The sequence below is a fragment of the Eschrichtius robustus genome, chromosome 9, assembly GCF_028021215.1.
Source record: "Eschrichtius robustus isolate mEscRob2 chromosome 9, mEscRob2.pri, whole genome shotgun sequence".
In the NCBI taxonomy this organism is placed as follows: domain Eukaryota; kingdom Metazoa; phylum Chordata; class Mammalia; order Artiodactyla; family Eschrichtiidae; genus Eschrichtius; species Eschrichtius robustus.
Genome location: NC_090832.1, coordinates 55,006,539 through 55,150,717, shown reverse-complemented (window position 1 = coordinate 55,150,717; position 144,179 = coordinate 55,006,539). Strand labels below are relative to the sequence as shown.

The 144,179-nt window shown below is 36.7% G+C and overlaps 1 protein-coding gene across 1 annotated transcript; it reads right to left on the bottom strand.

The window, feature by feature from the left end:
- Positions 1-44,737: 44,737 nt before the first annotated feature.
- Positions 44,738-142,975, bottom strand: HACE1 (HECT domain and ankyrin repeat containing E3 ubiquitin protein ligase 1). Its single transcript, XM_068551384.1, has 24 exons — positions 142,658-142,975; positions 136,756-136,810; positions 135,657-135,746; positions 134,770-134,874; positions 122,414-122,489; positions 116,743-116,874; positions 106,062-106,144; positions 99,056-99,152; positions 97,992-98,093; positions 96,884-96,990; positions 91,195-91,345; positions 84,903-85,237; positions 79,914-79,982; positions 79,580-79,667; positions 73,416-73,527; positions 73,227-73,324; positions 72,957-73,044; positions 68,773-68,922; positions 68,062-68,258; positions 59,326-59,457; positions 52,862-52,960; positions 52,513-52,583; positions 45,987-46,100; positions 44,738-45,438 (listed from the first exon to the last, which is right to left on the bottom strand). Exons 1-24 carry the CDS (start codon positions 142,731-142,733, stop codon positions 45,336-45,338), a joined length of 2,730 nt encoding a protein of 909 aa, XP_068407485.1. The 5' UTR covers positions 142,734-142,975; the 3' UTR covers positions 44,738-45,335.
- Between the last annotated feature and the right edge of the window lie 1,204 nt (positions 142,976-144,179).

Genomic DNA, 144,179 nt, shown 5'->3' with positions numbered 1-144,179 from the left:
TAGTTTGGACATGGGCATGAGGTATAATTCTGGATACTATGATGTGTGGGAAATCTGGGAAAGGCTCTCTCTCCTTACTAACAAAAAAGATAGTTGGGGATAAACATCCCCTGTGCCCAGTGTCATTGTGTTTATGACCATTCCTGGAGCTGTGGCAGCCATCTTGCAACCATGTGGGGAACTAAGTCAACAGGTCCAAGAGGGTAGAACAGAAAGATGCAGAGAACTTACGTTCCTGCTCTGTTGAGCAACTGAATCGACCACTGAATCAATCAACGATCTGGAGCATTCACATTTGGACTTCGTGTTATGTGACATAATAAATATTCCTCATGTGTAAGCCACTTTGAGTCAGGGTTTTCTGTTACTTAGCAGATAAACACATCCAAACTGGTCCACATAGATTAGTTCTCTCTGTTTTCCCTTTCTTCCTCCACCCAGCCACCATTCTTAACATAATTTAATTGGTATTAACATTTTTACACAGGTAGATTTAGCTTTCTTCGGTGATAAATTTAAATTTCTCCTCATGTTTTAAACTTTACCTTGGCAATCTAGTTTAAGAAACTGATCTCATCAAAGATATCTGGTTACCATACCCATGGGGCACTAATAATATTCTTAAGGTCATGGAAGTAGCAGTATGAGGCTACAATGTTTTTTGATAGCTTAACATATTGGCTTTGACCAAAGACTCTTCCCTATTAAAAAAAAAAAAGAAAAAAAAGAAACGAAAAAACTGAGTTATATGTGGAAGATTTCTAATTCTTATCCCAATTTTTTTTTTTTGGATAGACTTTCATTACAGCAACTCCTTAAAGCCTGACTCTTTGGCTTTCACAGTTTAATTTCTCGGCTTTGAGTTAATATTATTCCCTTAATCTCACTAATCCTCTAAGAAAGATGAACATAATGGTGAACTTCATGTAAGAAATATTCTATTAAATTTTTAAATGATTAAATTGTTCACATAAAAATAAAATATGAATTTACATTGAATTTACATAACCTCCTGCCTAAATTCCTGAATTTTAAACCATCTTTTCACCAATACCACTTCCAAATGTGTCTCTACGTGAGCTTTATCAAGACAAGTGTCAGAATTCATAAAATCAACCAAAGCAACTGAAAGGCCTATGCTAATAATAAATCATAACACAAGTCAAGGTTAATTACAATTAGATTTTAAATATTTTGCTTGAGGATGCTAAGCTTATTTAGTCTGGAACATAGTTTTTAAATGAAATGTTTATCCATTGATATAAAAGATATAACAGTATAGTACAGCTGCGGGATAGAGGGAGGAAACACTATGTAGCACTTTTTAAACATTACATATTAATCTCAAAAATAACAAAAATAAGCAGTTTGTCCATAACTTATTCTCAGGACTTTAGCTTTAAAAAAAAAAAAAATGTAAAGGCCATAATCTCTTAAGCACTTCAGGGCAATGACAATTTTTTAAAATTGTAACTGGGAGGAAGCTAAAATGCCAACATTCATTTCTGGATTTTGCAGCCAACTTTGTCATACAAGTGCTTTACTAATATTTTTTTTCATACTTGTGTTCTAAAAGGCGTTCTCCGGAATAAAGCCTTAAGTTTAAATCAAAGACAAATTATTCAGAACCCACCCCACCATATTTGTAGTGGCTCTCTAGCTCCTTATAAGGAAAAATACTGGAGATGAGGTTAGAAATTTTAAAAGTAAATGTGAGGATGTGGTAAAGAATGATCTTATCCAGTCTGTAAAGTGGGTATGGGATTTTTAAAGTCCAAGAATAGTGGATAGTCTAATATGAAAGTGAATGAAGATACTCCTTAAGCAAAAACAGAAACCCTTTTTTTTAAGGAAAGCTTGAAGGAATTTTGAGAATTGTACTTTAGCTAAGGAAGATATAAACACCTGGGGGATCTGAGTGGAGGATATGCAGAGTTCTTATTTTTAGTAATTTTTCAACAAGTCTAAAATTATTACAAAATGATAGGTTTTAAAATATTTTAAAATTATTACTATTTGGCATGAGAAATTAATTCAGTTGTCTAAAATGTTTATTTTCTGAGCAGGGTCATAATAGATAAGAAGATTATTGTGCTGGAAAAAGCTTCAATAAGTAGTCCATGGCCTCAATTCCTATCCTGGTTCTCAGTGATATTTAAAGACATCAATCTCCATAGATAGATTTTTACTTTCACACAGCTGAGTTCTACATAGAAGAAATAATTTAAAAGCTCCATGTAACATACGTCAATTATTTTTCAATAAAACTGGAAAAAAAACTCCATGGACATTCACCTGAGTTTTGTTGGTATTTCAAAGCTGACTTAAATACACTGCTCTTCTATTTGGTGGCTTATCAGTTCCTGTCAAATTCCTTCATAACATTTCTATTTTTTTGGTTCCTTAAAAATAAAATGCAAAATTATCGACCTAAAATGCTCTATAATTATAGACTCGTAGACTCTCAGAGCTCAAAACAATATTATAGATAATCCTACACTACACAGGGATGTAAAGGAACTTACCCAAAGCCACACAGTACAACCTAACATATCACAGCACAAAACACAACACACCAGCCAATTGCAATGTGGGAACCTAGACTGGCTTATAAAAAGACATTCTTGTAACAACTAGAGAAATTTAAATATGGAATGGCTGCTAAATAATGTTTATGATTACTATTAACTTCCTTAAGTATAATAAAGTATTTCCATTGTCTTTATTCTTAGATGATACATGTTGAAATATTTATAACTTTTGAACTTACTACAAATTTTCAAATGGTGCAGGATATGTGTTTGTATGTGTTAATATATGTGTGTGTTACTACACTGAGTGGGCGAGATAAAGAAATTATGGCAAAATGTTAACAATTATTTAGGTGGAGAGCATATGGGAATTCAAGTTTTCTGTATGTTTAAATATACACAGTAGTCAAGAATTCCCTGGTGGTCCAGTGGTTAGAGCTCTGCACTTTCATTGCCGAGGGTTCGATCCCTGGTCGTGGAACTAAGATCCCGTAAGCCGTGCGGAGCAGCCAAAAAAAAAGAAAAAAAAAAAAATACACAGTCGCTCTGTACTTCACCAAAAGCCACAATAGCTCTCACAAAAATTGTACTAAGGACTTTGTTTAGAGCCTTATCGACTCTTTTTAAGCAGGCAGTTCTTAATGAAGTTGACTTTTCTGTTTTTCTTTAATACAACAGACTAGAAGCAAAAGTTAAAAGACAGAGAAATGGATATTAGAGACAGTCACGATCCACTTGACAAACATTTATAAACAGTCTACCAGATTTGGGAGACAGCAATGGCCACAATATGATCCTGGCCCTAAAGAAGCCCACAGTCCAGCTGGTGACAAAGATATGCAAACAATTAGCCATAATGATAACTAAGATACCTGATACAGAGAAAGAATATGAAGCAGTAGAAACAACTGTGTTAGTAACCAGTGCACAAACTCAAAACGATCACCACAAGCCATAAGGAAAATGTCAAATTTTATTTCATATACATTTAGAAAGTTAGAGAAATTAACATTACACTTTATAAATATTATTGTGAAAGTATTTTATTATGTAAAGTTTTAAAGCTTACAGAGAAATGTTTACATATCAAAAAATTTATTTCCCTGGTTAGGAAGAGTCAATATTCTTAAGATATCAATTCTTCCCAACTTGACCTATAGATTCAATACAATCCCAGTCAAAATCCTAGCAAGTTATTTTGTGTGGACAAAAATATAAACTAAAGCTTCTATGAAAAGACAAAAGACCCAGCATAACCAACACAATACTGAAGACGAATAAAGTCTGAGGATTGACATTACCTGACTTCAAGACATACATTAAGCTACAATAATTACCAAGACAGTGTGGTATTGGTGAAAGAACTGACAAACAGATCAATGGAACAGAACAGAGACCCCAAAAATAGACCCACACAAATATAGTCAATTAATCTTTGACAAAGAAACAAGGGCAATTCAGTGGAGAAATGACAGTCTTTTCAACAAATGGTGTAACAATGGACATCCACATGCAAAAAAAAAAAAAGAATCTAGACACTGGCCTTACACATGTTGCAAAAACACTCAAATGGATAATAGGCCTAAATGTAAAATGCAAAACTATAAAACCTCTAGAAGATAACACTGGAGAAAATCTAGGTGACTTCGGGTTTGGCGATGAGTTTTTATAGAGAACACCTAAAGCACAATCTATGAAGGAAAAAATTGGTAAGCTGGACTGCAAGAAAATCAAAAACTTCTGTTATGCAAAAGAGACTGTTAAGAAAATAAAAAGACAAGCCAAAGACTGAGATAAATATTTATAAAACATATCTGATGAAGGACTTGTATCCAAAGTATACAAAGAACTCTTAAAATGCAACAATAAGAAAACAACCCAGGGACTTCCCTGGTGGCACAGTGGTTAAGAATCTGCCTGTCAATGCAGGGGACACAGGTTCAAGCCCTGGTCCAGGAAAATCCCACATGCCGCGGAGCAACTAAGCCCGTGCGCCACAACTACTGAGCCCACGTGCCACAACTACTGAAGCCCGGAAGCCTAGAGCCCATGTTTCACAACAAGAGAAGCCACCCAAATAAGAAGACCGTGCACTGCAACGAAGAGTAGTCCCCGCTCGCTGCAACTAGAGAAAGCCCGCACGCAGCAACGAAGACCCAATGCAGCCAAAAATAAATAAATTAATAATTTTTTTAAATTTTTAAATAAGTAAAAAAAAATCCCAATCACAAAACAGGTAAAAGATCCAACCAGATACCTCACTAAAGAAGATATACAGATGGCAAATGAGCATATAAAAAGATGTACAACATCATATGTCATTAGATAATTGCAAATTATTATAAAACATCAATTGGATACAACTACATACCTATTAAAGTGGCAAAAATCAAAAAAATGAACAAAAAAATGAATATCAAATGCTGGCATGGATGTGGAACAACAGGAATTCTCATTCATTGCTGACGGGAATGCAAAATGATACAGCCACTTTATAAAAACAGTTTGGCAGATCCTTACAAAATTAAATATAGTTTTACCATACAGTCCAGCAATCACACTCCTAAGTATTTAGTCAAATGAGCTGGAAGTCACATCCAGACAAAACCCTGCGCACAAATGTTTACACCAGCTTTATTCATAATTGCCCCAAACTGGACGCAAACAAGATAGCCTCCAAAAAGTGAATGGATAAACAAACTGTGGGACATCCATACAATGGAATATTATTCGGCAATAAAAAGGAATAAGCTATCAAGCCACTAAAAGGCATAAAGGAATCTTAAATGCATACTGCTTAGTGAAAAGAACCAGTCTGAAAAGTCTACATACTATATGATTACAACTATATGACACTCTGGAAAAGCCAAAACTATAGTGACAATGAAAAGACCAGTGGTTGCCAAGAGTTCAGGGAGGGGGGTGGGAAAGGGATGAATAGGTGGAGCACAGGATTTTTTACAGCAGTGAAACTGTTCTGTAGGATACTATAATAATGGACACAAGACATGATGCATGTGTCAAAACCCATAGAACTGTATGACACAAAGAATGAACCCTAATGTAAACTACAGACTTTAGTTAATAATAATGTACCAATATTGGTTCAGTTGTAACAAATGTACCACACTAATGCAAGATGTTAACAAGAGGGGAAACTCTGAGCAGGGCAGAGAGGGAACTCTGTACTACCTACTCAATTTTCTGCAAACCTAAACTGCTTTAAAAAAATAAGCCTGTTAATTTTTAAATTTTTGTGTGTGTGTGTAATACTCATTTGCCCCAAATACCAAATAACGAAGCTCTATTAGAGTAAGCATGTGTTGCTCACAGTTAAGTCTTTACCTACACTAAACTGGCTTTTTGTGAATTGTCAGTCACTTTCAGAAATGCTCAAATAATGAGCACATAAATTATGGGTAGACCCTGGGCAGGGTTTCGAAAAGTGTGGTCTTCAAACCACCCGCACCAAAATCGTTTGGATGCTTGTTAAAAATCATATCCCTACTAAATCATAACCTCCAGGGGTGGGCAATCTGCATTTTTAACAAGTTCCCTGGGGATTGTGATGCATGACAAGTGTGGGAAGCACTGCATTAACAGTGTATAAGGATACTTAAGGACTCCTTTTATTTTACTGCTTATAAAAAGCAAACAATTAAAACATACCAGCTGCCCAGTAATTGAGAACAGGTTTCCCTTCATCTCCCTGGCACAAGATGACAACCAGTGACTTATTTTGCAGTTTCAGGAATTCCAGCCATAAGGACTAAATTCTCCAGAAACACTTTATTATATAACACCATGTTTTTTAAAACGCTGGTTTTTCAAGAAAGAAATAACGAGACAGTGAAAACTATGATGATGCTTATGGCCCTTCTGTGTTTTTTTTAACTGAAGACTTTTGAATCATATTTTTAATAAAGGATTAAAGAAGAAGCTTTCTGAGGCTTTTATCATTTATTATTCCCCAAGTTGAATAAATATTTTTAAATAAAATTCTCAGAGGACATTGTCAATTCCTTTTATCTGCGAAAATTAATTTCTTTGAAATCATTTTGGTCTTGCCCTTTTCAGGAAGGTATCATTTTACTGCATCTATATCAAAGAAGGTCAGTCACAGAGTCAGAACACAGGGCAACGCTTCATGACCATGTCCCACAACAATCATAGAGTGTGCCTGATCAATCCTGGCTGTCAGCATTTCTTTGACTCTCCACCTTGCCCTTTTGTGACCTTGGCAATCCAGCTTTAAGCTGTATGATATTGTTATTGCCCCAATTTATCCAGTGGTCAAACTTCAAGCAATCTTAGCCATTCTGAACACAGCAGAGACATGTGTCTTTTAAATCTTTGCCTTGTCTTTCTGCATCCTTTCCCTCTTCAGCCAACAAATCATTTATAGTCCTTCCTTAGTGGAAACAATCTGATGTTAGTCATTTATACTTATAATCTAAGGCAGTGCTGGCTCAAACTTGAGCATGCATCACAATCATCTGGAGGGCTTGTTAAAAGACAGATTGCTGGGCCCTACCCCCAGCTTCTGATTCAGCGGGTCTGGGATGGGGCCCAAGAATGTGCGTTTCTAATGAATTTCCATCAGGTGACGCTGATGCTGTTAGTCCAGAGACGACCACGCTTTGAGAACCACCGATATAAGATAATTTGCCACCTTACTTCTGGTATTTGCACCAGATCATGTTGTGACAGGTACGGTAATTATATAAGTTGTTCCAAGACTCATCAGAGTGAGAATCCTAACTAACCACCCATAGATAGTATACGACAGACGATGCAAATGGACAATTCCTTTTGACAGTGGTCAAGGCCACCATATATAGTTGCTTTTCTACTGTCCTAGAGAAGATCATGCAACAAACATCTCAAGTTAGCATGTGAGCACTCTTGCCTTTTATCTGTTAATCAACTCTTAACTAGCTAAGCTGCTCATCTGTCCCTGCCCTAAGCACTTTCACTCAACTTTCAATTGCCTGCCTTGTAGTCTTGGCTAATCTATTGGACTTGGATCCACTCCATGAAGACCTACCTCTTCCCATCAGAGACCCACACCCCCACTGCCACCCTGCAGAACCCAACCTGCCTTTCTGACCTCTAGTCACGGATCCTCTCCATCTTGAGGAGTTTCGGCCCAATTCCTTCCTGGTCTCCTAGGCTTCTAGATGTGTGATATACCTCTGGCATCAGTCCTCTTGGCTGCCTCCCTCGGCACGACTTGGAGAAGAGAGTTTATTCTCTTTTAAAGGTTATTAGGAGAATGCCAGAGCCAAGGTGAGGCCAGGGCCACTCTGGGACCTGGGTAATGACAGTGTCCCTCAGTAGATGGCAGGAGAAAAGGGAGCCTTCACACACAGGAGTATATGATTGAAGAAATATCAAATCCTACATTCTTTGATTTTCTCTGATATTTTCCTTAGTGCAGTGCCAACCAGAATGGTTTCTCACCTTCAGATAAGAGTTGCACACTCTGCTGAAAGATGTTGCGCTCGGAAGATCAAGATTAAATCCAGAAGAAACCAAGCAACGAGAAAAATGGGCTACTTGGCCAGCAGAGGGCGGCAGACCACATCACAAGAGGGACGCCGTCCCCAAGCAGCTCTTCCCATAGGAAGTCCAGGTCTGTAACTGCCGGGTAACTACTGGGGATTCTAAAGGGAGTACATTGGAATATTATTAATTACTTCCATGTTATTACTCCTCATAACAAGATGCTAACAAGAAAATGTCAACATTGTATAAGAAAAGAGCATCGGACCTGGAGTCTGAAAAGCCAGATTCTAGCATTTTCTGTTTGACTTGGCCAACAACTCAGAGCTTCCATTTTCTTACCAGTGAAATGGAGGGAAAAAGTAATAAAAGCAATCAATACCAATCACCTGTGGCTCAACCTCACAGGTTCGTTGTGGGAGCGGATAAGTAAAAGGAAAAAATCTATATGCACAAACATTAGTCATTTTCCAGGTTGTGAACTCAAAACAAAAGAAGTATGTTAACCCCAAAAGGTCACCTCAGCTCTTCCTTCCACAGGTCCCGATGCCGAGGAATACTTTAACCTTATCATCACAATTGTGGAGAGAGATTTTAGGCACTGGTCTGCAGGGATAGAGGGGATTTCTGGAGTAGGAGCCCATTCAGGGAGGCACTAAACCCCACTCCGTAATTAAAGGCACAGACCACTCCACCCCAGTCCCAGGTACTTAAGTGAGGCTGGCAAAAGAGAAGCCAGGAGCCACAGTGCAGAGAATTGAGGGAGGAAAGATTAAAGAGAAATACTAAATCTAGGGTTGTCTTTCCCAAACAATTACTGGAAAATTGCAGAACCAGTCTGCCCCAGGGAACCTCAGGGAAAATATTACTTTGATTGTGCGATGGCATCTTTCACAGAGCACACAAGAGGCCTGGCCGGCATGGCAAGGCAGAAGCTAAGAGCTCTGGTAGGTATAGTATGCCTTTATGGAGTTGCTATGCTAAATGTTGAAAGATGCACAAAATTTAACTGTCAAAGTTAAAATCACAAATCCTGGACTAAACTACAAGACAGAATTCCAGATGATTTCATTCTATTTTTGTGTGACAGGCTATTAATTGCCATCACTGCACAGAATTTTGATTTTAGGACAGCTAAGATTTCTCTTGCCTCAAGTCCCAACCAACACTGTCCTCTCTGCTGCAGAAATTTCTCTAACCAATCTTCCTGTCATTTGCTTCACAGGCTTGTTCAAATTGACACTTGAGAGTTAATTTACACCTTCCTATTTTACAAAAACAATCCCAGAAGAAGGTACCAGATGATCTATCCCATTTGAATTAAAATTCTGATTTTCAGTCTCTGCTATGGATTATATACATGGGAATCCTTGAGGGGGACCCTCACAGGAACTAGGAAATGTTTTCTATCCTTTAAATTATTTTCTCAACATATCCATGCTGGTTACTTTTAAATCTATCTATTCCTTAAAATCTAGTTAACAAACAAATCATTATAAATACTGCCATTTTAGGGAAACAAATCATAAAACCATTGAATTCTTCTACAAGGAATCATTAATTCAGATAACTGAATTCGAACAAGTTTTGGAGCGGTCATATCTTTTCTGAACCTTAGAACAGATCTAGGGCCCTTTTTAAGTTGCAGCTAATATGTATTGGAATTTTTTAAAGCTAACGTATACAAAGACCAACATAGGTTTCTTTTTAATACACATGGTATTAAGCTATCCACTGACACTGCCTGTTGCCTGCCTGCCTGACACATGGTAATAACACATTTCCCTGCCCAAGTGAAATGAGACAGGGCCAAGTGAATTGCTTTGGCCAATGAAATGAGAGAAGACATGCGCTCGTCACTTTCAGGGAGAAGGCCATAAGAGCCCATGCCCGATTGGCCTGTTCGCTCTCCCAGTCACCCTGTCCAGTTATCTAGCCTGGATTCTGAGTGAATAAACCGTGAATCAGAGACCCCTTAGAGGCAAAATGGACATGTGATGCCAAGGGTTAGAAACAATAAATCTTTGCTGTCTTAAACCACCGAGATTTTGGCATAATCCAGCCTAATCCAGCCTATCCTGACAGGCCAGATTCAAAAATCTGGCTCTGATACTTATTATCCTTGACTACACAGGCAAGTTCTTAAAACTCTCTGAGCCTCAGTTTCCGCCATCATAAAAATGAGGATAATAATACCTTTCTTAAATGAGAAGCTACGTGCAAAAATACCTTTTACATAGTAAATTTTCAATATAGATTAATAATAGTTGCTATTATTATCACTTGTTCTTATAGAAGAGAATCTGAAAACGGGCAGTGCAAGAGCAGAATAAACATTTCCACTTGTTCTTCTTTGAAAAATGATAGGTTAAGGACTGCCACTTACATTTTCTAGTTAAACAAGCCCTGTACAGGAAATACAAATTTTATTAATAGCAGTACTGGCATCTTATGAATGCAGAAAATAATGAATATATAGATGTTAAGTACACAGCAAGTCAATGATGATAGTGAGGGATTTATTTATTTACTCAATTTATGACATTGTGACCTTGAAACTCTTATGCAAAAAATCCATTAATTCCAATTTATAAAGTACATGAAACTAGCAACAGGGTGGTAATATGGATAAAGGACAACACATGAAGAATTAGAATGGCTTTTAAAGCAACATTTGTCTGCTCCCTTCTCATTAAACCTGTTTTAAAAGGTGAGGTATGTCCCTGACCCCAAAAATTAAAATTCTTCACCCCAATCAGTCTGGGTTTGTACATTGAGATATATTGCCTTCCTCCACAAGCACTAAAAGATTTAATAAACCCCAGGGTAGCCAGAGATAAATTTCTTAATAGAAATTCAATTTGCAGGGTTTAGATATTATTTACTTCCTGATTGGAGAGCAATTTGTGAACCTTACCCAACATGGCTGCATAACTTCTTCCTCTGGCAATAGGAGTAAAATTGATTGGATCTTTTCATGGAATAATATACAGATTGATATAAATTTTTTGCTCTCGCATCTCAGTATCACCTTGCTATTTACTTTTTGTCAAAATAATCCTAGCATGCCAGGCACCAGGCAAAACACAGATTTTTATGTAAAAATGTTCGTCTTTTGTCTAGGAAATGATTCTGTCTGTAACAGATTCTTTCTGCTCGCCACATTCACAGAGGAGAAAAAAAGATAACTGAGGCTTGTCCATTTATCCCACCTTTGTCAAAAATCTGCTGACACAAGTCCTTGCTTCTCATTTGTACTAAGAACTCCATGCCTCATTTTGCACTTCCAGAGCTATTAGTTCTCTTCAGTAATCACTCAGGACTTAATTATACCCTCAGAGCCAGAAAAGATGCATCTACTAGCCATGACCACGTGCCTGCCTGTCAGTTGCACAGGCCAGTTGGAGGCCTTGGCTCTTTGGACTTGGCTGTGTTTCATGCAGCACTGCCAAGACAAGATAAGTCCATGTGGGCACTGCAACACAGGACTCTCAGAGCCTAAAGGAAAATAAATCCTATTACGTTCTCTCTGAATGTATCAGTTCAGGTCATAAATACTTGGACACAGCCTCTCTTTCCCATGAGGGAGTCGCTGCTGGCAATGGGAAGCATGAACACATGTGGCTCTGCAGTGCCATTCCCAGTAAGCTGTGCCCCCTGAATGACCTCTCTGACCAACTGTTAATCATTCAGCTACACTTAAATTGAGAGGGAAAATAACAATAACAAAACTAAAACACTCAACTTTCATAGCACATTATAGGATAATTTCATGCAGGACCCAGGAGCCCAATAACATGGAGAGGGTATTTCAAAGTTGAAAACTGCCTTTGATTCTCTCTGGGGATAGGACAGAGGACACAGTAAAGGAGACACCTAATTGAAACTGCCCAGAAGCCTCCAAGGGCTTCAGGCTGAAAGTCACCAAGCACGATGTGGAAAACGGCTGGGTAGCCTGCATTTCCTTTGGACCACAAACCCTGAATCTGGTTGTAATCATGGTCGTTACTGATCAGAACCGGACTTTAGTTGATGGCATACGAAGTGGTACAAGGACATGGGCACTTGTGTGCAGATGTACACAGTTCATAGACTTTACTCTCAAATTCCCACACTGTGCTCATCAAAACAGTATAGGAGCTGACCCCAAGAGGAATATTCATCCAAAACAGTCAGTTACAAGATAGGCCAAGGAAACTGCAGCCAGAGAAAGGAATTCTAACATTACAGATGTTTGACTGTTGTAAGTGCAGAAAAGCAAAGAAAATGAGAAACAGAAGCACGAAGCTGAGGTTGGAAAGTTTTCTCTCCTGAAGGCCTTGCCCACAACAGGAGCTCTTCAGAAAGCACAAACTGCCACAAAGGCACCTCTAAGAAGATAATCAACGAGAAGGGTTCACCCCCACTGTTAAAGATCAGAAAGCTGCAGGCATCCTGGTCCCAGCCTAGAACATCACAGATCAGAGAGACCTGGCTTAGAAGCCTTAGGTAAGAAATAATCATAGTTTATTTTGAAAACATACACCCCAATTAAAGATGTGCCTCCTCCTGCTTTAGGACCAGCATCATTAGAGACCTATTTTTAAAACAATCATACAAAAGCCTAACTCTGAAGATTTTCATTAAGGGGAGCTGTTTGGGGAGCCACAGAGGTATAAATTACAATATACAACACACAGTAACACTCTAAAAATTCTCCTGACTCATCTCTGTCCCCCAAGTCCTACTTCTTGGAACAGCTGCCCCTGTTCTTATTCTCTCTCTTAAAATATTCCAGCATCAGTAAGCTCTACTTCTCACTAAGCTGTCAGCATCTTTCCTTTATTACTCAGATAGTTTCAGGCTCTTTCTTACATTCAGTCCACCAATCTTCTGCAGCTTCTTCAGTTTTTATCTCCAAACATTTCCCCAACTAGATCCAGTAGTTCTACAAGGAAGAATCTTGCTTCTTGACAAGACAGAAGAAGGAAAAGTTTTATATAAATTGCATTTTGAATATTCATTTTTCGGTGTAGAGATACACAGAGACTCTCATACACCACAGTTATAGGCTATATGCAGAAGCTAAAGTCATTAAAATATTTACTAATGAACTGATTCTGTTTATCCCACACTTCTCACAACTTCATCTATCACTCCCGCGCTCTCTGAGGTCAGGATTTGGGGTATCTGGGTGTATTCGTTTCTTATTACTACACTAAGTCCCTTAAAACAACACGCATTTATTCTTACAAATCTGGAGGTCAGAAGTCTGAAATGAGTCTTGAGGGGCTAATAACAAAGTGTTAGCAGGGCTTCTTCCTTCTGGAGGTTCCCGGGGAGAATCTGTTCCTTGCCTCTTCTAACTTCTAAAAGGAGGCAGGCTTTCCTTGGCTGGTGGCTGCATCGTGCCAATCTCTTTTTTTTTTTTTTTAACATCTTTATTGGAGTATAATTGCTTTACTACTGGGCATATACCCTGAGAAAACCATAATTCAAAAAGAGTCATGTACCACAATGTTCACTGCAGCTCTATTTACAATAGCCAGGACATGGAAGCAACCTAAGTGCCCATCGACAGATGAATGGATAAAGAAGATGTGGCACCTATATACAATGGAATATTACTCAGCCGTAAAAAGAAACGAAATTGAGTTATTTGTAGTGAGGTGGATGGACCTAGAGTCTGTCATACAGAGTGAAGTAAGTCAGAAAGAGAAAAACAAATACTGTATGCTAACACATATATATGGAATCTAAAAAAATATGGTTCTGATGAACCTAGGGCAAGGACAGGAATAAAGACACAGATGTAGAGAATGAACTTGAGGACACGTGAGGTGGAGGGGAAGGGGAAGCTCTTGTTTCCATCATAGCAGCTACTACTAACACTGATCTCCTGCCTTTCTCTCATAATGACCTTTATGACTGCATCAGACCTACCCCAATAATCCAAGATAAGATCCTATCTCAAGAGCCTTAACTTAATCATATCTGCAAAGTCCCTTTTGCCATATAAGGTGACATTCACAAGTTCTGTGGGTTAGGATGCAGATGCCCTTGGTGGGGGCCATGGGGAAGGGGGCTATCCACACTATCAGATGTCACAAACTGTAGAAAAACTCAGTACAAATTCAATGCAAGACAACGTAAATTGCCAGACTCGCAAAAGATGAATGAATTCAAGTCAACAAAAGTTATTATTGAGAACTGCTGGAATTATGAGCAAAGCTATTGACAAATCATAATTCAGCAGAGATAGAACCCTTTACAATTGAAAAATACAGAAAATCAGCAGGGATAATAACAGCTGGGTACAGAAAAGAAAAAATTATTTAAATACCACCTGATTAAGAGAGAATCTTTGGAAAACTGATAAAGCTATCAAATTTTTTTGTTCATGATGCAAAAATGTGAAATAAATGATATCATATATATGATCATACAGTTGTCTTAGAAGAAAATTTTTTTTACCAAAAATGAATCAATCTTGATGAATTCCTTGTTCATTTTAAGTTTATAGTTGTAATTATTGTTAATGTTATTCCAATAAGGAAACTTATTTTTATAAGTTTTAGTTTTAGTTTTCAAGACAAGTAACTAGTTTAAACTTTTTTCACTATGTACAGAATGTACATTCCAGGAACAGGGGAGGAAATAGCAAAGTCATGGAGGAGGGACTTCCCTGGTGGCACAGTGGTTGAGAATCTGCCTGCCAATGCAGGGGCATGGGTTTGATCCCTGGTCCGGGAAGATCCCACATGCCGCAAAGCAACTAAGCCTGTGTGCCACAACTACTAAGCTTGTGCTCTAGAGACCGCAAGCCACAACTGCTGAGCCTGTGCATCACAACTACTGAAGCCCATGCGCTCTAGGGCCCAAGTGCCGCAACTACTGAAGCTCGTGCGCCTAGAGCCCGTGCTCCGCAACAAGATAAGCCACTGCAATGAGAAGCCCGCGCGCTACAATGAAGAGTAGCCCCCGCTCGCCGCAACTAGAGAAAGCCCACGTGCAGCAACAAAGACCCAACACAACTAAAAATAAATAAAAATAAATATAAAAAATATTTTACAAAAAAAAATAAAGTCATGGAGGAACTGAAGTCTTCCCCACCCTAAAGCTATTTTACTATACTGTGTTTCTGAGCATGGCTGTATGCCATGACAGGCGTACTCCAGGACCTGTCTCTCCCTGTCATAAGGGGATAGATGAGACTCACTAGATGTGTAAAGAGTGAACTGTGATAGAAAGATCAACAGTATAAGGGAGAAAATCTGGTCCTAGGCTCTTTTCAAGACTTGTCACTTTTGTGACTTTGAGGAATGAGGATGTTTGGACCTCTCAGAAGATCTCTGCTTCCTCTATAAAATGAGAGTATTATTCATACTTGTCTTCATACATTTGTTAACTTCAAGAAAATTCACCTTAGGACTTCCCTGGTAGCACAGTGGTTGAGAATCCACCTGCCAGTGCAGGGGACATGGGTTCAATCCCTGGTCCAGGAAGATCCCACATGCCGCAGAGCAACTAAGCCCATATGCCACAACTACTGAGCCTGCACTCTAGAGCCCGCGAGCCACAACCACTGAGCCCGTGTGCCACAACTACTGAAGCCCACACGCCTAGAGCCCATGCTCTGCAACGAGAGGCCACCGCAATGAGAAGCCCGCACACTTCAACAAAGAGCAGCCTCCCCTCGCCACAACTAGAGAAAAGCCCATGTGCAGCAACAAAGACCCAATGCAGCCAAAAATAAATAAATAAATTTATAAAAAAAAAAAGAAAACTCATCTTAAAATTCAGATGAATAGCTTGTAAGACTCAGTATTAAAGATGCCATTTAGTGCTACCCCAGTAAAGACACCAACAGGAATATTTGGAATGAAACAAGCTAATCCTAAAGTAAATAAAAAATAAACTCACAAAATAGTCAAGAATATTCTGAGAAAGGACAGTAATGAGAAGGTAAGCCCAACCAGAGAGAAAAAGATACTATAAAGTTATAACAATTAAAGCAGTATGGTATTAAGCCTGAAAGTACAGAACAACAGAGCAGAACAGAGAGCTCTGAAATGGACTCAAATACATACAGGCATTTAAGATATGATAAAAGCGTCCTTCTAAATCCGTAGGTGAAAGATGAATTGTCCAATAAGTGTTGTCAGAACAACTGAGTAGCCGCCTGGGGAGAAATATATTTCTACTTTTTACCTTTCACAAAAATAAATTAAGGATGGATAGAAGCTTTCAACATACAAAATGAAACCATTATAATTGCTAAAAGAAAACATGGTAGAAATTTTTACTATCTCAGATTAGGATGGTCTTGAAACTACTTTAAAACTGTAACATAAAAAATGATGAATTTGACTATATAACAATTTTTAATTTCTATTTGAAAAGAAATCACAAAGCAGAGAAAGATAGCCCCACTGTTCTTTCTATTCTTCTTGCATGACTCAGGATATTTTCACTTTCTATTCCCTCTGCCTGAAAATGCTCTTTCTCCAGCTTGCAAATAACAAACAGAACACATTTGCAATACATATAGAGACTCTAACAAATCAATAAGAAAATATCAACATCTCGAAGGAAAAAATGGACAAAAACAGTGAGTCACAGAAAATGAGATACAAATAAATGGCTTTCCAGCATATTAAAAGGTAGTCAACCTTACTGAAAATAAGTGAAACTCACTTATGATTCCACTTTTTAACTATCAGACTGGAGAAAAACAGAAATTTGACTGTATATTATATTGAAGAGGTGAAACAAATACTCTTCCACAATGTTGGTGGGCATATAAGTAAAACAACTGTTGGTTCGTAACCTCGGGAATTCCCAGGTGAAATCAGACATTGGTCCCTGTACAGGGAGGGCAAGGAGAGACTGAAGAAAGAGGCAGGCCACTCCAGATTAGTAGGTGGCAGGTTTAATAAGCAAGGGAACTTACATATGAGGCTTGTCTTGGGTGGCCACAAGACACGTGGATCTCCTCACCCACCCACCAGATTCTTAAAAGTTTATACAGAGGCCTTAACTGCATTCAGTCACACATAGTGTCCAGATGTCTCAACAGCACATTACTCTTTCAAGGCTGCGCTGCGTCCTTGAAAACAACTCCAGCTATGGGAACAGTGGGCAGAATGTATGTTCCAGGGACATGGGTGGGGGTGAGGAGCCTGCTATTGCCCAGGTCCAGCTTGCAGGTCAACCAGTGGTCACACCCTCTCAATGACCTCTTCCAGCAACAACCTCTTTACAGAGATATTTGGGAATATCTATAAAAACATAAATGCACAAATTTTTGACACATTAAATGTCTATGAAAATTTTACAGATACAAATTCTGACACTAATATACCCTATAAAAATACTCTCACATGTATAGAAATAAGTATGTAAAGGAAAATTAAAATGTAACATTTTATTGGTGATAGAAAACAATCAGATAAAAATCAAATATCCTGGGACTTTCCTGGTGGCGCAGTGGTTAAGAATCCACCTGCCAATGCAGGGGACGCGGGTTCAAGCCCTGGTCCGGGAAGATCCCACATGCCGCGGAGCAACTAAGCCTGTGCGCCACAACTACTGAGCCTGTGCTCTAGAGCCCACAAGCCACACTACTGAGCCCACATGCTGCAACTACTGAAGCCCACGTGCCTAGAGCCCGTGCTCCGCAACAAGAGAAGCCACTGCAATGAGAAGCCCGCACACTGCAATGAAGAGTAGCCCCCGCTCGCCTCAACTAGAGAAAGCCCGCGCGCAGCAACGAAGACCCAATGCAGCCAAAAATAAAAAATAAATAAAAATATCCTTCAGTCAAGGACTGGTTAAATAAGTGATAGCACATACATACAATGAAATATTCTGCAGTTGATAATAGGAGTGAGATACCTCTAAGAGAATAAGAATATTGTTATATGAAACAATTCAAGGTGCAGAATAGAACATATGGCATGCTACCACATTTGAGTGTTTTTAAGGGATATATGTATACAGTTACATGTGTACATTGTAGGATCAAGGATGGAGGAAAACTTTTGAATTTTTAATCATGTTTATATATTATCTATTCCAAAAATTAAGAAAAAAATGTTCAAGCAAGGCCTTGAAATATTTAGCCAATTATCTGTGATTTAGCATTGCTGGCACAACTGAGCCCGGTTGTTGACATAGATAATGAGGAACTGACTATATATAATCTTTCATTGTTCATCAAGCACTGAATTCAGTGAAGTCTGAAGTTCAGTGGGAGAAAGCACGATGCAGTACGAATGCACAGCAAGTATTTGGAGTTAGAAGACCTGGGTTCAGTTTCCAGCTCCATATCTTAAAAGCTGACTGATTTGGAAAAAGGCACTTACATTTTGAACCTCGGTTTTCTCAACTATCAGGAGGGACAAATACTGTAGGGGTTTCTTGTGAGTTTCCAGTTGGGTAATGATAAAAAAATTGAAATTGACAGGTAAACAAAGTGACGTAAACATGCTAGTTAATATCTAACTAATATCTAAGAATTCAGTGCCATATAAACAAAGTAACATAAACAAGCTAGTTAATATGAAATTAATTTTTAAAAATTAAGAAACTCAGTGGCCTGAGTAGAAGACAATAATGTGGAGAGTCTTGATGAAGATCACACGACAATGAGGAATAAATAGAAAAACGCTCCGCGGCTACAGGGAAAGATGTTCAATGTGCCCAAGTAGAGGGTATTGTTCACGTATTTGTCCAAAGAGTGGCACTGTGTGTTTGTCTGTGTGTCTGTGTGTCTGTGTCTATGTTTATGTGTGTACTGAGAGCAGGGGACATATATATTTTTTCCTTTCAGCTTGAACCCCACTCAAGAAGTTTTTCTTCCTCTTGGAGAAATTCAGTGAATTCAACCCCTCCCTCTGCCCTGGCAGATGCTGAGCACAAAGGGACACAGACCAGAAGCAGCTGGCCACACAGCCCAGAGCTCAGTGACGGGCAGGAAACTCTGACAAGCCATCTCCAGGTGGGCCAGAAGCATTTCATGAAGTAAATTTGAGAGTCATAATTCCATATAATTGCTAAAGACATATTGCTTAAAATCTATATTTGACTAACCTCAAATAAAAACTGAAAAAAAAAAATCTACAAATAGTACTAAGGACCCTCACCTAAGGAAAGGATAACACACATGCAGCAAGAATGAAGAGAATGACGCGCAGAACACAGGAAAGTCCAAAAAATGCGGAATCAGAGGAATCTGGATGTGAGCATTTTAATTCATGTCTGCAAATTCTTTGACGCTCCTGTCATCACAAGGCAGGTTTCTATGTTCCCTGCCCTTGAATCTGGGTTGACCTTAGTGATGGGTCCACCAATAGTGTATGATGAGAGGGACACTACGTGGCTTTCACAGTTGTGGGACCTATGAAGTCATAGAGGGCCACATGCTTAGAAGGGTCCCTCACTTGGTTTAATGCTCTGCTACTGCAATCTTGACATTCTTGTAATTTTTTAACAAGGCACCACATTTTCATTTTGCACAAGGCCCCACAAATTATAGAGACAGTTCTGCCTCTGACCCTGGGTCATAAAGGCACTTGTATTTGGTTTTCTCGAACATGCATGCCAGAGCAGTAAGCCACCACATGAGCATTATAAATTACCCTGAGGCCACCATGCTGTGAGGAAACCAAACTATCCCAACCAGGGGGACCACAAGTGCTGAGGCTACAGGAAGAGAGAGGTGCCCAGCCAGCACCCAGCTACTCTAGGCTCCTCAGTTCCAGTTCCAGCTCCAGCCACTGTCTGATGTGATCACATGAGAGACCCAGAGCCAAGACTGCCCAGCTGAGCCCTCCCCATATCCCTGATCAGAAACTGTCAGAGCTGATAAAATAGCTGCTGATGTTCTGAGTCTTTATACTTAGGCCACATTTTTTTTTTTTTTTAACAAACCAACAGTTAACTGGAACACTGGAATATTCTAGACTAGATTTACTTCCTTAAACCATACCTTCTTAATCTTTTTTTATGCAACAAAGGGGAGAGGAGCAGGTAAGAAAGAGTAGAGACACCTTCTCTAGACCTTTTCTCTAGCTATTAGCCATTAAACAAGAGAGGGTGGTAGTTTAGGGGAGCAACTGGGCCTGGGACGCGGGAAACAAGGCACATCCTGACCAGTCAGTGCCTGGTTGGAGCCCTGACCTGGAGCCTGGTGAGCCAGGGGTGCACAACTCCGTGAGCCTAAATGAATGAGGTAATGAGAGTGAAAAGAGACCGTATCCTATTAACCTAACTAATCTCTATCAGGTTTGTGTGTCTCATGGGATCAACCATCACACTGCTGAATCCTTCCGCAACTCCAACCTCTGACGGGGTTTGCAGGGCTCAGGGATAATGGCGACCGTTCACCAACGACGCAGCGTGAGCCCGACTCTCCACCTACACCAGCTCTAATTCCGCGAACAACTCCACGGAGAGGGTTTTACTGTCCCCATTCGAGGACTTAGGAAACGGAGCTTAGAGTCAAGAAGTAACTTTATAAAGCTGAGGTCTATCGAGTGTTGATTACATGCAGGTTCTCCCGCCACTCCATATGCAGTATCCTACGGACTGCTCACGGCTGCGCTCTGAAGTAGGGAATAGCATCATCCCCGTTTGCAACAGATGACACCTAGTTTCACAAAGGCTAGGTAACTTGCCCAGGGTCACAGAGTAGCCTTGAGAAAGCAGGGTTTCGCTGTTTTGATATCCTGCTCAGAGCCCCTCTGCTATGGTAACTGGCCCCAGGCGACATGTCCCTCACCCCCAAGGTCCTGTAATGAGATTATTGAAATGCACAATCTTTACAGGTTGGGAGACGCATGAGGCCTATTTTATAACAGATATCATCGTGAAACTTCAGTGAGTTCATCTTGTGCCCCACAAAGTCTCCCATCAATGGAATGTGCCATTCAGATTACACGTAGCAAACAGTATAGTATACGATTTGGCAGTGGCCTGGGGAAAGCGCTCTGGAAACACGGGCTCACCTTGCCTGTACTTGCACAAAATGTCTTTCTGTGTCTATACACAGCCGTTGTGTGGCTCCACTTCTCTCAGGCCAGCAAGGCAGTACTGCTTAAAACAAGCGACCAGCTGTACCACTCAGGCCAGGGCCTGTCACCATTTTGCGGGTGATGTGGAGCCACACAGAATCTAAGCTTTTCCTGTCTTTTTGGCTTATATTCATAAGTGTTTGATAGCTTTCAGAGCCAATTTTGCTGGCAGTTCCTAAGGTGAGCAATATCACCCCCGTCAGACACCTCTTTTCCATCTCCTAGATGGGATCTTACACCATCTGTTCCCAATCATTGCTTCTTGCTCATTGTGTAAATTGCATTTATCACTCTAAAAGGACTTGAGACATCTTGACTGTTTCCTTCTTTTTTTTTTTGTTGTTTTTTTTTTTTTTTTTATACTGCAGGTTCTTATTAGGCATCAATTTTATACACATCAGTGTATATATGTCAATCCCAATCGCCCAATTCATCACACCACCATCCCCACCTCACCGCAGTTTTCCCCCCTTGGTGTCCATATGTCCATTCTCTACATCTGTGTCTCAACTTTTGACTGTTTCCTTCTATGTGGAACTTGAAATGCATCGATTTCTGTTGCTACAGCCCTATAGCTACATGTTTACTATCTGTCAGTTCTAGTTTACTCAGAAGTTGCCTCTACAGAACTGAACAGTCTAAAACCAGCTCACAAAATAAGAGAATCAAAAGCCATATTTCATCCGCATGTGGACACCTGCCATCCACCCTCCCACTTCTACCCAACAAGATTCTACCAGAAAGGTCCCCAGTATCCCTCCTTCAGTGGCCAGCAGAAAAGCCCTCTAAAAGCTTCCAGTGCTAGAAGAGAACAAAGTTGTCACTTCTTGTGATCAAATTCAGCACTTCCTGTTATTCCTGCCACCATCATGAATGTATGGGACACAGAAAAGCCATGTGGGCCTGAGTCCCAGGACTCCCATAAAGCCAGGAATAAAATGATCTCCAGGCAGGTCTAGAGGGCAGAGGGTGGGCTTTGGAGCCACACAGATGTGGTGTTGGAAAAGTCATTTAACTTTTCTTGAGGGGTAGTTTTCTTCTCCATAAATGGTGAAGATCATACCTCACTTGCAGGGTTCATGTAAAAATTAGAAATAATGTCTGAAAAAAACTTCTTTTCATGCCTAACAGAAGGACCTCAGTAAACAGTAGCTATTATTGTTAGGAAAAGAAATTAACATAATAGCTTTCTTAGTTTTTTTTTTTTTTAACAAAGTTACACATGTGCATATTTTAAATGGTCAAATGGGGAAATCAGCCTTCTTATAAAAAAACTACCCCTTACATTAGACCTTCTTTCCCCTCCACATGTAATGCCAAATTGGTTTGATCCATTGATATTCCCACGAGTCCATGGGCTCTCTGAATCTGGAAATTCTTGCCCTTCAATATCGGAATGTTTTAAAAATTATTTTTTGGTCTACCTTCTGGCTTATTTCCTCAACTTTATCTTCCCACCCTTCCACTGAATTTTCATTTCTTCTCTCATAGTTTAAATTTTTAGGATCACTTATTGTTTTCTGAATGTTACTTTTTTATAGCCACTATTTTTTGTCCACGGCTGCAGTATCTTCTTCCATCCCTGACTACAGTAATTTCTTCTGGTTCTATTTTCTTCTTCTATTGCTTTCCTAGTGCTTATTCCCTCCAAGATGCTTTTTTAGGTTGTTTCTGTCTCTGTCTGCCTTACTGGATGCTTTCCTAAAAGGTACGAACATCTCTGGTTGTCTGCCTCTATTTAGAAGTGTTGTACTAACAAGTTTATTGAAGCTCTGTATGCTTGGAGGAGGTTTGGTAACTTTGTTCTTCTGTGTAGTTATCTGCCAGAGGCCCATTCACTGACTGTCAGCAGATGAAGGCCTTTCTCTTGGGCTGGTCAGATTTTTTTGGATAGGACTCTTCCAAGTCTCCTGCATATAGGTAAAGCCTGACTCTCTATTCTGGGAACCGGCAGGAGAAGAAGTGAAGGGGGAATTGGAGCCACACTATCAATATGTAAACATTCACTTCATCTCCCTATTTTTAATACAGTCCTGGATAAATAAACCTCCAGTCTTCTGCCAGGGTAGGCAAGAAACAGTCCCCCGGTTGTGCAGAGTTGGAGAGAAGGTCCAAAGATCTGTTTCTATGTTAATTAGGAAGATACTTTATTTTTCTCTCAAAAAATAGTTCAGAAGTAGACAGATGGTCTTGGATGGGTAGGCTGTGCTTCATGAGGAGGAAAAAAAAAAAAAAAATCCAGGTGCATTCTATCTGTTGCTCCACCTTCTCCTAGGAGGTCCTCTTCATTTGTATGGGCATGGTCAAAGTTAACTCATCGCATGATATCTACGTTCCAGCCCACAGAAAGAGAGGAGAGAGAAACTGAAGGGCAATTAACTTCTTTTCTAAAAGCCTGACCCATCACATCCCATTAGCTAAAACTGATTCATGTAGCCACCTCTCCCTGCAAAAAAAACCCCAAGAAATGTCACTGCTAACTGGGCAGCACATGCTCAGCTAAAACTTGGTGATGAAGGGGTTCTGTTCCAAAAGGAAGCAAGGGAGATTGGATCTGAGGACAGCAGCTTTCTCTGCCACCGCTTACTAGATAGATTTTCAATCAGTCTCCCCGTCCTTGGCCCACCTCCACCTCTCCTTCTAGAACCTGTAACACCACTTGGGGGCTTTACTGGGGTTTTGCAGTGCTAATCAGAATGCTTTTTTAACTTTCCCAACTCTGGGTCAGGGTTCAGACTTCCCAAATCTGCTTTAGCGTTTGCAATGACTCCATCTGCTCTCCAGCGTCCAGAATTTCATGGCTGTTGTCTTCTCCTGATGTCCTTTCCCTTGAAGATGTATTCCTTGTTAAATAAAACCTTTTACTCTTATTATAGTGGAATTGGGGGAGGGAGCGATGGTTAAAAATGTGTGCTCAGGGACTTCCCGCGGTCCAGCGGTTAAGACTCCACGCTTGCAATGCAGGGGGCATGGGTTCGATCCCTGGTTGGGGAACAAAGATCTCACATGCCGCGTCGTGCAGTCAAAAAAAAAAAAAAAAACCACAATGTGTGCTCAATCAGCCAATTTTAAATAATTCTGATTTCACCAATTCTGATTTTTAATCAGGAGGAAAGGTGACAGACATCTACTTTTGGTCCATTCATTGGTCATATTTCATATACTCATTAATTAATTCCACAAGTATCTATTAAGTGTCTGCCATATGGCATTTTGTGCTAGACACTAGAGAGACAATGGCTTTATCAACCACATAGCCCAAGGCAAAAAGAGATAATAAGTAGATTTTTAGGAGGTAAACATGAAGTAAAAATTAAGAAACATGTAATAAAGAAAACAAACATTACAGTGGGATAGAAAATAAAGAAGTAAGAGAAGGCCTCTGAAGTGATCACATTTGAGATGAGATTTGCAGAAGACCTAGAAGCCACCAAAGCAAGGAACAGGCACTAAATGTGCTTTGTTTTAGGAACTAAAAAGATGCTACTATGTTTTTATGGCTTCTTATCTTTACAACGTCTTACCTGGTGACTTCTAAATAGTCCCATAAAGTTTTTCTTGCTTTTTTTTCTCAGCTTACAGTTGGTGGTGGTATAATAAATAGAACATTATCCTTTGACTCAAAAGACAAGGGTTCAAATTCCAGCTCTGCCGTTTTCCAGCTGTGTGACTCAGCCAAATTATTCAACTTCGTTGAACTTAATGTCCTCAGTTGAAAAGTGAAACATTATAAGAGGCTTATTTCTAGCGAGAATCAAATTAGATAATTCATGTGGAAGTGCCTGGCATTTAGTAGGAACTCAAATTGTTTGTTGAAACAAAATCTGAACATTGAACAGGTTCTCTGCTAACATTAAACTTGGATTCTCCCCAACACTGGCAGAAGACTCATGAATTAGTTTTCCACTCAGATAATAAGGAAAATAAATAAATACCATCAGTGCATGTTACAAACAAGTATACTAGGTAATGAAATCGGAATGACTGGGTCGGGTCCCTGGCTTTCCCCACTTAGAGCTGCATCTGCTGGTGACATCCAGATCCAGTTTGTGTGAGGCAGCAGTTATGCACCCTGACATCTGTTTCAAGGGTAGGGATGTAACATGCCTTAACACTCTCCCCTCCCATAGCCTATTACAGAACTACAGCTAATGGACTTATCTAATGTGTTTTTAGTAATTCTGTTTTTTCAGCACATATGAAGTCTTGGAAGGCATAAGCTCCATAAGTTTGGATTTGGAGTACTCTTGTTTATTTTTCCATAACTTAATGTCTTGAATATCGTGAAGTGTTCCTAGTGGCATTATTTAGACTTAATTCAACAAACTTTATCCTTTGCTTCCTCGACACACAATACTGTGTTGATATAGTGGGAGGAATACAAAAATGATCTGAATATTTGTGGTCTAGAATATAATAAAATACAGATAAGTCTAAGGTCTGTTTTCAGTGATTCAGAGGGAGCTTTATGATCTTACAACATCCCAGAGTCATCATTACGGACATCAGTTACTATTCTATATGATCACGCTTATAAGGAAAGGCTGAATAAGGTCTATAAGATACAAAATAGTGGCAAAAGAGTGAGTTGCTTTCTCCATGCTCCCACGGAGAGCACTCAGCTCTGCATGGAACTTGGAGATTTGTAGTAACTCAAATACAGAGAGAACTGTCCTCCAGATTCTGATGTGTTTAACGGCCAGGTCTCTGTCCTGTCCATTTCTGCATCCTCAGTACCTAAAATCAGGTGAGGCACGTAGTGCACACTCAGTAAATGTGGAGTGTTGGCTAGACGGATGGATATTTAAGGCTTTCTCTATTTGTTGCCCTAGAAACTATACAATGGTAAATGTTGATATTAAAGACACTCTACTAGCACACTGAAGCTTGGCATTAGCATCGCATCTAGTGATGCTACCATTTCTACAGCAGCATATATGACTGTGAGTAAAGGGTTAATGTCAGGCCTGGCCGAGGCAGGCCTGCCTGAGAATGACCTCGGTCTCCCAAGGCCCTGTTTCCTAGGAAACAGTGGAGTTAAGATAAATAGGGAACAGTTGTGTCTCCCTCTGTACTGTGTGAAACAAAAACCTGGGGTGGGAATCTGCAAGCTGGCATGCAGACCTCAGGTTTGATGAAAACCATATACCAGACTGATGGGGGAAGGGGGCTGTGGCCTCTTTGTGACAAGATGACCCCACACGCCTTGGCTCTCACACCTGGGCCCTGCGTGGGTGAGGTGGCAAAAAAAAAGCTGCTACTAGGGGAGCTGCTGCGCCGCCCCATGAGTGGATGATGCTGCATCTCCTTGCTATGTCTCCCGCCGTCTTCCCTTCCAGAAGGCTCAGCAAGAGGAGTGTTAGATGAAAGCCTGTCTGTGTCTCCCGAGTTTGATTTGCCAACTCGGACTCATAACGGCAGCGGATGCGCTGTCACAGTCAGTAACCTTCATACCTGTTCTCCTGCTTCCAAATGTCACTCTCGGCACAGAGGAGAGGCAGTTTAAAAGGAAGAACAAAAGAGAAGCAAAATCTTCAATGCTATGCCCACAAGGATGGAAAATAAAATGTTTATATATTTGGGGTTGCCGTGAACCCCGGGCAAAACCCAGACCGGCTCCCAAGAGGTCAGCACACTTGATGATCGTGTCCCAGCAAGATCAGAATGGAGGGGATTAAAATTAATACAAGTGGCAATGTCTGGAGTAGGCACTGCACAATTTAAACTGCATCACCAAAGAAAGGCCATCTGGGAAAGGAAGCGCAAAAGAGAAAAAGCAGGATGAGGGTAATTTGATGACTAGGAAAAGGTCAAAGGGGCATATGCGCTAAAGGTCCCTCTGGATCAGTGAAACAGGATGGAATAAAAGCATATGCATGTTCATTGAAATTAAAAACCCTTTCAGGTTGTCCTCTCTGCTAAATTCTTATGGCTTGAAAATGACTTTAAATTCCTGAAAGCAACTCCTTCCCCTCTGAGTGAATGCGTAGCCACTTTAAGATGCTTTGCCTGGGAGTTTCATATGTGCCTTCAGCCAGGAAAAGTTTTCACGGGGTCTACTATTCCCTTCAGACATACGGATTTTTTCAAGCACCAAACAAACAGAGTCCACAAGCTAACAATGCCTAAAAAGGCCACATGGGTGACATCAGACAGAGTACCACCCAAAGCACCAGGCTAAGAGCCCTCAGAACTCACGTCCACTAGGCTGACCACCTTCACTATCCTTCATTATCATTCTTTTTTTTATTGCATTGAGAGCCCACCATGAGCCAATCAAAGTGGCCCTACCATGTCTTTTACTTCATTTATTCCATGTGTTTATTTCCAAAGAGAAGTGTACTACAGGTCATTACTCTCTGTATATTTTAAAACATCTAAACAACTTTCAGTAGGTCAATTCTAAAAAATATTGATAGTTTTAGTTACATCAACATAATACTAAGGTAGATGTCTGTGAAATCATGCATCCTCCTCCAATAAAATCCTAAATGCAATATATTTAAAGTAGTCTACATATACTAATATTATTTTAAGTAAAATTGCTTATATTGCTGTAGTCCTTTATATGTCTAAACATTTTGCATAAATCATCTCATTTGATATTCTCAATAACCTGTGATATAGTAAGGCCAATATTATTATTACTATTCAGCTCTCTTAGAAAGAGAAAGTGGTTTAAAAATGTCCGTAAGAACACAGCATTTTTAAATGACCTTAAACTACATCCCAGATAGTCGGACTTCTAGCAAAATACTCTATTACAGAACTTAATAAAAATTAATGCATATTTTTTCAGTTCATTTCTTCAAAATTTCAGTCAGTTAAAACAATAAAAGTTGTTAAACATATTTCCTTCCCTCAGTAATAAGGTAACTAATTCGTCTGTAAGTAATTATGTAAAAATTCAAGCTTTTGGAAAACATGTAGCCATTTTTGTGAAGCTACTGGGTAAGAAACTTACCCTATTTCTTTTTTTATTTTTCAGGAGGGATTTGTTAGACAAATACCAAGTTTAAAAATTCACATAGCTCAAGCACAAGTTCAAAAAATTTAATCCCAGCAATATGAATACTCTAACTTCCTTGGAAGAAAAATTTTTTAAAAATCAAAATTTGGACCCACTTCCTTTACTACTCATTCTAATAGTTCACCAAGCTTCAAATTTTGTTTCAAAACAATTCTAGTGGGCAGTCCAACCCAGTGGGGTAATCTTGAGATTTGATTTAAATTCTTCTGGAAGATTCATACTTTTATAGTTGGGAAAGGAAATTAATGACTTCTATAAAGGATAGAAAAAAAAGTATTTATAATGGGATTTCGGGGCAGGAGCTTTGCAATTAAAAATACGATTTAAACATTTTACTTAAATCCAACCAAACTGGAGTGTCAGCAAAATTCTATTCGTTAATTTTGACATGATTTACTGAGTATAATCCCCTTAAGTCAGAAGCTGACCTCCACAGCATTCAAGCTTCCTGTGGGATCAAAAGGAATAATAAGAAACATGTTACTACTGTAAAATAAGCAAGTCTGGTGCTGTGTGCAGGTTTGTTCCTATGTTGTCAAATAGACAAGCATGCAGCAAATACTCAGCAATAACAAAATAAATGTCCGGAGACCTTTTCCCAACCAACCAAGCCGACAACTCAGCAACTTCAAACAGATTTTTTTTCTTTCAGAGCCAATTCACTTGCAGTGTAGGCTGATAAAGCAGTATTAATCTCCTGCTTTAAATCAAGTTTCTGTCACTGGGCTCCATTAATCTCCCCCCTGTTATCAAGTGTCTCCATGGCAGGAAATTATATTTCTAAATTGAATTTTGTTCTGTTTCGATGTAGTAAGAAATATTTTCCAGACTACTAATAGGATGCATAAAGATTGTGACTCTGACAATGCCATTAAATAAATAAAAGCTATAAATTAAAACCACCTTCACTCACTATCCAGCAGAATAGAATAGAAAGCATTGATTACCTGGAAAGAGTAATCAAATAAAAGATTTTAAATGAAAAGTGAGGTAGCAGATGGTTAACTTTTTAATTTACCTTTTTATAGCAATTGCCCATAAAGGTAAAAAGGAAAAAAAATCAATCCAATGAGTCTCTCGGTGCTAATAAAACACATATTGATTCTTAGTGCATATGCTTACTCTACAAGATGCTAGAACTTGGTTCTACCACCCGTAATGGAAGGAGATACTGTTTATGAGCGCTTCAGTGGAGACAAATTTACAGTAAAGAAATATCTGTGGACTAGATTTATTATCAAAGAACAAAAACTTATAACCACAAGAACAAAGAGATTTCATTTTACGGGCAGGGATCCACTCATAGTAGGCCAGGACAATTCAGCCAAATGGCAGTTCAGTCACTGGAAAAGGTCTTCAAAATTACAGTCTCCTTTTTTTGTTGGTGAGCAATATAGTGATTTCAACAAAGTTTAGATTTTTTTCATCGATATAAATTGCTTTGTACTACCTCCTTTAACACAGGTCTAGGTTCTCCTTGACAGTAGCAATGTGGGGAAAGTCTCTTCAACCTGCTATTGAAAGGATGCTCCCAAGGTGGGCCATTTAAAACTCCCCATATTTAAGGAACATTGCATGAAAGAAGCTTTTCATTGGGCATCAACGTAAGAAGCTTGTGGAACACGTAATGAATGCTACCTATCCTAAGATGCTTGAAAGATAAGTAGGATTTAACAAATGTACAAAAGAAAGGGGGAAAAGTTTTCCAGACAGAGGAGAGATGAATGGGTACCAGCACCTCTTTCCTACTCTAACCTATGGATTTGGCCTGAATAGGTAAGATATTCAGATCAAATCACATCTACCCTCTTTAAGTTCAAATTCAGAATATTTCAAACAGAATTATCATGGTAGACTGAAACCACTGTTACACATACTATCTTCATCAATTTAAGTATTTTGAAGCTCCATTAGATTAAATACATAAAGGTTATTTATAACGGGTAAAGAAATAATAATCTGAAATCAAGGATCTTAAGGTTTGCAAAAGTAAAACTAAGAATCTGATGAAAATTATAAAGAATACCTTCAAAATAAGAAATAAATATTACCCAGAACTGGAAAGCACACTTAAATGGAATAAATTACTTTCAGAAGAGGAAGAAATACAACATGGTCTTTTTTATAAATAAAAGCAGGTGGTAAAACGGAAGTCAGCATTTGAAAAACATACATCCTCCTCCTTTATCCTTTGAGCGGATCTTACCTATGCGCGTGAAAAAGAAAGAAACTGCAGCATCACAGAGTAGAGATAAGTCACATTCCCTAAGAACAACCAACTGGTAATGGTGGGGTTGAAACCCTGTGAAGCTTATCTATTATTATTACTGTTATTACTGTCATTTAACATAATTTTGACTAGTAAGCAGAAAATAATATGCTCCTGGGAGGAATGGCAGCAAAAGAGAACACCGATCATTATTTTCCTATAGGCTGCAATTTGACAATATATTTTGCATAAACACCACCACCAGGTGTCTAGCCTCTGGACTCACTTTTTATCAGAAAGGCCAGCCAACTCATCCAGTGTGACGTACATTTCAAACATTAATACCATGCTCCATTTAATGCCAAAAGTTTTGGTGGGGTTCCACATGGAATTAAGATCCTGAAAGCTAGCTTAGGACATTCTCAATTTGAATCTAAGTCCAGCTGCTGAAGAGTTGCTTCACACATGAAATGTACTTGCTAGTGGCTAATTTTCAGAGGCATCTCATAGTCACCTTACTGGCACATAAAATGTATACTTCAATTGCTTGTTCATTAAGGGGGAAAAAAATCTATATTGCCTAAATGGGGTACAAAACAGAAGTCACACACAAGGGAGGAAAAGCACTTCAGTCTTTCAGCAAGAGAGTCTTACACCACATTTTTAAAAAATTTTCCAGCACCAGGCATTCTCCTGGGCTAATTGTTCAAGATTTCCATTTTTACCATTAAATAGTCCCATTTTAAAAAGACTGCTTTACTTGGCAAAACATATTTAGACACCCAGTTGCGTTGGTTCAAAGGCTTCTAGTTCTAAATGTTTATAGGTAGAAAAGAGAAGGGTTAGGAGCCTACTTCACCTTGCCTTTTCCTGAGATTTGTAAAAGACTGGCCACACACCAGAATGACAGGATGTGGCCAGAGGGCTTCATTCTTTTGCTATGAGACAAAGTTTCCCCAGGAAGGAAATCTCAAGTAAGAAAGGAATCAGGAAACTAAGGACCATGGCAGTCATCTGTAAAGAGCTCAAAACACTTCCGAGAGCAAAATGCTCAACCCAGCTCTTTTTCTGAACAGAGAAATCAAATCCCAAGATCAACCAAGAAGAAAAAGATCACAAGGGATATTCTATCTCTAGCTACAAAAAAGAAAAAAAGGACCCATTCTCAATTTTTTAAATGCATCTTTAGTCACTTCCAAGTATAGCTTTAAATATATTGAGAGCTTTAAATATATTGCTTTGAATAATGGTGCTGGATTTTCCATGGGCATGTATCCCAGGCCGTTCACCTTGAATGTCAAAGTGCCCAGGATGCTTCTTTACAAGAGCCTCGCTTACAGAGCATACCAGTCCTTAAAACTTGAGCTGAGTAGGAGAGTAAATGCTTGATTTTAAGGCATTTTGTCAAGTTCCAGCTGAGTAAAAGGGACAACTCCCAGGGCTAACATAAAGAGTCTTTAAAGATCCAACTTTATAAATAACTGGCTAATCAAGTGTGAAAGCTTAAAGAGGGAAGAAAGTTCACTGACATAGCTTCTTAATACCTATCTGGTTCCAAATAGCCAATATTTATACTAAAAAGCTAAAGCTAATAATTTTTTTCTTGTCTGTGTCAGTGTTAAGATATAATCTCCTAGAACTCCTTCAATTATATTCTTTAGCTACATCTATCACCAATCCACAGCATGCTGAAGACAAAGCTGGCTACAAATAAACTAAAACAGCAGGGCCCCTGATCTTAACAGAGTTTTAAAAGTTTTTAATTCATTGCTGCCATTTAAAAATTTGGAGATTTCTCATAAATTTCCAGATTTCCTTTTTTTTTTTCAATTGGAAGATCCAGCATCACTAGGCCCTCAGTCCAGTCTAGCAATAATCGACTGGCACTGAGCGGCCTCTGTGTAATCCCTGAGCCAGATAATCTCCAAAATCCTTCCAGAAACAAAATTCTGAGTGTCTAAACATGACTGTAGAAAGTTTGTTAAACTTTCCATTCAAATTGCATTAGCAAAATCGACTTCATACGTGTGAAGCTCAGTACACTTCTTTGAACTTTAAGTGAATTCCAGAATTGTGATTATCTAAAATGACTGGGCAGTTCCTCTTATACTAAACAGGATTACCATGGCAACAACACATCATCAGTAGGGTGAAACTCACCTGTCTCACGACGGAGAAATCCCAGCTCACGTTCCCTGTTAGTGGGTGAACAATCCAATGCTTGGTAAATTGTGCTTCACAATGATAGGAAGAGCTAACGGCAAAGGACGGAAAAGCAGCATCGCTATGAATGCTTTGCCACCACAGGTCAGTTATATACCTCTGGTAACTTTTCTGACACCTCCTACTTAAAACTCAAAAGGTCAGGAGGATCGTGAGGCCCCACTTTCACAGTCTGTATTCATACTGAAAATCAAGATCAAGCGAGTTTTTGCCCCTCTGCCCTGCTGGCCCCAGTGCCGATGTGCTTGTTGAAGGAGATGTTGGGGGATGGGAGGCCAGTCCTAGTACTCGATCATGTCGAAGGGGGTCTGAGGCATCACCTTCATCCAGGCTCATCTGCTCGTCTACTTGTTCCTCTTCCTGCTCTGCTCACCTTCCTCCAGGTCTACTACAGCCTGTGGCGAAAGCTACTGAAGGTAGCTGGAGGGGCCTACGCGACCCTGGTACTCATTGCTGTCTACACCTTCCGGTTCCGGGGCTTCCCCACGATGGAGCACATCTGTGCCAAGCACGAGAAGCACAGGCAGGGCCGGGCTGGCCGTGGCCCCTGCAGATCCCCTGGACCCCAGCCAGGAGCCAGGGCCCGACAGTCTCCAGGGGGCTCTTCCCTGCCACAGAGATAGCGGTGGCGGCCGTGGCTGGACCACGCCACAGTCATCCACTCCTGGGCCTGCTTCCTTTTCGAGTCTGGAGGAGAAAGCCCAGACCGAGAACCCCAGGCCATCGGCACAGAGCGCCTTCCAGATGGACTACCAGGCGTGGGTGGCCATGGCCCAGAAGGTGCCGAGGCACAGCGTTAGGAGCGGCCAGGGCAGCTGCCCGTGGGAGCCGGCCTGAGCCAGGAGGCGGAGCCGGCGGTGGGCCCGGAGGACAAGGTGGCGTAGGCCGCGGCCACCTGATGCAGCGAGTGCTGAGCACCGGGCAGCTGCTGGGGCTACTGGGGCGGGCGCCGGTGGACCGGCTGGCGGGCTGGCTGCCCACCTTCACGCGGCACCAGGGCGTGGGCTGCAGTGAGCCTCTTCGCGGGAGCCCCTCGGGGGCGAAAGGTGCACAGGACCAGCTGTAGGTGAGCGAAGCGGAGGCCGCGTTCCTAGGCCCCTCGGAGGCCCGCGACGTGCCGAGCACTGCGCCCAGAGGCCTGGAGAGCGAGGAGCTGCTGAGCAGCCCCCCTGAGCCTCCGCTACAGCCCCCGCAGAAGCAACAGTAGCAGCAGCAGCAGCAGCAGCGAGGAGAGGGTCCCCCAGCCCTGGGCTTCCCGCGCGGCTTCCGGGAGCTTTGGGCCCCGCGCTCGCACGCAGACGCACTAGGCCCCCGAGCGGCTCCTCGCAGGGCGCCTGCGCATCCAGAGCTGGAGGAAGCCGAGCGGCTCGTGGAGGGGGAGGGGCGGAGCTGCCGCTGCGGCGGGCGGTGGACCAGTGGGTGTCACGCTTCTCAGAACTGCTCTTCTACTTGGTCACTGTCTTCCACCACGTGGCCACCGCCTCACCGCCTCCCTGGTGCTGCCCGCACTGTCTGCCCGCGGGCCAGGCTGTTTCAGACTCAGTGAGTGGTCCTTTGTTCTGCTCAGTGGCCCTCAGGTGCACCCCCAGCTTTCGGTATTTCAGACCCACAGAGGAGCGGTTGAGTTTCTTCTGCTGTGGGCCGAGATGGGTGTGTGAAGGCCGACTACTGTGTGTCAGCTGCTGCGGGGACAGCGCTAGCCAGAAGTGCCCGGCGTTTCCTGTTAGAGCTTGTCTCGCTGCTCCATCTATGCTGTGTGAGTAAAAGCTTGGCTCCGTGCAGCACTTGACAGTGTTGTGTTTTCCTTGGTGACTCTGATACCAAGGTGCAGTGGGCAGAAGTGTTTGGACTTCTCTTCCCGGTGGCTGGCACTGTGATGACCTTTGCTGTGCTCCGTGTAGATGGCGTTCTCCCCTGGCATTCATTCCTGGTACACAGTGCTCTGCTCAACACACTGCTGATGGATGCCTGGGTTCCTTTGGAGTGATGAAGACGGTCTAAACTCAGTCATCACGATGGTCACACAGCTCGACGCATATACTAATAGATGGACATGGTAATGATGCTCTTTTGTTGACAAAAATTCACTACAAATTCACTAAAATTAAAACTGTATAACCAAGGCTTTCTGTAGCCTAGGTCCGTGTGCGGATTATACTGTCAAGGGACTTAGACTCCTAAGAAAGTAGATACGAGCCCATCAAGCGAGGCTTCTCATCTCCTCCTTCTCTCAGGCAGCCTCCACATTCAACGAGATCAAGGAGCCTAAATATAAAAGGAAGCTGTGATAAAAGCCATGGTATGAGACTTTCCTCTTACTCATACTCGTGTCACTCTATTTTGCCCATCCACCAGAAATAGGTTGGATGTCAGCTTAATGTCATCTCAGCCTCTTTTTTTTTTTTTACCTACGGCTCACGCAGGCTGGGAATGTAATGTCAGGCATTAGGCTTAAATTTCACTTAAATGAGATATTCCACTCATTTTTTTAAAAGATGATTTAAATCTTATCATACTGCTATTTCATTCTCCTTGATAGTATTGTTTCTTCTATTAAATTCCTGGGTCCATTCAGAAAGGGGGAAGTGTGAGACACCTGCCTATATCCCCAAATACTTTCCATTGTTCAGCCAGGAGATGAGTCCTTCCTACTCCAGCTCTAACAGTGGTCAGTGTTGTTATGAATGTGGAGCAGAGTGGTACCTCACACATCCATCACCGCCTTCCCAGTACATTGGACCCAGATATAGTTGCTATTAAAAGCAAAGTACCCTGCCCCCCCCTCACATATGCCTAGGGTCACTTTTGTTTGGCATTTACACTCCTTCATGTTATTACAAAACCATACCCCGGAGTATTGCTAACTCAGTTTTCTCTTCACTACATTCGATGTAATTTTCACATCAAGGTGTTTCTATAGACTGGACAGAGTTAGAGTTCAGCTTCTTCTAGCCAAAGTGCTAAAATTTGACTAGACAGCAGCAATTGCTCTTTAATCTAAGCAAACTCATCTGTCAAAGGCAATCAACTCGGGGAAGTTATTCCTGGAGGATCCTAATAATCCTGATGAATCACACTGCCCTATGTGAAACTCAGCTGCTGAACTCTTGACATAGCATGTCACGAGTGCTTAGAGGAATAAGTACATACAGCCGAACTCTGTGTTGACACACAAACTCTAGCCTCTTGTGCATGGGTTAATGACCACTGCTTTCGGTCTGGTGGAGGAGTACCCTTCTCTGTGTGGTGATGTCAATTCATGTTTAATGATATTCCATCCACTAGGCTTCATGTCATATAACCCACTATCCTCACAAGCACCTACCAACAGTGTGCTCCATTCCTCAAGATGTAAATAAACCTTTGCCTTGTTGTTTTTGTTTTTGTTCTTTTAAATTTATTTATTTATTTATTTTTGGCTGTGTTGGGTCTTCGTTTCTTTGCGAGGGCTTTCTCTAGTTGCGGCGAGTGGGTGCCACCCTTCATCGCGGTGCACGGGCCTCTCACTGTCGCGGCCTCTCTTCTTGAGGAGCACAGGCTCCAGACACGCAGGCTCAGTAGCTGTGGCTCACGGGCCTAGTTGCTCCGCGGCATGTGGGATCTTCCCAGACCAGGGCTCGAACCCATGTCCCCTGCATTGGCAGGCAGATTCTCAACCACCGCGCCACCAGGGAAGCCCCCTGCCTTGTTGTTTTTAATGACCTCCTATCCTTTAAACAAGGGTTCCCAACCTCTTAATAATGCCCGTACCAATTTAGGGCTTTACTGTTACCAAGATCTTTAAGTACTTTATCTTGCTTAGTTATCACAACAACACTGAGAGGTCAATAGAGATGATAGCATCATTTACATCATTAGTAACTCACAGGACTGAGACTCAAACCTAGATCTGATGACTTCAAGTTTTGAGGTCTTCCCAATGCTGGAAATCTTGTTACTGGAGCTTTTGTGCTAGTGTGAGTCTAGGGTGGCTGGGTTAGGGAGGGATAGCAGTGGTGAGGTCCTGCTCCTGAGCAGGGCAGCTCTGTCAGGGTCCCTCTGCTCCCTACAGAGAACTCTTTCACACTTGAGATAAGGAAACAGCACATGTGGAGGCAGCACTAAATGTGTGGGGTCTGGTAGGGGGCAGTGCTGAAAATTCTCCAGTTCTCCCTAAGTGATGGGACAAGTGTTCTTTGAGAGTGACCTCCACTTATTAACAGTTGGAGGAGAGCTTTAAGAAAAATATTGACACGTAGTCAGTGCAATCAAAGGGCAATGAAAAAGTAGATTGGCTAGAAGGTATATGAAAGAATGATGATAATGGGAATAGTAGGGAGTTCCCTGGTGTCCTAGTGATTAGGATTCTGGGCTTTCACTGCTGTGGGCCTGGGTTCAGTCCCTGGTCGGGGAACTGAGATCCTGCAAGACATGTGGCATGGCCAAAAAAAAAAAAAAACTAATGTATAATGTATCGAGCACTTAATGCTTTCTACTATTCTAAATGCTTTATGTATATTTATTAAATTCTCATCATAACCCTATGAAATAGCTACTGTTCTTCTGAGGAGAAAGCTGAAGCAACGAGAGGTTCATTAACTTACCTGTGACCACACAGCTAGTAAATGTTAAAATTAAGATTCCAGCCTAGGCAAACTGATTCTCCAACTTGTGCTCTGATTATTGTGTGGCAATAATGATGAATTTGGGAAGACTTCTGAATTCTGAGAAATTTCATTAATTTTTCTGACTAAAAACAATAATGAGTATTTCCACGTCAGGCCATAGTTCAGCCTAGATAGTCAGTCTAACTGATCCTCTCACTGAAAAACACCTAAAATTGATGCATACAATTAAAAGGAAAAAACTTCTTAAAACATGCTAACAAGCTGGCAAGAAAGTAAGGAGGAGCTTCCCTGGTGGCTCAGTGGTTAAGAATCCGCCTGCCAATGCAGGGGACACGGGTTCCAGCCCTGGTCCGGGAAGATCCCACATGCCGCGGAGCAACTAAGCCCATGCGCCACAACTACTGGGTCTGCACTCTAGAGCCTGCGAGCCACAACTACTGAGCCCACGTGCCACAACTACTGAAGCCTGCGTGCCTAGAGCCCGTGCTCCGCAACAAGAAAAGCCACCACAATGAGAAGCCCATGCACCGCAACGAAGAGTAACCCCTGCTCGCCACAACTAGAGAAAGCCCGCGCGCGGCAACTCAGCCAAAAATAAATCAATTTTTTTTTTAATTTAAAAAAGAAAAGGAAGGAATACTGAGGTGCCTACAATTACAAGAAAATGTGGGCCTAGAGAGGCAAGCTGAACGGTGAAGTCTGACAATATTCACCGATCCTGAGGACCTGGCTCTCTGATTTCATAGGGTCGTGGGGATGGAGACACAAGTCAAAGTGCAGGGCCTGAGCAAGGTGGGGATTGGGAGACCTCAGTGACCCGCAGAGCCACTGCCCCCTACGTCAGAGATAATAAGAAAGACTAATTTCTCAATCCCTAGTGCTAGGAGAGGAGGAAAAAAGTCTCTGCTAAGAATTCATAACCACAAAACAGACCTTCATTTGGGTTTCTTGCCCAAATGCACATCACTGGAGTGGTACCAAAGAAACGTCAGGATAGGAATAGGGTTTAGAACGGTTCTGGGTTGGTGGTGCACCCAGATGCCTGGCAGAATCAAAAGCAGCCCCACTCTAAAGCAGCCAACCTTAGAGTCAGATGCCACGACATCGAAGTGTCCCTTGAAAGGGAGAGTAGCTGTCTGCAGAGACACCTGTGACTCAGTGGCTCTCAACTAGAGGCAGTTTTGTCTCCCAGGGGACAGTTGGCAATGTGTGCAGGCATTTTTGATTGTCATGACTCGGGGGCAGATACTACTGACGTCTAGTGGGTGGAGGCCAGGGATGCTGCTGAACAGCTACGGTGCCCAAGACAGCCCCTATAACAAAGACGTATCCAGGTAAAAACGTCAACAGTACCAAGGTTGAGAAACCCTGATCTACCTGGACATATACTCCATATGTAGCCTGAGAAGAAAAAAACAGTATGACTACTATCTCTCTTCGGCAAGAAACAAAGATGGTTGTTAACGCAGCTAGATACTTCGCTGACTATTTAGCATTCATTCGTGTCACACTGTTGGCTTTTATGAAGCTACTTAGTGGTCACCGAAAATCCTCAGGGTAGTTCCCCCCTCATTAATTACTCTCAAGCCACATGTTCCCTATATTTTTCAACTTTTTTTTGGAATCAAGATATAAAACTTTACATTTAGCTGTTTAAGTTTCATCTTGTTTTTTCTTATTTTTCCAATCCAGAGATATCTTTTTAAAAATTGAGATGTAATTGACATATAACATTATATGTTTCAGATGTAAAACATATTGATTCAATATTTGTATATATTGCAAAATGATCACCACAGTAAGTCTAGTTAACATCTGTCACCATAGTTACAAATATTTTTCTTGCGATAACTTTTAAGATCAATTCTTTTAGCAACTTTAAAATAAGCAGTACAATATTATAAACTATAGTCACCATGATGTACTTTACATCCCCATGACTTATTTACTTTAGAAGTTTATACCTTTTGACCCTCTTCACCCATCTTGCCCACCCTCCACCCTCCTGCCTCTTGCAACCACCAATCTGTTCTGAGAACTTGTTTTGTTTTTCAAGACTCCTCATATAATTGAGATCATACGGTGTTCATCTTTCTGACTTACTTCACTTAGCATAATGCCCTCAAGGTCCATCCATGTTGTCACAAGTGGCAAGACCTCATTTGTTTTTATGGCTGAAGAATATTGCACTGTATATATGTACCACATTTTCCTTATCCATTTATCCATCTATGGACACTTAGATTGCTTCCATATCTTGGCTACTGTAAATAATGCTGCAATGAACATGGGGGTAGAGATTTCTTTTCGAGTGTTTTCATTTTCTTCAGATAAATATCCAGAAGTGGAATTGCTGGATCATATGGTGGTTCTATTTCTAATTTTCTGAGGAACCTTCATACTATTTTAGAATTTGACTGAGAATATTAATTTTACTTGAATACTGTATAGACATCACTTTAAGCACTCTTCCCCACTTTTTCAATAAGCTTATCAAAAAGAATCAGATATTGCCACTCTTCTCAGAAAAATGTAGAGCCATGTGGACACAACAGCCTCCAAATCATGAAAGCTGCCAGATCAGAATTCTCAAGGAATAACCAGAACATAGAACTGAGCAAGCTAATAATACACTAATTAAAAATTTTAGAACAACTCAATGACTAGCACACATTAGTTTTTTTTCTAAGTTTATCATGTTTAAGTTTTTCAGTTAGTTGCTCAATCAACAGGCTAATCAATTTATTTGTCTCCAAATCTAGAGGGCAATTTAATAATTCAATTAGGCCAGATGCTTAAAGCTGCCTTGGACACTCAAGTCTATATTAAACCCTTCTTCCCCTGCACCAATACTTTTCTGTAGCTGTTTTTTACACTTAATCATATGCTACACAGCACAGTTTTAAAACCTGGTCAAGTAGGCCTTCCATCTGCCCAAATGAATTTTATTTCCTTTGAGGGGAGGGCCTGGGCACAGTCCCTAAACCAGTATTGAACACATAGAAGGCATTAAAGGGCATTTGTTGAATTGATTTGAAAAGTTTTCTACACTAACTGTATAACCAGCACCCACCTAGGACTACTTCCGCTCCATTTCACTCAGCTAGACTCGATGCACTCACACAAGTATACCATTATAGTCATTATATTCTCAGTTTATGGTTTTAATGGTTTTGCAACATTAGAGGCACAATGTCTTTCCAAGCACCAAGTATGCTTGAAATTGAACATTTTTATAAAGATAATAAAAGTTAATGACTACCCATGATCTACAATCTGACATCTGTTCTTTTTCATCCTGAGATGGTAAAATACCCACCCTAGCTTATTGTGGCATAGTGGGAGAAAAGAAATATAGTCCAATTAATCACTCTTAACTATCAGCTTATTAAGTTATAGTTTCCCAACAGGTTTGTCTTACATGTAGTAGGCTGCAGGTGTTTTTCTAAAAGTGTTTTTATAAATGCGGTTATGTCATAAAGAGACAGCATGGAGTAAAAGAAAACCTAGTGGACTAAAAATCAGAAAATCTAGGTTCTAAATTCTAGCTTGGTTAAGTAGTCATGAAACGTTAAGGAAGTCATCACCTCTCCGGTCTCAAATTTTCTCATCTTTAAAATGAAAGGACTGATTTTAAATTAATTTGTGCCAATTTGCACCAGACCAATAGACAAGTAACCATAATCCAAGACCTAAGAATTTCACACAGGACATTCCAACAGAAATCTTGTCCACATTAAAATATCTTAAACCAAACTATAAATTTGGGATTTCTGTTACTATTGTTAACCTTAAGTTTGTTGCCTAACAACTGTGAAATACGTAGGAAACGGGGGAACATGTTTCACACAAAAAAACAACTGTGACTATAGATATACATAGATATGCCTAAATTGTGGTGAAAATAACCAAAATTTTAACATTAGCTAAATGCCCACTCATAAAGACAGCTATTACACTTTCTCCAGTTGACAAAAAGGTTGCACTCCAAAAGACTGTAAGTCCATTTTGGGGAAACTTTATAAATGGAGGCTAAGTTTTTAGTTTAACCCATAAGCACGTAAGTGACCCTTGACGTAGCTGAACTATATAACATTAAATGCTTGAGTTCTGGGTCCTGAGACTGGGGCTTGTATCACATAGAAGATGAATTTCCTTCCCTATTCTTGGGAAGAAGACTGGAAGTAAGCAATTATTAAAACTAATCTACCTTTGTCACAGCTTTCTACCTCCTTCTAACCCTTTTACATTCTGGGAGGGTACATAGCCCTAATCATGCTGTTGGAACAATCCTAATCCTATCAGTCCTGCTTAAGGGTTCTCTGTTCCAACAGCCCCTTCCTGAGCCTTCAAACAGTAATTCCACAACTATGGAGCAATTGATGAACATTTCAACAAATAACCCAGAAAATGTTACTACTCTGAGACTATAACTAGTGTTGAAAGAGGCCACCTTTTATAAAAGCAAAAAATATTAGAAATCTAAGTGTTAAAAATTTTAGAGATATGATCAAGTAAATTATGAAACATCTGTATAACAGAATATCATGCCATCATTTTTTAAAAAGTTTACAAATAAGCTGAAATAACATAGGAAATGTTTTATAATGCTGAATAAAGAAGATACTAAATGCTATGTTCTTTATGAACACAACTATTGAAAAAATGCATTGAGAAAGATTAGAAGGAAATACAATTGTTGGGTAGTATTAATTTATTGCTTTTTTCAAGTCAGTACATGAATCCACGATTTCCAGATTTTCCCATGTTAAATAAGTACCACTTTTTGTTATTTTAAAAAAAGGAAAATTGGGGGAAGTGTAAATTCAAATAAATAATTAATAGAATTTGAGAGAGCTATAAACAGTGCTAATTATCAGGTAATATGGAAACAGAGTTTTGTGGGCAAAGGAGCATTCCTTTGACTATGTTACCAAGAGTTTAATTAGGATACTCATTTTAAATTAATCATATTATAAAATAAGTTTTGTGATTATGAAAATATTACTTATCACTATTGCTATGGCATTTTGTAGATTCAATAAAACCTATTACTGAGTCTTCTCTTGATTTAGGATTCTGGACATTTTATATATATCATATAGAAAATAACACAGGGTTGTGATTTAGACAAACAGGAAAAAAAAGGTTATATAGTGAAAAAGTCTTAATCCCATCTTAACGTTTTCCCAGATATTGCAAGTCTCTGGGCCACAAACTTTTCTTGCATATAACCCTATGTATACTGTATTTACACACTAATAACACTTCTATACACCTTATTTCACTTAATGTACCTTAGAAACATTTACGAATCAGTATGTATACATCCACTGCATTCTTTGTAAATACTAATTTTCCATTGTATTTATGTAACACAATTAGCAACCCCTTACCAATATTTAAATTATTTCTATTTTTCTCTATAACAAACAAGTCTTTAGTGAACATTCTTGTACAAATATGTACGGGAATAAGTATCTCCATAGATAAATTCTTAGAAGTAAAATTGTTGATTCAAAGACTATGGTGTACATTTAAAAAATCTGATATTGCCAAATCGCCTTCCAAAGAATTTGTATCACTTTACACTCCAGGGGAACATTTCTAATCAACACAGATTTTTTTTTTTAAAGCAAACTCCGATGCTGTCAACGGCCAGGAAAATAAATTAGTGAAGCAGGCTGGGGTAAGAAAATGGCAAACTGGAGAGCATGTTCAGTCATTGCAAGAAGCAGCTTCTACTCAATTCCAGCCTACTAATAATGCCTTCTAGGAATCTCTGCCCAATGTTAAACTGTCTGATTTCTCAAAAGCCAAAAATCTGGACTTCTGCATGAAATCTCCAGATTTTTAAAATGTTGACAACTCATGAAAAATTTAGAATTGGTGTAACAAACAAAACACATGTGTGAGTGGGACTCATCTGTTGAACCTCCAATGTGTGACCTATGTTTAAAGCTATCATTCCCCCACCAAAGCCAACAAAGACGTCACCACAACCGGCTGCGTTTAGCATCCTGTTGTAAAACTAGGATTTCATTAGATTACATTACATTTTGTTTTTGGATGAATTAGAAGATGGGTTTTATTAACTACGTGGTCACTATCCCCACAAACTATTTAAATAACTTAATCTACTCTTGCCCAGGTGTTTTCATTAATCAGTTTCCTACAATATGCTCCCTTGCCTTCTAGTTTCATTCCTGTAAAGTACTGTACTTCTGTTTTCTTCCTTATATGAAACTACCACATGTGGTAAGAGTTATTTTCCTATTAGTGTAATCTTCTTTTACCCAAAGGAGAAGAAAATCTCTAATCATTTTTTTATATTTGCATTCAACATATCCATCTACTTACAGAAGAAATTGTGGGAATAGAATAAATTAAAAAGACTTGCTGCCTCTAGTTTAAATAGGATTTTTAATCCATATAAAATCTTTCTATATTAGCTAAATTCTTATAGTTTAGAAACTAAAGATAATATAAAAGAATAAACCCTAAAATTGCTAGCTCTATATAAAAAATATTCATATTCATGGATATAAAACCATGAGATTTTTAATGTTTTATTATCTCCTCTCCATAAATACTTGCAAAAGGACCAATCTGACAAAGCCAATGTATGATTATAAACAGAAATAAATGTTTGTAAATACTAAAATTATAAGCAATGTAATATTAAATAAATCAGTTACCTATCTGAAGTTAGAAGGCAATGACCTCTTGTACAATTAAATTTCAAAAACCAACATTTTAAAAATTATCAGCTTCATTTGGTGTAAATAATGCATCTGAATCCTAATTTTAGGGCTAATAGTAATTTTAAAAGATTTCTTAGTTTTTAATGTAATCTGTTGAGAGATGTTTTCTTAATATTAAAAAAAAAACACACAATAACAAGAGGACCAAAAAACATGTATTAAAGAAGTTTTATGACTTAGCAAAGCTTTCAACGTATACACCTATATACATGTATATACAATACATATTTGCCTATATTGACATATACATTGTCTACATTTGTCAGTGACAAATACAGTGGCTGCTCATATGAGAAAATATGCATATAAGAGTCATTTTACCAATAATGATGCCACTGGATAATCTATTTTTAGTTTCCAAAGGCAAGGTCCTAAACATTACAAATTCCCCTATTAGTATTTTTAAATGTCTGAGTGTTCCTACTTCCCCTAAAAGGTATGCTGTAACTACTCAACTGTGTCTTTTCAAAGACACCCTAAAATTAAAAAACCCACTGCTTTGTATTACGTATACATCACTTGAACTCAACATTCTAATAATAAAAAGCAAATTTAAGGAAAAATTACAAACTTAAATTGTAATCTGCACATCAGATTACGTTTTCAAATGTATCATTAGAGCTCACAGATAAAACAATAGTAACAGAAAGAAACCCAGTAAAATATCGTATTTTAATTTTATCTAAGATATAAATTAAAATAAGGCATAAGAAAAACTTTGAGACAATATATGTATGTGAAAAACTGACCACTGAAAGATGCAAATAATTCATACAATATAGCATAAGCTTTAATATATAAATTAGATGTCATTTCATCAGCTGTTTATTAGTCACATCAGTCTAAACTTTACATATTAAAATATTGAAAGGCTAGAAAACATCACTGCAATATAGATTCAATATGGGAAAATACATATTTGTGGCTTTATATACAATGTAAAGTAGTCCATTCTATACAATAGTTTTCCAAAATATAAACGGCACTTTACATGCAATAGGACATACCAGGCTGGATGTCCTAATATAATTTACTATATAGAAAAATAAAAGAGACAACACCTTTTTAACAGAACAGTTACATAGCAGACATGGAATGTAGAATAAGATTCTGCCTTAACACACTCTTGGATAAGATTAAAGAAATATGAAAAAGGACAGTTTCTACTATTTTCAATTAGCATTTTTAAAATGAAGACTACTGTGATTTATATTTTCTAATTGTATCACAAACTGAGAAAACATAAAAGGGAAAAGAGAGGGGGAAGAAAGGAAACCTGATCCTTTATGAATTTTAAACATCAGCCCTGCCTATGGGCTGCATTTAGGCTGCTTTTCTGTTGACGGTTTCCTAAATTACTTCTGCGACTCTGCATTGCGCATCAGCAGTCAGATGAATTTTCCAGACTTCATTATGCCATTGTGTAACCATAGCTGCCACAATGTAGTGCCACAAGAAGCCTGTCCTTGAGTATTTCTTTACTTGGATATTCAGGTAACTTGAGCATGTTGATGCTTTAAAAGAAAAATATACCACTATTAACTAAGAAATCTCTGAAATTTTTTATTGTTTTGTCTAGCAGTGAAAACACTACTCAAAATTAACATAAAACCACCCTCTTAAATTTGCATTCAAATTGGAAAACCCTGAAGTAGTATTTAAAAAGGAAAAAAAAAACAAAACCCTGCTGCATTGCAGTTTCCTTTAGCATGCAAATGTAGTAGAAGAAAATAAGTTCCCTTCAGCCTAAAATAATTAAGCAATAGGGCAATTTAGTTTGAAATGATGGTGTAACTCAGTGATACTTATGACAGTGTAACTTTAGTGATACTTGAACTATATATATTCAATTAGAGTATAGGTAGGTAGTTTCCTCAAACATTTTCCCTACCTAAAAAGGGGAAGGCAAGAAACTATGTAGCTACTTATTTATCAGTGATTACAAAATGTTGAATAGAGATCACTGTTGAGATTTTCCTCTCAATGCAGCAATACAGATTTTGATCATTCAAAATTAATCAGAACAATTTGCAATGCATTTAAATAAACCAATTTAACATACCATGTGCTTGAAGTCGGTAGAAGATTTGGAGTATATGGCACAGCAGCAATTGTAAAGTTTTGCAATCCACTTCCACCCATGATATTAGCAAATCCACCATGTGGGACCCTGGAACTAAGAGTTCATATCTTAGTAAGTTGTAATCATGCAAGGAAAATCTTGGTAACAGGTATATTTCAAATTAGCAAAATGACTAGTATCTAGTAGATGTTCATTAAATATTTGCTGAATAAATAAATGGCTTACTTGATTAATTCAAGCAACAGAGGCTCTTACATGTTATCCAAATGATCTCCCTGTCTGTGAAAAATATCTAGAGTCAAAGGGTTTTTGTTTTGTATTGTTTTACATGGTGGGAAAACTAGAAAACTATTTACACTTCTCTTTCCAGAGATTTACATCGGTTGTATTTTTTTTTAAATGTCCCCTAACATAGTGAGACCACAGGAAGGTGAACAAACTCAGAAGTCTCACAGTTCCTAATTTCCACACTTAAAACTACAAAACTGCAGTCATCAAAACAGTGTGGCACTGGCATAAAGACAGATACATAGACCAATGGAATAGAGAACCTCAAAATAAACCCTTAAATATATGGCCAAATGATTTTTGACAAGAGTGCTAAGAACCTCCAATGGAAAAAGGACAGTCTTTTCAACAAATTGTGTTGAGAAAACTGGATATCCACTACAAAAAAATGAAGTTGGACCCTTACCTAACACCATATACAAAAAGTTAACTCAAAATGAATCAAAGACCTAAATGAAGAGCTAAAGCTATAAAATTCTTAGAAGAAAATACAGGGGAAAAACTTCATGACACTGGATTTGGTAATGATTTCTTGGATATGACACCAAAGGCACAGGCAACAAAAGAAAAATAAATTAGACATCATCAAAATTAAAAACGTGTGCCAAAGGACACCATGAACTGAGTGAAAATGTGAGCCACTAGAGAAAATATTTTTAAATTATAAATATGACAAGGAATTAATATCAAGAAAATATATAGAACTCCTACAACTTAACAACAAAAAATAGGGACAATTTTTAAAAGTTAAAAAATAGGGACAGGACTCAAATAGACACTTCTCCTAAGAAGATACACAAATGGCTTATAAGCATTCGAAAAGATGCTCAATCAACATCACTTGTCATTAGGGAAATGCAAATCAAAACCTCATTGAGATAACCACCTCATAGGCATTAAGATAACTATTAAAAAAAAAAGATCACTAGAAAGTAACAAGTATTGGAAAGCACATGCAGAAATTGAAACCCTTATGCAATTGCTGGTGGAAATGTAAAATTGTGCAGCCACTGTGGAAAACATTATCACAGTTTCTCAAAAAATTAACCATAGAATTACAGTAAATATCCAAAAGAATAGAAAGTAGAGACTCAAACAGATATTTGTACATCCATGTTCATAGCAGCATTACTCACAATAGCCAAATAGTGGACTCAACACAAATAACTGTCCATGGATGAAAGGATAAGCAAACTGTGGTAAACACATACAATAGAATACTATTCAGCCTTTAAAAGGAAGGGAATTCTGACATATGCTACAATATGGATGAATCTCGAGGACATTATGCTAGGTGAAATAAGCCAGTCACAAAAAGACAAATAATGTATGATTCCACTTACATAAGGAACCTAAAGTAATCAAATTCATAGAGGGACTTCCCTGGTGGCGCAGTGGTTAAGAATCCACCTGCCAATGCAGGGGACCCAGGTTCGAGCCCTGGTCTGGAAGGATCCCACATGCCGTGGAGCAACTAAGCCTGTGCACCACAACTACTGAGACTACTGAGCCTGCGCTCTAGAGCCCACGAGCCACAACTACTGGGCCCATGTGCCACAACTACTGAAGCCCGTGCGCCTAAAACCCATGTGCCTAGAGCCCGTGCTCCACAGCAAGAGAAGCCACCACAATGAAAAGCACGTGCACCACAACGAAGAGTAGCCCCCACTCAACGCAACTAGAGAAAGCCCACGAGCAGCAACGAAGACCCAACACAGCCAAAAATAAATAAATAAAAATAAATAAATCTATTAAAAAAATTATAAAATTCATAGAAACAGAAAGTAGAACGGTGGTTGCCAGAAGCTGGGGGTAGGGGAAATGGAAAGTTAGTGTTTAATAGGTACAATTTCAACTGAGAAAGATAAAAAGCTCAGGAGATGAATGGTGGTGATGGCTGCACAAATATGTGACTGTACACAGAACTGTACACTTAAAAATGATTAAAATGTTTAATGTTAAGTATGTTTTACCACACACACTAAAAAAAACTGTCGAATAATGCACCAGGATTTTCTGTCTGAAATCACAGATGATATGTTTACAATCACAGGGAAAAAAAAACAATCCAATATAAATAGATCTCTTCCCAGCATTTTTCTTTTCTAGCTGGGAAGTAGTTTGGTTGCTATTAAACACTTTATTGATGAAATGCCTAAGCTTACTTTAGAAATCCAAGTCAATGTTAAAAGGATGCCTGCATCTTGCTAACAAAACACTAACACATGAGCAATTCCTACTTAGGGAAAAAGAATATCTAAAGACCTGAATATGTCTGTAAACTGAAACATTACTTTCTGCATATTTACCTTTGCCTAAAAAATTAACAAAGGTGACCAAAAATGAAAAGGAATAAAAGGCAAGCTGTTTACAATTTCCTACAGAGGCAGACTTTAAAAACAAGTATTCCACTTCACCAGGACAAGGTGAGAAGATGAGCCTTGACACTGATTCTTACACAAATTATAGCACAGTATTTCAATAACAGAATGACCTAATGTCTTTCATATAAATAAATTTTGAAAAATAAGCTTAAAAAATCAGATGATCCCCCAATTTTCATATCTAAATTGAAATTATTCTGTAAACTGATATTCACAAACAATCTCTGAAACCTTACTCCTCTTCCTCTAAACTACAATGACTGGGCCCCATACTTGAACAACCAGTGGATCTTAGCTAAGATTATGGCTCAGCAAGCTTAAGCGTGTATGAGAAAAATAAATGGTCTTTGGTTGAGTATTATGACACCTGACTTATACAATGTAAAATTACAGTTAATAAAAATGAAATATTTCTATTTTATACACAAAGAAATCATCAAGTCTGACTTTCATTATTCTTAAGAGATAATGAAACAAGAGTAAGACATTTAAGACAGCCTTGTAGATAAACAAAATATTGTCACCACCATAAAAATAGTTTAAAGTTACTGTTGATACAGATTCTTGCTTCTACAACTGGAACACATTTGACTCTTTAGTAAGATTGTTCTAAATTATACTATGGACACAGAGAAAGACATTTTACAATCTAAATATAAATGATAGAATTTTCCGAAAAGTGGGAAAAAAAAAAAACACACTCTAGGTCTAGAATGGCAAATGCTATACCTATTGATAACTGGGTCTAGTGTAAAAGGAAAGTTAAGGTTTAAAAGAACTTAAGACTTAGTTTGAATTCAAAACAAGGACTCCATGTAGACTAAGTGCTGAAAAGTGGATTCTTCAACCTGAAGATAAAGCTTAGCTCCGTGTAGTTTCCCCTCAGCTTCCTTGGCTTCTACTCTTTTTTTTTTTTAACCTCTTTATAATTGCTTTACAATGGTGTGTTAGTTTCTGCTTTATAACAAAGTGAATCAGCTATACATAATACATATATCCCCATATCTCCTCCCTCTTGGCTTCTACTCTTTACCCACATCCTTCATCTCAGTTTAAATGGACTCGCAGCTACACTTCTCAACCAATTAAACAGCAAACAGAGCAGTTCTTTTCAGAATTGCTAACTATGACTGTACTATTGACACGGGAGACGTACTGTGTATTACTAATCGAAGTGTTTTTTATTCTACAAGAGCAGCAATCTAACAGACATTTTTAGTACTAGAGAACTTGAATAATTGTTTCCTACATCTTAAAGATTCATACCAACCGAATCATGAAGGAAAATATAATAATTTAGTAAATGGTGTTTAAATATAAACTGCTTAGAAAAATAATCAAAGAGCCCTGCCTTATAACATAAACCAAAATAAAGTCCAGATGGCTTAAAAATTGGTATGTAAAAACAGAAACTACAAAAAAGTTACAGAAAAAAAGGTAGATAAACATATATAATACAAAATCTTGGGAGTAGGGAAGAATTTATTTAAAAAAACATAAGAAAAGTACTGATAATCAACTTGCAACCTAATTTAGCACTTTCATTATATAATTTTTATAAATTAAATTTATAATCTAAATTACAGGGAAATCTGTATGTTTAACTTAATATAATTAAAAGGCAAATGATAAACTGGAAAAGATATTTGCAGAGTTAATGTCCCTATATATAAAGAACATTTAAAACCAAATTTTTGAAAATGATGGTAGAATAATGTGTAAAAAATAAAGAAAGGAAATCCACACCAAAGTATACATATATGAAACTATGAAAATAAAAATGATTACATCCTGTATTGATAGAATAAAAGAAATAGGCTGAGGTGAATACTGATATCTTTCTGAAGGTTAAACGAACAATGTCTCAAGGTTATAAAAATTTATACACTTTTGTATCTAAAAATTTCCCTTCTAAGAATTTATCCTATACTTTTATCCTATATATCCTATATATTATATTTATCCTATAATTTATAAATAATCAAACTGGGCTGCAAGTATATAAAGCACAAGAATTCCTTATTTGTTCAGCATTATTCAGGAAAATTTAGCAATAAAGGACAATGTCAATTAAGGGAGGTCCATAGACTGAAGAATAGACAGCCATTTAAAAAACTAGATCTATAAATGAAACAATTTTTAATGATACATTGCTAAATTCAAAAGTTATAAAACAGGAACAATGTTTTTTAGAAATAAAAATTTATATATGAGAAAAATTCTGGAAGAATACCAAAATATTAAGTGATTATATTCAGAGACTGATATTAAAGGTGATTTTTTAAAAATCTGAATTGTCTAACCTTCCTACATAGAAAAAATAATTTTTGTTTAACGCTTTTTATTAAATTACTCAAATCTCTAGGTATTTCCTGGCACTAAGTAGCCAAAAAAAAAAAAACAAAAAAAACTGACAAGATTTTCTTTCATATCTTTAGTCTACAATCTGTGAATAATTCATGTTTTATTTATTCTTTGAAATTAGGTATATAGTATATATTATATAGGTATATAGTGTATATTTTTCTAATTATATACCTAAAAAACTAAGAAAATACAGCAAAATATTAATAGTGTTATCTCTAAATACTGTAATTACTTAATGGGATTTTCATTTTCTTCTATCTATATAGTCTCCATTTTCAAAATTTTCTATTATGGTTATGAACTACTTTAAAAATAAAACAGTTGACTTTAAATTACATATATATAAGATAGATATATATTCATACTATGTTTTTAAAACAGGTAGGAAAAAATACATCAATTTATTTACAGTGCTTATTGCTGGCAGGTGATGGTTTTTCTATTTCTTCTAATTTTCTGTGTTCCAACTTTCTTAGAAGAACCATGTACATTTATAATGGAATGACTGAACTATATTTTCATAAATAGAAGGACACAGATGAAATTCTAAGTTATCAAGAATGAAAATCAGGAATTCCCTGGTGGCGCAGTGGTTAAGAATCCGCCTGCCAATGCAGGGGACACGGGTTCGAGCCCTGGTCCGGGAAGATCCCACATGCCGCGGAGCAACTAGGCCCGTGCACCACATCTACTGCGCCTGCGCTCTAGAGCCCGCGAGCCGCAACTACTGAGCCTGCACGCCTAGAGCCTGTGGTCTGCAACAAGAGAAGCCACCACAATGAGAAGCCCACGCACCACAACAAAGAGTAGCTCCTGCTCACCGCCACTAGAGAAAGCCCGTGCGCAGCAATGAAGACCCAATGCAGCCAAAAATAAATAAATAAAAAATAAATTAATTAATTAAAAAAAAAAAGAATGAAAATCAGACCTTTTCTTTTACATCTTTCAGAACTGTAAGTTAAAAGAGGTTTAAATCATCTAGTTTTCTAATATCTATGATATTTAATTGGTTCTAAAAGTAGACTTTTCAAAGTGTGGTATCACAAATTATTTTTCAGGCCACAAATCTTAAGACTTTAAAGTTTGATAAGAATTGGAGAAAAACTGCTGTGTACGGGTATTATTATGTATTGTGTACATGTGTGTGTATGTTGTCCCAGCAACAAATGTTGGCTACTATCATTGACTTACCTGCAGAATGAAAAGACTACCAAGTTATAAAATATAATATACATGCTGATAGTCCTGATTGGAACAGTTTATCTTTTATACCTTAAATAAACATTTACTGAGCACTACTATATGTTTTAACTTTAATGCCTAAATAAACCTTTAATATCTAAACAAATGGAAAAGGAGGTGAGAAATTGATAATTCAGAGTAATAATTCATTTTGAGTTATGTCTAAGCCATTAGAAATGGAGTCTATTAAATTCTTTCCACATTATCATAAAAACACTTCTTACCTGCCAGTAACAAACTGCAACAGAAGAACTCTCTCCTCTGCAGTAATATCTTCCACAACTTCCCAGAACCACTAAAAACAACAATAAAAAACTTAGCTCATATTTCAGACCAACTGCAGGCTTCTTAGTACCAGAGAAATATGCAATATTCATAAAGCATATTTTATTCCATGAAACTCATTTATCAAAAAAGATTTCCTACAAAGCATTCATATGCAATTCCCATGAGAAGATGTAGGGAAAAACTAAACTTTGTTAATTAATGTAGGTTTTCATCCAATAGTGCTGAAAAGCTTACAAGATTAAATAGCAAAACTTAACTTCATTCTAAGCTCTAGAGAGACTTTACCTGAATAACCGGATCTTCTCTTTCATAGCCACTTGTGTATTCAGTATTTTTTATCCAATCACTCACATCAATTTCTGGCATGCCAGAAAGCAGTAGCTCCTTTGGGGAAGAAGAAAAATATTTCATTAATCTTCTCTGGGAAAAAAAAGTGATTACATTTAAATAGTAAATTTGCCTTAAATAGAAACTAATCCCATGTAAAACTGATTTATTTTTGTAACAGTGTCTGCAAGTCATCAATAACAAGTACTACCTGAGAGAGAACCCTTGATACTAATAATCTCAAATATTGTGAGATGTGGAGATGTCTCTATACTGATACAATTTAATTAAAACATGAGATAACAGTTTACCTTTATATAGAAACACATATGCCACAACAGTTTATATGTGCAATAAGTTTGTGAACATTATTATCTTTGGTTTATATATATTTTATGAATTTGTTAAATTCTATAAAAATACTGTACTCAGTATGAAAGTGAAAACAAAGACCTAAATAAATCTGGGTTAAGCAATGGAAAAGATCAAGAAGCCCTAATCACTAGGAAAAAAAAGGAGTTATTATAATAAAAATAGTTATTATTTTTAAAAAAACCAAAACAGATTTAGGCCTTTGAAGAACTCTATTCTGGAATAATTCCAATCCAACTTTCAAGTCAAATTTCTCCAAGGTGAAAAAAAAAATGCAATTTTCCTACTAATGACTTTTGGTATCCTTCTTTTTTCCAGGAAGATCATCAAACAAACAAAATATCAATCCAATAACTAAGAATGAAATTAACAATGGCAAAAGTATTTACCATCATGTTCCCCAAAAGAAAAGAGAACATGAAAAAGGCTTGCCCAAATCTCTGAATCGGCCCGTTATTTCACAGCTGGATGTGTTTACACAGTAAAGTGAGGTAATAACTAGCCTAAGCTGAACACCGACAAGCCAGAACAGCAGACTTTGTTATTGCTGTTAGATGAGATAGATACCATGTGGTTCAAAATCACTTCTCCTACAGCAACTCCTCATAATATATACCTGACTAGTACAGAGTATGCTCTGAAAAATACTAATGAAGGTCAGTCTAAGGTGGTGTCTCAGAACTCTTGGGTGTTTCTGGGATCTATTTAAGGAGTCTGCAAGGTTCTCCCTTTTCCAACTTATCTGAGGCTGGATTTTCTCCATATAGTTCAACCAAGCAACATATCACAACAGATTATAAGCAGAAGCATATATGAGAACCCAGTTTCTCCTATTAATCCAGACGTTAAAGAAACTTGCGAAGATGTAAAACAATGCCACTTTTCCCACGATTTCTGTTTTATTCTGGAAAATGCAGTTTTAATTTCTTAAATGTTTTATTTATGTTAATATGTAATGAATTGTTATTTTTATGTGAATTAATAAAATACTTTACATTTCTGTTTGAATTTCAAATACAGTTAAGTATCAATTACTATAAAGCACATAAACAAACTCTTTTCTTGTAAGGGGTCCTAAGACCAAAAAGTTTGAGAACTGCCTGTCTAGGGTGTGTTTTAGTCCTCCTTGCCATAGTATTATAAAATACTTTAACTAGATGAAGGCATTCTGGTAGGGTGCATTTTATCACCCCCAAATACATTCTCCATCTTCCTTTGCACATTCTGTGCCCCAAGAGGCTGATCCCTGCAGACTGGCTCTCTTGCCTGTTGGTTTCAGGTTGGGTTCCATCACTGGGAAACAGGCAGGAGTCTGCAGGTAAGAGTATTTTCTGCTCCCTCCCTGCTTCAGTACATCTTTGCAGTAGCTATGTCTCCTCAACTAGAGCTGCCACCTGGTGGCCCCTGGTGGTTGAGGCTCTCACCGGGCTCCTCACAGTAATTCCTCCACTTGTCTTCAATTCTAGGGGTGATAAAGGCTTTCCACTGTTGCTATTCTCTGGATGCCTCAACCATATCTTGTTTATTCTTAACCTGCCCATGCCTCTTTAAGTTCCTTCATTAAAGTTTCTTTATTTGAACCATCTGGGGAAATTCTGTTCCCTGGCAGTACCCTGACACAGATCTGCCAAAAGGAATATGGATGATTGTTACATGTTTCTTACAACCCATGAGTTTAATCCTCTTCCCTTCTAGGCTGAAGATAACCTTTTAATAATATTAAGTACACTTTCATTGTTAATAATTGTGAATAAAAATGAGACAATATTCTCTCAAGAAATTTGAAGCATTTCATGAACATCATATGTTATGACTTTGTGAAGAGGACAAAAGATCTTTATTATCCCATTTAACACCTGGGCAAAAAAAGTTATTAAACTGACTGAAAACAGATGAAATGGGAAGTCCACAATACAAAGTACATATGCATATAACAAAAAGATTTTAAATCCCAATCAATTTATTTATTATTTTTTTTAATATATATATTTTAAAGTTACATATTTATTTATTTTTGGCTGTGTTGGGTCTTTGTTGCTACGTGCGAGCTTTTCTCTAGTTGCGGCGAGCAGGGGCTATTCTTCATTGCAGTGTGCAGGCTTCTCATTGCGGTGGCTTCTCTTGCTGCGGAACACGGGCTCTGGGCGCGCGGGCTTCAGTAGTTGTGGCGCGCGGGCTTAGCTGCTCCACGGCATGTGGGATTTTCCCAGACCAGGGCTCGAACCCGTGTCCCCTGTATTGGCAGGCAGACTCTTAACTACTGTGCCACCAGGGAAGCCCCTATTTATTTTAAGATTTTTTTGATGTGGACCATTTTTAAAGTCTTTATTCAACTTGTTACAATACTGCCTCTGTTTATGTTTTGTTTTTTTGGCCCCGAGGCATGTGGGATCTTAGCTGCACCCCCTGCATTGGAAGGCAAAATCTTAACCACTGGACCACCAGGGAAGTGACAAAATAACTGAATTGGTCTGTTGGAATTAGGTACAACATATATAACCCATAAACTAATAGTCAGAAACTGAGTCCTGCAGGTGTTCACAGCTCTTAGCTTACCTAGAATTTACATGACTCAGTGTTTTAATATCCTGGTACCACCATGGATAAACTCATAAGCAGCAGGGTATGGCAGGACAGTCCCCCAGACATTTGAGGAACCCCTCAACTGTAATAATGTTATAGATATAGTAATCACAAAATGTTGTCACCATTTCTGAACCTGATGATCATCTCTTGACTTGAGACTGCGTTCTGTCCACAAATGGATGAATACAAATCCAGTTAAGGACACTGATGCTACTGGATACCTTCTTTTCACTAAAACTCTAGAATCTAACCAGTATCCTTTAACTCTGATGAACATCTAGCTTAGATGTTTGCACCAACTTTTTAAAAAAGTTTTCTATCCCAGTGTAGCAGAGCCCTTTCCTACGAAAGACACAAAGTCACACCAAAGGTTCTAAAACCAAGTCCTACTTATAGTTCACGCCGCTGAGAGGCAATACTGACGAAGAGAGACTGGGCTGTGGTCAGAGACCATGGGTTCACAGTCTGGCTGTAACACATACTCTGTGAACATGAGCAAGTCCCATACCTTCTTTGGCCTAGTTTTCCTCATCTGCAAAATGGGAATAATAAGTTACCTCAGGGGTCTGATGTGAAGGTTTTAAATGTTAATACACATGAAGTACCTGGCAAATACTAAGTGTTTAATAATAATAATTATCATCACTGCATAAATAAGCGTCATGCCAACAACACTGCTCTTCCAAAACAATCCCACCATCTGAATCAGCTCAACTTAGTAAAGCCAGAGTAGAAGACAGACTAGGAATCCTGACCTAACTTCTACTGTAAGAACCACAATTAAAAACTTACCAGTAGCAAACCTAAATGTAAAACACAAAGGAATAGAGTTTTCAGAAGAAAATACAGGAAAACACTTTTGTGACCTTGGAATAAGAAACAATTTCTTAAACAGGACACAAAAAGCTCCATTCATTTAAAAAAAAAAAAAGGGAAGAGAAAAAACAAGTGATAAACTGAACTGCATTAAAACTAAAAACTTTTATTAGTTAAAAGACACCAGAGTAGATCTTCATAATACATATATCTAACAAAGACTCCTATAAAGAATATATAAAGATTCCTACAAATCGGTGTACAAAAAAAAAAAACAGAAAACACAACAGAAAAATGGACAAATTACTTGAATAAACACTTCAAAAACAGAGTATACAAATGGCCAATAAACATACACACTCAATCCCACACTCAATACCAGGGAAATACAAATTGAAATCACCAGGAAATACCACTACTATTCCACCAGAATGGTAAAAATAAAAAAGACAAAAATATCAAATGCTGTTCAGGATGCAGAATACCCAGAACTCTCGTAACCTGTTGGTGGGAGTGTAAACTGACATACTACTTTGGAAAACTACTTGCTAGTATCTACCCTAATGGAATAAATGCACCCCCTAAATCCCAGCAATTCCACTCCAAGATATATAATCTACAGAATAGCCTGAAACTGAAAACTACCCACCAAATGTTCATCAAGAGTAGAAAAGACAAAAAAAAAGTATATTGACACAATGAAGTACTACAGAGCAATGAAAATGAACACATGACAACTGCTTGCAATAATACATATGATTCTCACAAACAAAAAGCTGTGCTAAAGAAGTCAGATATATTCTAGGTGATTATTCCATTTACATTAAGTTCAAAAACAGGTAACCTAGTCTATATTATTAGAAGCCAGGAGAGTGGATACCCATGAGGGGTGAGAGTGACTGCAAGAGGACATGGGAGGGATCTGGGTTGTTAGGATTTCTCAGTTTCTTGATCTGGGCGCTGTTTCATGGGTGTATACAGTTTGTGAAAATTCATCAGGCTATACATTTACGATGCATGTACTTTTCTCATGTATATTGTAGTTCAATAAAAAGTTTCATTAAACTCAGTATCAGTAAATTATGAGGCAAAGTTTTTGTCAGTTATTTGTGTTGTTGCTATTTGTTTTTTATACATAGGTCCAGAAAATAATGTAATTTTCTGCTTAACAATTCATAAGTACTCCTCCATTTTCAAATACTAAAAATAGTAACTTTTATGGTTATACAAAAACTAGACAAGTCTATGCTAAATAAAACCATTCATCTTAACCGTAAAAACACAACAAAAAACCCTCAAAACTGACATTTAGTGAAACTAAGTCACCATGGACTTCAACATTATTTAGCAAATTTTGTCCACTACTATACTAAGACATACTATGAGTGATAAATTGAAAATACTGGCATATGTAAAATTAACCGGTACACACCAATGTACTTATTCATATATTAAAATGAAAGGCATAAGGTGAAACTAATTTTATGAGACAGAATAAAAGCCAAAGGATACTTTTCCACTGATCTAAAATTTATTATTCCAAATCTAAAATTATTCCAAACTAAGAAAGCAGCCATACTCTATTTAAAATATTCTATGGTTTTATTAAGGAGTCAGACAACTCAAAGAGCTTGCAAATAATTTATTACCAAAAATAAAAGAGAAAAAAGGAAATGGGGGAAAATGCAGACATAAACCATATAAAATCAGACATCCTGTTAGATCACAGTAAAGGGCAGGCAAATTAAAGAAGCAAAACAAAACATTCATTAGAGACTAGGGGCCAGCAAAGACAGTGGACTCCATACATGGTTAAAATGGAAAATTATAAAATTATATACATGATGAAATAAGAAGCTGGATAAGATAACAGAAATACAACAAGAAAATCCCTCAATCAATTTTTCTTTTTGGAGGTACAAGAAGTTACTATCAGTATCCTTTACCTCATACAGCCAAACAAAAAATTTAGAAATAATGTGAATATTGCTTTTGGGAAGATTGGCCTTCAACATCTCCCATGTAGAACACTTTGGAAATACATTCCATTTTTGTTTATCACCATCTCACTCCATTCCACATTAAGAAATTGCTAATCTGGTTATTAACCTTAAGAGAAGCACAATCACAAATCTTATACCTCCCTAAAAATCAACATTAAACCATAATGTCTTCTACATTATTCCATTCATCATTGTGCTCCAAAATTATTTCTAAACTACATCAATTGGAATTTTGTGTTGTTGTGTTGCATAACAACAAAAGAACTGATGTTTGGGACTTCCCTGGTGGTGCAGTGGTTAAGAATCCGCCTGCCAATGCAGAGGACACGGGTTCAAGCCCTGGTCCGGGAAGATCCCACGTGCCGCGGAGCAACTAAGCCCGTGCACCACAACTACTGAGTCTGTGCTCTAGAGCCCACGAGCCACAACTACTGAGCCCGTGTGCCACAACTACTGAAGCCTGCGCGCCTAGAGTCCACACTCCGTAACAAAAGAAGCCACCGCAGTGAGAAGGCCGAGCACCACAACAAAGAGTAGCCCCCACTCGCTGCAACTAAAGAAAGCCCATGCGCAGCAACGGAGACCCCACGCAGCCAAAAATAAATAAATAAAAATTTTAAAAAAAGAACTGATGTTTTTCCTTACCAATTCATATTCATCAAAAAGTTGTATGAGGGAAGGTGGAATGAACATATGAAAGCCCTGTAAAAAAGCATTAATCTGAGGCTGAATGGCTCTTGTCATTCGAAGTTCAGTGACAAGCTGGACATACTCCGCCTATTAAAAAAAAAAAGTTTCTGTGATGATTTCTTTTTAATTTCACGTACTTAAGATACTATTGATATAATTATTTCTCATTTAAGAGGTAAAGGTTTAGAATTAATTTGGCAGAAATATTCATACATCTCAGCAAACCAGTAATCTACCATTCACTAAGCTGTTTAGGCCAAAATCCTAAGAATCAATCACCCAGGTTTCTCTCACACCCTCTATCAGCAAGTGCTATCAGATCTACCTGAAAAAACATTCTCAATCAGACCTTGTCTCACCACCTCCACTTTTAGCACCTTGGTCCAAGCTGTCATCATCTCTCACCTGGATTACTGTAACATCTGGTGTCACTGCTGCCTCTGTTTGCCTCTGTTACTGCTTCTTCTCCACACCAGAGTGACTTTTTAAAAATACGTATATATTTTTTTACATATAATTCAGATCACATAACCCTCCTTCTCAAAACCCTACAATGGCTTCCTATGACCCTTGGAGTGAAGTCCAAACTCCTTTCCTAGTCCATAAGGCCCTAAATGACCCAGCCTCTGCCTTGCTCTCTCATCTCATTTCCTTCCACTTTCCCCTTTGCTCCCTCATGCTATCCCCCAAACACAAGCTTGCTCAGGCCTCCGTGTCTGTATACTTCCTGGTTTCTCTGACTGAAATCTCTTATTAGACTGTAATCTCTCTGCAAGCAGGGGCTCTGTTTTGTTTACCAGTATATATCCTCAGCTCTTAAAAAAGAGGCTGTCACTTTGTAAGTGTTCAACAAATAATGTGATGAATGCATACGTTCTACAAATTCATTTAAAACACACTTAGAACTTGATAAAAAGACTCATTTAAGTGTAGCCTATTTGATTCTGAGTTAAGGTAACCTATTTTCACACATTTTCTTTTTTTTTTTTTTTCACATTTTCTTTTAAAATACACATCATCATCATCGAGAACAGTGTCATTTAAAATTTAACTAGCAATAAAAAATGTATTTTGGCTCAAACAAAATGAATTATCATCACTCTCTGTATATAAACCCTACCATTGTTATTATTCATATATTTTAAATTACATCTAAGTGAAACTTTGAGAGTTAAAAGCAATATGCTGTATATAGTTCTCACCTCCCAGGAACAAATGCTCTAAACACAGAGGGAGAAAACCTATTTTAGGCCCCTTCCTTTAATATTTTTTTTTTTTTTTGGCACTAATCTGATGCTCTGTTCCCCCCGCCAAAAAAACGACAGGCACTGAGCCAGCAAGTTATACATGATTCCGGCTATGAATTCTCCATACATCTCAGACCTACAGAATTGTCACAATGGATTACTCACAGCTCTCCCCAAACCCTGCACGGCTCCTTCTGCAATCTGGCACAGGGAAAGCTACCGTCTCTGCTATTCAATCTACTCCCACCCCAAATCCCACTCCCAACCGCCCAAAGGTTTTCTCCATTGTACAGGAATTAATCAGTTTCTACAAGTTACACCCAGGTAGTTACTAGAGAGAGGGAAATAGAAATGTGTGCCAAACAATCAAACAGAAACACAAACTAAATTTTCAGGATCCAATCTAAAAAAATAATATATATAACACACTTCCAAGTAATAACCAGCAATGATTTCAGCATTAACACATGATTATCTTTTAACTGATGTCTGTTCTAACTAAACTGCTTAATGAACATACTAAAATTTTTCTGCTCCATTCATTCATTAATAATTATGTATTTCTCTCAAGATGTTTTGCTTTTATAATCTTAAGGTACTATTCACTAATAATTATTCAAGACCTCAAATTATGAAGCATGAACTGCTCAAGTACACTTTATTTTAGTTTGCCATTGTATTCCATATTTATCAGAATAGTACACACTCTTTTCTATCAATTAATTCCTATTACTTCCTCATACATTCTATTTTTAAAAATTAATTTCACAAGTATACTAATGTCCCCTCTAATATTATTTCCCACATTTATTTTTGTAGCTCTGGCCCACAGTTATTGGATATCAATTTGTGAAAAATCAGCTCCTCCAGATACCAGTCTCCATATTAAGTTAATTTAAATATGGACAAATCTTGGTCTAAATTATTTCTCAGTAAAATAAAATCCTAGCCATCACAAATTCTCCTGAGTTGTTTAGTAAAGTAAGAGTTTTCCAGGTAGTTGAAAGACAACTGTGTTTAAGAGAAAAAATCTAAATCCAGCTGCTTCTAAAATGTTTCCCTGCCTCCTTAAAGAGCACATCCTCAGAGAGAATAACACACATTAACATGTTCTTGATGACACAATTATTACTACGAACATCCACTGTTATCATACACTAACATTCTGACAGTTCATACTGTACAGAAATACACTGGTTGCATTCCCACCACCTACGAAGGCATCCAAGGGACTCACCCACACACTTCATGCCCTTGAGTAACTACATCAAATACCTTAAATGCTCTAAGGAAACAGTCAACATGTAGATGACAATCAGTCCACAAAACACTGGCATAAAGAGTTGCTCAAATAAATATTAAATATAAAGGAAACCTAAAATCCCACTTCATTCTAAGGTATTTAAAGACATGATATAACTTGGGTGTGGGGGGTATTTTTATCCCCAATAGATGCATACGTGCTCCCACCTGAGTTGTACTGTTAATTCTTTGAGGGCATAAGATAATACCAGACGCCACAAAAGTAAACTGGAGAATTAACTAAAGAATCTGAGTTAGTACCTGTTCTGGTGAAATAGTTATGTTTACAGAAAGCTTTCAACTTAGAAAGCCTCAGCACAGAGATAAAATAAAAAAGAGCCTTAGCAACTTTTTCCTAGCTCAACCTCTGAGCCTCATAACTGATATAAGATAGGTAAGCAAAGAATAAGTGCCAAGGGAAAAATAAAAACACTAAAATTGAGATTCAACTTTCAGATATTACGTTCCAGTTAAACTGCATGTCTAGTTACAGAAACATTTTGTTTTAATTATTTCCTAGTCTTCTGAATGTGTGCAATGAATAGTATCACCCCTTGGAAATCTTCCTTAAAATTTTAACTTCGTTTCAGGTTTTGAATCTAAATTATGTCTTCTTACGAGGAGTGGTGGTAACGTTGAAAATTGACACCTTTTTTTTGAAGCTATTTTTCTTCTTGAAAATTTTTTTCACGATTTCTTGATATATATATATATATATATATATATATATATATATATATATACACACACACACATACATATAAAAACCATGTTTACTTAACTAATAGTTAACTTCTAATAGTGAAAGCAAAATGTTCTTATCCCAAGTAAGCTGATAAACTTGGACATACTTGTAAAACTGAAATAGTTATTTTTACTTTTAAATTAACAGTTTAAATGGCATTATGACTGGCATAATTCACTGTTTGAATATAAATCCTTTAGTAATCAAAGCTTCTTTCCTGGGCTTATCCACTTGATTATTATTGCTCTGGTATGTAAGAGTTTTCATTGAAAATTTCTCCACTGAAAACTCAAAGGATACCAGATTTCTTCTGCAGGAATAAGTAGATATAAGAAAAAAGAGAGGCACACTTTTACAATGTAACATTTTCCAATAATTTATCCTTTACCAATATATTCTTATTTTTAAGGTCACTAATTAGTTATAAAGACTGATAGTCTGATAAAAATCCTATTACATCAGTTTCCGTGGAACAAATTCAGTCATTGAAAATAGTGACTCTTCAGGTTACCATTACAAGGATTTGGTGATTGTTAAAGTGAATTTTTAGAATATACCAACTAAAATGCAAAGAAAAGTATGTTCTCCTTCACTGACAAAAAGATACTAAAGATAATTTAAAACCCAATCTAAAAATACTCAATATGGAGAACCTTAGACCTAAACTGTTTTAAAAGTTTTCATAGTAATAAAAAGATCTCTCATAGTATACTTTCCTGAAGATACACATAGGAATCCACTTTAAGTCAATAACCTATATAGACAAGCTCGTATTTTGTACTTGGATGGGCATCAAATGTGCTTGTACGTGAAATAAATCAAATTAAACTGGCAATAAAATATAAGGTATTAACCAAATAAAAATGAAATGGAGGAAAACATACTAAATTTTTTAATTGAAGTATAGTTGATTTACAATGTTTTGTTAGTTCCAGATGTACACCAAAGTGATTCAGTTATATATATGTATACATATATTCTTTTCCATACTCTTTTCCATTATAGGGTATTACAAGTATTGAGTATAGTTCCCTGTGCTATACAGTAGGTCCTTGTTGTTTATCTATTTTATATATAGTAGTATGTATCTGTTAATCCCAAACTCCTCATTTATCCCTCCCTCCCCATCCTTGCCCTTTGCTAACCATAAATTTGGAAAACACACTAAATTTGTATTTGCTACCTTGTTCATATTCACTGCCTTAGTAAATGAGAGGCCCAGCAGTTACACAACCATACAGACCTCGATTTAAACTGAGGGTCTACCAGTTACCAATTTTGAGCCCTTAGACAGTTATTTAACTGTCTATATTCTAAAGAAATATAGTGTCGTAGTTACAAGCTCAGGCTTGAAATTTATAGACTGTCTGGATTCAAATCCACCACTTATTAGCCTTGTGATTTGGAGGAAAGCTACTTAACCTCTCTATGCTTCAGTTTCCTCACCTGTAGAAAGGGGTATCTATACCTCATAGGATTGTTTAAGTGTAAGTTAATACACATAAAGCACTTTTAACAGTGCCTAGCACATTATAAACACTTAATAAATGTAAGACACTTTTATTATTAAAGCTGTTTCCACACTGAATGAATAGAAATAACTATCTCAAAAGGCTGTTATAGTAAATGAGAAATGCACAAAGACCACAACTCGAATAAATGAAATATACACAAAGTACTCAATAGGCAGTGGCTATTATCATCACTAGAGAACACAACTATGGGATGAGGTTGATGACTAGGAGAATGACACCACCGCTCATCATTCTGGAGCCCATCCACCTAAGTGGCTCATCCTGGAGTCCTTCTTCTTTTTCACCTTCCCAAACAGCTAATTACCATGTTCTATAAATTCTACATCCTCAAAAGCTGTCTCATTTTCTCCATCCTCACTGCCACTGTCTTATAAAATCACTCATGCATGCTCCCCAATCACCTATCAGTTGCCCTGACTCCAATATTGCCCCATTTCAACCCATTCTTCACACTCCAAGCTGAGATTGGTGTTGTTTTCCTTAAAAAACAGAAATTCAATCATGTCAGTGCCCTCTACAGCATCTGCAATCATCCCTAAGCCTTCAGAATAATTTTCAAATTTCTAATTGTGGATGCAAAGTCTTTCAGAATTTGGTCCCTGTCTACCTCCCCCACCTCATCTTTTCCCACTCATTTACTTTGCAATCTAAGCTAAGATCTACAACTCTGACCTACCTGTGGTTCCCCAAACATACTATGCTCTGCCATCTCTGTGCCCTTCTATAAGCCCAGAACATTTCCTTCTCCCCTTTCTTACTCCTATCTGACCACTTAATGCTTCTCCTCTATAACTCAACTTCCATGCCACCTCCTCCATTCCCTGATATCCTGTCCCATCTCACCCCATTTTGTTCTCTCCCAGCCTTAATGAACTTTATGATTAGTATGGTAAAAGTGTTGTTAACACTTAAAAGCCACCGAGCTTACTCTTCAGTACTAAGAGCTAGAACTGAAGGTCTAGCAAAAATATGTCACTCCTAACTGAAGGTTTTATGGTTCCACAATTTTATCTTTGGTCAAGAATTTAAAAGTGAAAGTGAAAAGTTAAAGCAAAACTTTTTAAAATGCTGAAAATACTATTTAAATGTAAATGTTCAGCTCCTGGTAATTCAGCCATTTTCCAAAGTGAAACCAAGTGATCTTATTTTTTCCTCTAGATTTTAAAACAAATCATTGACAGATATAAAATTAAATTTAAAAGAGAATTTTATTTCAAATATGGAACTAATATATACTGTTCTGCCTACATTACTTGTATTTATTAATATACTTCTTTTTAAACAAAGGTATTTTATCTATTTGGTTTCAGTCTATAATTACCAAAGCCTTTCAATAAAACTTAGGAATAAATGACTCCCCCATGTGGAGATTAGCTTATATCGACTTTTTCTTACTAACACGCTTGGCAAGTCATTTAAGCTTCAATATGCTTAGAAATTCTGAAGTTGATTCCAAATGTGACAATTATAACTTTATACCTAAAGTTAAGTAAGTAAAAGGCTGACCCTAGAGTAACAGAAAAAGTTCATGACAGAAATGTATGTTAAAATATAACAACACCTCTAAAGAACATGGTTTGAAAATTTTATTTGTAAATTGAATAATTTAACAATTCTAAATCAAGTGATCAATTTAAAATGTTAGTATGTTTTTAAAGATTTTTAATTTTAAAAACTCAGGTTGCTTATTGCACAAACATTAAATGCTTAAGCATCAACAATTTGATATACAATTACACTTGACCCTTACTGGTAATACTAGAAAAATGAGAGGCTTATTTTATTGTGAGAAATGTTTGTATTAGAAAAACAAAAGCTCAGAATTAACATATTAGTGATTGAGATCCTGCTTTTACCTCTGTATTACTGAACCTCATCATCAAAGTTAGCCTGTCATTAACAAAACAATGTCAATAATATAGTTAAATAAAAATGTGCTAAATTTAGAAACAAAACTTCCAAGCTCTTTAATGTTAGAGCAATATTCCAGCCTCATGCTAGACTCACGATCAAGCCTCAATGTAAGTGTATTCTTATTTGTTATTATTTATTAAATATCTTCCTTCTTTCTAGATTTTAATACAAAAACACAAATGCAAAAGAATAAAATACGTATTTTAAAAATCTAAACAAAAATCATGTCATATGGAAGGGAAGCTGTTAGGAGATACAAGTATAAATATAGCTATCTACCATGCAATTGTAGAGCCTTTGAATTGAATGAGCCTTTCCACTTTTCATATAAAATATATCTGAGAGGAGTGACAAATCCAATCACCAGAGAGTGTATTCACAGATAGGAATCATGTATGAGATTCTCTCATGAAAAGCAATCACTTGCTTATAATGAAGATTTTATGACTTCATTACCCCTAATTGAGAGGAGGTATCCATTGTAAAATAAAATAATAAATGCACTATGAGGTGGACAATCTAATAATTAGAAGATTTTTTAAAAATTTCCATTCACTGGCAAGTTCATATAGATTCAAAAAATTATTTTAAGCATTTTACTATTTTAATCTTCTAGAGTTTAACGTGACTCATTATATTAAATCAAGTAAGATCTACCTCAGTGTGATTACTTTTACTAACAGGATGAAGAACCTTAGACTTGAAACTAGGAGACCTGGGTTTTGGCCCCAGCTTTACCATTAACTCTTCAGGCTTCAGCGTCCTCATGTGTAAAATGAGAGGGTAGACTAAAACTTTACTAAGTATAAATGTACAAAAACTCAGGTCCTGATTTTATATTCAAAAACTAAATTTCTATTTTTTTTAAATATGTATAGTATCTAAGTTTCAAAAGGTAAAATTATGTAGCTTAATTTAGGTCTTCATTCCTATAGATATGTGAAACCTAGGAACCTATTTTTATAGAAAACTATCCAATAAAAACTAACTTTTGTGTTGTGTTTTTCAGTTTACAAAATGCTGGTACCAATTCTGTATGGGAGGCATTATTATCCCAAGCACACAGAATAGAAAACTGAGGCTCAAAGAGGTTAAAACATGGCCAAGTCTTTTGGCCTTTAAAAAAAAAAAAACAAAACTATATTTTACTATATCTCTAGTCTACAAAATGATTCAGTGGACATGATTTTTTAAGTTAGCTGATTCTGAAGCTGTCTTGGAATTATAATCCAATGAAAGGAAAGGAAAAAGGTTTTAGTCCTGTTTTACCAGAAGATGCTACTGGTAAGTGATAGAACTGGAATTCCAAAACCAGATTTTCTGACTCCCAATTTCCTACATAATCTATCAAAACATAAAATAAAGCTGTATTATATATTAAAGTAATATAACTTTCAACAGTATAATTTAAAACATGCACCAAGTTTTTAGAAAATATGTACAAACAGGAGATATAATAATAAATAAAAAGAATCAAGTTATAAAGTTAAAAAAAAAATCAAGTTCAGAGGTCCCGTAGAATTTACTGCATCCCAAAAGTATGTACAAAGTTTAAATACTGGGATTTCTTCTCTCTATTGGAACTCTTAATATCGTACTTCTAAAACATGAAATAGTGATCTAGTGCAAATATGATATTGATGTAGGTTTATATTTCTAATCAAATGTTTTGATATGCTGATGCCCAACTTACACAATCAACTGAACTATGCTCTAGGCTGCTTCAGGAACTGCCTCAGCATATCTAACACAACAATGAAATGATCCTTTATAATTCGAAGTCTGGTATTTGATGGTTTAGTTAATTTAAATATTTTATCTGTTATAAATGTTACAAAACTCTAACAGTAAAAGTTTTCCTGGCTAGTGCCAGGAGACTTTAGAGTAATTAGCAAACTATCAAGGCTAAGTTACAAACAATGGCTAAGGTAAAAATTCAAATACTTACTTTGTTATTTTGTGTTACAAGAATACTTCCACCCCCAGGTTTCAAAGGCACCTCTTCCATTGCTCCAAACACATCAGTCTCAACAGAAAAAGTTAGTTCTAGACCCAAATCACTAATATCATTATCTAAAATCCACTGCAAATTTTTGGCATATTCTGGATCAATGGATGCCACATCTTGGTAATTCACAGGAATACCTAAAAATGCAAACATACAGCAGTTATATTCTAAATGTTTCTGCCTTTCCTTATCTGTTTAATGGTGAAATACTGCCCTCTACAGATACTCTGTAAAACTGCAAAATATAATCCAATTCACAGCATGATTTAAATGAATGTTAATTCCTGAATTTGGAAGTCTGTAAATTTAAGCTTACATTTCTACAATGTAGCCTTTCTTTGAAACAGCTATTCAGGAACTTATTATAAACTTTAAAAAGTGCCAATTCTCTTAAGTATATTGATATTAAAATGCATTTTTAGCATAAACATACACACACTAAAATGGAAAAAAAAAACTTTTTTTAATCAAAAATGTAGGTTATTTTTTTCTTTCCCTCAGGCCCCCAAATGCCTTACATACACAGACTGTCTCCAATCAAAATAAAAATTATTCACCCAAAATGCCACCATTTATCTACTTAATTTTCGCTAAAGCCTATAAGAAAAACACTTTAAATAAATGCCTAAGGAAATAACAATGGAGCCATACCAAGAATGTGCTTGTAGAATGATCTCGTGAAGTAAATGTTCACCAGCTGCCTATGGTTCAGAGCTAATCCCAAGATCTGTCCAGCAAACCGGAAATAGTTCAAGTGATCAGGATTTACATAGGAGTTGCTATTAGGTTGAAAAGTTGTTCCTATTAAAATAAAGACAAAATAATTTATTTTTAAGACCACGCCTAAGAGAGATCATTTCAATGCAGGTAAATTAGTTCACATACAACTGCAGCAAAGCTAAGGTTACATTATGTATAAACGTTCTTCAGCAAAGAATGTTCTTTGTGGAATATTTAACAGTGGAATTGGAAATACTAAAGATAATCATTAATTCACACATACTTATCAGAATAAGTCTTTGTGCAAACAGAAAATTTTAGAATACTTTTCACTGAAAGTAGTTGGAAGAGGTGTCAGAGAGATCCTAGAAATACATACACACACACACACACACACACACACACACACACACACACGTTTTCCCAGGCAGTGTGGAAATAACTACTTAGGCTATGAATTAGGGCAGACATTGTCTCATTCACCTATACATGCCCAGCGTAGCAGGTATTCACTACATTTTGCTCCTTAAGGAATTGAGCACTACAAGAGAATAACTAAAATTTTTAAATGTACAACTGTTTTCCTCATGACAAATAATCAAGTTTGAATAAGTACCACTGAGGTATAAAAGTAAAAACAGCGTTAGCAATAGTTATTGACTATTGCCAAACTCTAGTGCAATGGAGGGTAATTCCAGTTACATGAAAAAAAAGTCTGGAAATAGATAGTGGTGAATGTACTTAATGCCACTGAAGTGTACACTTTTAAATGGTTAAAATGGTAAATTTTATGTTATGTATATTTTACCACAATAAGAAAGTCTCAAAAAAAAATGTAGTGCAATGGAAAAACCTAATACCAAGATCTCAACTTTAAATAACCTTCCTTATTTTTTCTGTGTGATCACTACCTCTCATTCATTCAACAAATATTTACTGAGCTCATGCTATTTACTTCTCTTCTAGGTACCTGGGCAAAAAGAAAGACTGATAAATCTAATGAAATAGCATCAAAAATAAACAAAGGAAAAGTGAAAGTATTGGAAAGTGAAATGTTTGGCCATTGAGCATACATATTTTAACTCTTTGTGCTTTGCTGGTCTTTGATTTATCAGTGCTGGCACTGGACTAAATTGCCATGACCAGTAAGTTTACTTAGATATAAGGTACACATTTGGAAGCTTATGGCTGAATGACTTAAAAGGGCCACATGAAGCTAGTCACCCACTGTTAAGTACCTTTTGAGAATCATTCCCAGTCATGATATAAGATTGGATATTAAAAGTCAAAGCAGGAACTTCCCGGGTGGTCCAGTGGTTAAGAATCCGCCTTCCAATGCAGGGGACACGGGTTCGATCCCTGGTGGGGTAACTAAGATCCCACATGCTGTGTACAACTAAGCCCACGTGCCACAACTGGAGAGCCCGCCCACCGCAACTACTTAGCCTGCGCGCTCTGGAGCCCACACACCACAACTAGAGAGCCCGCATGCCACAACGAAGACCCAGCACAGCCAAAAAAAAAAAAAAAAAAAAGTCAAAACGAAGTTTTGTGAGATGAAGAAAGACTTCAAAGACAAACATAACCATTATTCCAAAAATACAATATTCTGAGAATAATCAGAAATACTTTTACCTATTTTCTCCCCTAGGTCTGTGTATAATTCCTTCTCTAAGTACTTTCTGGGAAATTTGGGTTACTAAAAAGAATAGATACAGAGAAATCAAAAGAAAAAAAGGAAACAAACGGGGGAAAATGTCTTCAGGAAATGAATAATAATTTTTAGCTCGAAAGTGAATTAAGATAGAATATAAAGTTTATGTCATGTTTTAAGTTCAAAACCAATAAAACTGTGACATTTCATCATCTCAGAAAAACCCTATTCAATAAGAAAATATCATTTTCACAGAATAATAATAATAGCATCGGGCTTCCCTGGTGGTGCAATGGTTAAGAATCCACCTGCCAACGCAGGGGACAAGGGTTCGAGCCCTGGTCCGGGAAGATCCCACATGCCGCGGAGTAACTAAGCCCGTGCACCAAAAGTACTGAGCCTGTGCTTTAGAGCCCGCGAGCCACAACTACTGAGCCCATGTGCCACAACTACTGAAGCCCATGCACCTAGAGCCCATGCTCCGCAATAAGAGAAGCCACCACAGTGTGAAGCCCGTGCATCACAAAGAAGAGTAGCCCCTGCTCGCCTCAACTAGAGAAAGCCCACGTGCAGCAACGAAGACCCAACGCAGCCAAAAAAAAATGAATAAATAAAATAATTTTTAAAAATATTTTAAAAATAATAATAATAATAGCATCTAATATTTATTTCTGATTTCTATGTGCCAGGCATTGGGCTAAGCATTTTTACACATCAGCTGATTTCCCACTATATTACAAAACATAGGTTATCACCATATTCAAATAAGGAAATCAAGGTCCAGAAATATTACATTTATTGGCACAAGATCATAGCAGAAAAAGGGACAGAGCTAGGATTCACATTCAGTGGAATGCGCCAAAGGCCAAACTCTTAGCCACTCTACTACACTACTATTGCTCTATAGTAAGCATCTTAATTTAATTAGAAAGCAAGCTTTAAAGAAATTACTACATACATTAGGTCTATCTAAACATTCCCCACATTTAGGAACCCTAAATGTAATTTTCTTCTTGTCAACTAAACATAAGAACATGAAAATATTTCATCTATATTTTATTAATATTACAGCCCCAAAGAGAAGACATACATGGCTTACAAAAAGGACGAATCAGAAACTATGGTCTATGTGCTTCATCATATTATCTGCTATAAATTTGTAGAATAATCACCTCAACTAATGATTCCACACCAAATCTGTTTTTCAGATATGAAACTAAATAAACAACTTAGAATAAGGGACTATAAAGAAAAGAAATAAATCTAAAATACAATGTTTTAATGCTAAATCTTGCTTCAAAGATTAGGCCTAAATAACTAAACTAGGGCCTCATCATACTTGTCGTAAAATCACAAAGACACTAAGTTCATCTCAGAGCAAATAATCAAAGGTTACAGAATTAAAGTAGGAAGTCCCATATTCCTAAATAATTTCAAATACACCGAATGTGTCTGAGGAGCCCATCACATAGGTGAATATCTGCAGTTCCCAAGCATCACTGCAGCCCACCCCCACTTGCCTCTCATACAGTCATCCTTCTTATTCAATGGAGATTTGCTGCTGGTTTGGTTGGATACAATAGGAAACTACAATTAATAAGACACTCTCTCCTTATAGAAGAATTTAAACATCGGGAAAGAAAAATTTTTCAGGAAATAAAAGCAACTGAACAAAGCATTTAAAAACTGAAATCCCACCTTCACTTGGATGTAAATCTTTATTAAGTTAAAGAACTCTCAGGTATATCTTATACAAATGAGGTGGTAACCATTGCCATCTAGCCTACAGTATCAAATTACAATTCAGTAGGTAGCAAACATCATTTCAATAAAGAACGTTTTTTACTTGCATTACATGGTTAAATAAGAGCTTTTTAGTTACCAACTCTTAATCTTTTAAAAGGGCTGAAAACAAAGTTACTATAAACAAACAGATTATAAGTTAAGATTTAACACACCATGATTTCTAGACTTTGTTTTTAATGACCAATAACTTTTAAGAGTTGGAAACTCAAATAGGGTTAGCAAATTTTAACTTTTCCAACACGGACTTGTATTTTTTTTAAGTTCATCTACTAGCATGATTTTATAAAAGGAAATTTTAACTCAAGAAAGGTAGACTAAAGGACGATCCTTAAATTGAATAAATTTAGTTTTATTTTATACAAAGAACTGATGAAAACTTCTTTGAGGCCAGCACTAGTCCTTGAGGCAAGCATTTGAGAACCAACTGTTCAGAGGAAAGAACGCTAGGCTGAGTCAGGTTCCACTCAAGATCCTACCACTCATTAACTGCTAACGTAAACAAAAACCCTGAATTTCAATGTCCTCTTCTATGAAAAGGGAATATCCAACCACCCTAGCTCACAGGGCTACTATAGGACTAAAAGGATAAAATGCACTGAAGTAGTCTGAAAATGTGACAAGTCACAGAAAAAGTCATCTAGACTGTACAACTTACCATCAGCTGACTGGGTAAACAATGCATAATCAGGATTGACTATCTCATTAGACAGAATATCAAACCACTCACGCACAACACCTTGACCCTGAGTTCAAGAAAATAAGATTAAGTATCAACAGAAATATATGGTGAAATTTTTTTCTAAATAATAATAACATTAAAATTATATTAAATTTCTTCCATTATCAATTAAATATTAAACTTTATTGAAGGGCATTTCAATCTTTTAGAGACAGTGATCTTAACAACACTTATTTTTATACCCACCATGCCTTCTTCTCCATGGAACCGTACAGCAATTCCTTGCTTTAGCTTTGCACAATTTGCTTTTGACACAACTTCACAGCTACTCCTAAAAATAGAATCTAAATATGTAGCATTGGTTAATTTTACATATTAAAATTTACAATAACGTGTATTTCGTGCCTCACACACACATCACTTTGTTAAACATACCTCTGTGAACTAGCAGGATATCATTTTCATTCACTGGCCTGTGCACCATGTCTGAATCTGGCTGTCCTGAATGCAAATGTTCATAGAACCATTCACAGCGATCTTTAAATGGCTACCCCAACAAATAACAGTGAAATATGTTAGCAGTATTTCAGTCACTTAACTGTCAGATTTACTTAACTAGCATGCTAAATGCCCTTTCTACAAATAATCATTCTTAGACCTTTATTTATAATAAGTAGTTCTAGATAAGGTTCTGATATTTCATCCACTATTCACAAAAAGGCAGGTCTGAGCTGAAACACTTTGACTACCTAGAGAGCATATTTCTTTTAATTCCCTACATTATCAACAGAAAAGACTTGATAAATTAAAAGAATTCAATATCAGACATACAATTGAACACACTCTCAATTTCTTTTAAACCCAAGAAGGCTTGTAAGAATGAATTTCCACATCCAGAAAAATTATGTTGCATGTTCATTTAATTTTCTATGAAAATAATCTTTACGCCTAATTTTAATTTCTATCCTTTGAATATATGCAGCAACTAGAAAGGAATTTGTTATCCTTTTTTCTTCCCTTCCTCCACCCTAAAAACTGAAGAATAAGATCTCATGAGCAGTAAAGAAAGTCTCTACCTTTTGTTCTTTTGCCAGATATGCAAACTGTAAGTGATTTATAATTTTATTCATCACAAAGTATTATTGAGTACCTAGGATGTGCCAATACTCAGGTAACATAAGAGCTGTAAAAATTTCATTGCTGAAAACTGTTTAAATACAGTTAAAGAGATGAGAACAACATTGGAACAATATAACACATAATGATATCAAGTTCTAAACAGTGAAGTACAGACCACAGTGCACTAAGAATTCAGAGATTGTGCAGATAAGTGGAGTACAAAGGCTTCATGAGGTCCTGGTCTGAACCAGGACTTAAAGATGGGTAAGTCTTGCTCAAGCAGGAGGAAAAGAAAGCACACTAGGCTAAGGCAGACAAGGAAAAAGGCTCAGAAGGAGAAACTGTGTCTCCGCGGAAGATGCAGTGAAGGCGCCGGCATAACCCTACACATATTGAAAGAAGGAAGTTTTTGTAAGTAAATCAAGGACATAATTATGGATCCTTCGAATCAAGTAAAAGACACAGTGGCCACTGAAGATACTTGGTCAGAGGAATAGCATGGTAAATGCACTCATTAAAATGAGAGTAGTACCAGGATAAAGGGAGGCCATCTAGGCAGCAGTTGAAATAATAGGTATAGAGTGATACGGTCCTGGTCATGGTAGGAAAGAAGAACAATGAAGTAAATACGAAAGACATTACTCCTCTGAATAAAGAAGAAAAGTAAGAGAAGATCTCTAGGGGCAGAACTTAAAATCAGAAACAGCTTAGAGGGGGAACCCCAGCACCACCCCCGTCTACCCCACTCCTAGAAGGCACTGGTGGAAGACAACTAATGAGGTTTTATATATTCTGAATTTAAGGTTACTTGGGATATAACTACTAAGAGCTTAGAAATAAACACTAGAACGTTCTGCAGCTGAGACATTAGAAAGAGAGTCATGAACAAAGCTGAAATTGGAGACAAGGTAATGTCCCTTGTTCAAGAGATTAAAGATACAGGGACAAACACCAAGAACAGAGAAGTTTATGATCACAGGTCAGGATTGAGAATTTGCTTATTAGCAAATGATACACACAGCTAGAAAAGTCAAAGGAGAACCAGGGTGGTGCAATACCACAAAAGCCAAGAGTTTCAAGAGATAAATACGATCCATGTCCAACACCACAAAGAGGTTCTCTCTCATGCAATTTTTAGGATACCAGTAAATTTCTTCATCTGAGCTAAACTAAACATTTGTTTTCTTCAAAAGACTTAAACATCTTTTTATTAATTCTTAATAAAAATATTTTTATGAAAATAACTGGTGCAAGATTAATTTTTGCCTTTTAATGTCTGTTCTTTCAATAAGAAAAGAGTAAATGTTCCCTTTTCCAAAGTTAAATGTATAATTTTGTCCATACTTCTAGCAGTTTTCCACATTTTGAATAAAACGCTGCTGTTGTTATATATTCATTACTGGTCATATAAATATTTCATTTTTAGTAAACAGGCTAGAATGTTAAGTGCTTGAAATTTTAATGCTGATTATTCCTAAAACTTAGGTAAAAGAGGAGAGAAAAAATATTACACAGAAGTAATGTATTTAAATATGGGCTTTGAAGTCTGATAAACATGGTTTGAAATCCTGGACCTGCCACTACTAGGTTTGTGATCTTAGGGGAATTACCAATCCTCTCAGAACTTTAGTTTTCCTACCTGTAAAATGGGGGAAATAATACCTACTTCAAGGGCTAATTCTGAGGATTAAATGAAATAATGCAAATACAGAACAAAATAATAATAATTATAATCATAAATTAACTAATGTTTATTAAAGCATCTATAAGCCAGGTACTGTTTTAAGCGCTTTACATGCATTTTCACATTTAATCCTCACAACACTCTGAGAAAAAGGGACTTTTATTATCTCCGTTTCATAGAAGAGAAAAATGCAGCACCAAGAGGTTAAGTAATTTGTGCAAATACTCAACTCCCAGAACGCTAATAGATGTTGTTCTTATCACTCACAACAATGTTAAAATTATTGCGAATAAGTATTTTAAATGACAGTAAACTTATTTGCCATTATAAGATATTTAATATTAAATTCTATCCTTCGTATAGAAAATGTGGACCATTTGAAAATAAATACAAGTGGCAATTTTTTTTAAGTAATTCAAATGTAACATTAAAAGGTACAAAATGCTACCTTCAAAAGCTAGTAAGTTATCTGTTAAGATAAGAACATCCACACACACATCCATATACCTACAGAGCCAAAGAGCACATTTCTGAATGTAAACTTTCTGAGTACCTGCATTTCCATAAAATATATCACAAAACAGGACTGATTACAGAGGCTCTTCTTAATAGTATTTGTACAGCAATACAAAATGTCTCTCCCTTTAACTACCAGGCCACCTGAAAACCACCAACAGAAGAAGAAGTCAATCCCTTAGCAGAGGTAGTTGTTTTTGTTTTTACTTTTTTTTTTTTTAATAGTCTCCAAGTTACAGAAAATTTCTTAGTATAGTACAATGGTGGGTTTTTTTTTCCGCTAAGGTGAAAGTAAACTGCTAACATGATGTCCAGTCACCCCTAAATACTTCAGTGTGTATTTCCTACAAACAAGAGAATTCTCCTACACAAGCAGTTTACAATTAGCAAAATCAGGAAACTGACACTGATACATTACTATATCTAATCTTCAGACCCCATTTCAAGTTTTGCCAGGATCCATATAATATCCTGTATAGCATAATGACTCATGAACTGCGTTTAGTTGTCCTCTTTCATTCTGGCACAGCTGTTCAGTGTTTTCTTAATTTTCATGACCTACATTTAAAGATTGCAGGTCAGTTATATTGTAGAATGTCTCTCAATTAGAGTTAGTCTGATGATTTCCCATGATTAAATTCAGGGTATGCATCTTTGACAGGAATATCAAAGAAGTGATACCATATTCTCAGTGCATCCTATCAGCTGGCACACTGGTATGTCTGCTGTGATCACTGCCAAGCTTCTCCACTGTAAAGTTCCTTTTTAATCTTTGTAATTAGTTAGTATTCTAAGAGGAGATACTTGGAACCTATAAAAACATCCCACCCTTCATCAAACTTTCCATTTATTCATTAATTCTTTCACTATAGACTTACGGGTTCCGATTTTATTTGCAATATTTTGCCATCATTATTTATTTTGATGTTCAAATTGTTCCAGATTTGGCCAGTAGAATCCATTCAAGTTGGTCCTGAATCGTTTTGACATAACCTCATAATTCTTTGCACAACTTTCTGGCACAATAAGATGATCCAGGCTCATCTTGTACTTTCTCTGAATTAGCCATTTCTCCAACAGGCTCTCGTTCATTGAGAATGGTATTCAGAGACCAAGAAATGGATGCCAGGTTTGCTATATCTATCTAACCACATAGGAAACTATAAGTTCACAATGATATCTCCAATTCCAATCCAATAGTACATGATTCATCGTTTTCCTCTATTTTTTAACTTTCTCCAACAGTGAGACACATTATCTTTACTATACTGACTTATTCAATCAACTGCCCCACCTCATACATAATCAATCTTCTGTCACTGACATAGACCATTCACTGCATAGATACCCTATACCCCACTCAAGCTCTGTCAAACTACTCTGAGCAACTGTAACCACCCTGCACACTGGACATCCTCCATATACCACGCCAAATCACATACTCCGTGCTGAGCTCCCCTTCCACACAAAGACCCTCCTTAGCACGTCCAAGCTCCTCACTGGGCCACCACTATGCAAGTGGACACCCGCACTGGTCAGGCAACAAAACCCCCTCTGTGGGTCAAAAAGGTGGACAGCTAACGCAGATGCTCTTTGAATGAATACAGGAAGGGAAGAGGGAAAAGGAAGTGAAAAGCAGAGACAGTATTAAATATAGCAAACTACCTCTTTCAAAAACTAAAAGCTTCTTTCACCTATAATCTCATTTACCCTAGAATGGAGTAATTTAATGTAGATTAAGAAAATGAACTTAAGAACCAGATGGACTTTTAAATTCTGGCTCCCCCACTTAGTAGCTGAATGACTTAAACAAGTTACTTAACCTCTCCAGCTTCAGTAAAAGAGTACCTATCTCACATGATTGTTAAAAAAATAAAATAATCTATGTGAAACAAATGTACGGAACCTGACAAAGTTAGCATTCAATAAATGCAAGTTATTACTACTACCTTATCTTTTACATCATCATTATTAAATAGATGCCAAAGGAGACCTATACACATGTGTATAATTTTATAAAGATTAGTTCTTAGCTTTAATTTCTAAAAGGATCAGTGTCCCTGAAGACAATTTAAACTACCTATAGCATTTATCTTATGACTACTAACCAAACCATTACCTCCAGTCTAGCCTACATTTCATACAAATTATTTCCTAAAACTTTGCAGGATCATGTCATTCTCCTAAAATTATTAGTGGCTCCTGACAGCCTAGCAAATGGAGAGTCTGCAATCTGGCAATCAACGTTCCAAACACTATAACCCTAATCTACCTTCCCAGAATTACATCTCATTCCACACCTACACAAAATTTCTGCTTTAACCCACTGTATTTTAATACACTTTTCCATCTATATGTCCTGACCCATATCTTGGCTAGAATGTTCATCTTCCCCATTTAGTCCTATCAAAATTTTGCATGTTTTTTAGATTAAAATCCACCTCCTCTTTGAAATCTCCCTTGACAACAGCAGCCAAAAGCAAGCTCTTCCTCCCTTAAACTCCTATAGAATCAGGTCATACTGTAATTACTGTATTTTACGGGTACATTTATTATCTCCCCTTCTAGACTGAATTAAGATCCCCTTGGAGACAGAAGATATCCTTTCTCTCTCCAAAACAACTACCATTTATTGAACATATATACACTATTTAAAACTTATTCTTCACCATGGAGGTTTTATGAGGTTGGTGTCATTATCTCTGTTTTATAGATGAAGATGAAGAACCCAAGGCTCAAGGATGTTAGAAATATGCCCAAAGTCACATAGCTGCTAAGTAGCAAAACAAGCTTTTCCCAAGCATGTTTCATGAAACATGAGATATATGGAACGAACCCTCGTCGGGGAAAGCTCTCAGGTCAACTAAGTTTGGAAGACTAACAAAGCTAAACCATTATTTTTACCAAAGGGCTTCTCAAAGCCTTTAGCAAGCTGCTGATATGCTTTATTAATCTCCAACAGGGCATGTGTTATATTTCCCAAATGTATTTGGGGATAAAATCCCCAAGGACCATCAGCCTTATAGGACTAGTGTTCCATTTCAGCAATGTGGCAACATGTTGTCTTTGCACATAGTAGGCACTCAATGTACATTTCTTAAAGTTACTCCTCATACAAAAGTAACACACTAATGTAACTCCATATACTAAAGTAAAGAATAAGGTAATGTCACTCCACTTACAGCAGGTGGTCTCAAGTATAACAATTACTGAACAGTATTCAAATTAGCTGAACAGTATTCATTAGACATTCTAAAAACAAGATTAAAAAAAGCACTACCTGAGCTTTTATGATATGCATGAATCTTGACATCAGTTCAGGACATTCAAGGAGGAAGTGAAAGTGGTCAAATATAATCTTGGGATTCCTAAAAGAAAAACACATTGTTTACATGGATGGGAAGGATGAGTAGCATTAAGTGACATGCAAATTTAGATATACAGATATTGAAACAGAATAAAAATACATATTAATCCACACCTACTACACTTGTACTTGTCATTGAGCATTTTTTGAATAGTAATAGAAGTAACATTTTTTCTGTTGAGATAAAAACTGTAAGAAAAGAAAGAAAAGGCTACAAGAGTAATCCATGAAACCAAGAAAGCTTTACCTGTTAACAAAGCATTTTAAAACTTCATCATGTTTGCAGACAAATTCAATGAAACGGGGTGAAGTCATTCTGTGGGGGGTAAAAAACAATCAGAACACACAGACCAAAGTTGGTGATATGGCAAATGTGACTATGTGTTGAATTGGACTGGCTTCTACACACACAAAAAATGGGGTTTGGATTGTCTTTATGGAATCTGAGGCATGCTTAGTCGATTTATAATATGAAATAAATATATATATATACACACACTCAGATATATATATAAAATAACTTTTCATTAACAGATGATATAAACAAGTGACTTTCTAAAAACCTTGAAATTTTAAGCATCTCCGTCTATATGTTTCCAATACATAGTTAAATGATCCTATAGAAAGTGACATTCACCATCCTACATGTTAATAACATAAATGATGCTTAAAACTCAAATATTCTGTACTAATTCCAGATCAGTTCAATGAGTATCCTAAAGATCAGAAAACAACCAAAAACAGCAAAGTATTATTTGTTATTTCTGCAATTACAAAAGAAATTATAGCTTTTCTTCATCTATCAGAAAAGGAAATAATAAGCACGTAGCGTAAGCCCAGATAACTGGGTTTTCTCTACTCCGTAATGCAAGTGCCTGACTTAAGGTTTGATTGGTGAAGTATCCACTTCAAAGATGGCTATCTCGAATAAACACAATGCCAGGCCCACAACTAGATAAAGAGCCAGGATGCCTCCCACTGAGGCTCCTTTGTTTCAGAGATCTTGGTTAATTTTGATAACTGACCATTTGGGCTACTTGTTTTTTTCTCTTCTCATGCTTTATACTCCCACTCTTACGTTTACATTCACCAACAGTGAGCCCTCGAAACCCTAGTACCCTGCCCTCGACCCCAGGCTTGTGTGTGCTCTTTCCCTCTTTCTCTCTCTCTCCCCCCACTCCCCCCATGATGACCTCGCTGTGTGGCCCCAGGTGTGCCATGTAATTTCCAGGTCCTATAAGTAAAAACACTTTTTTCCCCCAAAGTTTTCAATGGTTATTGCTGAAGGACATCCTGTAATCATATTAAGAATCACAAGGGCCAGTCCAGCCACAACATTGGTTATTGATAGGCGTACTCAGCAGGATTGCATGATTGCCCTGCAGTAAGCCAAGAGGAACGCCCTTTAGCTGCAGCTTGCTTACTACCACCTAACTCAGGTAAGTAACATCATCTGGGAAAGGAGCACCACTTGCTGGGGATCTGCCTTGCAGCAACGTGCTTTTGCATACTGCCTCTGTCATGTGTTGCCTGAGACACAAAACCCAAAAGGTCACAGCTGCCAACAGTCTCCTCAGAGCAGTATGATCAAGGCCATCTATGGTCTAATGAGACGATGAGACCACTAATTATACAGGCCTTGAATGACTATTAGTATGTGTGAGGATCCTCTTCGCCTCAAGGCCAAGGAGAGCTAAGGAGAGTGAATTGGACAGCAAGGCTATTACCGCAACCCAAGGAAAGGCTCTGGGCTAAAGGCACGAGAAGATTCCCGTAGGTGAGGAGGGGAGACCTCTGTCTGTAACCACGGTGTCAGTATGTTGTGCCTAGACTAAGTGTCCTAACCTAGCACAGTAAAATAGCCTCACAATGGAAACCAATGGCACCACCTGAGGGAAAATACACCAGAGGCCTATGGTCTGTGTCACCACTTCACTCACTACTGTCACTCTTTGTCCACTAACCCAATGGGATATCGGGTCCAATCCCTGGTATAACGCTACTAAAAAATGAAGCACCAGTGCCTCCTAAGAACACTGAGGAGGTACACCGGCTCTTTGATAAACGCAAAACCCCTTGGTCGCTTCCTGGGCACTATTCAATGCTATGCATACTAACATGCCAAGAATTTGATATTAGTGGGTTGGCCAAAAACTTCATTTGGTTAATGAATACGCTGTTCAATAACGTTCTTGGTGAAAATGAAAAATGTGTCTTTTATTTTTACTTAAAACCAAACTAACTTTTTGGCCAACCCAATACATTCCAAAAGCCTGGGGGCTTTTCCCAAAGAGCCTGAGTATCTGGTGCTAATAGAGGCCGACCACAATCCTGGAGTATTCTCTTGGGACACCTGGAAAGGAAAGCAGCCACCTACAAAGGGGCTCACAGTGACGTCATCTAAAATTTTCCAGTAACAACACATAAGATTAAGGTAACAGGAAAAAACAAGAAGTAGAAACTGAGTTCAAAAACCACTCCTTAACTGATATTCAAACCCTTCTCAAAGATTTTATGCAACAGGAAGAGGAGAAGGGAGCAGACTACTGCAGGTTTTCTTGTTTGTTTAGAATGAGCTCTAAATTGTTGCGACCACCAAAATGCATCAACTGGTCAGTATCTCTGAAGACCCTAAAATCCATAACTTTCTTAAAGATCCATCTGGACTACAAGCTTGTTTCCTCCAAGAGATCACAGATGCTGAGCCCCTTTCCGCTTTCCCCTGAACAGGGCAGAACTAAGAAAAATGCCTCACAAGGCATCCCTGCCACCAAGGCAAAAGCTGACAGGGTTAGCAAGGCCTCTAAGTGAGGAGAAAAAAAAGGATATGAGAAGGCAAAAGCACCCAGAGCCACCAATATTCATACCAGGGCACCTCCTCTCCTCACTTGGATATTTAATGCCTGGCACCATGCCGACTCTTCCATACTGCTAAGGCTCACTGTGAATGGAAAACATTACGATGAGGCCCATCTCCTGCTGTGCAAAACTGGCATGGTCCAATGGGTTTATCATTTCCATGACCATAGTGACCCAAGTGACCCCCTCTTCATTTCCAACCCTGGAGAAGCCCCATTTGACCCTGAGTCCAGGGAATTATTTTTACAGGACACTCCCCCTAATTACAGGTTGGCCCTACTACATTTTATTGGGACTGCCAAAACCATCCAAAAGGCACTAAAAATCCTAGGAGGAAACTTACATTCTTTCTCTGTCCCTTAAGATGTAAGTCTTACCATGTTTTTGAAATACAAATACCCTAGGAGGTAACTAAAACTCTGCCCACAATCACCTGAGCCTGAAGGAAAAAGAGAAAGGGAAAGAGGCCTTTTAAAATATAAACTGTTGTAAAACCTCTTACCCAAAATCTAGTCCACACCCTCCTTAAGATAACTTGTCAAAGACAAATACAAATCTTAAAAGTCTTCTCCACAAATATTTGTAAAATGCTTTAACCACTGGAGCAGGTAACCTTAACTTGTTCCATCTGCCAGACACAATTAGGAGTCAAAGGTAGTCTATAAACTAGTAAGTTGTATATTGTTGTACCTGATCCACAGCTAAAATTTTGGAACGGAAGCGATAGGGTCTCTGTGTCTGGCTGCATGTTTATGTGTGTCTATACAGATGTATGTTATATGCAAGTGATTTTTTTTTCTCTCTACCTCTGGATGGTATTGCCAAAATTAATTTGTAAAAGAGCTGTATTTAATTGGTTTAAAAATAAATACTATGAATTAAGTATTCCTAAAACTCAGTAATAAAGAAACTAACCCTAACGGTTTTCAAGTTCATGTGATCTGGGATAATCTTCTGTAAATAAAAGGTAGTTTAAACTTGCCGGTTTAATTTAAAGAGGCATATCTCAGATTTATCAACATTAGATATAATGCAGACATGACGCTTTTATTCTACTTGGGTTTACAATTCAAATAAGTTCTTATTATCTAGGTTACACAATTTGTCAGCAAGAAAAATAGCTTGGGGTGATGGCCAATTTTGTCTAATGCCTAGCGAGACTTTCATGAGTAATCTAAACATAATTGTTAAGAACAAGTGATTTAAACAGATGTAAGTGGAGTAAGAGTTTAGGTGAACTTTTCAGCAATAGCTATGTTTTATGGTATGTCTACTTAAAAAGAGTTTCCCAAATCTCTTTGGTAACTTAAAAACTTCAGAGTTTTGCTAAGTTAAATTAAATGATGGAAAATTTACTGAATATCTAGGTTATTTCCAAATAAGGTAAGATATTGAAACATTAATTACTGAACATAGGTTTATCCACTTTTGGCTTTCTATTACAGAGGAACTAATGATAAATTTGGTTCTCTTAGTAAACATGTCTTGTACCACACTGAAAAATTAAACTACACGGAAGCACTCTAGTGGATATCAGATTCTAGTCCTGTTAACTGTCTTTGAGGTTTTCTTTTTCTACCTTTAAACTGGACTGGATGCTGAATTTTCATTTCCTCCAATATCTAGCTACAATTCTCCAAATTAATGTTTCCAATATTTCGCCCACCCTTCTCACTTGGAATCACTGAGAACTAAAACTGCTCCTTTTCCAGAGCCATACAATATAAAGTAGGGCAACTTGATGTAAAATTCAGAGAAACAACAACAGTAGCTCATATATGGACAATCTTTGTGCCTGTTGCTATATGGGCCACTCAGAAAAATCACCAGATACATTCAGACTGCAAACCAGGAAAATCTAGCAGATTGCCTCCACTTTATCCACTTCAAAGAGGCATCCGCTTCAAAGATGGCTATCTCGAATAAACATAATGCCAGGCCCACAATTAGATAAAGACCCACCCCTCCATCTCCAAGCTCCTTTGTTTCAGAGATCTTGGTTGATTTCAATAACTGACCATTTGAGCCACTTGTGTTTTCTCTTCTCCTGCTTCAAATTCCCGCTCTCATGTTTTAAATTCACCAATAAAGAGTGAGCTTTCAAAACCCTAGGCCTCTACCTTCAACTCCAATAAAAAGAGAACCCCAGGCCCTCGAGCTTTCTTTCTACTGGCAACCTTGCTGTGTGGCCCCAGGTGTGTCATGTAATTTCCACGTCCTGTAAGTAATAAACCTTTTTTTTTTTTCAAAGTTTCCTGATGGTTATTGCTGAAGGGTGTCTTGCAATCATAATAAGAACCACAAGGGCTGCTCCAGCCACAACATTGGTTATTGATAGGCAGAGATCAGCACACAAAACAAGCAGAAACCTTCTTACCCTGGAGGCATCTGACAAGAACAGCACATGTAAAAAGCTTGAATGACAGCACTTAGCCGGTTAGCTGTCATAGAAATAACATCCTGACAGTCTGCACTGGCTTCCTGTTTCCCTCCAAGAGCATCTGGTTTAGATTCCCCTGTGCCAGTGGATAGATTTTCATAGCTCCCAGGTCCTGGAGGTTCAAATGCAGGAATGGAAGTACCATCTTGATCTTGGCCTTTTTGTTTCAGTAAAATAGAAGTGATATCCGTTGAGTCCTTTTTGTTTTTCATTAATTCTGTAGCTATTAAAACTAGCCATTCATCTAATGAGTGCCAAAGCAATTCAAGAGGCTAAGAAAAAAAGAAAAGTGTTTTTTTAAAAACATCATTCTTAAACTGCAGGATAAAAAACCCACTCAGACAAATATTATAGAAGAGAATATTTACTCTAGATACTTTTATTTTCCCAAGTTTATGTGTCAGCAATGCCTAAAGGTAAGTAACAAAAACATAAACCTCATATAAATGACAATTTCTTCATTTATAGCAAAAACTTAATTTGCATTTATTTATTCCTTAGAATAAAAAAAGGAAAATTAAACTCTAACAAAAAAAAATGTATAAGCAATATTTCTTCTTTTAAAATTTTTCAAATATTTAGTTTTAAACCATACATTACTTTTATGAATACAATCCCCCTAACCTTTACTGTATTAATGTGTCAACTATTTTTAATTATGTTGTTTTTCAATTAAAAAAATGAGAATTCATAAAGAGCTTAATAAACTTAGTTTACTGCACTCTTTACATGGAACCTCTGAGATTTTGAAAATTTATGAGAAACTTTAAAATATGATGTGATATTTACATACACACACACACACACACACACACACACACACACATATACAGGCATACCCAACCACACACAATCCATCTCTAATAACTAGAAATTATCAAATATTGGCTAGCAAATCCATAACTCAAAGTAAAGATTAACAGCTTAATAAAAAAGGAACAGATAGGAGTAAACAGGTTCTTATTTCTATACTATTTAAAGTATTCCTTTTGAGAATAATGAGATGTCTTTTGTAAATTAACAGCAAATGAAATTTTATCTTTAAAATATTATGTGATCACAAATGCTATAACAGGACTAAGTACTAGAGAAAAATGAAATATATATATCATCTCTAGTAAACAGTAGTTTTCAACACAAGGAGAAATATAAATGCCCAACTACCATTAAAACACATGCTACTGGGTATCTAATGTACAGCATCGTCACGATAGTTATCAATACTGTATTGTACACTTGAAAGTTGCTATGAGAGTAGAGCTTTAATGTTCTCACCACAGCAACAGCAACAAAGTGGTAATTACGTGAGGTGAAGGATGTGTTACCTAACCTTACTGTACTAAACATTTTGCAAAATATACTTGTATCAAATCATCACACTGTATACCTTAAAGTTACTCAACCTTATGTGACAGTTACAGCTCAGTAAAGCTGGGGGGAAAAAAGACCTGCTAGAACATTTTTTAATCCCAAATAAAGATGAACAGTGGAGGCACAGGGGAGTAGGGGGGATAGTGGTTTAATGGTCTTCCATTCCTACACTATTCTAAATATTCCTATTGAGAGTGATAAATTGTCTTTCTACAAATGAATATAAAAGTTAATCTTACTTTTTGATTCTTATATGATCACAGAACGCTACAAACTAGACCACGTGCTTCTGAAAGACCCACCCTAAATATTTCAACTAAAAGAAATAATTTTACTTTTAAAGACCACTATGTAAAGAGATTATGCAACCATATTTGGAACTTTAGGAAATGTTTAAACAACCTGTTCTGCCAAGCAATTCTTTACAATTATTATCTAATAAATCCCCCTGCTGTTATCGTCAGCCTTTCTTCAGATTTCCAGAACACTCTCTATTTGAGAATAATCTACTTATTGAATTTGCAAACAATTAAATCACCCCTAAGTCTTCACTTAAAAATTAAACCAAAAAGCAAGAAGGAAAAAACCCTACCACCATCAACAAAAAACCAGTTTACTCATTCAACAAGTATTTAGTTAGTACAGCCTAGGTAAACAGGTAAGCAAAGTGAGAAACTAATTTCTGAGAAACCCTTTCTGAGGTTGGAATGAGCACCCTTCTCCTGCACAAAGAAGGCTTTTCCAGGGTTAGTCACAGCAGCTGGATGCCTAACTTCTTAAAGGGTCCCTGAACTGCTTAAAAGAAGGGCAAGAAGCACCAGCTGCCATCAACACTGACATGGTACCTTCACTGAAAATGTCTTAATTTTAGTCATGATCCAAGTTTGGGTCTACAGTCTCTCTTCATGAGAAAAACATTAAACCCTGCTATAAAAGATGAAAAGAACTTCTTATGTCAGCAAAACTATTTAGCTTTACATCAAACAATGAACTTCCAAAAAAGAAAGAACAGGTGGTGATGAAAAACTGCTCAAAACAAAAGGAAAAAAGGAATCATTGGCCTCTAAGTGAGAAGAACTAAAACCCAGAAAATCCCCACACTAGATAGAGATGAAGGCTAAGGCTGGAAGTGGCACCTCTCCTCACGTGCATGAGAGCGCTGAGCCTGAACTACAATCGTCCTATTCTCAAATACTGACAACCTGCAAAAATTAGAGGTGAATTCTGAATAATTCCAGAAATAATATCCAAAAAAAGCCAGATCTGTGTAAAAATGATAGTGACAATAAAGATACCGAGAAAAGCTAGAAAGAGTTTTCAATAAGGTAGCACAGCAAAGAATTAAAAGAGAATGAGGAAAAAAAAGAAGCAGTAAATCATCTTGGGCTTTTCTTTAGTTTTCTCTTTTTCCCATTGTTTATTTCTTCATTCACACATGCACTAAAACTAAATCCCAACCTTAAAGCATTTTTACCTAGGGAGTTGTTCCTTTGAAGACTTGTTCAGAAAATTCATTCCTCAATAACAAAAAGAATACTGTGAAAATAACTTTAATTTCTAACTGTAGTAGCAGCCACAGACAGAAAGGGTTAAAATAAATTTTAAAAATTACAAACAATTGCAAACCATATCTATGAGGCTTTTTATACTCATACATAATGATAAAAAACATCAATACAAAGTACAGTACATATTAACTGTTACAGAAAAATGAGTCAATGACCACGGAAAATATTAGGCTCTTGGCACTATGAAAATATTACTTCATTTCATATTATTGAGTGATCTTCACCACAGAATTATATTCTACCTATAACAACGATTTGACAAGCATACATGATTTTCAAAACATTTCAAGTTAACAAGTCAAAGCTATAATATATAATCCCAGACTTGTTGGACAATTAAAAAAATTTCAAGATCCATGTGCCAAATGAGATACAAATTTGACAGGAAAGCATTACTAACTTAAACTTATTAATAGCATCTTGAAATTCTCTGTTAATCGGACCGTTCTCAACTCCATAATGTCAAATGCCACAATCCGAAAGATAAGATCTTAAAGTTAAAAGTTTCTCAATCTTTCTTGGCTTCCAAATTTCCAATTATAATTCTATGAAACCGTTAACAGTCACAGCTTACTACTCACAAAAAAAGAGCATATCAAGATTCAAGAAGCCTAAACTCTCTTCCCCATGTTCACCCTACTTCTATAACCAGAACTACTTTCTCCTTCAGATGTTCCAAAGTTCGAAAGGCTCTAGATAAAAATCTCTTAACACTGAAAGAAGGGCTAAGTGTTAAGATTAACTTAAAGGACTTCTAAGATAAATCAGAAAACTAATAACAGGATGTTAAACAAACCTACTACAAACACATGGCCTATAAACCCACTCATTCTTAATGGAAAACCCATTAGCTAAACCCAACAATAAAGTGACATAGTAACTAGTTAATGAAATAGAAAGTAGGGATCAATTGCTACCTTAGACAAAATGTGGTAAAAATTAAAATGGTATTTCCAATCTAAAATTGCAGCAACTCACCAGATGGTTCAGATTTTTACAACTTCAATCATCCCAAAATGAAAAGAAGACCTTAAATACATGGATGACAGTGTAGTTTCTATTTTTATCCTTGTAAGTGGGAGGGCAGATCATTTTGCCATCCTCCAAAGAGTCCACATTTAATTCATAAAATTAGATAGAAAGAGATTAATCAGTTCCTTAAGAGTAACACTTGTTAATGTTTTAAAAAACTGGCTGGGTTTGTAACAAAAATGTTTTACCAAAGTGACAGGTCAAAATTTAAGAGAAAATAAGTGCTCAGAGACAAAGGCAGTTGTCAAAGATACAGGAGGAAAAAAAAAAAAAAACACCTTAAAAAAAGAAATAAAGATACTAACAAATGAAATAAAAGAGAAGGAAAGAACTTTACATATTATATATATCATTGATATATAACAATGAAAACAAAGAGTCTGGATTCCATAAAAGAAAATCTAAAAGAAAAGCAATAGTATTCTTTTCTACTCTGTTTTATCTGTACTGACTGGCTAGATAGAAAAATAACATTTAAATCAAGCACTAAACGCCTATAAAGAGGTTACTTAGCACATCAGTATTTTCTGGTATCATTAGCAACAGGTGGCAAATTGAAATTTTAACAAAAAAAAAGACGATAATAAATATATACTCGATTTGTCAATAGTGACCATATCTATACCTGGTTTGATTTTCATTCATCATTACAGATGACTAGAAGGACAAGTAGAAAAATCAATCAGGGGAAGATTCAGTAACTAACTGCATGAGTCATATTAGAACACATTAAGAACAACTTCCTGTAATATGAATGTTTGAGCAGTGAAACTCACTTAAAACAGCACTAACAAAACAGAGGATCAATAATTCAAATTCAAATTTTACAAAGACAGGAAGTTATCACTTCTAACTAGTATTAAAGGAAGTGGTACGTTGAAAAGCTAAAATCTGAATTACAAGAAGATGCATAACTTCCTTCTTCCAGGAGATGGCACAATAGGGGAAAAAAAAGGAAAAAAAAGACACACACACACACACACACACACACACACTCGCGCGCATGACTGTGGGCAGAGGGAGAAGCATGCACATGTGTGGCTGAACACTCCTGCACCAATGTAAAAAAAAAAAAGAGCCTGAAGCAGATGAACAGATGCACAGAAACTGATACATAACTATTCTAAAAGGTTATCAGACCTATTCCAGGTATTAAAGAATTGACTAGTGTCAAAATACTTGCAAACCATTTATTTGTGCCTGCCAAAAACTTGCCATGTAAGAATAGAATCATTTAGCATACATCATTAATTTAACTTTATATAACTTCAAATTTTATAGATAAGTAAAGCTGTCAATCACAACTAGTTTTTGAGGATGTGGCACATAAAAACATTTATATCACCTTTTGGATAGACAACCGATATTTATATAGGTTGTCTATATAAATATAGACAACCTATATATTTTGGGGTATATATTTATACCCAAAAGATTGTTTAAAGAAATATAATTTCTCATGAACCCAAAAGCTAATTTTATACTATGAAAAGCTCTCCAGATAAATTACCTTTAAAAAAATAACCTGAAAACAATTATTAAATTACATATTTGTCCAAAATCTGAGTCATTTGAACATATAATGCCATAAAAAAGCATTAACAATAGCAATTATAGTCATGTACATTTTGCTTACTTCACAAAATTGTAATCTGACATGGTTACACTGCCTTGGAAATCTGTCTTCCAAGGATTCCATTCATAAATGTGCTTGTAAAGAAGCAGCAGCTGAAGCAATACAAAATACATTAAGAAAATACCTCAATGTTTCTTCCTTGAGGTTACCCAAGGAATTGTTAATAAACCCAATAAATGAAAGTAAACTTATTTTAAAAAAACATACACGGACACACACATAACACAAACGATAATAAAACCTAAATAAAAACTGGATGTCTTCTTTCTTTCTGAATGAGAAATATTTTTTAAAAATCGTGATGGCTGCATTTAGGACCTATAATCCAATTTAAAAAAGTAGATTTAATTATATTTAAGCATTAAATACCTTTACCCTTAGAATAAAACACTACTGAAATTAAAATTTGACTTGTAAGAAAAACATAGAAAGCTCACCAAATGAGACTTGCTGCTGATTAGACAGAGATGAAAGGAGAAAGGTCTTAGTTTACAAAGCGTCAATCACTGGTATAAACCAAATTTACATCCTGTTTATGAGGTTTCCAATTAATGAATGTATGCTTTGTCAAATTCATCTCTTTTACATCTATCTTCCTAACAACATCATATACTTTTCTGACCTTGAACACCTGGCTTCTTGGAGTTTTATTCCCATTGTAGCCCATATCGATTCCATTACTGGGAGAGGATGGACCAATTCGAAAGACATGACAAAATATCCTCACAATCCTTAAAAGGCTCTTCATTTGAGCATCATAATTACTAGATATGCTGAAAATAAAAATTAAAATATGAACAGATTAGATGGAATAAAACAAATTATATCTTAAAATACTTATTTTAAAACATTTTCATTACATTTACCATCTGTTTCATAATTTAACGAGTAAAATTTCTTTCCTGTCATGATATGGGATGGAATGTTTTGTTTACCAGGAAGTTAGCAAATGTACATTATTTGGATTGCATGTGAATGATTTATTTACTTTTAAGTAACTAGAATATAACCAATGATCAAAGCATAAAATATGAAGAAAATCACCAGTATAGAACAGTATATTTATAAATCAAACTAATTCTTTAGAACTCTGAGAACATTTCACTGAGAACCAATAGTAGGTATGTTGATTATGACCTTAGGCCAACCCACAACTGAATTGTAGAGGCTGAACTCTACTATTCTATCCATAACCCCATTTTCCCTCACCCATCCCAGAACAGTAACCAATTGTTCACATACAGAACATGTACAAATTGAATAATCTTAAAGTTACTATCTGTATCAAGGTGGTTCTCCATATAATGGGTTGTCTTATGACTGTATATAAATAAGGGAAATACATCCTACTATGAAAAAGACTGATCTAATTAATACTAAACTGTATTAAATATAATATAAACTTTCTTTGACTAATCAAAAAGCCCTTCAAAATCCCAGTGCCTGGGGATTGTTCATCATCATCATGAATATCAATCATTACTCTTCCACAGAGAAACTGTAGGAGTTAGGGTAAATGTGTATTGAATCTAATGACAGATCTTAAAAAAAAACTTGTTGTTTTTCAGGGGTGGTTTTATTTTGAAACCTTCAACATCAGTTACCTTGTATTACAATGGTTACACAAAAGCAGAGTAAAGAGTTGCATGACATTTGGGCAGAATGATATGACTGCCTGTGCATAAGTTTAATCACCAAAGCTTACTCTATCTTCCTCAGTTCATTAAAATCTTCCTCTATGGTATTTTTAGGTATCCTCTAACATGAAAAACAATAATGATTAGTTATGTGGAAATAGCAAATGCCTATTCTAAGTATTCGGATTTGATAAGTGAAAAATCAGAGAGTATTTTCTCTTCTGGTGACAACTGAACCAAAATTTCCTGACATTTTTACTTCAACATTCATGTTGTTCTCTCATTCTAAAAATTATTAAATTGTTAAAAACAATACATAAAAATTAGCTATCAGTTACAAATGTTAGTAAAATACAATAGCTATTGCTATCCATACTGTATTTGACTGGGACAGCTACAACACATTAGCAAAACTTTTTCTTTGTTCTACTAACTTTGAGTCAAATGTGTATAGAATCATTAGTTTAACTCGCACTGATTTTTACACATTTGCCTTTACAAGTTGTTTTTAATTCTATATCATAAGATTGTTGAGACTGACAAAAGAGACATGCAGTATGGTTGAAACTATTTCCTTCTTTTATTGTGTTGAAGCTATTGGAAAAGTTAACTCCAATGACTCTCAAATTCTTCTATGAGAAAGATGTGAATTTAATTTTCCTCTGTGAAATTACCATATATATAAATACTTGTTTTAAGTACCTGATTTAGGGAACTTCATGAGTTATCTTAAGGTAAGAAGTATTCTCTTATACAATGGAGTCTGAACATCATCAATTATTAATAGTCTAATAACAATCTAATATTAAGATTATTAGACTATATTAATATTACTTTACCCAGTTTAAACTTCTTCCAAGTTCAGTCACTGATCCAAAAAATGTCATTTTTCACTTTCCAACCAGTGAAATATCTCTTTCGTATTATACGAAAAGATCATAAAATCCAAACTTCATCACAAACTGCTCCAGCTCATCATAAAATGATAATTTCTTCCCAAGCCACCAGGTCTCAAACTAAAAGTTTAAAAATTAGTTTCCTAATTCAAAGCCCTGTCAATGTACTTACCTTTGTTAATATAAGATTATACTTTCATTCAGTGTCTTACTTAGCAAATAGCTGTGAATTCTCTTTTCATTTGCACATTGGTAACTATCTTTACCTTCAATCATAAATATATAGGAAGCAAGATAACTCACTTACTTAGTGAAACACAACACTATGTGCAAAAGGGCCCGCAGTAAATATTTATTATCTTCAGCAAATATTCCTAGAATCACTTAGACAAAAGGCTATCCATTTTTCCGAAAGTATGCTAAATAACACCTCAATCGTCGCTAATTAATACGTATTTGAATTATTTTCTTAACTAAAATATCTATTAAAATAAGTGGCCAAAATTACATCACATTGTGGGTTAAGAAACATAAAATGATTGACAAATGAACAAAAGAAAGACAACCTGCAAAAGTGCCATTAAACTAAATTGGCAGGGGGGAATGATTTGTATTTGAGGTCCTCCTTAAGAATCTACTTCGGTAGCTGTGAGATAACAGAAAAAATATACATATTGTTTTCTGCCCCCACCCCTTTTCCTGGCACAGAGCTCCCCAAAACCCTGTAATTTCTGAAGTGATAAGTGCACTAGGAGCACCTTCTGTTCTCATATTGGGTCTTTGACCCTGGTTCCTGACACAGAGCTCCTAAATCCCTTGGAATTTCCTGGGTGATAGCAGTAGCTTTTACTCTAATGAGGCAACTCTTAGCGGGCTTTTGGATGGGGGGCTGGTCACCAGAAAGACCAAGCAATGATTAGAGGCTTGGAATTTTCAGCCTTATCCCCCATTATCCAGAGAAGGGTAAGGGCTGGAAATGGAGTTAATGATCAACACACCCGTGTGATGAAACCTCCATATAAAAAACAAAAATATGGGGGGTTCAGGGAGCTTCCAAGTTGACGAACACATCCACAAACTGGGAGAGTGACATTCCCCAACTCTATGGGGACAGAAGCTCCTGTACTATGGACCCTCCCAGACCTCATCCTATGTATCTATTCATCTAGTTGTTCATCAATATCCTTTATCATATTCTTTAATAAACTGGTAAACAAAAGTAAGTGATTCCCTGAATTCTGTGACCTGCTCTAGGAAATAACTGAATCCAAAGGGGAGGAGGTCATGAAAACCTCTGATCTGTAGTCAAGTAACAAAAGTTGTGGGTAATCTGGGGATCCACTAATTCCAAGTGGCATCTGTGGTGGGGGACAGTCTCCTAGGACTGAGCCCTAAACGTGTGGGATCTGATGCCATCTCTAGGCAGAACTGAGGTAAACTGTAGGACACCCGGCTGGTGTCAAAGAATTGCTTGGTGTGGGCAATAAAAACTCCCACCTCTGGTTTCCAAAGTGTTGTGGGTGTGGTAGTAGTGTGAGAGTAAAGGAGTGTGGATGTGGTAGTAGTGTGAGAGTAAAGGAGAAACACAGCAGGAAGACTAGGTTTTGCCAAGATGGTACCAATACAGTAAATTCTAACACAATACTAATAACCAATACTCGTTACCAATCCCAACAAAGAGATGTTTACAGACCAAATTGGCCATAATAACATACTCTATAAGACATTTGAAAGGTATCATGGTAAATGGTGAGGCAGTAAGTCTAGCAAGGTAATTTTAAAACTTGTTCTGGCACGGATCCCTCTTTCCTACCCTGTTTCTCCTGTTCCACTAATATCCCTGTCATTTTTAAGAGCTAAATTGGACCCCAGGATCTGCTCTTTATTAATTAGTAAGGATGTAAATCCTGGTTTTTCTAGCCTAGCAAATCACTGAACTTCAATTTTCTTATATATAAAATGGAGATAATATCTAAATCACAAAGTTACTGTGAGGTTTAAAGGAAATAATGTATCTGAATGTTCTTTAGCTTATTAGAACCTGCTTAAGTATGTATTAAAGGTGAACTTAAAATAAAAACACAGAAACATAAATGCTTTCTGATTATTAGGAAGAGCAGAAAATAGGGCAGAGACTTAAGTAGAAAAAACAAGTTTTCTAATGTAGGAAAACAGGTTAAAGGTATTATGAGGAATTTAAAAAAGAACCATCATTATCACCAGCATCATCATCATCTCTACTACAGGCCAGGCACAATGGTTGGCACTATGCTTACAGAACCTTATCATTTCATTCTTACAACAATTCATTAAGACATTTACTATCATTTTCCAACAAGGAAGTAAAATCCTGACTAGACTGTAAATTAAATGTAGGGTGAGATCTTGCCTGTTTTACTCACTGTTATCCAGCAGATGGCCTAGTGGATAGCAGGCACTCAAAAATATGTATTGGATAGATGGGTGGATGATGAAAGAAAACTCCAAAAAGTTACTTGCTGGGGTCACACAGTAAATGGTGATGTCTGGATTAAATCTGAGTCTAGCTGACTCCAGAGCCCATGCTTTTACTCAGTATGTCTTAGAAAGTCTTCATCATGTAAATGGATTAACAGAAATGACTAATAAAAGGAGAGCATTATGTAAAGCTGGAATTCAATGAATCTTACAGACAAAGTTTAAAGTAGCCTCAAAAGTAGAAAGAGAATAATAGAAAAATTAGCAAATGGCATACTGAGTAGGACTGCTGAAGAAAGACTTAACAGCTAAAAAAACACAAGAAAGTAATCTTGGACCATGAAGTGTAAGGGGTCTTCTAAGCAAACAGTACAGAGTGTGATTCTGGTCTGAAGTATATGAAAAGTACGAAGGAAGACAGGAATAAAGGGCTAACATAATGGACTTGACAATGTAGCTGATTTACAGAAGCAGCATAGAGTTGGAAGGAACAAAGTCCAGTTCCACATACAGAGGTGAGAGAAGACCACGACCTATTCCAATACTGTCAATGTATTAAAAGTTGACGTGAAAAGAAAACTATTGGGTTAGCCAAAAAGTTCATTTGGGTTTTTCCAGCTTACGGAAAAATCCAAACGAACTTTTTGGCAAACCCAATCAAAGGAAGAAAGCATCCATAACAGAAGTGGGCCAAATTTAAGCTAAGAAATAACACATTAACCATTTTTAAATGGCTGCTTACTCCTAACTGGGGTGACTAACCACATACAATCAAGCGGAGGTACAGGAAAATATATAAAGGCATTAACTTCATAGACTTAGTGATGAGCCATTAAAACCACAGAATTGGAAAAAACAAAGAACTGAACTGAGGGGGACAGTTCAGGGAGAAAACTTTATAAAGAAGCATGAGGGTATAATACTGCAAGGCTGAACAGTAGCCTATACCCAGTTTTGTAAATTACTGATCAAGATTCCTAAACTACGTTCTTGATTCTTTTTTATGAACATTTTACTTACATGACTAGTCTAAGCAATCATTTTCTAAAATTCTAGACACATAAGCCCAAATCCACTTAAGTAAGTCTCTATTTTTAGTCTCTTTAGACAGGCTAAAGTCTCCTCAGGAATAGCTGATTGCCCTGATCCTTTAAAACAAAACAAACAGTGATAACTCAACAAATGTTTAGAACATCTTAACACTGACAAAAGACATCAACAAAATAATCAACAAAATAAACTATTCCCAGAAAAGCCTAAAAAGTGACAAAGCTGACAGATATTGCTGCCTACTGATTTGCTTATATTGTGAAACACTTACCTAAGCAACTTATGACCATTTGTTGTGGCAACTTCAGCAAGGCTTGTTAGAATCTTTAAATACTGGTTCTCACTTTGCTGAGATAAATGCTCCAGAACTTGCCGTAACTAAATGTTTTACAAATAAAAAAATGTGATTACATAATAATCCACTAAACTTTGTCAAGAAATTAAGCACCTATTAGTTTACTAAGTATCCCAAAGCTCAATTAGTTGAAATCAAGTCCTTTTCAGTTATTTGGTCTTGCATAAAATCAAAAGCTTATAGAGAGATAAGATGACATACAATGTTTGTTCAAAATCACCCAGTGAAAAAGTATAAATAGAGAGAACAGAAATCACCAAGTTTATTCATGGAAAATTCATTCCAAACTTCTAAAAATGTAAGAAAAAAACTCTGTAATTATTCAAAGAGTAGAACTATTAACAAATACAGAGCTCAGTAAACTAGTGATTACTAATCGTAACATGATATTCCTCCTTAGATTCTTTTCCTCTACCTATGGGAAATATTCTAATCATCTTAAAGAGAGATCAAAGGCACAGAGGACAGAAGACTCATGGGGCCAAATATTAGCATAAAGTTTATTAATTCTTATATAATTCATACTTAACCTATAATGCAGATAAGCCAATTCAAATTTCTTAAATATTTATAATAATAAAATCAATAAACACATTTGTAAAATGCCATATACACCAAACATGAACAAAGCTTGTTCAGGGGCTTCCCTGGTGGTGCAGTGGTTAAGAATCCTCCTGCCAGGGGCACTGGTTCGAGCCCTGGTCCGTGAAGATTCCACATGCCACGGAGCAACTAAGCCCGTGTGCCGCAACTACTGAACCTGAGCTCTAGAGCCCGCGAGCCACAACTACTGAGCCCGCGTGCCACAACTACTGAAGCCCACATGCCTAGAGCTTGTGGTCCGCAACAGGAGAAGCCACCAAAATGAGAAGCCTGCACACCACAACAAAGAGTAGCCCCCGCTCACCACAACTAGAGAAAGCCCACGCGCAGCAACGAAGACCCAATGCAGCCAAAAATAAATAAATTAATTTAAAAAAAAAAAAGCTTGTTCATTTACCAGCTACCAGCACAATTACATTACCATGTTTTCTCGGAGATCTTCATTCTGTGTCATTTGAATAATTGTCTGGAAAAGCCTAGGGTGATACTGAATTAATACTTCACAAGTCTCTCCATATCCACCCTAAAAACAAGATTTAAAATTATCTAGGTTTAAAAACAAAACTCCTAAAGGAAAACATTTCTTCTATATATAAGTCTGACACCAAATATGTGGGATTTACACACCAACCAATTCTCCAATTCTCTGTGGATACCGATTGGGTGTCCTACACTTTAATTCAATTATCATGCTAACTGCCTAGAGTTAGGGCAGACCACACAGTAGGGTTCAGTCCCACAAGAGTGCCCCCCACTTCAAAAGCCAATCACAAGTCCAGGTCACCCATACTTCTGAATAACCAGCTGTAAGTAAGGAACTCCCACGACCTCCTCCTCAGGTTTGATAATTTGCTAGAACAGCTCACAGAACTCAGGGAAACACTATATTTACCATTACCTGTTTATTATAAAGGCTACAACTCAGGAACAGGCAAATGGAAGAGATGCACAGGGTAAAGTATGTGGGAAGGGGCACAGAGCTTCCATGCCCTCACTGGGCGTGCCACCCTCCCAGCACTTTGATGTGTCACCAACCCAGAAGCTCTCTGAGAACCACACGGTTTCGGGTTTTTATGAAAGTTCCATTACACAGGCCTGAATGACTAAACTCAGTCTCTAGCCCCTGACTCCTCCCCGGGGGTGGGGTAGGAAACTGCCTTCTAATTACATGGTTGGCTCATCTGTCAACCAGCCCTGTTCCTGAAGCTACCTAGGGCCTTTCAGCCACCGCTCATCTCATTAATATACAAAAAGACATGCTTATCACTCTGGAGATTCCAAGGGTCTTAGAAGCTCTTGTGTTAGGAACTGGGATAAAGACCAATATATATTTCTTATACTATCACAGGTCCTTTTAAAGATCATATTCTTAACAGAACAAAAATCTTTGCACCCATCCTCTCATTTGAGGAAAAAAAGTGAGCTTATCTGTCTGTAAGTTTCTCTTACAAAGTAAGGGACTAAGAATATATATTAACAACATACCTGTACACATAAATCCAGAGGGGTTACTCCATTTTTATCTGGCAGATATTTGGCTCCTCGCAACAGAAGAATCTGTGCTGTGTCTCTCTGACCATGACTGTACAGAAACAAAGTTTAAACATATAACCTTTTTAATTTTAAGTCTTTCTCTATAAATTATGGACAGTTAGTATCAATCAACAGAGGATTAATAATTTTTAAAAATTGAGAGGAAGATCTGAACTACAACCTCAACCGTCAGAAAAACTTCCCAACGTTAAGTCATAGTTTTACAATTTAGATAAGAAACTGGCCTACTGAATCTTAGAATTGAACTTGGGACACATTACCTACAATAAATCATAATATTCTGGGATAAGTTGCTGGTACTCAGGCTTATGCTTTATTTTTTTCTTCCAATCTTTTCCTTCTCAACTCTAGCCTGATCACCTTCCTACCACATACATCCAAGTCTCCAGACTTCTTAGTCCAAAAGAACCTCAATACTCAAAACAAAAGTACATTTTATGACACTTTAATATGTGGTAAGAAAATAAAAACAAAGGAAGGAGAAAAGACAAATATCAAAATGAGTAAATGGGGGGATTCATTAGCCAAAAATACTAGCTAACTGCCAACCTTAATTTTATCAACCCACTCAGTTTGGCTTCTGCTGACAGCTATTCAATCTGATCTAGAATGAACAACTCTCATCCACATGCCCCATTCTCTCTAATTGCTCTTTCAAGTAGGTGTAACAACCACTCTTTAAGCTAGGAGGAAGCTGCTTTGGGGGTAATAATCACTAGACTCTACATTTCGTTATTAAATGAGCTAATCTGATCCTACACACAAACAATAAAAAATAAATTTATAATGCAGGGACATTAAAGTTTAAAGCTAATTTTACAAAATGCCCAAGGAAGTCATACAGTTTGGAAGAGTATCTGATCAAAGAATTTTATTTTGTAAGTTGATACAGTCACTATGGAGAACAGTATGGAGGTTCCTTAAAAAACTAAAAATAGAACTACCACAGCAATCCCACTACTGGGCATATACCTAGAGAAAATCATAATTCAAAAAGACACATGCACCCCAATGTTCACTGCAGCACTATTTACAATAGCCAGGACATGGAAGCAACCTAAATGTCCATCAACAGAAGAATGGATAAAGAAGATGTGGTACATATATACAATGGAATATTACTCAGCCATAAAAAGGAATGAAATTGGGTCATTTGTAGAGATGTGGATGGACCTAGAGACTGACATACAGAGTGAAGTAAGTCAGAAAGAAAAACAAATATCGTATATTAACGCATATATGTGCAATCTAGAAAAATGGTATAGATGATCTTATTTGCAAAGCAGAAACAGAGACACAGACATAGAGAACAAACGTATGGACACCAAGGGGGGAAAGCAGGGAGGTGGGATGAATTGGGAGATTGGGATTGACATAATACACTATTGATACTGTGTATAAAATAGATAACTAATGAGAACCTACTGTATAGCTCAGGGAACTCTACTCAGTGCTCTGTGGTGACCTAAATGGGAAGGAAATCCAAAAAAGAGGGGATATATGTATACGCATAGCTGATTCATTTTGCTGTACAGTAGAAACTAACACAACATTGTAAAGTAAATATACTCCAATAAAAATTAATTTTAAAAAAAGAATTTTATTTTGTAGATGAAAAAAATTACTATTCAAGCACGAGTGAAACTAGAACTCAGATCTCTGGTCTTCTAGACCAATACTCTTCCCACAGTACCATTACCTAAAAAGGTATGTTATTTCACAAAGACTACACAGATTCCTCAGAAACTTAAAACAAACAAATAAAAACAACCTATTCTTTCTTTTCCACAAAATGACGCTGCATAAAGTATAACTGGACTTAATTTAAAAAAATAGGATCATACTAGGAAGCTGGTGGCAGACATCAGGTATATCACTCTCTTGATACTTTACTGTAATACTGATTACCTTCCTTAATAGAAATATCGACAGACGAAAACTAACTTAAGAACAATATCTAATTTACTCCAGAAAAAGCAGAAAATCAAGAAAGCAAGTACCTCAGCAATCCCTCCAAAAGCAACAGTAACTAATTTTACTAGTCTACATTAAGAAAAATCTTCATCAAGCATCATTTGTCATTTGTCAGCTGGGCATGCTGGCCAACACATTATATATTACAGCTAATAGGAATTACTTTATAATTAACACTGTTCTATTCCGTATAATACCTAAGTGAAAAGAAACTAACTTGAGCTTAATTTATTCAAGGAGTCAGTGATTTCTTTGCTAGGACCCAAGGTTCTGAGAAACCCAGATTTGCAAAGTTATTCTGCTCAACTTTAATGACATTTCTTTTACAGTTATTCATTATCTGTGTTAGATGTGTTTAATCTTTCCAACTAAACTATAAACTTCTTGACAATACCCTTGTTCTATAACACCAAGCATGGCTTATAACATGTACTCAATATACTTGTTGAGTTACATGATGGGCTTTAATTTTAGATACCATTCATCTGACAAGTAAGCATTAAATAAGGTACTAAGCTACACAAAAATAACAAAAAGACCTGAATCGTAATTTATTTAGGATTAATTTTGTACCACATATAGCAACAAGAATAATTAATATCAAGAAAAAAATACCACTATGACATTTTTAGAAAGCCGGAGTAATTTCGAAAACTACATTAAAATCTCATCTGTGAACAGGTGGCATTTCATTTCAAAAGTAAATTAAAAGAAATGATTGCTAATAATATATAAAATCTGCATAACTTCATTAGGGCCTCAAGTGCCCCACGTGTGATATTGCAAAAGATAAAGATTATCCTGTTACAGACTGCTCAAAGTGTCGCATGAAAGATTTTTCAGTTCAAATAACTGCAAAAATTTGCTCAATGAATAATTATTCTTTACAATTGAACTTATTTTTTTATATTGATTGAGATAATACTCCCTTCAAGGAAATGCCAGTGTATTTTCTGGAAACTAAGAAGTTGGCAAAGATTTGACTCATCAGAAACCTGTAGTGCTTCTAAAGCACTTAGAACTGATTTCTCAAGCACTTTCAAGTCTGCTCGCTTCAGGCTCTTGCAGTGATACAATTTGAAAACTTGGCTAACAGTGCATATGTACTATATATATAACAACGTTTTTTGGAACTGCTTATGAAACAAAGAGGCCATATTTTCTAATGGTCCTCTTCTATTCTAAGAGTTTGCAATTTTGAATCTATGGACTGTTTTACGTGGCTATTTTGATTGGCAGTTTCCTAATTGAAAGGAGTTGCTTGGCAGTAGCTGCAAACTATGTTCAGAATCTTACCTGTTTCTCACTTTATTACAGACCTCCAAAATTCCATAAAAATCTCACTAATTTACTGTATCTATATAACCCCAGCTAAACCTTGTTTTCCTTTACAGAATAAAAGTTATCTGCAGATACAGAAAATATTTGAAAATCATTATACATCCAAACCTTTATTTGAGGAACCCAGTTAAGGGAATGGGAAGCATTATGACGAATATAAAACCAATCTAATCATTTAAGGACTTGAAGCATTTGCAGATACCACATAAAAGTCCTGAAAACAAAGGCACCTGAAGGGGGGGAGGGGGAGGTCACTATATGTGTGCCTACAGTCCACATGAAAGAAAGCTAGTGAATTGGAATGTCTTGTACAAAATACCTAGAGAGGAAAAGTGGCTGGGAAATAGTTCCTGTCATAGTTTTAGGTCAAAATCAATCTGAAATGACTCACTCACAGAAGCATTACTTTATTAAATAGTGCTCAGAATTAGAATAGAATTACAAAGGAAAAAAGAAAGGTCCTGCCTGTATGATGGGATAAGAGTCCAATTTCTTAGAAAACCATGCATTGCAATGAAATTGAAAGAGGACAAGACAACTTTGTGCTCACTGGGTGCGGAAAAGTGTGCTAGAGCTTAGTGAGCACCTACCAACTACTAAGTATAAAATCCTCTGCAGGATGCTTTATACAGGCCACCTCATTTAATTATCACTGTAGTCCCACGAGGCAGATATCAGCATTTCCGCTTTACAACGAAACAAAGCTTCAGAGGTCAAGAAACTTGACTAAAGTTGCATAGCTTTGGGGATGGGATTTGAACCCTGCCTCCTATATATTTCAATACCTTTTCGATTTAAAGAAAACAGTTTTAGCAGTTAATCCCTGAATGAGACATATGACATATGTAGTAACATCCCTCAACAATAAAAATTTACATTAAGTTCAGCTTTTTATCTTAGACCCCTGTAACTTGTCTGCAGGATCAACTTGTTCTATTTCTCACATTCCTTTCCCTTTCATTTATCAGAGACAATGCATTGGGAATAATTTATAATTTTTAATGTATACCTCTATCTAGATATCACGAATATAATTAGAAGTCTGCCTACAAAATGAACCATTTTCCATGTTCCATATTTATCATCCTGCAACAATGAAGAATTTATATTCTAGTTTCTATTTTAATCATATTTGCTTAGCCATCTCCATTCAAAGAGATCTAATGTTTGCTAGATTAAAACTTAATGATGGGTATACAATACTAGCAGACAGTACTTCTAAAAAATTCTTTTACCATAACCCTATGCTCAGACTAACTATACAAATATCACAGTTATGTGAACACTAATATATACCTATATTTTACCAGTATACATGGCATTATTTTATATATTTTTCAAAAACGTAACTATAGTGATTCACTCATTCAAAAACATTTACTAAGCATCTAAGCACAAAGCACTGCACTACACGTGGAATATAAAGTGATGAATAAAACAAAATTCTTGCTTTCATTGGGCTTTCAGTCTAGCAGGGGAGACACACTATAAACAAGGACATAAACACCATAAAATACAAAGTGCTACGAAAGAAATGATCATGAAACTGTGATAGGAAATATGGGGAGAGGCCTACCTAGATTGACCAGGAATTCTTTCCTAAAAAGTAACAGTGAAGCACTGACATGGAGTCAGCCACATAAAAAGTCTACGGAAGAACGTTTCAGGCAAAATAAACAGCACACAGAAAAGCCTGCTGGAAAGAGTCTGATGTATTGGGGGAAGTCAAAGAGAACCAATGTAGCTGAAGCACAGTGAGCTAAGCAGGGTCAGACCATGCAGGTCACATGGAAGAAGGCAGAGTTTGGATTTTATTGGAAATGGAACAAAGAGGCACTGAAAAGTTTAAATACAAGGTTTAAGCACAAAGTGACAACAGCCGATTCATTTTTTAGAAGGTCACTTTGGCTTCTGATGAAAGAACAGAAGGGAGGGAAACAACAGAGGAATCTGGAAGGCCAGTTAAGAGACTACTGCAGTATTCTAGACAAGAAGTAACAACTTTAAGGTGGTTTAGTGAGGTGGAGAGCAGTAATGAGATTCAGAATGTATTCTGAAAGTGGAATTTACAGAACTTACTAATATATTCCAAGTTGAGGGTCAGAGAGAGAGACAGAAATAAAAAAATAATGACCTAGTTTCTGGTTTACACAACTGAGAAGATAAGGGTTCCAATGACTGAGATGAGAAAAACTGGAGGAAAGGTTTGAAAAGGAAATCAGAAGCTATATTTTGGACACGCTAATATCTGAGATTCTATGAGACTTGCAAGTGATGATGTATATCAGGTAGATGGCCATTCAAATCTGAAGCTTCAAAGAAAGGTCTGATCTAAAGATAACCCCTCAAGACAGGATATGATTTCAGGGAATCAAACAATGATATTATTCATAAATTCAGGACACTAAAAAAGGAATTTGTGTTCTAGCCAAGCAATCAAATTGTAAGTATAACATAAGAAAAAGCTTGGATTCAGGTAAGATCAAGAAGTCTAGAGGTCCAAAAGTCCTTGTATTCTAATTCAAGGCTGTTCAATGATGATTTGAATCAGTCAGACCAAAGCAACATCAGAGACCCTAAAGAAAAGCTAAAGGAGAAGAAAAGCAGATCTTTCATCTTAAACAAAGCTCCAGGGAATTCCCTGGCAGTCCAGTTGTTAGGACTCAGCACTTTTCAATGCCAGCACCCAGGTTTGACCCCTGGTCGGGGAACTAAAATCCTGCAAGCCACATGGTGCGGCCAAAAAAATTAATAAAAATAAAACATAAAACAAACCTCCAGTAAAATGACATAAAACAGGAAAAAGGATAAGAAAAGAGGAGCTTTCTGGAGAGCATTATATCTAAAATAGAGCCTAAATAAATACTACAATTCCTATAATCTAAACCAAAAAGAAAAATCAAGTGTATCGTGAACTGCTCCTAACTGCAACTAAATTTACATAACATATTATGGGGGGGGGGCGGGTATGTGTATAATTATTACACTGTTAGCTGCTTAAGGACTGGGGTTTATTTATTACTGTATCACTAATGCCTATAATAATGCATGGCACACAGTGAATGCTAACTAAATGCTTATTACATGAATGAATCAATGAACAAAACGTATGCTTTAGGAAAATGAACCAGAAAAAAAGAAAAAAGAAAATGAACCAGGACAGAGTGTAAAAACAACTTAATGCATAATTCAATATCTAACAAGAATGATTCAAGAAATTTTTTAAAGTTACAAATCCAGAGAAAGCAAAGACATGGCTCTGAACTAAGGCATACTTTAATAGCTTATCCCATTGGAACTAACTTGATACTTGATAAAGAAAACTATGAAAATTACTGGATTATTGGTATGTCTTTTTTATTACTAAGTAATTCTAAAATCTAAGTAATCAAGTAAATCAAAAGCTCCCACTTACAATATATAAAAACACTGGCAATATAAAACTTTTCATCATGCAGTTAAGTAACAGAACTGTAATGCTATATACTTCATCTTAAAAGGGAGCATAGTATTTCTAGGAAAAGAGGAGAGTTTTAGAAAATACACACAAATGTTTGTGTTTGGAAATATAGCAGATTCAACATTCTTTAATGAGAGCATCTGGCAATATAAATTATCATACCTGCAAGCAAAGTACAATGGAGTGGCTCCTGATACATTCGGCCTGTTAATATCAGCACCACTGTCTAGCAAGCATTGCACTGTCTGGGGGAAAAAGAAACAAAAGTAAAGCCAGAGAAGTTAAACAAAGACACAGTTATCACAATTTTAGTCCATATAAGGAAAGTTCTTACCACAACCTGAAGCTTTAAACAAGAAAGAGTAGGAACATGCCAATTATGATGGCTGAACAAATTCCACTTTTTGGTAAGCTCTGAGCCTCAGGCACTACACAGTATATGTGGAATTATCAATGTAATGTAAATTGTGTTAACCTGGGAAGGTTCTAGAAAATCACTGACATGTGTAGTAGCTACCAAAGGACTTGAAATGTGGCTAGCACAACTGAGGAACAGAATTTTAAATTTTATTTTATTATAATTAAGTTTAAATAGCCACATGTGGCAGCACTGGATAGTGCTGCTCTAGATACCTGAATTTAAAAACCAGAGTTTAAAAAAAAAAACAAAAACAAACAGTTTTTTGCCTCTAAAAACAAAGAGTTGGTACCATAACTCTAACTTTCTCAAAATTCAAAGAGCATAATTATTAAAGTACAAAATATTAAAAAGCTAAGAAGTCCTTTTGCTACTGACAGTCGCCAATACTGACTCAGTTTCTCTGACTGTCCCCTAAGCTCTACTTCTGCAATCATTTGATGTGTACTAACGGAAAATAAGTTAATATAAAATTTAAAAAATAAATATCTGATGATTAGGAATACGGCAAGGCTTGCCTGAAAAACCTTAAAAAAGAGAATCTTTTCTGGTTTTAATTCCTATGATCTTCATTTGAGTTTCTCCTGCAAAAAGGAAGACAAGATGTAAAAACTTAAATGTTTTTGGAATTAGACTGTTTAATAATTACTTCTGGATTGAACACACATGATCATCTTTATTGCTGCTCTAAAACCTAGTACAATGTCAGCAAAATATTAAGACTACAAACTCGAAGGAAGAACAGCAAAGAATACAACACATACTAGATAAGTCAGAAGTTTTAGGGAAATGGCAAGCAAGTGAAAGAAGAGTAACTGACTTAGCAGATCAAAGAAAGCTGAAGTCTTAAGTGTCTGCAAATGCAGATTCCAACAAGAAACCACCAAATTCTCACTACCGAACACACACACACAACACAGGAATTGGAAGTAACAGGTATCTTGGAAGACAGGGATAGTTACATAGAGCTAAGACAGGAGAAGTAGTTGAAAACCTAACAGCTGGGCCCTCCCCCAGGACCCTTCCTCCCCATCCCATACAGTTAGCCACTATCCCTCCCTATCTGTCTTGGAAGTAGGGAGGTTTATTATCCGGACAAAGTGAATAGTGAGGCTCTGGCCTGGCAGACAAGAAATACAGGGAAGAGCAGGGATGAGCAGCCATGCTGAAAACAACTAATTAAGTGAAAACCTCCAGCCCCCATGCTCCGCTAGGCTCCCAGAAATCCAGTAGCCAGGCTTAAAAGCTTAAGCAGGAGGGACTGAAAGTTTGCTATCTGGAAAGTGGCACCAGAGAAGAGTCTGACTGATACTGGCATTACAGTCACCAGTGAAATAGCCCGGTTGGCCACAAGGGGACATTCAGCAATGCTGGGAGACTTTTTTGATTTTCATTACTGGAGAAGGGAGGGTCCAATTGGCAGCTAGTGGGTAGAGGCCAGGGTATGTCTAAACATCCGACAATCTACATACAGGCCCCACAACAAAGAATGTTCAGGCCCCAAATATCAATAGTGCCAAGATTAAAAAACCTTGACGTACAGTGAGACCAGTCAACAAACCCAGCTCATGTACACAATGCTTTCAGCCCCATTTCAGTGCCTCACCACTATACATGAATGGACAGACAATGTTTAAGAGACAACTGAAGCAGGCCTCTAACCTGAAAAACAAACACAAAAAGGAAGTAAGAAAAATAAAGACAATAAAGGGAACCAAAAAAACAGCAACAAAAATTAGAAAAGTAACTGATACCCTCAGAGAGAAAAGAAAAAATACTATCCATGGGACAAAAACAAGATGCTGGGGGAAAAATATTCAGAGAATAAGATATCAAAAATATGACGGAAGAAATAAAAATTCAATAGAAGTTAGAAATACAACGTTGAAAAATTCTACAAGAAACAAAAAGACAAAGAAAACAGGAAAAATGAGAAAACTAGTAGATCAATCCAGGGAGTCACTGTAGAAATTGAGAATAAAGAAAATGAAGGAGGTGGGAGACCAAAAGGAAGTAATCAAGAAATAATACCAAAAAATTTCCCAAAACTGAAGGACACAAGTTGCCAGATTGAAAAGGCTCACCAGTGTCCAGTCTAATAAATTAAAAGACCTTCAACAAGGCACATCGAAGTGAAATTTCATAATACTGGGGATATAAGATTCCAGAGATAAACAGAATTCAGATTGACATTAAACTTTTCAACAGCAACACTGAAATTTAAAAGGTGAAATGCCCTCAAAATTGTAAGGTGAATGACTTCCAATGTAGAATTCTATAGCCAGCCACACTATCATTCAAATATATGCTTTTAAATAAGAAATAGGCTTAGCTATGTAAGATTTCCAAAAAAATTACCTCCAACGTACCTTTTCTCAAGAAGCTACTGGAGGATATCCTCCTCCAAACAAGGCAATACATCAAAATAGAAGATGTGGAATCTAGAATACTGAAGATCAAACACAGGAGATATTAAGAAATTCCCAGGTTTAGAGAAAAACAATGGAGTGACATTATCTAATGAATTTGTCTTTGAAGAAAACAGTACTGAGAAAGATTCTGTGGGAGCATATAGGAAGACCTACCGATTCACCAAAAAATAAAAAAAAAAAACTGAGCTAAGCTAATAGTCACCCTAGTAGAAAATGTTATTATAGTTCACTACTTGACTCAGCAGTAAACAATATTTACCTAACTGTATATGCAACTAATATTGGCTCATTAAAATTTATGATATAATTAATTTTAGAAATGGGGCGACAGGGCACGGGAAGAGGATTTAAATGAGTTAAACCCTCACTCACCATAAGAAGAAATGATTCAGTGATATCTAAAAGTCATAAATGGAGAAAGAGCAGTAGAAGCATATTACATGGAAATAGATACCAGAAGAAAAGCTAAAAGAGCTGAAAATTGCTGCCTAGTGATTGTGAATTGACAGAGAAGGGTGATTTAAAGGACTATAATTTTTTATTACAAAGATTTTGATAAAAATAAAATATTTTAAGATATAGTATTCATGTATTATTACTATTTGAATTTACTTCTATCTCAGGAGGAATTTGAAAATCTATGTAATAGAAACATTGTTACATAAAACTTTATTATCAGCTATTTAATTCTTAAACTGTGGACAAGCAGTCAAGTACTGCTCTCAAAAATATAAGAAAATAAGCATTTAGGTTATTATTTTATAAGGCAAGGCCCACTGGAGCCTTTTGATCACGGCTTTGCCCTTTTTGATATCTGACCTAGAAGTTGTGTGTATGTGGTCCCAAATCAGAAGTGAGATGGATAGCAGCAATAATTTTCACTGACTGTTACAGAAATTATATAGACAGTAAGCCATCTCTCAAAAAGGCTCAGGAGAGATAAAAGCAATTATATCAAAAATACGTATTAATATTCAATTAAAACCCAGCAATCCAGAGAGAAGCTGAAATAAAGTAATTATTAACAAAACATACTATGCATTCATCAAAATTATATAATTGTTAAAACTATATAATGATATAATAGTATGAATAACCTTAGCATGTGCCTGGATACTGAGCTAATAAGCATTTATCATTTCATTTACTGCATCCTGATGGGAAGTTGATATCCTTCTCTGCACTTTCACAAGTAGGAAACTGAATCTCAAAGAGGTCAAGTAATACGCACCCCAACACACAAATAAACAGGGGAGTGGGGATTAAAACCTAAGCCCATGGTCATAACCACTAGGCAATTTACCAAAAAACAGAAATTCTAATTTTTCTAAATTCAGAATACTAAATAGTATTCTGGCTAATTTGGCATATCTTCATAAGCTACATTAATCACAGATGATCTACTAATTCCCTACTAAATAACTATTTGAGAGTCAAGCTCAAGAGCCTAGACAGTTATTTCCATTTAGTTTTTAAATAATGCCATTTCTAAATTCACATACTTTTTACAGTATTTCTGTATTTTTATTTACACTGTAGAGCTAACAGTAAAACAAATTAGTCATTAGACTAACATTAGACTAACATATTCCTCTACAAAGTGGTAAGACAAACTTCAGGCAAATCATAGCAAGACAGCATGATTTGTTTTAGCAAATTTCTCAGCCCTAAACCCCTACACACAAATACTTCTGTGTCATACGTTTCTATCATACCCTTGTACACAGGAAATATCCTATGAATACATTAAAAATTCTGTTCTTAACAGAGAAAAATACTTGATTAATAAAGTGGAAAAGCTCATTCCAGCATTTTCTTTTACATTCATAAATCTGCTTTTCTGTTTTAACAAAATTATCTCAATTAAGATCCTCAAAATATACAATTATTTAAAGAAACACATATTTTTTAAAAGCTTTCAATAGTTCACTTGTAGATAAAATGTTGCCTGAAGTCAAAGAGGGAGAAAAACCCATTTCCCTCAGAGTAAGAAGAAAAAAAAATACATACAGGGATTTGAATGTAAAGAGTAAAAAAAATTGCCTTGCAGCACTGACATGAGTGAAAAGTGATCAATCTTTGTGATTTAAAAAAAATGTTTGCCGATTTCTTTTTGTAAAATCTCTGAAACAGGAGGAGTAAGGACAACACAGAATTCAATTATTGATTAAATAGCATAATAAAAGAAGCAAGAAAGTCACATAACTTAAAAGTTTCGGTTTTTTTTAATTTCCAGTCTATGTAAACGAAGGGCAAAATAACTTTGAAACTAGGAGAATTCAGGTGGAGGAAACTATTTATTAAATTAAAAACATAAAAGCCCTTGAAGAAACAATACTACTTGAATACTACTTGAAGATTTTAAATTATACAGAAGCATAAGGCAAAACAAAATCAAAGAGAATAAATTCTGGATTCAACCACTACAATCCCTAAGGAGTCTCAAAAGCAGAAATTTTCAGCAATAAACAAACCAGATACTATCTTTTATAAGAATCAGCACTATCAGTATACGCTTCACTTAAAGGTACAAAAGAAAAAAACTACAAACATTTAGAAATGGAAAGAAAATGGCAGAAAAAACTGCTTGGAATGATACTGCACTTGACTAGCCCATTCCATCTTTCAACAAAAATTTCAATGTTGGTATGTGCTAGTAGTATGTGCTAGATGTTAGAGTCACAGCAATGAACAAAATGGACAAACACCTGCCTTCATGAAGCTTACATTCTAGTGGAAAAGGAAAACAAACGGACATGAGAAATAAAATATGTGGTATGCTAGATGGTGACTCGTGCTATCCAGAAAAACTGATAGGATTCTCTATGACAGATGTGGATTCAATTTGTTTTAGCAAATTTCTCACCCCTAAACCCCTACACACAAGTACTTCCGTGAAAACTGCATTGTGTCTGTTTAACAGACTATAAGCCATGAAGTCCAAAATAAATCACTGTAATTTACAATGGTCATAAGTTCCTCTGTTTTCAAACTTTTATGGCTTCTGATTTACTTGCAAAAATTAAGCTCAGCAGCTTACAATTTAGTAAATGTAAACATGTAAAAGTATACTAACAAATATCTGTGGCTGAGAGCTGATTACCTGTATCTTTCAAGTTAATATAACATAATTTTAAGAAGTACACTGAACTAAAATCATTTTATGTGTATAATACAGATCACCAAAATATGTTTTTAAAATAATTCAGACCTTCAAATTCCCTGTCCAACCCTCTCCCCCTTAAAAAACAAAAACAAAAAAAAACACACTATTATCCTATTCCTAGATAATCTACAATGGGAGTCTTCCTCCTTACAGAGTAAGGAAGAGCTGGGAAGGAATACCGAAAGAAAAGCATTGAAAGGCGATTTTCACATGGCCTTCAAGAAATCCTTAAGAAACAACACACTTTCAACAGACATCATGACCTTTCAAATGATAAAACAACATCCTGAGTGGAAAACTAATGTGCAAAGCTAATGTTTGGGTCAATCTCAAAAGTCATTTAATTGAAGGCAGTGACTAACCAAGACCACCTGTACCCAATACACTGATAAGTTACAAAGCAAGAAATCCAAGGCAGCTCTACTTTATCAATGTCAACTCTCTGAACGACACTGACCAAAGTAGAAAGGAATAGATATTCAATATTAAACCATAAGTAAAAACCAATATTAAACCATACAACATAAGTTGTATTCTCATTTACTAAAACAATGATAGCCAAACAACAAAAAAAGCATCTTTCATCTCTTATTAAAAGTAATTCTGATGACAGGACAGCAATGCACAAACAACTTATGCACTAAGAAAAATGGTCAACTCACTAGTCAGTGACTGGTGTTTATAGGTCTCCTCTAGAAACCTGTCCACCTAAGCCTATCAAGACTTTGAACCCTTATGTAATACCTAGCAAAAAATCAATATTACCCAGTTGTGTTAGAAAAAGAATCACAGTAATAGAACTTCCTATTATTTGCTCACATTTCTCAGAAGTGATGAAAGGAGAATTCTAACATTAGAATAAATAAAATTACTCTGAACCTAAAAACATATCCTGAAATGTTAAGTACACCTACCTTCGTGCTTCAAGGCTGAATCTAGTTAATGTTTTTGCAAAAGCTTTCAATTAAGTTTGCATGGCTGCCCTGTAATTCTCTGGATGAAAAGCTTGGAAGCTGGCTAAAGATATCAAGAGAGCTGACTGAACATAGATGAGCACTGTTCCTTAACAAGCCTACAATATCAGTAAAAAAAAAAAAAAAAAAAATGCAGTCAGTTCTATCAAAGATAATCTACTCTAAGCAGGGTTCAACTATCATTTCATATTGTTTGTGAACCTTCATATTCAGTTATCTAAATTTAGCAATATGAAGTCTATTGTGATAAAAATAAAATTTCCTTAAGTGAACTGAAATTAGTCCAAAAACGAATCCTGCTGTGTACTTTAACTAATAGAAATTGAGATTGAACAGTTTGACAGTCCTCTAGAGTTTCTAAGTCCAAGTTATTCCAGGAAAACAGTAATCAACCATTTGTGGCAATTCAACACATCAATAAATCTTAAAGACTTAATGGCAAAGAAAAAAAATTACCAAAAAGTAAGTTCAATTTATGGCCAAAAAAAAATGGAGTCAATTATACCTATGTAGATAATATTAGATTTTACTACACTTCCTAAAAATGAGGTTAAAAATCAAACAACACATTGGGCCTAGCTTACTGCATAAGAGCAAATGAATGAAGAGTCCAGGTACTGCTCTTTGTACTGTTCTTACAGAATCACATCATCAATATTAATAATGGTAGTAACAGTACCAATACTATCATTACTCTTAAGTATCTTCCAAAATATTCAGAACACTTTCCTTAATTGTGTAATCAGCAGATTATATCTTAAGAGGTAGATAAAGGCAGGGGAAGAAAAAGTTGCCAAAGACTATATAATAAGCCAGATGAATAACCAAATTCTCAATTTTTTTTAATTTTAAATCAATATCCAAAGACAAACCATAATTCTGGTATTGTATAGCTAGTAACAGCTGACCTAAGGAAATTTATAAAAAATTAAATTATTAAGGAGTTGTTATGATCATTTCTTTCATCTGATCATTTTAAAATAGGAATAGAAGTCGTTTAAAATCATAGTGCTATTATGTTACAAAGACAAAAATGGTCACGCTGCACTCTTCAACTGCCCAAATCACTTCCTTCCAACAAGATGATGAAGAGACCCTTATCTCGGTTTACCTCTAATTAAACAGATGCATCTATAGGAAATCATGGCAAAAATTACTCAATTTCTTAGTTATGACAAAATCAATCTTTCTTCCAAATCTTTTATTTGTAAAAAAGTCATGTAAATCTAAAAATTATTTGTCATCAAAGCAAGAATACAGTATTCAATTACAAATTCTACAAAGCTTTAGAGCTCTTAGCCAGTTGTTCAAAATCTTTTCATGCATTCTTGAGATTTACCTTAAAATGAGAATAGAAAGTAAATTTCAGAGGATTTCTTTATCATATCATCCTCTTTAATTTGAAATGAGCTGATGTGCTTTTGAGAATATTTTTAAGGGAGTTTCTTTCCCCCTTTAAAGTTTTACATTTTATTCTATAAAATATGTATATAACCAATATATATAAATCTTGAAACCTATGTGCACTGGTATATGTCTACATGGACACAAGTTTTGAAGACCTTTTAATGAATTTATGCAAAAACTGACTACTTTGAGACAATGAAAAGGCCATTTTCATTTGCTGATATCTGACAAAGCATTTTAGACTCAGTGTTCAACTTATGCAAAGATATACAAAGGGTTAAAAACAAAATCAATAATATCTACCCTGTAATAACATATCTCAGAGCTCTTAAATCATATCCAACTCAAGATAAAAGAATATTCTCATCCACTGAGATCTGAACATGTCCCAGAAATACATGAGTAATTATGACACATAGGTAATAATAGCACAACTATCAACACAGATTTTTAGACGTATAATTCAGCCTGGAGGCTAGGAGATGGCCTAATTTTTCAAGATTCCTTTTTGCCCTATTGAAGGATTAAAGGTGCATACAATGAATTGGAAAATAGTGCTAAACATTCCCTTTGTATACGATCCTCACAAATAACTATAATGGACCAACTATGACAGAAAGGAATCTCACTCACTAATACAATCAATCACAAGTCAACATGACTTTTTGTCCTCTTCCTCCTGCACCATACCTGCAAAATCTCACCCTGTGAAGCCCATCACCACAGTGAATTCAGGCCCCCTATAAATCTTCTGAAAATACAATTCTTCAAAGGCATTTGACTGTGAGGAATTCTCCCTTACTTTACCACGCCTGCTTTAGGTTGTAAACCATATGGAGTGTATTATACTAACTACTCTTCAATAACTTCAGAAGGCAATTCTAAATTTTTAATGCACCCTGTAATGCACATGTTTTGAACCAAGGTTTTTTGCGTAATTCTTGTTTCTTCACTGGCTTAAGGCAGCTAAAATTAGCCTTTGTAGGTAATTCCTAATCTGAATTCCAGTTTTTTACTACACAAGTTCCCGGGCAACAGGTAGGTTTACAATCTTAGTAAATGACACGCCACTCATTTGTTAACGGCAGAGAGTATTTATATTAAAGCGGGTGCTTTTCTGTCCTGTAAGAGCAACCAGCAGGACTCTTTCTCTAACAGGCAGCAGTTGCTTACTGGGGCCAGTCAAGATTAGAACATTTCAGATGATTTTTTTTTCCGCACAGAATACTTCTTAAATTTAGTAGTACTGACATGGAGAAAGTAAAAGGTAATGAAAAGGAATAGTCCTTGAATACAAATGGGTTAGTTTTCAGATGATAAAAGACAAAAGAATAAAAACGAACATTGGTGTTCAGAAGAAATGCCAGGAAAGAAAAAAAAAGCATGTATCTTTCCTTTTATCCAACTCTTATTAAACATAAGACAATGTCGACCTTGAGCTCACTATCTTAAAAGAAGTGCAATATTCTATGAATTGAGGTCATACATAAAGCATCTAAATACGTAGGATCTGACATCCTGAACCTAGGTTAGGAAAAAAGTGTTTGCAGAGGCAGAAATCCAGATTCCACTAGGAATTCTCCCAACAAAAAGATAAGAGTGTATACAAAAAACTAAATATAAACAAGCAAACTTCTGTATCTTTGTAGATGCTGGTGGAGTTTTTTTGTTTTCAATTGGTTTTTATTGTTTAGTTAGTAAGTAAATAATATTCTATTATCAATAATGTTAAATGTGGGAAAAAAATGAAAGTAACCAGGATAGGAAATTACAAAAAGCAGAAATTCAATCTAAAATCTTAAGCTAACAATCTTTAAATAAGGCAGCAGTCTTCTAATGAGAGAGAAAACTATTAGCAATTTTAAAAGCCAAATGTTTATACATAGGGATAAAAGGAAAGTACTGCCTAAAACAAATGCATGATTTTAGAAATCAAAAGTAAGGAAGAAAACAGCTGTGACTCTAGCACTTAAATCATATTCCAAGAGAGCAGAAAAATATGATAATCCAAGTTGAACTATTTAAGCAATGTCAGACCTCACTTTCTTCACTAATTCCAAAACTTGAGGCTTAAGGGTAAAAATATGCAAATGGTAAAAAATATGAAAAAGTTATTTGATAAAACTGAGGACAGAATAAACATTATGAACTGTTAAAATTATTATATGTGAACATACTACATTTAAAATTTAAAATATTCAGCTATTAGAATCTATGAATCAGAAATAAAATTGAAATCCAAATTACAAATACATTAAACATATTTAAAAACACTATTTTCTGTTCCTTTTATCCACATAGAATATGTTAATCAGAAGACCACATGACACAGAAAATGTTATAAGATTTTGCTTCATGTTTCCAATTATACACAGTGGAAAACTTTTCATGAATTCAAAGTTTAAACACATGCAACTTAATTTAAAGTTCTCGAGGCTTTATTTACCGTCTTGTGACCGTTCTGGCAGGCCACATGCAGCGCTGTCTGCCCCATCGCGTCCTCAACATCGACATCACTGACGTGTTGTACAAGGTCATGGAGTAGTTCTGTCCGCCCATTCACAGCCAGCCAGTGTATCTGTGCAGCCATTTAGGTTACTTAACATTTGTGCAAGAGTGTTTCATATAAACGCAGCAGATAGATAATGCAATTATTTCTCAACTGTGAGCATGACATGCACACTAAAGATTAAAATTAAAATTTAAGCCAATATACTTTTTTCCTATATTTTTATATGGGGAAAAAATATGCATGAGGATGTAGGTTACACCACCATGTACTTCAAAATCAAGCATTTCATGGTTTCAAAGTAGTTAAAAATCCTAAACTTAGGATCACCAAACACTCTGCTTCTTAGATGACCATGGACTGTATGTATAGATTATCTCTAGAGAAGAGGTACTGGATATTTTTCCTCCCCCACAAACAAACATAAGTTAAAAAGTAATTAATATGACAGTAGGTGTCATATTCTTTACTTCCTATATTTTACACATAATGCATGTAACATATATAAATAACATATATGGGGAGGACTAAAAAAAATATAAAACACCTATAAGTCTACCACACAAAGATAATCAATGTTAAAACTTTGGACTATGCTGTCCATGCATTTTTCATCTGACTTTTTTTCCATTAAAAAAATATATCATGGGGCTTCCCTAGTGGCGCAGTGGTTAAGAGTCCGCCTGCCAATGCAGGGGACACGGGTTCGAGCCCTGGTCCGGGAGGATCCCACATGCCGCAGGGCAGCTGGGCCCTTGTGCCACAGCTGCTGAGCCTGCACTCTGGAGCCCGCGTGCCACAACTACTGGAGCCCGTGCTCCGCAACAAGAGAGGCACCGCAATGGGAGGCCTGCACGCCGCGGTGAGGAGTGGCCCCTGCTCGACGCAACTAAAGAAAGCCCACGTGCAGCAATGAAGACCTAATGCAGCCAAAAATAAATAAATAAACTTAAAAATATGTATATATCGTGAAACTTTTGTTTTAAAACGGTAACTCTGAACCCATGCATTAGCTCCTACTTCTTCCCCAAACATCACTGAAATGACAGTAAAGAGTACTTTTTCTTACAGGACAGACCTATTAAGAAAAAGAAAAGGAGAGAATACAAGAGCAACACATTTTGGAAGCTGGAAACTTGTCTGAATTGTCAGAACAAAGAGCTGAATCCTAAACCAGTAATAGAGCACCAAGAAGGTAGATTCAGATCACAGAACTCCCAAAAGGCTCAAGAATAGGTAGTAACACTCTGCTGCACTTCTTGAAGTTACATATAACTTTTATATGCACTAGGAAACCAAAATATTTGTATGACTTGCTTTATCGCAGTATTCATTTTATTGACATGGTCAGGAACAGAACCCACAGTATATCTGAGGTATGCCTATAAATAAAAACCCAAAACAAGAGAAAGGCAAAGGAATCTCCAGGATAATGGTGAAGAGATATTCCAAATAACGCTGTAAAGCAGGCCTAGAAATCAACCAGTCTCACTTAGAGAACAGCAGTCTCCAAAACAGACTCCTTCAAAACTATTCAAGAAGCTGAAAGGTACTGAACACATGCTATGAGGATATTTACAAAGCTCAGGGAAGTCTAGTAATGAATTAACAACACGTATTTAGAAAACAAAAAAAAATGTTAAGGTTCGATAAAGGAAGAAACAGAAATAAAAGACATACAGATTGGAAAGGAAAAGATAAAACTATCTCTATTTGCAGATGACATGGCTGTCTATGTAGAAGATCCCAAGGAATCTACCAAAAACTCCTAGAACTAATAAGTGAGTTCAGCAAGGTCACAGGCTACATGATCAACACATAAAAGGCAACTGCATTTCCATGTACTATCAATGAACATGCAGAAATAAAAATTAAAAACAATGTCACGGGACTTCCCTGGTGGTGCAGTGGTTAAGAATCCACCTGCCAATGGTTTGACCCCTGGTGCTGGAAGATCCCACATGCCACGGAGCAACTAAGCCCGTGCGCCACAACTACTGAGCCTGCATGTCACAACTACTGAAGCCCGCATGCCTAGAGCCCGTGGTCCGCAACGAGAAGCCACTGCAATGAGAAGCCCGCGCATTGCAACAAAGAGTAGCCCCAGCTCACCGCAAGAAGAGAAAGCCTGTGCGCAGCAACGAAGACCCAACGCAGCCAAAAATAAATAAATAAAATAAATTTTAAAAAAATTAAAAAATAAAAATAAAAACAATGTCACTTACAATTGCTCCAAAGAAAATAAAATACCTAGCTATACACTTAAAACATGCACAAGATCTGTAAGCTGAATAATACAAAATTCTGATGAAAGAAATTAAAGACCTAAATAAACGGAGAGACATACTGTGTATATAGATTGGAAGACTCAACATAGTAAAGATGTCAATTCTCCCCAAATTGATCTATAGGCTTAATGCAATTCCAATAAAAAATCTCAGCAAGGTTTTTTGTCATAGACAAGTTTATTCTAAAATGTATAAGGATAGGTAAAGAACCAGAGTAGCTAACACAATCTTGACAAAGAAAAATAAAGTGGGAGGAATTACTCTACCTGATATTAAGACTTACTATATAGCTAGAGTAATCAAGACAGCGTGGTATTCGCAAAGGGACAGACAGATCACTGGAACAGAACTGAGGACCCAGAAATAACCCATACAAATATGCCCAAAAGATTTTTGAGAGAGAGACAAAACCAATTTCACGCAGGAAGTATATAGCCTTTTCAACAAACAGTGCGAGTAACTAGACTCCATAGGTAAAAAAAATAAGCCTTGACTTAAGCATCACAGACAAATATTAGCTCAAAATAGATCACAGGCTTAGATGTAAAATGTAAAAGTATAAAACTTTTTGAAAAAGATAGGAGAAAATCTTCAGAATGTACGGCTAGGCAAAGAGTTCCTAAACCTGATACCAAAAATACAATCCATAAATGGAAAAACTGATATACTGAACATCAAAATTTATAACTTCCGTGCTACAAAAGGCTCAGTTAAGAGTATTGTAAATCATCTATGCTTCAATTTAATAAATAAATAAATAATAAAAATAAATAAAAACATAAAAGTGATAGAAGAGTGATTTTGAAGGTGAAGGTGGGAAGGGCAAGGTGTTCTTGAGTAGATCAGCTTGAGGAAGGAGCACACATACAAAGGCTGAAGACCTGGAAAGTGACCCCCTTAACTATCCATGCTACAGACCTTTGGAAGTCTTCATGAACCCCCAGGGGTACCTGAACACCAGTTAAGCTCACTGCTCCAATATAGCATGCTCTCTTGCATCTCCAAGCCCTTGCCAACCTATTCCACAGAGCTAGAACCCCACTACCACTCCCAACCTCACAATCACCACTTACACTAGTCTAACTTCTGTTTGTCCCTTTGGCCTCAGCTCTTATGATACTTCCCTGGGATGCCTCCTCCAACGCCACTGGTGAGGATGGGTCCCCTGCTCTGACTTCTACAGCATCTCCATCACCTATGTTAACATTCATTACAGTGTGTCACCATTGCCTGTCGACTATCCTGACTTCCTTGGAAGTTTGGGGAAGACAAGGACTTGGTCAGTCAAATTACTGCTCTAACCCCATACCAGTGAAGTGCCTAGCACATAATAGGTATCCAAGAAAATCCTGTTCAAAGAACAAATGAATGAAGAAACATGAGGAGTCCTTTGTGAGGGTGATCAGCCTACAAAGTATGCAGTCAACAGTTCTCTCCTTTTATATGAAAAATCCTGGGGATCTTGACTCCCCACTGAAGGTTCTTCCATCTCAGGAGTGCTTGACTTTACTGCCCCACATGCTTGGCGGCCACTATTCAATTCTGCAGCAACACATTTCCACCATCCTAGCTAGCTTCCTTCAGCTGATGGGGTCAATGTGCCTGGCTGTTGAATTAATTCCATCATGTGATCTGGGACTAGGCAGGAACATGCTTGGTGGCCAGAACTGTTTCTAAGAGAAGGAGGCACACCACACCAATCAGGGCCACAGGACAGAACACTGAGATTGGTCTCAGGCAGAAAAAGAGCTGAGACTGTTTTTATATAATAAGCCTTGTAGAATCATTTGACTCTTTTAAATACATGCACGAATAATTTTTTAATAAAAATTTTATTTTTAAAAATTTTATATCCCACTTCCCTTAAAGTTCAGGAGTGAAGGGGGAAAATTAGCAGATAAAAACTTATGCGATTAAACAGACTATGTTAGTACTGAGCATCTTATCTTGCCTATACTAGAGAGTGTCCTAAGGATAGAGCTATGTCAATTCCATAGTTTTATAACCCTCTGTGGTACCTACCATATCACTATAGCATCCTGTAGATATCTGGAATACAGTTTTTCTTTACAGAGTAAATGGTGTTACACTGTTACTATGTAACGAAAATGTAGATTATCATAGGAATTGTGAATTCCATATAATAATCATGATTGAACTTAATCTTTAACAAGTCATTCTCAGAATAACTCACATCTTAGGAAAGCTGGTTTTTTATGCCTCAGCTCCCTCCCTGCCCACTGAAAAAAAAATTTTAATCAGAAAGGCCTTGAAAACTAGCATGGTATGTAAATACTCAATATTCTTCTTTATTCACAAATTAAAAGATTCAAAATCTACAAAAACTACCAAAGGAAGGTTAAAAAAAAAAAAAGTTCAGCTTTATTGAGGTATAATTGACAAAACTGTAAGACATTTAAAGTATACATCACAATGATTTGATATACATTGTGAAAGGATTTCCACTATCCAGTTAATTAAAATCTCCATCACCTCACATACAGGAAGGTAAAATTTAACAAAATTTATTTCTGTCACAATGTCAAAACAATTTCTCAGTAATCACATAATTCTATTTTATCTCTACTTCTAAATCAAATCTGCTCCATTAAATGACAATATGATTAAAATTTTTGTATCTCAACAATCTCTTCCGAAATATCCCACACCACCCTCCCTATAATATCTACATGGATCAAAAAAATACAATCATATTTTTGAAAAGTGACATGGCAAAAAGGATAAAAATACTAGTTTAAGTAAGATATAACAAGTCTGAAAGGATACAGGCTAAAATATTAACAGTGATTATCTCTGAGTGCAAGGAGTACAGGTGAGTGATCATTCCCTTAGTTACCTTTTATTTCCTTTCCTTTTTTTTTTTCATACCTTTCCTTTTTAAAACTAAGATTAGTTATAAAAACATAGCCATCCAAATTTTCCTACCATGTGCATATTAAAAGAATTTAAAAGGACATAATGAAAAACAGCTGTCCTATAATGAACTCATAACACACCTTAGCGGAGATGCTCCTACAAACTCTCTTGAAAGTCAGTGACAAAAGCTAGGGGATCAAGACTTCAAAATAAATGAAAGGTCATAAAGTTAAAAAATAAGGGGAAAGGAGAAACATGGTGAACCATAACTTCTCTTAATAAATATAGCTGAGAACTGTGTCTCAAATCATTCTGTATCTTCTCAATTACCACAAAGAAGTAACTGCACAAATACTTGTACTACACTTTGCATTACTATCACCTTCAATATTATTTTCTAAAAAGTATTTTTAACATCACAGATAAAAATTCTTAGCACTTACTGCTGTAAGGCCTTCATTATTACAAATGTTGACATCAGCACTGTATTCTAATAATTTACTCATGCATTTCTTCTGCCTGAAAAGAAAGAGACAGTCACAGATAACTGGTACTAGAAAAATAAACAAATGACAATTATTTTACTGAAATAGTAACTATACTCAACATTAATTAATGGCAAATATCAACTTCCATCTGCAATATTTAAATAAGTACTGTAACATCTGAAAGAAAACACAAAATTTTTTCTATGACTCAAAGATAATAGGATAAAGAAAAGGCACAATGAGGTTTTCATGCCATTGGGACAAATTCATCATTCAAAGTGCTGAGAAATTTCTAGAGTTGACAGAATATTTGGAATAGTAATCTTCACTAGAAATGTCAGACAATATAAGTCTAATGGAAGGGGAATGGACAGAGTAAAATGATGTCTCAATGTTGTATCCTACATTCTTGATTGCAAAATATTTAAAATACTGAGATGAGTTATAAAAACCACAAAATTAAGAAAATGCCTATCTATTCATCTCCCTACCTACTTCACTTTTTTTTCAATTTATTTTACTGTGGTAAAATACACATAACATAAATTTATCATCTTAACCATTTTTAAGTGTACAGTTCAGTGATATTAAGTATATTCATATTGTTGTGCAACCATCACCACCATCCATCTCAAGAACTCTTTTCAGCTTGCAAAGCTGAAATTCTATATCCATTAAACAATAACTCCCCATTCCCTCTCCTGCTAGCCCCTGGCAACCACTATTCTACTTTCTATATCTATGATTTGGGCTTATCTAAGTACCTCATAAAAGTGGACTCATACAGTTTGTCTTTCTGTGATTGGCTTATTTCACTTAGTATAATGTCCTCAAGGTTCATCCATGTTGTAGCATATGTCAGAATTTCTTTCCTTTTTAAGGCTGAATAATATTCCATTGTATGTATATACCACATTTTGCTTATCCATTCATCTGTCAATGGACACATAGATTCCTTTTGTTTTAGCTATTATGAATCATACTGCTATGAGCTCAAGTATACAAATATTTCTGCAAGACCCTGTGACAAATTTTGGGGGGTTACATATCCAGAAGTGGGACTGTTGGATCATATGGTAATTCTTTTTTTTTTTTTTTTTTTTTGGCCACGCCATGCAGCTTGTGTGATTCTAGCTCCCTGACCAAGGGATTGAACCTGGGCCTTCAGCAGTGAAAGCGAGGAATCCCAACCACTGTACAGCCAAGGAATTTCCCATATGATAATCCTATTTTTTATTTTTTGAGGAAGCACCAAACTAGTTTTCAGAGCATCTGTACCATTTTCCTTTCCCACCATCAGAGCACAAGGGTTCCAATTTCTCCACATCCTCATCAACACTTGTCATTCCGTCAACACTGTTTTTCTGATAGCCATACTAATGAGTGTGAGTTGGTATCTCACTGTAGTTTTAATTTACATTTCCCTGATTAGGGGTACTGAGCACCTTTTCATGTTCTTATTGGCCACCTACGTATCTTATTTGGAGACATGTCTACAAAAGTCCTTTGCCGCCTTTTGAACTGCCTACCACTTCATTTTGCTCACAATGTTTCCTCCCAGCCTGAGCCATTCCTAGTTACTCTTCAGTATTTATCTCAATTTCCCCTTCATTAAATAATTAAATGAAAATTCATGCTTTGGAAACAAAGTGATACACATACTATATATATATATATATATATATATATATATATATATATATAAATAAAATATGCTTTTTATGTATATGCTTAACTATGCTCAGTATTGAATTAAGGAAATATGATTTAATCCATGGCATGACAAAGTTCATGATCTAGTTGAGTAAATGAGATATATATATATATATATATACATAAAAAAATATAGAATAGGGTATGTGTAATAGCATATTATGTATAATGTTACACAATATAGTATATATAGTATTAATATGAGTATTGAGATACTGTGATTTATAGGAAAAACATATATTTGGTCTTAATCCACACTTTTTGGGTCACAGCTCCCAAACCCTTGGAATTTCCTAAGCAATTAAGGGCAATGGGCCTCGTTTCCTGAAAATGTTTCAGGGAAGGTGAATTTTGGGTCCCACCCAAGGGTGGGGGTTGGTTGCCAGGAGAACCAACCACATGACTACAGGGTACTTTCAGTCCCACCCCGATTTCCAGGGAGGGGAAGAGCACCTGGAGGTTGAACCAACTGCTAGTGGCCAATGATTTAAGTCAATCATGACTATGTAATGAAGCCTGCATAAAGACCCAAAAGGAGAGCTTTTTGTCCCTTTCAGGGAGAGCTTCCCGGATGGGAATCAAAATGTTTCTCCGTGTGACCATGCCGGAACCTTCTTTGTTCAGGACCTCACCCTGTGTATCTGTCTCTTCATTTGGCTATTGATTTGTATCCTTTAATACCCTTTTATAATAAATCAGTAATCCAGCGAGTAAACAAACAGATTTTCCTGAGTTCTGTGAGCCATTCTAGCAAATTAATTGAACCCAAGAAAGGGATCGTGGGAACCTCTGATTTATAGCCAGTCAGTCAAAAGTACTGGTAACAACCTGGACTTTCGACTGGAATCCTGAGTTGGAGGGGGTTGTCGGAACCTCCAATTTGTAGCCAGTCAGTCAGAAGCACCACTTGTGACTGAGCTTGCAAATGGCATCTGAAGTAGAGAGTGGTCTTATAGGACTGAGCCCTTTACCTACAGAATCTGCTTCTACCTGAAGGTACATAGTGTCAGAATTGAGCTGACTTCTAGGACACTTTGCTGGCATCCGAGAATTGCTTGTTGGTATGGGGAAGCCTACACACACACACACACACAGTGGAACTGGGTCCAGGAACCCTTTGCAAGTATGCTATATATATATATATGACATACAGAGAATATACATAATACATGTACTATATATAACTATTTACTCAGATAATAAATATCTTCGTGCCATGGATTATATCATATTTCTTTAATCAACTCAGTACTAAGCACAGCTGATTACTAATTATTAAATCTTATAATCAATAGCTAAAATTTTTATTAACTGAATAAACCTTTTAAAAGAAAACAAATTACTTTCCTTGCTTTGATTTTTTTATATATAAAATGAGGTTAAATGTCATTTAAAATCAGCTTTATAATCAAAGAAATGGAAGAAAATAAAGCTCTGCGTAAACTTTTAAGTTCAAAAGTTTACAAAGTTCCTTCATCTAACACATTGTTATGAAAACCTTAGAAAATAAATGTTCAATAACGTGAGGCAACAGACCAGAAAGTCTTACTAAAATTAATATTGCATTGTTTAAATTGTGTGTGTGTGTGTGTGTGTGTGTGTGTGTGTGTGTGTGTCTGCACCCATATTGCTGGATTTCTAAAATCTATTCAGAAGCCTGTCGTGGACCACTGGCATATTGTCAAAATCAACACTTAGGTGGGACTGTACCAGGGAAAAAGCTCCAAAGAAATGTTTAGGGTAGAGGTTGTTGAAGAAAAGCAGCAATCCATAATCCCCCTCCCAAAAATGAACTGCAAAAGGTACGGGGCAATATGAGAGAACTATATCCTTTCTCTTACTTAATAATCATTATTGCTATTTTCCAGAACCCTGAGTAAATCAAAAAGACCAACTAAGTACACACCAATTTTGCTTAGAATGGAGCTAAAATGTTAACTAACACATGAGTTCTGCCCTTTATGAGCTCACAATCTAGCCCAAAAAATAAAGAAAAAATGTTTCTGGGACTTCCCCAGCAGTCCAGTGGTTAAGACTCCACACTTCCACTGCAGGGGGCGCGGGTTCAATCCCTGGTTGAAGAACTAAGATCCCACATCCCTGTGCGGCAAAAAAATTTTTAAAAAAGAAAAAAGAAAAAATGTTTCAAATCTGACCAATATGCAACGTAAGGATACACAATAATTTTTAAGTCTTCCTTTTTTATATTCTCATACAATCATAAGCAATGCTGGATCCTACTGTACAGGAAACAACTATTTTCCTGCCCAGACACTGCAACAATTATAAGAAGTTTATGGTAACCCAAATGACACAGGGACCAGTCATCCACGTGCTCAGAGGCAGCTCACTGGGTTTTCCACTGGAAAGGAGGGCAATTTAGTATTAATGCACTGATGGCTGAAGACAGAAACACTAAAGCAGGCCAAGAGAAATACTCTACCCCTCTGACAACGACAGATGAGTGGACAAAACAAAAACCCCCATAAACCAGATAGACCAGCAAAAGGGGTAGAATTCACCTATGACTTCTGCTTCAGTCTAGACAAATTTGAACTTATAGAGAAATTAGAGCCAAAGACTATTTCTGAAACCATCAAAAGCTACAGGAAGGAACAAGTAATCAAGTCACTTAATAAACATTTACTGAGCACCTCTAAGTTGTACAAGGCGTTCATTCAATATATAAAAACCAAAATAGTTAAGTATGGAATATCAAAAGTAATCTTTATAGAAATAGAAAGGCATCCAAGTTAGATGTTATGTTAGGGCTATGGACTCTTCTTACTCTTTTTCTCTTCACTGATTTACCATGTGAATTATGTAGTAATATCTGTTATATTTCTTCATCTTTAAAATGTAATGGTCTCCAAATTCAATGTCTCACCAAAAAAAAAAAGAAGATAAATATGTGAGGTGATGGATATGTTAATTAACTAGATGACAGAAATCCTTTCACAATGTATAGATCAAATCATCATGATGTACACTTTAAATATATTATAATTTTATTTACCAATTATACCTCAACAAAGTTGGAAAAAAAAAAAAAAGCAATGGTCTCCTAAATGACTAAATCTCCTACTACAACAGCAGTAGACATTTTATCCCTGCTGTGCACCAATCTGTCCTTTCATTTACAGTTGTTGAGACACTGTACTAAGATATTTTTCTATACGTAACCTTTTCAGAGAGCTCTGTCACTATCCTACCAACATTTGGGATAATGTATCTAGACCTGAGATCACTTCAACAAGTGAATGAATGATTTAGTCTATGACCTTGGGCGTCACACCCTACAACATACCTAATGTGGCCAATTATTAGAAAAACAATTGTTTAATCAGCACGTTACCTCTTGCAACAGTGGACAACTAAACTGGTTCACGTGCTAAGTCAGGAAATGGGACAGACCAGACAGGGTCAAAGGGCTATGCTTCTCCTCTGTCCAACTGAGACATCACTATGGTTCTTGTCTTTCTGGTTCCACTTTAATCCTTGTCTACAAAAATTTGGCCTCAGACTGAGGCAGTGGACAATTTTAGTCACATATCCATCTCACTTAGGCAGCCACCTCAACTACCTAGAATTCCTGTTCAAAACAGTCAACAAAAATACTTCCAAGAGTAATCAAAAAAAGAGACACATAGGCATAGCCTTTCATAGAGAAGTTTTCCAGCATTCAAAAAATGTTTATAGAGATAGCCTCAACCACCAGAGGGCAGACAGCAGAAGCAAGAAAAACTACAATCCTGCAGCCTGTGGACCAAAAACCACAGTTACAGAAAGATAGAGAAGATGAAAAGGCAGAGGGCTATGTACCAGATGAAGGAACAAGAAAAAACCCCAGAAAAACAACTAAATGAAGTGGAGATAGGCAACCTTCCAGAAAAAGAATTCAGCATAATGACAGTGAAGATGATCCAGGACCTCGGAATAAGAATGGAGGCAAAGATCCAGAAGATGCAAGAAATGATTAACAAAGACCTAGAAGAATTAAAGAACAAACAAACAGAGATGACCAATACAATAACTGAAATGAAAACTACACTAGAAGGAATCAATAGCAGAATAACTGAGGCAGAAGAACGGATAAGTGACCTGGAAGACAGAATGGTGGAATTCACTGCTGCGGAACAGACTAAAGAAAAAAGAATGAAAAGAAATGAAGACAGCCTAAGAGACCTCTGGGACAACATTAAACGCAACAACATTCGCATTATAGGGGTCCCAGAAGGAGAAGAGAGAGAGAAAGGACCAGAGAAAATATTTCAAGAGATTATAGTCGAAAACTTCCCTAACATGGGAAAGGAAATAGCCACCCAAGTCCAGGAAGCGCAGAGAGTCCCATACAGGATAAACCCAAGGAGAAACACGCCGAGACACATAGTAATCAAAGTGGCAAAAATTAAAGACAAAGAAAAATTATTGAAAGCAGCAAGGGATAAACGACAAATAACATACAAGGGAACTCCCATAAGGTTAACAGCTGATTTCTCAGCAGAAACTCTGCAAGCCAGAAGGGAGTGGCATGATATACTTAAAGTGATGAAAGGGAAGAACCTACAACCAAGATGACTCTACCCGGCAAGGATCTCATTTAGATTTGATGGAGAAATCAAAAGCTTTACAGACAAGCAAAAGCTACGAGAATTCAGCACCACCAAACCAGCTCTACAACAAATGCTAAAGGAACTTCTCTAAGTGGGAAACACAAGAGAAGAAAAGGACCTACAAAAACAAACCCAAAACAATTAAGAAAATGGTCATAGGAACATACATATCGATAATTACCTTAAACGTGAATGGATTAAATGCCCCAACCAAAAGACATAGACTGGCTGAATGGATACAAAAACAAGACCCATATATATGCTGTCTACAAGAGACCCACTTTAGACCTAGGGACACATACAGACTGAAAGTGAGGGGATGGAAAAAGATATTCCATGCAAATGGAAATCAAAAGAAAGCTGGAGTAGCTATACTCATATCAGATAAAATAGACTTTAAAGTAAAGAATGTTACAAGAGACAAAGAAGGACACTACATAATGATCAAGGGATCAATCCAAGAAGAAGATATAACAATTATAAATATATATGCACCCAACATAGGAGCACCTCAATACATAAGGCAACTGCTAACAGCTATAAAAGAGGAAATCGACAGTAACACAATAATAGTCGGGGGACTTTAACACCTCACTTACACCAAAGGAGAGATCACCCAAAATGAAAATAAATAAGGAAACAGAAGCTTTAAATGACACAATAGACCAGATAGATTTAATTGATATATATAGGACATTCCATCCAAAAACAGCAGATTACACGTTCTTCTCAAGTGCACACGGAACATTCTCCAGGATAGATCACATCTTGGGTCACAAATCAAGCCTCAGTAAATTTAAGAAAATTGAAATCATATCAAGCATCTTTTCTGACCACAACGCTATGAGATTAGAAATGAATTACAGGGAAAAAAACGTAAAAAAGACAAACACATGGAGGCTAAACAATATGTTACTAAATAACCAAGAGATCACTGAAGAAATCAAAGAGGAAATAAAAAAATACCTAGAGACAAATGACAATGAAAACACGACGACCCAAAACCTATGGGATGCAGCAAAAGCAGTTCTAAGAGGGAAGTTTATAGCTATACAAGCCTACCTCAAGAAACAAGAAAAATCTCAAGTAAACAATCTAACCTTACACCTAAAGAAACTAGAGAAAGAAGAACAAACAAAACCCAAAGTTAGCAGAAGGAAAGAAATCATAAAGATCAGAGCAGAAATAAATGAAATAGAAACAAAGAAAACAATAGCAAAGATCAATAAAACTAAACGTTGGTTCTTTGAGAAGATAAACAAAATTGATAAGCCATTAGCCAGACTCATCAAGAAAAAGAGGGAGAGGACTCAAATCAATAAAATCAGAAATGAAACAGGAGAAGTTACAACAGACACCTCAGACATACAAAGCATCCTAAGAGACTACTACAAGCAACTTTATGCCAATAAAATGGACAACCTGGAAGAAATGGACAAATTCATAGAAAGGTATAACCTTCCAAGACTGAACCAGGAAGAAACAGAAAATATGAACAGACCAATCACAAGTAATGAAATTGAAACTGTGATTAAAAATCTTCCAACAAACAAAAGTCCAGGACCAGATGGCTTCACAGGTGAATTCTATCAAACATTTAGAGAAGAGCTAACACCCATCCTTCTCAAACTCTTCCAAAAAATTGCAGAGGAAGGAACACTCCCAAACTCATTCTATGAGGCCACCATCACCCTGATACCAAAACCAGACAAAGACACTACAAAAAAAGAAAATTACAGACCAATATCACTGATGAATATAGATGCAAAAATCCTCAACAAAATACTAGCAAACAGAATCCAACAACACATTAAAAGGATCATACACCACGATCAAGTGGGATTTATCCCAGGGATGCAAGGATTATTCAACATACACAAATCAATCAATGTGATACACCATATTAACAAATTGAAGAATAAAAACCATATGATCATCTCAATAGATGCAGAAAAAGCTTTTGACAAAATTCAACACCCATTTCTGATAAAAACTCTCCAGAAAGTGGGCATAGAGGGAACCTACCTCAACATAATAAAGGCCATATATGACAAACCCGCAGCAAACATCATTCTCAATGGTGAAAAACTGAAAGCATTTCCTCTAAGATCAGGAACGAGACAAGGATGTCCACTGTCACCACTATTATTCAACATAGTTCTGGAAGTCCTAGCCACGGCAATCAGAGAAGAAAAAGAAATAAAAGGAATACAAATTGGAAAAGAAGAAGTAAAACTGTCACTGTTTGCGGATGACATGATACTATACATAGAGAATCCTAAAACTGCCACCAGAAAACTGCTAGAGCTAATTAATGAATATGGTAAAGTTGCAGGATGCAAAATTAATGCACAGAAATCTCTTGCATTCCTATACACTAATGATGAAAAATCTGAAAGAGAAATTAAGGAAACACTCCCATTTACCACTGCAACAAAAAGAATAAAATACCTAGGAATAAACTTACCTAGGGAGACAAAAGACCTGTATGCAGAAAACTATAAGACACTGATGAAAGAAATTAAAGATGATACCAAGAGATGGAGAGATCTACCATGTTCTTGGATTGGAAGAATCAACATTGTGAAAATGACTATACTACCCAAAGCAATCTACAGATTCAATGCAATCCCTATCAAATTACCAATGGCATTTTTTACAGAGCTAGAACAAATCATCTTAAAATTTGTATGGAGACACAAAAGACCCCGAATAGCCAAAGCAGTCTTGAGGGAAAAAAATGGAGCTGGAGGAATCAGACTCCCTGACTTCAGACTATACTACAAAGCTACAGTAATCAAGACAATATGGTACTGGCACAAAAACAGAAACATAGATCAATGGAACAAGATAGAAAGCCCAGAGATTAACCCACGCACCTATGGTCAACTAATCTATGACAAAGGAGGCAAAGATATACAATGGAGAAAAGACAGTCTCTTCAATAAGTGGTGCTGGGAAAACTGGACAGCTACATGTAAAAGAATGAAATTAGAATACTCCCTAACACCATACACAAAAATAAACTCAAAATGGATTTGAGACCTAAATATAAGACTGGACACTATAAAACTCTTAGAGGAAAACATAGGAAGAACACTCTTTGACATAAATCACAGCAAGATCTTTTTTGATCCAACTCCTAGAGTAATGGAAATAAAAACAAAAATAAACAAGTGGGACCTAATGAAACTTCAAAGCTTTTGCACAGCAAAGGAAACCATAAACAAGATGAAAAGACAACCCTCAGAATGGGAGAAAATATTTGCAAATGAATCAACGGACAAAGGATTAATCTCCAAAATATATAAACAGCTCATTCAGCTCAATATTAAAGAAACAAACACCCCAATCCAAAAATGGGCAGAAGACCTAAATTTCTCCAAAGAAGACATACAGACGGCCACGAAGCACATGAAAAGATGCTCAACATCACTAATTATTAGAGAAATGCAAATCAAAACTACAATGAGGTATCACCTCACTCCTGTTAGAATGGGCATCATCAGAAAATCTACAAACAACAAATGCTGGAGAGGGTGTGGAGAAAAGGGAACCCTCTTGCACTGTTGGTGGGAATGTAAATTGATACAGCCACTATGGAGAACAATATGGAGGTTCCTTAAAAAACTAAAAATAGAATTACCATATGACCCAGCAATCCCACTACTGGGCATATACCCAGAGAAAACCGTAATTCAAAAAGACACATGCACCCGAATGTTCATTGCAGCACTATTTACAATAGCCAGGTCATGGAAGCAACCTAAATGCCCATCAACAGATGAATGCATAAAGAAGTTGTGGTACATATATACAATGGAATATTACTCAGCCATAAAAAGGAACGAAATTGAGTCATTTGTTGAGACGTGGATGGATCTAGAGACTGTCATACAGAGTGAAGTAAGTCAGAAAGAGAAAAACAAATATCGTATATTAATGCATGTATGTGGAACCTAGAAAAATGGTACAGATGAGCCAGTTTGCAGGGCAGAAGTTGAGACACGGATGTAGAGAATGGACATATGGACACCAAGGGGGGAAAACTGCGGTGGGGTGGGGATGGTGGTGTGCTGAATTGGGCGATTGGGATTGACATGTATACACTGATGTGTATAAAATTGATGCCTAATAAGAACCTGCAATATAAAAAAACAAACAAAACAACTAATACTAAACTTTCATTGGGTTATTTGTATGGAAATATGTTAATATAAATGTTTCAGACATTACATGAAATTTCTAAAAATCTTATATTTGTATGTGTATGGAAATATGTATGGAAATATGTTAATATAAATGTTTCAGACATTACATGAAATTTCTAAAAATCTTATATGTTCTGGTACAATGTTATAAGTAACAATCCTAGTTATTACTTTAAAATGTATATCTCAGAAATAACTAATTTTCTTGTCAACTGCATTATTATGAACTTTCATCAAATCTTTAACCATGGTCATTTTTAAGTCTTTTGTCATTTACAGACAGTTCTGGGTGTGCTCTGATGATTTTGCAAATATGTTCCTATAAAAGGGTTTCATCTTCAAGAAATTCATGGAAAAGACTCTGACAAGTACAGGTTTCTGGTAACTGACTGTACTGCTGAACTGAATGAATAAGCATTTTCAGAACTCTAATGAAAAACTGATGAACTCATAAAAGTGCTAACAAAAGATCAAGATGAAAAAAAAAATTAATTACATGGGACTGAGTGAACTGATGAGGATGAGTATAATTTTTGTGACTTTCTGTCTGAATTAAAAAAAAAAAAAATCCCACAAGGACTCAGAGGCAAAGAACATACAAATCAATTTTCACTGCAAAGTAAAGGAGCTGTTACAGTGGAGGATTACTGGACTGAATGTCAATATTATGACATAGTATGAGTGTGTTTCATGTTTGGTAATTGCAATCATTGTTGCTTTTGTTGTGGTCATCCATGTACAATGCTTGGTGTCAGTCTATTTATCTCTTGTAAAAATAAAATACAGTGTGTGTGTGTGTGTGTGTGTGTGGAAAAAAAAAAAAGTGCTAATTATATGAAGACATAAAAAAAAAAAAAAAAAATGTTTATAAATGTAAAGTTCCTCAAGCCCTGAATCAAAAACTACTTATTTTCATTTTAAACAAAATTCCAACTATTTTAGTCTGGTTTCTCAGTCCAACAGAATTTTAAGAAGTGAAAAATATTGTGGAGGCAGACACAGAGACGTGACTATCTGACATTCTTGACAAAAAAACTAGGTATAGGGACTTCCCTGGTGGCGCGGTGGTTAAGAATCCGCCTGCCAATGCAGGGGACACGGGTTCGAGCCCTGGTCCGGGAAGATCCCACATGCCGCGGAGCAGCTAAGCCCGTGCGCCACAACTACTGAGCCTGCGCTCTAGAGCCCGGGAGCCACAACTACTGAAGCCCACGCGCCTAGAGCCCGTGATCTGCAACAAGAGAAGCCACCGCAATGAGAAGCCCGGGCACCGCAACGAAGAGTAGCCCCCGCTCGCTGCAACTAGAGAAAGCCCGCGTGCAGCAACGAAGACCCAACGCAGCCAAAAATAAATAAATTTATTAAAAAAAGAAAACAAACTAAGTATAATGTATTTACTCTGTCTTTAATTGCATTAATAGAATTAACTAAACAATGTGGAAAATAAGCCATGGAGTTCGACATGGCAAAAGACTACCAGGAAAAAGGACACTAAAACAAAGAGGTGAAAATTATGCTTTTCAGAAAATGTCATTATCATACTAGTAAAAATAAACTTTGACAAATATATCTTAAAGAAGAAAAATATTAGTAAACTTAATAAATTATTAAAATTATAGTTATTTAAAAGTGTAACATAATAATCCAAGACCCTCTTCCCAAGGCAAATATTGGGCAAAAGAAAAAAAAAATTCCCAAATGAAGGTAGAGTGCCTTGACTACTCTTAGTCATAACTGATAATACAACTTAAGCTACTTAAGAAAAAATATTTACCCATTTCTAGCTGCCAAATGAAGGGGTGTACAGCCTGAAATATCTTGATAGTTAGGATTTGCTCCTTTCTTTAAAAGCAGAACCAAGCATTCCACCGATCCACAACTAAAACAATATTAAAAACAGTTCAGACACATTTAACAAACAGCCACAGTTGACATAGCTTACTTAAAAAACAAAAAGCCCTATTAAACACATTATTTTGGGGGTCCATATTGACCTACAATTTAACTCCTGTCACAAACAGTAAATATCCTCTACTTTCAAGATGGTACATTCTACTACAAAAGCTATGAAGTATTTGAGAAGTTCATATAAAGCAAAATAAAGTATTAGCACATAAAAGAAACCATATAGTACTCTCAACTTTTGGCTTTCCAGAATCCAAATTTATATTGAAAAATCAATTTTATTTAGGTAGAGTAATCTCTACCTAAATCCTAAAGGGTGATGAGATATCAACAAATTGATTAGTTACACACTGGAAAATTATGAATAAAAATCATTCCCACAGCTAAGTAAAAAATATAAAGGCAACAACTTCACATGCAATTAGCATATAAAATCTTATACTGGTGGGATAAAAGTAAAATTTTGGTGAATGTACCCTCTTAAGTATATCCAGGAAAGATAATCCCCGTGCCTAACCTTCTCTAATCTGATCTAGAGCAAGCTAAAACATCAGATATTAAGACTTGAGTCCAACCCCAAGATTAACAATCTATTTAGTGAAAGCATGTAAGCATAGCACACTATGCCCTCGACAAAACAAAGAACCACTCAGCTGTCTGTTCTCATCTCTCCATAACTACTATGGAACACACTGATTCAAAGCTTACTGATCATTACTCTAGACCAAAATTTAATCCAAAATGTCTTCGTCTTACTTTGCTGCAATGTGAAGCAAGCTTCTTTTCACACGTCCAAATGCATAATTGACATCAAACTTTGAATTTGATAGTAGCTCAGAAACAGACCTATGCCAAAAGAAAATTGAGTCAAGGTTTAAAAAAAAAAGTTTTTAAAAACATAATAACTCAAGTTAATAGCTGTTTAGTGTTACTCTTACCAATTATTCTAAAGGTTTTGTCCCACGTCAGCCAAAACACAAGGCACTACTCTCTAAGTGTAGCACAGCAGCCAGTGCAGCATCATCCAAAAACCAACTGCCCTCACCTATAAACGGGTGCTGAAGGGTTCCTCGTCTGCCGCTCTGACTATGTCACCTGCTCTGAGGACACCTAAGTTGGCTTCAGCTCCCACTAGATTCTTGAGAAACAAAGAGAGTAGGACTGGCTGCTCCCCCTGCAGAAAGTTGAGCCTATCTATATTAATTTTGGTCAAATAAGAAAAGTCAGACAAAAACATGTTTTAATTATATCAGACAGGAGTTCAAAGCAAAAAAATCATTTATATTTTAAACGTGTTTCAAAATACAGTGTCTCTTTACTTTCTCCTCGTAATACCAAACTACCCAATGGCTAACCACAGCAGAGCTGTCTGTTACAAGTATAAACATCTCAACACACAGCCAGAAAACCACACCACACGTGCGCCCTGTAAAAAAAAGTGTCAACACTACATCAATAGAAAGAACATCAAAGTAGTAGAATATTAGGGAATAACTTGTCCATCAGCCCTAACTGTTTGCTATAAAGATCAGTAGTGACCTCTAACAGAAACCATCATAATGTGTTTTTCACTGTCAGTGACCAAACAAATACTTGTTTTAAGTTCTGACTATGCATTTAGAAAATCTCTTATCACAGAATTTTACAGTTGATATGGATCTTAGAAAATCTTGTTTCTTATTTCACAGACAGAAAATTATAATAGAGGCTAAATAACTTGCCGCAGGACAAAACCTATGTCCAAACTCTATGGTGTGTTTGTGTGTGTGTGTACACAACATTTAGGTAAATTTATATTCTTAAAAAATATAAATTTGTGGAAAAAATATATATAAATTTGTAAATAGGCACTCACCTGTGTTGATCAGCCATAACCATTGGCATTAATGTATAAACAGCAGTTTCATTATCTAAGTGTTAAAAAAAAAAGAAAAGGAATTAATTTATCTCCTACTTTTTCCAAAGGGAGATACTTATGACTACTTCAGAGTTTTCTTAACTCTAAATAAAAAGCTAGGAGAAGAGGTGGAAGAAGATTACGGATAGTGAAAAACACCAGAGGTATTGCAAGATTTGCAATAATGCACAATGTTTCATCGTACTTACAAGTACTTTGGAGGAGTGTTAAGTATATATGAATATCAAAGATATATACGCTAAAATTATTTTAAAACATTACATATACATAGTATTTGCTCCTTGTCAATAACACAAGAAATTTTTAGAAGCTTTTACGAAACAGCATTAAAGTCTTATTTTTACTTATTATTTACCTCACATTTTCATTTATTATCTTTTATAGAATAAATTCACAGAAATATGATCCAAAAGAAGTTAAAAGTCAGTAACTATAAAAGTCAGATCTATAATCTCATGCGATACTTATATAAATTTCAGATAGTGTTTTAATTTTTTTTTTTTTTTGATGTGGACCATTTGTTTTTTTTAAAGTTTGATATGTACATATGTTGTTCATATCATATCTATCTATCTATCTATTTATCTATTTATTTATGGCTGTGTTGGGTCTTCGTTTCTGTGCGAGGGCTTTCTCCAGTTGCGGCAAGTGGGGGCCACTCTTCATCGCGGCGCGCGGGCCTCTCACTATCGTGGCCTCTCTTGTTGCGGAGCACAGGCTCCAGACGCGCAGGCTCAGTAATTGTGGCTCATGGGCCTAGTTGCTCCGCGGCCTGTGGGATCTTCCCAGACCAGGGCTCGAACCCGTGTCCCCTGCATTGGCAGGCAGATTCTCAACCACTGCGCCACCAGGGAAGCCCCCAATGTCCACCATTTTTAAAGTCTTTATTGAATTTGTTACAATATTGCTTCTGTTTTATGTTTTGGTTTTTCTGGCTACGAGGCATGTGGGATCCTAGCTCCCTGACCAGGGATCAAACCCGCACCCACTGCTTTGGAAGGCGAGGTCTTAACCACCGGACCGCCAGGAAAGTCCCTGAATTTACTTTTATGTATTACTAATGGTCATTCCTCAATTCAATGCATATTAGAGCTTTATGTTTTTTAATAAGTTATTTACAGAGAAGTAACCCTGACAAGTCCCATTTAGCCCTTAAAAAGTTAATAGCAGTACTAAAATTTATGAGTTAAAGTTTGAGAAAGAGGATATCAGCATAGTATCAAAGTATTTCCCCCATAGTGAATTTACAGTGGAGAACCCAGCAGATTATCACCTTAATCATCTGATAAAGGGTAACATCACCAGAAATAATACATATCAATATCTTGTAGCCCTTGAGTTTTCATTGAGAAGGGCACATCACTTTTGTAGTATTCTTGCCAAAAATCTGTAACTTTAATCTACTCATGGGAAAACATCAGACAAACCCAAATTAAGAGGAAGTCCACAAAATACCTCATCAGTCCTCTTAATCAAGACCATTAAAAACAAGGAAAAATTGAAGAAATATCACAGTTCAGGGGAGGTTAAGGAAACATGACAACTAAATGCAATGTGGTATCCTCAATTGGATCCTAAAACAGAAAAAAGACATTAGTGGGAAAACTCATGAAGTTCTAATAAAAGTCTGGAATGTGGCTAACAGTATTACACCAATATTAATTCCTTAGTTTTGATCACTGTTCTTTGGTTGTATAAGATGTGAACATGAGGGGAAGCTGGGTGAAGGGTATACAGGAACTGTGTAATAATTATGCAACTTTTCTATAAGTCTAAAATTACTTAAAAATGGAAAGTTAAAAAGAAAAAGAAAAAAGAGGGGGAACTGTTATCATTAAAAGATTCTTAAGAGATGAGTCAACCAAATGTAATGTGTGGACCTGACTGGACATTGATTCAAATAAACCAACTGTAAGTGAATATTTCTGAGGAGAAAACTGAACATGGACTGGGTATTTGATGAGAATTAAGATTACTGTTACTTGTGTTGGCTCTAATAATGGTATTGTGATTATGTTTGAAAAAACATTATATATTTAGAAATATATCCTAAAGTATTTAGAGGAAGAGAAAAAAAGTTACCATTTCTTCCCATTTTTGTTCATTATTTTACTATTTTTGAATGTATACATGAAGAGCAATTTAGTCCTAGTCAACATTCACAAGTACAGTATGCAGATGCAACAACTCTTTCACTGTAATAATAATTTAATAACCGAAGAATCCTACTAATAACAGACAACATGTTTTAAACCATTACCTTAAAGGCACTGTTCTAAACACTTCACATGCATATGCATCACCTCTTTTATCCTCACAGCCACCTTACGAAGTAGGTACTAGTATTATCCCTATTTTACAAATGAGAAAGCTGAAGCACTAAGTAAAGTAATAAGCCATGTGATGGTGGCATTAAGTGGCTAAACTGGAATTCAAAGCTGGCTGATTCCAAAGCCCCCACAAGAAAAATCTTCCACTGCCCCCAGTATACACTATATAAATAGCCAAAAGGTCTACAATACTATTCTTAACATGTACAATACAGTCTAACTTGTTTTATTCTCTTCCATCTCAATTTTTTCAAAATGCTGACTGCAACCACTAAATTATTCTCATTATCTAACAGTGAGTCACCAAAAGGAGTTGAAAAGCACTGCACTAAGCCTCCCTCAGCATGGCAACATTCTTGCTCTCTCATATAATACACGCCCCAATAAAAATCTGAACTTCTAAACCATGACAATTTCAATTAAGTAACTCCATAATAAACAAAGTCATAAACAGGAAATACCCTTATTTGTGAATTTAAACTTATTAATCAAGATAGTACCTACTTTTAAGTGAGCACCATAAGGTTCGCATGGGTTTTACTTACAGGGTGTTTATTATATAAAATTTAGAGGTAGATCTTGTTTTTTAAGTAATATTTAACCTTATTTAAAAAATAGCTCACATACACTAAAAGGTATGAAGACACAAATATAACCACAACTATGATGCTAGAAGGAGACTATCCAGGAAATACTATACTAAGAAAGTACTGAATAAAATTTGTTGTCAGGTGCTTCCTTCTCCACACTCGTGAAGAAACCTTGAGAACTAGGTATATAACAGAAGTTTTCAGAGTGATAAGAAAAGTTTAATCAATCTCTCATTTTATCAGATATGTTGGCCATTTTTATTAATAACATTTCAGAACTCAGCAACTAAAAGGAAAACCTCAAAGAACAGGAAGTTCAGATTCACTATGCCATATTCAATGTCTCCTCAAACCATAAAATGGGAGAGATTTTTTAAAAACTTGATAATTATCCTAATCATCATTCAAATATATGCTCAAATGGGCTCAAGTTATATTATTTTATTAAACAAATTACATTCACTGTAAATGCAGTAGTTTAAATAAGATTTTTTCCACAAAAGTGAATAATATAAGCCAACTTTTTAAAGTCCACAGAGAATCTATATCCCTAAAATAATTGTTTTTCCTTCACTTCCTCTCTCACAAGAATACTCCTGGTTAGCCCTGCCTAAGATGACTCAACAACCTGCATTCCATTACTTAGTGGGAACACTCAGGTTTTCATCATCCCAAGAAAACATAAATATGTCTTCCCAGAATTCAATAAATAAAATATCTGCAGGTTAATCCTATGCAACAAAGTTAATTTTAGAGTGAGAGCTGATTAAAAACTTTCCAACCTTAATAATTAGTTCCAATCTAGTGCTTATTAATCACTGAAGTCTAACAAGGCAAGATAAACATCTGATTATTTCCTAAATTTAGACAGATCTCAGAACTTCTGTTCAGCCCTTAAAATGAAAGCACAATCTAGATTTTTATAATTAGAATGTAACACACACACACACACGCGCACATTTGAAAGAGCCAATCTTAGAGAATTCAAAAAGATTCATCAGAACTTAGGGACAAAGATAAATTAAAAGGACAGGATGAGCAAACTCACTATAATCAAAAGAAAAACAAATGTAAGCAACATAGGAAAAGGTTTTATTTTTAATTACTCTAGCTTCCAGGGACTCTCAGACTGTCGGTGGAACTTTCTTTTCCAAAGAGTTAGTTGAGAGGTTGATACTCAGTCTTAAAAATGTTGATATAATTAGATCTATATTCTTCTATGTAATAATCCTAAGGAAATATTTATAAAGGCAGACTGAGATTTAAAAATGTACAAAGCTGTTCCTCATAAAATCTATTATAAAAACAAAAATTAGATTCAATATTTGTTACAATTTGTTACAACCTATTAAATCCTACAAAATAATTAAGCATATTTAAAGACATAAAAAATGTTGTTTTCTAAAAGCAAAATAAAAGACTATATGCAGTATGATCTTAGTTTCAGTAGAGAAAGAAAAAATAATAATAGGAAATAAAGAAACTACTAACATTGTTTATCACTGGGTGTGAAATAACAGATTATTTTATTTTTCTTTCTTTTCAAAATTTTCCACAATGAAACACATTACTTTTAAAACAGGAAACATTATCAAAGTCTTCTAAGTCACATTTACGTAAAAAAAAAAAAACAACGTGATTTAAACTGAGCAATACAAATACCGTGTAAATGAAACTACACACGCAGCAACGGATACCAATAATTTGACTGCGGAAAATGAGTGAGATCAGCACTTAAGAAATGGACTCAAAGGTGGAAGGTGGAAAGAAAACAGAGAAAGAAAACGTTGAAGCCAAAAGTCTTGTTCCTAAAATCAGGATCATTTTCAGTCTATTACTTTACACTAGCAAGGTACCAAGTACAAAATTATCTTTTGAGAAACAGTCGCCACAAATCACCCTGTTCTGAATCATAAGAGAGACTAGGGAAAGTTTTTTTCAGAAAAACTATCCCCAGGTCTCCAGTCCCACATTTCTTTTATGGCTCTCACCCAAGTTCTCCTTCCCTAACCTTACAGATCACCTCTCCAGCAGCAATTCAAAGAAATTTTAAAAAAAATGATATAAGATAAACTAATGCAATGCATTAAAAAAAAAAATCACCAGACTTAACTCCTACCCTTTCTCTCAGTTGGGCATACAGAATCAAGCCTCTTAGAGACAGCAGTGCCCTCTCCCACTGCCACTAAACCATCTGAATTCATGAGGCTGCAAACAAAACGGCTTTCTTTCTCATCTCTTTTATTACTAGTGTTTTACCTATTCTGAAGAAATCCTAGCACACTGAACTAAAATTCCTAAACGACAGGGCTCATGCCTTACTCCTCTCTGTAGAAGCGCCCCAGCGCCCTCCGTCTGATGAATAAATGAAGGCAGACACGCATATTAAAGGAAAGTGTATATATGTAAACACACACAGTACTTCAAGTACATGTTTCATATCTGACACCCTTTTATTTATTGTCAAGATACAACAGTGCTCTACATTTAGAAAAAGAAAAGACTGCTTAATTCCCCTCAGCAGCTTAAAGTAAACAATACTACTTGGGGAGCATCTCTCTAGCCCCAGCAGGCAGCGACTGTAAAACGGCCCACAACTGTGTTTTCTGAATCCGATCTCCGCCCTCCGGGTGATATTTCTGCTCCTTCGCCAAAACCCCTAATCGATAGTCTTAAGAGACTTGGGTCTGTCCTGCTTCTTCTAGCAGCAGGACCCTCACAGCCCGGGCCCCTCCCCCAAACTCCCACCTGCCCCGGGCGGGAGCGGCGGGCGAGGGGTGGCAGGGGGTCCCAGCACGGCCCCTCCCTGCCAAGGAAAGTAAATGTGGGCGTTTGTTCAGCTTTTGGTTAGTTTTCCCCGCCGGGCCTCCCCGCGCCCTAAGCCCCGCCCCCGGCGCCCCTAGCCCGCGGCCAGCTCACCGTCCGGCAGCTCTACGGTGCGCGCGCGGCGCAGCGAGCGCGTCAGGCGATTGAGCTGCTCCATCGCTCTCTCCATCCTCGGCGCGCCCTAGGCGCTACCCCTGCCGCGCCCGCGGCCTCCGCGCCCAGCGCCCTACATCCCGCCCCTCGCCCGTCCCGCAGGTGGAGGCGGCGGTTCACCCGGGCCAGCACCCGGGGCTACGGGGGCCGTCTAGGACCGCGTCCTCCGTCCGAGGGCCGGGAGCTGTCGGACAGACCACCGAGTGGACACCCGCCGCCGGAGACGCCGCTCGGGCCCTTCCTGGCGCCGCCACCGCCTCTTTCCTCCCGGATTCGCACAGCCTTCTGGGAGTGGTAGTTCCGAGCCGCGCACCCGGGGCGGAGCCACGCTGGGTGCGCCCGGGGCTCCGCGCCCCTGCCACGCAGACGCCGGGGTAGGGCGGTGTGTGCGGGAAGCTGTGCGCAAGCTTGCGGAGGGACTTCTTGGGTGTCTCCACGAGCCCCTTCTCCTGCACCGCAAAGCTGTACGAGACCACCTCCCTTCAATTCTATCACTCCCCCATATATAGCCGATTGGGGATTTGCACGGTTGTTCTTAAATCCGTCGTCAATCATCCCAGTTTTGGTATATTTGTTTTCCAGATACATGAACTGTTGAAATATTACATTTTCATACGTTAAAGAATGATAAAGTCAAACAAATGCAAACGCAGAATACACTTTTTCCTTCGTTGCAAGTAACGTAACCGTAGCTTAATTATTTGTCTCCCCTGCTGGGCAATTTCGTGAGGGCAAAGCCGTCCCTTTATCTTGTGCCTTGTATTCCCGTACTCACCACGGCACCTGACACAAAGTTGAAACTTTGGGGAAGATATGGATGATGACATCCTAAAAGAAAATTTTAGTTTATTTGGGAACAATGCTTAAGTGTCAAGATGATGACAGATCCCAGTGGGAAATCCAAAGACTGATTTCGTGAGTTGCAAAAAAACTTGACAATACCAACAAGTGTGGAAGAAATGAATTATACGGAAATCAGTGGGGAAAAATCATATTTGTCAGCTCTACACAGAAGTAGAGCACAAGCCAGGATAAAAACAAATTTGAAGCAGCTGAAACATGAAAGAATTAATCCAATCCAGGTGAATATGAGCCTACCTAACACCACTGAGAATGAAAAGAGGAATTTTGTCTTCTTGGACATAACCAGTGCCAAGATGATGCTGGAGTTAAGAGAGAAACAAAGAGCTTGGTCTTTCTCAGCTTCTCCTTCCTCAACGAGGCAAAGCTGTTCCTGCAATGAATGGGCACATGTATGTTGGTGATATATATTAGCTGGCCCAGAAGGAGAAAGAGAATCTCACCTGCCCTTCCAGGATATGCAGGGGCAGATGGTGGCTGACATGGGTGTTCCCTGCCAATGCCATCCTGAATCAGTTCCAACCTGCTGCTATCGGTTATTTGTGCCAGTGATGCAACAGGCTCAGGGTAGACCTTCTAACCAGTTGGTTCAGGTGAGACC

What these genes read in the sequence shown, in the direction of transcription:
- HACE1 (XM_068551384.1), bottom strand. Translation starts at nt 142,733, where the DNA reads ATGGAGAGAGCGATGGAGCAGCTCAATCGCCTGACGCGCTCGCTGCGC. An exon ending in GAGAAGATCCGGTTATTCAG is followed by an intron (nt 52,584 to 52,861) that starts GTAAAGTCTCTC and finishes TGTTGTTTTTAG; the next exon opens with TGGTTCTGGGAAGTTGTGGA. An exon ending in TTGCAGTTTGTTACTGGCAG is followed by an intron (nt 46,101 to 52,512) that starts GTAAGAAGTGTT and finishes ATGAACTCTTAG; the next exon opens with TTCCAGGGTCCCACATGGTG.